The sequence below is a fragment of the Nomascus leucogenys genome, chromosome 5 (genome assembly GCF_006542625.1).
Source record: "Nomascus leucogenys isolate Asia chromosome 5, Asia_NLE_v1, whole genome shotgun sequence".
In the NCBI taxonomy this organism is placed as follows: Eukaryota; Metazoa; Chordata; class Mammalia; order Primates; family Hylobatidae; genus Nomascus; species Nomascus leucogenys.
This window is the reverse complement of record NC_044385.1, coordinates 122,033,978-122,138,154: the sequence shown is the minus strand read 5'-3', so window position 1 is coordinate 122,138,154 and position 104,177 is coordinate 122,033,978. Positions and strand designations below refer to the sequence as shown.

At 38.4% G+C, this 104,177-nt stretch overlaps 1 protein-coding gene and 1 pseudogene across 1 annotated transcript; both read left to right on the top strand.

Moving 5' to 3' along the window:
- The first annotated feature begins 29,758 nt into the window (after window positions 1-29,758).
- RAP2A (RAP2A, member of RAS oncogene family) lies at window positions 29,759-64,698 on the top strand. The gene is made up of 2 exons (XM_003279200.3): window positions 29,759-30,364; window positions 60,150-64,698. Exons 1-2 carry the CDS (start codon window positions 30,051-30,053, stop codon window positions 60,385-60,387), a joined length of 552 nt encoding a protein of 183 aa, XP_003279248.1. The 5' UTR covers window positions 29,759-30,050; the 3' UTR covers window positions 60,388-64,698.
- A 6,253-nt stretch (window positions 64,699-70,951) lies between these two features.
- On the top strand, window positions 70,952-72,338 carry LOC100585217 (annotated as a pseudogene).
- The last annotated feature ends 31,839 nt before the right edge of the window (window positions 72,339-104,177 follow it).

Sequence of the window (104,177 nt, the reverse complement as noted above, 5' to 3'; positions counted from 1 at the left end):
CTATCACATAGGATGGTTGTGAGAATTTAATGAGTTACCACATAAAAACTCTGGGAACTGTGCCTGGATTATAAAGGCATTAGCTGTCCTTGAAAAATAAATCCATTTTTTAAAAGTTTGCCGTTTGAAATGAGTTTCTGTGTTTGTGTCATTTCCCAAGCAGGATGACCTCTCAGCATTACTCCTGGTAAAGTTAACTGGGACAGTCTGGTTGCCTCACAGTGGAATCAAGTAACCCAGGGGCCAGCCATCAGGCACTGGCTTGGCTCAGCAGACAACTCAGGTTTTTATATCTTACAGTAATAAACATTCCAGAGTATCATTTCTGGAGGCACAATGGATAAATACATTGAATGAGCCTCTGGAGGAGAGTAACAAAGACAGCTGGATAAAATATTAAAACTGTCTCTTTAAAGGCACTTTGGAGCTATCAAGAAAGGAAGAAATGCTCAGAGGCTTAATAAAAAACGAGAATACTTTAACAGGAGCTAGGACAAAATCTATCCTCTGCCTGGTGGCATCTGCCCAGCTCCAGTACATCAGAGCCTCCACAGGCACAGAAGACCAAGAGAAAGACTTGGCCTGGACCAAGCTGTCTCCAGGGCTGGATCAACACTTACTCACCAGTCTCAGGCATAGCAATTAAGGGAGCACCAACAAACCCAGAACTTGAGATAAAGAATATTTTAATGTAATATTTTTAAAAATAAAAACTAATACAAAAAAATTCCATGATGAACAAAATAGCAAAACTGTAAACAAAGATAAACTGTTGCTGTTTATTTGATTTGCAACCCAGCCAAGGACAGTAAAGTTATGATTCAATGTAATTCATGAAACAAATATATCCACACATTATCAATTTCATGGAGAAAAAACATCTTTCCAAAGATGCAAACACATCATTAAATAACATCCATTTATGATAAAATCTCTTTACAAACTAGTAATAAGAGAACTTTCATATTATTATAAAGAACATATACAAAATACCTACACCAAGAACAGCAGCTAATGGTGAAATGTTAAAGAACTCCCTTCAATATCAAGACCAAGGCAAATGGTACACCATAGTTGGTTTTATTCAACATTGTACAGGAGACATCAGCTAGTACTGTAGTACAAGAAAAAGAAATAAAATGTGTAAAATATAGAAAAGAAAATAAGCAAAGCTCATTATTACCAGATAGTATCATTTGTATGCAGAAAATAAAGAATCAACAGGTAAATATTAAGATGAATAAATGTGTTTATCAGATATCCAAGATTAAAATTAATATGCATTAATTAAGATAATCTTATTTGTTGTAATAGATACATCTCAGGGGCTTAACAAAAGAAGAATTTGTTTCTTAGCAGGTAAAGCTAATTTAATGGGAAATAGGTGAGAGATGGGGCTCTACTCCACCAAGTCACTTGTGGGCCCACTGATGGAGATGCCATCCTGTTCAACTTGTGACTTCCAAAGTTGTTGTGAGCATCCAACAACATACAGGGAAAGAGACACTGGGGAGCTGTAAATGAGGTTTTTATAAGCCAGATGACACACCTAGGAATTAATATGACAAAATATGTGCAAGTGCTTTCTGAGAAAATTTTCAGCTTTTTTGTAAGATCTTAATAAGCAGAGAGATATTCCATGTGCACAAATGGGAAATTAAACGATATAATTAAGATGTCATGTCTTCCCATATTAATCTATAGCTTTAATGCAATTGAATCAAAATAGTAACAGCATTGTTTATGGTACCTGGAAAACTGATTGTAAAATGTATACAGAAAACCAAAGAACTAGGAACAGCCAAAACACTCTTGAAGGAGAATAAGGTAAAGCACTCTCCCAATCCCTACCAGGGCTAACTCGAAAACTGTAGTAACTAAGGCAGTGTGGAACTGATATAGTGTTAGACAAGGCAGACCAATGGAACAAAACAGAAAAGCCAGAAACAGTCCACGTTAAAAAAACAAACAAACAAACAAAAAAAACCTTGGCTCATGACAGAGTGACAGGCATTGAAGATCAATAGGGACAGGAGAATTATGCAATAAATGCTAGTGGGGAATTTGGTTATGCAATGGATTAAAAAATATTTAGGTTGAACCCTTACCTCCCACCATTCATAAAAATCATCTATTCAAATTAGATAGAAGGTTTCATTGTGAAGGGAAAAATGATACATTTTTGAGAAGATAGTGCATAAGAATATATTTCCCATCTTGGGGGGAGGGGAAGATACATGAAATGTTTTTATAAAGTTTAGAATCTTAGGAGAAAAAAATAATCAATTCAACTCCTTTGAAATTCAGAAATTCTACTTGTCTAAGGGTTCTAAAGGAAGACAAGGAAATGAACTAAGAGAAGATACTTGATACACATACAGGAGATAAAAATTAGTATTTGAATATGTTAAGGACTCCTACAAAACAATATAACAAGGGACAAACAACCCAATATAAAAATGAGCAAAAGACATGAACAGGCATTTCATAGAAGAGGAAACATAAGTGGCCCCAAAACATGAAAAATTCTCCATTAAAAATCAGGGAAATGCAATTTAAAACCATAATGAGGTACCATTTTATACATATCAGGTCAGCAAAAAATTTAAACATTGAACAAAAGGTACTCTCATGTAGTGTTTGGAGTTTAAATTGGTATCATCAATTTAGAAAACTATTATGTGTTACCTCGTAAAACTGAGTATGTGCATCGGTGAAAGGCTGAGGTAGAGATCTAAGCCCCAACTTACCAGTGATAACAGCAGCCAGGGGTGTGACAGAATCTGTCTATATCAGTCACTCACGCCAATGTCCCAGTTTAATGTCTTCAAATATGGGAAGAGAAGTGGCTTTGAGGTCAGATTGCCTAGGCACCAATCTTGTCTCCCACTACTTACTAACTGTGAGCCTTTGGCCAGACCCTTAACCTCTCTGTGTCTCAGTTTTACCATCTATAAATGAGGACAATAAGATTGAACACTTAGCGAGTGCTATCATAATGATGAATCCTGTGAAAATTTCACTGGAGATGAGGATGAAAGTATAAGGAGCTGGGGGCCCCGCTTGAACATCACCAACTCAGGACGCTTAGTTGATATCCCTTAATATCTGGGCTTACCATCGCCTCAGGACTATTCTGTAGGCAGTGGGTGATGTCTCAGGTAAAAGCCAAGTTTGGTACATCTTTATTTCTTAGCTAGAATATGGCATGTCCCCAACAATTTCACAAAAGTCAGAAAAATTCCCCACAAATTCCATGTCCAGCTTCCAAGCATAAATGAAGAACATGAAGTCACTTGCTATTTTAAAAGCTAATTACTAGTAAAATACTTTCAGATTCACATTTCCTGTGAAATAAAATTCTGCCTTTGAAATGCAAGTCTCTGGCAGAACTACTCAGCAACACCTTTGTTCCAAGCAGGGGTTTTCCTTTAGTACAGAACACACTGTTCCCTAGTCAGAAAAAGATTTATTTAATTTTAAAGGGGAGACAATGAAAGCATATAACTGCTAACACACATTTAAAAATATATGTGCCACATCACCAAAGAGACATAGACGTTGGTGAGCTCTTTTGTTTTTGTAAGTTTTATGGTGAAGACATGAAATAAAATATGTAAAGATATCCAGCTTAGTGTCTGAAATTGAAAATAATGAAGAAGTATTCGACTTCTTTATCATTTTCCAAACAATCTACCTTTGGACTACAAATTGTAGGAGACCTTCATATCATCAAGTTTCAGCTTCTTTGGAAAAATACTCCTTATAAATAGGTTCAATGACTCAATATTTTTAACATTGATACTTTTTCTATATGTATACTATTGATTCTTCTCAAAAAGCTAGATTAGTTAGAGAATAATAAGGAAGATGAAGAAAAAAAATCATCTCCAGCTTGTACAGACCAAATAATAAACATTATTTCACTAAGTTGAATATATTGAGTTTAAGCACATAATTCCACAGCTTCGAATGTTGGTTTCCCTACAAAATTGTACAAACTGTTAAATTCTTCCAAATCATTTGGTGTCAAGAAATATTTTAAAAACCATTCTCTTCTTTTCTTCCCTTCCACTGAAAAAAAAGGTGGAAAGAATAGTCCTCTCCTGTCCTCTCCATTTCCTCATCTCTAGTTTACTCTTTTCATTTTGGAAAAGCATTATGCAATGTTTAAGATCTAAAAAAGTATAGAGGCCAGGTGTGGCAGCTCACGCCTGTAATCCCAGCAGTTTAGGAGGCTGAGGCAGGCGGATCACTTGAGGTCAGGAGTTCGAGACCAGCCTGGCCAACATGGTGAAACCCTGTCTCTACTAAAACTTCAAAAAATTAGCCAGGACTGGTAGTGGTGTCTGTAATCTCAGCTACTTGGGAGGCTGAGGCAGGAGAATCACTTGAACCCAGGAGGTGGAGGTTGCAGTGAGCCGAGATCATGCCACTGCAACCTGGGTGAGAGAACGAGACTCCATCTCAAAAAAAAAAAAAAACTAAAAATATAAAATAAAAATAAAAAGATATAGAGAATACAGCAATAAATGCCCATCTACCTACCTCCAAGCTTAATAAGCAACCTATTTACAACACAGTTGAAAATTTCTGTGAATGCTTCCAGATCAGATAACTCTCCCTCTTGAATTTGGTCTATACCATTCCCAAGCCTCTCTTCATAATCTTATTACTTATGTATCCTTAAACCACATGAAATATTGCTTGAATTTTAAATTTGATATGAATGATGTCATAGATTATGTATTCTTCTGCAACTTACTTGACTCACTCAGCATTATGTGTGTGAGAATCATCCAGGCACATCCCACAAGTTAATGTTCATTCATTTTCACCGCTGTATAGCATTCCACTACATGAAGATGCCATAACATGGTCTAGATTAGTGACTGCTGTAAATATTAACTCACTTCTGTGAATGGACACTAGTTATCTCCAGATTATGAAACCCTAAGTGGGTTTCGTAATCCCGCTTACTGTCTCCAGATTTTTATGCCACATTCTCTCCAATGTTTCATATAGTCTACTTACCTTTTTGCCAGGTCATTTAATTTACATATCTCTGATTACTGGTAAAATTAAGCCTCTTTTTTTGTAATAAGTTTTTGGTTATTTAAGTTTTCTCTCCTGAAAATTGTTCTACATGTCAATCTTTTTGGGGGAGACGTTTTTTGTTTTGTTTTGTTTTTTACTTTTAACATTGTCAAATTTATCAAGCCTTTTATTTATGGTTTAATAAATTCTTCTTTACCTTAAGGTCTTCTTCTTCTATCTTCTTACATTTTTCTTCTGTAGCAATTTTGCCTTTCAAATTATTCCACTAAGGATTGATTTTTGTATATAAAGTGCAGCAGGGATCCAACTTCATTTTGTTTTTCCCTGGAGGACAGTGAAATGCCCTAGCACCATTTATTGAATAACGTATCTTTTGTCCACTGGTCTGCAATACCCTTTCAGACATAAATCAGTTTTCCATATATGTGTGGGCTTCCTACTCCTTCCTTCTGGAAGGAAATTTCTAATTTTTTTTAAATTGAAGTCAATCCCTTAGCAGTTGTTGCTAGAAGGGTCAGTGGGTAGTAATCTTTCTTAGAAATGTATGAAAATGTTTGCCTTCTCTTAAATGACATATAAGTGGGTATACAATCTAGTTTCCCCCAGCATCTTGAATATATTACATTGTCTTCTGATATCTATGATCACAGAGATGGTGTATGAGAAGTCAACCCTTGATTTGGCTTGTTCCTTTATACATGATCTCTCCTCTAGCTTTGTTCTTTTTCCTCTTTATCTTAGGTGTTCTGCAATTTTAATATAAGGTTTCTAGAAGCAGATTTTTTTTATTTCTTTTTCTTGGGGTTCTGCATGACTTTTCCAACTTAGGATTCTTTTTTAACTCTTAAAGAGTTGTAATCATTCTTTTTATTATTGCTTCCCACCAAGCTCTTTATTTTCTCCTTCCAGACATTCTATTAGCTATATATTGACTCTTCTCAAGCAGTTCCCATGTCTCTTCTTTCTGCTTTTCATATTTTCCCCCTCTTTGTCTCTCTATGATGCATTCTGTGTAGTTTCATCAGCTATACTTTACATTTCACTAATTTCCTCTTCATCTGCATCCACTCTTGTTTAATCTATCTTGATCTTTATTTTAATTACTATGTCTTTCATTGTTTAAAATGTCTGTATGCTTCATTTTTATAAATCTGTGTGCTCCTTTTCCCCAAAAATAAGTCCCACTATTGAATTAGGAATCTTACTCCTTATTTTCTCCTTTCGAACAATTTAAATGTTTAAAGTCTCTGAGATACTGCACTATTCTGTTTGAAAGTGTCTTTCCCATACAAGTAAGTCTCCTCAGTCCTTTGAGATTTTTCCTCTGAGCTTGTCTCAGCATCACTGTCTACTGTGGCATCTCTGGGTTCTGCATTTAGGAGATTCAATTCCTACCCAGCGTACAGGGCAGATGGGGCAAATCTCGCTTCTTTTTCAGGCCCGTCAGTGAAGTTTTTCTGGGCCACTGACTAGATAGCCCATTTGTTGGTCCTGGCTCCCCACTAAACAGGGAAATTATAGACTTGACTCTGGCCCTAAGTGGGTTTCATAATCCCACTTACTAAGATATGTTTCCTGTCCTGGAAGCTGAGTATACATTCTTGACTCCCTTATATTCACATCTGATAAGCTCACCCTTGGGAAATCCATTCACTTCTTTGGGATAAATAGTAATATGCAACTGTGTCAACTTCTGTTCACTACTTTAGCTGAATTCCTTCCTCAATTCTGGAAACCAGAGAGAATACCTTAGAATTCTGCTAAGTATTTGGTAAAATTTGTAGTTTAGCCACTATTTCCTTATGTCCACATGGAGAGTGAACATTTGTCAATCCAGCTCATTCAACCATTCCTAAACGGGAACTCTCCCTCCTTCCTTCCTTCTTTCCCGCCGCCTCCTCCCTCCCTCCCTTCCTCCCTTCACCAGTCACCAGTCACCATCTTCTATCTCTGTCTCATTCTCATGGACTATCCTTCTCATTTTTTGGAGCTGTCTTTTTTCTCTGTTCACAACACAACGCATGGTCCCTAAGCTTCTGACCTTGGCCCTCTTATCTTCATTTTCTATGGGTACACTCTTGAGAAATTTGTTCAGTTCCTTGGCATAAATTCATTCAATTATTTGGCACAGTAACATCCTAATGACCAACAAATCCAGGCCAGATAGACCCACTGAGCTCCAGTGCCATGCATTTACTTCCTACTGCACATATAGGCACCTGCAAACCTCCCAGGCACTCCCACCTCAACATACCCAAAACAAAGTCATGATTAGCCTTGTGAAAATATTTATATTTACTCTTACATTTCCCTTCCCTTTGAGTGACACTTTCATCTATCTGCTCAGTCACCAAAGCTAGAAACCTGGGTAATACATCAAATGTACCCTTCCTCTCAATAGCTATATCCAATTGACAATAAACTCCTACATATTCCACCCATTTGGCAACTCTCATGTCTATCCTCTCTTCTCCATTTCCACTGTGATGGCCTGAATCCTGGTCCTGAGTCCCTCTCTCTTGGGCTGCTGTTACAGTGGCCCAGATGATCTTCCAACTTCCCTTCAGTCTCACCTGACTTTTGTAAATAATTACAGGCAAGAAATATATCATGAGATTTTCTTATTTCCATTGTAACAGGAAATTACCAAAAGGAACTTCAAAATATCATGTGCTCATTTGTGGTTCAAGATGACATCTGGTTAACAGTTCAAGATTAAGCCTTTCTTAACTTTACACTGAAACATATATGACACACACAAAAAAGAATGAAATGACAAAAAAAGAATGAAAACAAAGACTGTCAGAACTGTCAGGCATTCTACTACTGCCAGGCTATGGGAGGAAATTTCACTAACGAAATTTACAAAGCCGAAATGAACATCAAAATCCATGATGACACTGAGTCACACTTTGAGTCTTGAAGAATAGCACATGCAGGCCTGCAAGGTAGCAGAGAAAAGCATTGTTTGTCCTCCATCACCTTCCTTGGGGCTCAAGGGCCCAGTGTCATTATGAACCAGGCCACCAGGTAACCAGCCTCTTCTGCAGATAGTAAGTTTTGATACAACCTGAGCAGGATTTGCCCCGCTTCCAGCCGACAAAACCCTTGTCCCCACCTCAAATAGATCCAAGCCAAAAACCTCTAGAGAATAAGAGGACCAGACGTAAGAAGAACACTAAGAACTGAGCTGGCCTCCCTGTTAATCTCTCACCACCTCATCAGAGTAAAATTCTAGCTGTCTTACTAAACCACACTAAACAAAAACTTACTAAAACTCAGATCAAGGCAACCTTCCCTAATATATCCTATTACAGAATAAAGCCCAAATTGCCTTATATTGCATTCGAGGCTTACTCTATACATAGGCTCCATCTACCTTTATCATCTACTTCTCATTATCTCCAAACATTGCAAAGTCCAGCCACACAGTATTATTCAATCTTTTTTAAAGCATCCTTCATGCTTTCCTACCTTGGTCTAGGTTTCCCTTGTTCTTTCTGCCTAGAAGACCCTCTTCTTCCTCTTTAAGCTCCCTGAAATCTTCTCTATTATTATTATTTGAGATGCAGTCTCGCTCTGTTGCCTAGGCTGAAGTGCTGTGGTCCAATCTCAGATCACCGTAACCTCCGCCTCCTGGGTTCAAGTAATTCTCTTGCCTCAGCCTCCTGAGTAGCTGGGATTACAGGTGCATGACACAACACCTAGCTAATTTTTGTATTTTTAGTAGAGACGGGGTTTCCCCATGTTAGCCAGGCTAGTCTTGAACTCCTGACCTCAGGTGATCTGTCCACCTCAGCCTCCCAAAGTGCAACTTCTCCATTATTAAAGATCCACATTTCAAGGTCCAAATCCTTCCTCAAATCTTCCAAAATCCCTAAATTCTTCCCCTGTGCTTCTATAACATTTTATTTGTACTTCTATTTTAATACTTATCACTGTCTGTCTTAGATTGATAACTGCAACTTTGCTCCTCCCACTAGACAGTGAATGTTTTCATTTTATTAGCTAACACATACCATAGTGCCTTCTGTATCAAAGATATGCAATGGACATGTGTTGCATCAATTGGAGATGAGATGAAAATGAACTACAGAAAATTTGCTCAGTCTCAATTTTTACTATTTCATTTTATATTTATATTTAAAACAACTGCTGGTTTTTGTCACTAGGCCTAGCAGCAGGCTGAAAAGGAATGAAACCTTGAATTTCCTTTGCAATTTTGAAGAGGAAATCCATAGGTGACACCTTCCCTGACAAAGGAAAGAGGAACTAAAGGCCACAAGGGGTGGAGAGGAGGGGGCACGGAGGTCATAGAACAAAAGGAAATCCCATTTTCTAATCTCTACAAGATGGTCGCGTTGCTGATCTCTCCTGCTGCAATAGAGCAATAAAACATGTCCTGGAAGGTCAGCAGATGTTACAGCAGTGGGAAAAGCAGGATATAATTATCAATGATCAAGGCACTCAGTGGGTCCATCTCAATTTTCTCCTCTTTCATTCCTCCAACCAAATGATAGAAAATTGATGTCAATTCCAAGGCCACTTACGTATTTGTGGCACAACAGCGAATCATCCATTCAAACATCTTTCATAGTTATTTCCTAATGAGCTGACACTCTCTGTGAAGGTTGCTGTTCATTTGTATAGTCATCCCTGTGCTTAAAATACTAAGGAAAACTTGTCCCTTCTTATTGGCCTCAAGGATATTGATTCCATAATGGTTATAAAAAGGCACAGAAGTTGTGTTTTGCATGCCTTTTTCCACAAAATTCAAATGCCTAATTGCGCTTGCTTTTCAGTCACTGATTCAACAAATGGTAATGGAGTTCTTACTCCACTGCAATCACGGCGCAAAGAACTAGACGTAAAATGATGAGACACCTGACTTCACGGAACTTACTTTCCCTTCGGAGAGACAGACACCAATAAAATAATTCCATGGATAAGTGAAAATTTTATGGAAATCAAAAGAAGTTTTGTGGAAAGGATATGAGAATCTATAACAAAGGGATCTTTGTTCATCTGGAACGTTAGAAGGCTTCCCTAGAAAATCTTGTACACTGAGATTTGAAGGTTGAGTATGAGTTAAATAGGGAATGAGGAAAGAGAATGTTCCAGGCAGGAGGGAAACAGCACACATAAAGACTTTGCTGCCTGAGAAAAGATGTTTATAAACACTGAGGAAAAACCAATCATTATGACCTCAGCATACTGAGCTCTCTATCTGCAATGCTATTTAGTGGCCAAGTCCCTGGGATTCTACAAGAGTATTCTATTTAATAAAAGTTCATTATTTAGCTGTTTGGAGAGCTTAAAAATGAAGATAGTTTTATGAAATTGGGTGACAAACATAAGTCTTAATATGAGGCAAGGCAAAAAAATGATGTGAATAGCTGAGTGTGGCCTGAAATTTTTGAGCTCAGGTTCTTAATTTGTAACCCATCTTTCTCCCTCCTCTGTCTTCCCCAAGTCCAGATGCATAGTCACAGGGCCTAAATCTTCCTTTACTATGCCCTTTCAAGTGAACGCAGCAGACAAAACACCACTCAGAAAGGATTTCATTAGCAGTTTTCTGAGCATTTTGTCACTGGACTATTGATTAAGCTTATTGAACATTTTGCTTGAGGATCCCAGGATAGAAACCAATGTTATTTTTTTAAATGATCAGCTAAGGCCAGGCGTGGTGGCTCACACCTGTAATCCAAGCACTTTTGGAGGCTGAGGCAGGTGGATCACCTGAGGTCAGGAGTTCGAGACCAGCCTCACTAATATGGTAAAACCCCATCTCTACTAAAAATACAAAAAATTAGCTGAGTGTGGTGGCACATGCCTGTAATCCCAGCTACTTGGGAGGCTGAGGCAGGAGAATCACTTGGACTTGAGAGGTGGAGGTTGCAGTGAGCCGAGATCATGCCACTGCATTCCAGCCTGGGCGACAAGAGCAAAACTCTGTCTCAAAGGAAAAAAAAAAAAATCAGCGAAGCAGAGGCTGGTGGGTCTTTATACCTGAGGGTTCCTTTCTTAAAATTTCCAAAGTTTGTTTCACTGATTCAGAATGACTTTTGAAACCATTATTTAATTTTTTTTTTTTTTTTTACCTGCTGTCCAGCATGTTCTGATTTCTGCCTTGGCAGGAACAAAACATTAATCTCCTCCCATAATCCTGACATGCAGGATTGGCACCTTTCACTTAAATTGGTTTTCTTTTTAGCTGCACTGCATCCAACATCTTGGACTAACCATATCTATTTTTTTTTAGCATAATATAAGATGGGGTCAAACTTCTACTTCTTGAGCTGGGTTTAATAAATAAAACTAATAGCTGAGATTGATTACCCATGTAGACAGCAAACTATAACACCCAAGATGAATTGTGTAACTTGCAGCTCTATGACATGTATTAAATTTTGAGACATAAGATAAATAATTCATGTAAATAAGCAAGTGAGGACATCCAAGAATGAAGTCTGTGGTTATTCTTTTACAGCAGGTGAAATAAACAACAAATTTCATTAACTTTTGACTTAGGCCTTTTAAATACATTTTTACTAACCACTGCCTAATTGAGACTGCTGTATAGATTAAAGAAATTCTGTTATCTGCCCTTAACTAGAGACATTTTAAATTAAATATCTAGACCCCTCAAAAAGTGATCACTACATTTACATCTTACTTACACTAAAGTCAGCCTACCACCTTGAGATTTAGAGAATTAAAGTCCCTCAGATAACCAGGGGAGGTTAAAAAACAAAAACAAAAAACAGCAGGTGTAAATGATAAGGTGCTAAATATTTCTTCTTTGGTACCTGCCAAGTAGAACCCAGTGGATAAAATATAGAGTAAGTATTGAATGGTGCTTGTACTTCTTATATGCCTAAATTAGTATGCCCGACATAATAATTTAACTAAACAAGTTTTTTCAACTTGCAAGACAGGGATTAAAAAGTCCACTCATTCATAGGGTGGCTTCATGGTTTAATTAGATTTGAAGAAACCAAGATAATCCTGAGACCCTCCAAGGAGGATGTATAAGAATTGATATGGTTGTTTTTCAGAGCATTTAATGAAGAACTGTGCCCACTTCTGCCAACGGGATATTCCTGCCTGGGATCAGAGAGTGGTCAGATTTCTAAGCCATCAAGAACGGGACCTGTGACCAGGTGGTGTAGTTTTCTGGCCCCAGGGATACAAAGAGGAGAACTTCCAAGTCTTCCCTAGCTCAGAGTACTGGTACTAATTGCTCAGCTGTGGACACGATGCTTTGGTCAGTTAAGTACTTCCTCCCTGAGTGTCTACAAGGCAGCAGACTAGGCTTTTCTGGAATGTTCTAAAGGCAAAGGGAGTCCCTGCTTTCCAAGATTTACAGTCTGTGATGAGAACTGTGAGTAGCTAACCTAATGCTTTTTAATCTTTAGAAGAATTTTTATTATTATGCCCATTTTACAGATGAGAAAACAAAGGAACAGAAACAAGAGTTTGGTGATTTGTCAGGTGCAGCCTTCACCTCATTCTCCACCCTGCTGTTTATGGAGCTGTAAAGAGACTTGCAACTGAGGATTTCTTTGGGGCTAAATGTTGTTCTTCTCATAGGATTAAAGGTTAGATAAACTTTACCAGGTTTGAATTTTAGAAATTCTCAGGTATTTGTTTAAAAGTGCTGGAATAATGTCAGTTCTGGGTATAATTTCTCCTGAGTAACCATACTTACTTGGGATAGAATCACCTGAGCTGGCTCAGTTTCTGCAGACACTGTATTGAGCTGCAATAACCAAGGAGTCCCTCGATACATACTGTATCAAACCAGTCTTTGAAATTTTTTGTGAAGATTGGAAATGAGGCAATGTTTTGTGTACAAATGTACTATTTAACCTAAATAAAGCAAAAGTTTTATATAATCTGAATAAAGGAAAAATTTAGGGGAGTGAATGGGTGTCTTTGAGATCCTTCCAGCAAGTTTGCATCCACAGCGATCTGGGGGCTACTCCCTAGGCCTAGAGATCGAGTCACTCTATTGTAGCTCCACCCCCTCCCCTTCCCCATCAAATATGAAACCAGCACCTTCAATGTCAAGCCCTTTACTCAGGGCTTTTTTTTTTTTTTTTTTTTTTTTTTTTGCCTGCAATTATTGGTGTGTTTCCAAGCGGGCGACTTCTGCAGCACCCAGTCTGGGTTATATGAAGCAAAAAGAAAACCGAGGAAACTCACATTTGTGTCATTTATTGGGTCTCGAGGTCCCTGGAGGCTTTGCTTTCTTCTCTCCACCTTTTAGACTCTTCTGTTTATTCTACATATCATGCATGTCCAGGGGTTTTAGCTGTGCTCAGTGAGAAATAGAGAAAAGTGAATCCACTCCATCTTTCCAGAAGTGGTAATCCCCTCAACTTGCCTTTTTAAGAACTGTGGTTTTATACACAGAAGCCACTTTAAGTGGCTTTAAGTTCAAAAGCATTAAATACATTCACAATGCTGTGCAACCATCACCATCATCCCTCTCCTGATCTTTTTCACCAACTCAAGCAGAATCCTTATATCCATTCAACAATTCCCCATTCCCTTCTCCCCCTAGCCCCTGGTGACTTCTACTTTCTATATTTATGAATTTGTCTGTTCTAGATATTTTATGTAAGTGGAATCATACAGTATGTGTTTGTCTGTGATGAGTTTATTTCACCATAGCATAATGTCCTCAAGGTACGTCCATGTTGTAGCATGTGTCAGAATTGCCTTCCTCTCTAGGGCTGATACTCGGCTGTGTGGATATAGTACATTCTGTTCGTCCATTTAGTCTGTTGATGGACACTTGTGTTGTTTCCTAACTTGCCTCTTTAGCGCTGAGAGCTGACATGAGGGGGAGAGTGGATGTTCGTGAAACTCTTTACCTTGGTTTGCCCTACTCCTTTCCCTCAGTAGTAAAGGCAGAAGAACAGAAAAAGCCTGACTTTTAGGATGCAAGTCCTGGCATCCTGGATCAATCTTCAGTCCGCTTTCCTTTAAGCAGCCTGATAGAGGCTACTGTACAGCTTATGTGGTTGGCAGACTGGTGCTTAGTGACTTAAATAACCTTCCAATATGGATTTATTCACAATGAAATCTGATGCTTTTTAAATGCCAAAAAGGAAAAAAAAAAAAAAAGGATATTGTGAGTCTGTGCACATCCCTGCTCCTCCAGGCCTCATCAGTCCCTGCCAGAGCACAGCCTTACTCTGACTGCCTGGTGTCGTCACTGGGCCCCAGAGAACCAGCCATCCAAAACTGCAAGGGAAAACAAATTCAGGAAAACCCTACACACGTCAGTGAATGCCTCTACACCAATCACATCTTGACTGAAGCTACCATGAAGGTACCCAGTCCTATAGTTCAGGCTACCACATAAAAAACGTACTAAAAGACTGTGGACCCTGAGGATCTGAGAACAGTGTGGCTCACTGATAGGAACTTGGACACTGTAAAGGCAAGCATACATCTGCATCCTGATGCACGTTCCATGTTCCTCAAGGGTTGAGTTGATGTGGACAGAACTTCTTGTGGTGGCCCTCGTACTCCTACTCAAAAGTGAACCCTCCACAAATACTACCTGACCCGTTGTGATTATTCCCAGTAAAACAAATAACCCCAGCTCTTTCGCAAAGTTTAAAATTTGCAGTTTCACTCCCAGCAGGCTTTAAGGTTGGTGGTTTTAATTCAAGATACTAAGTATTTTAGAGTAGGAGACTGTTTTGTTTTCCCAAAATATTGTGATGGACTACATCACAATATATGATGGACTCTGAGATTTTTAGATCCTGGTGCTGCTATATAGTGATTGACTCTGAGATTTTAGATCCTGCAGGGCTCTGCTACATAGTGATGGACTCTGAGATTTTAGATACTGGCTCTGGTTTCCTCTGTTAATTCTGTTCAGGAAAAAAATTACACATGGCATTCTGAAAGATGTGAAGATTAGGAGAAGTCTAATCTTCACTTATACCAAAATCTGGAGACTAAAATGCTGAGAAAGGGCCCTTGGCCCCATTCCAAACACTTGTAATTATTGAACAAAATATAGCAAATATAATTACATTAAAGCCAGGATTGGAAGATAGAATGGGAAATCACTAGATACAGAAACAGAGAAGAAATTCAAACCTGGAGTGGAAATTAGGTAGTGAGGTTAAGGCTATCCACAGGGCCAGAGGACCTCAATTTAAGTCCAGGGCTTTGAGGAATGGAGGCAAGTTGGGATTTTAACACCCACATGCTTCTGATAGGTCCCATCTCAGTCAGGGAGCTGGAGGGCTGGGCTATAGCCAGAAACTTTAAGGAGCTGTCAAATACATGAAGGACAGACTAGAAGTTGGCAAAATAATAATAATAATAATAATAATAATAATAATAATAACAATAATCTACTAAATCTAGATCCCTCTCCTCTGGAAGAATTGGGTGGCAAACTTAGGATTCAATTGGAGAAGGCCTCAGAAAAGGATCTCTTGGCACGAGAAAATTCCGAATCTTTACTAAGCAAAGACCCTTGTCTGGGTCATGCATTTGTCTGTTTTCTAAAAATTAGGATTAATTGAAACAAAGCAGGTAAAAAAATCAAGTTGTGATTTTTTTTCTGATGCACATGAATTGGATCATCATCATCCACATTGTCAGTCCTCATTAATATCACAGTTATAATTCTCTAAATGTGATCACCAATACTCCATGCTAGACTTCTTATAAACAAATTGTAGGAGTGGCTTTCTCCAAAATAACATTTACAAAACAGGTAAGTGAGGCTCAGGTAAAACTGTTGTATTACTGATCACCCTGTTGTACTTCATCAATAATATGATTAAGAGCAACTTAACATTGTGATATGATGTGGCTGTGTCCCCATCCAAATCTCATCTCGAATTACAGTTCCCATAATTCCCTCACGTTGTGGGAGGGACCCAGTGGGAGATAATTGAATCATGGGGGTGGATTCCCCCATACTGTTCTCATGGTAGTGAGTAAGTCTCATGAGACCTGCTGGTTTTATAAGGGGAAACCTCTTTTACTTGGCTTTCACTTTTCTCATCTGCTGCCTGTGAGATGTGCCTTTCACTTTCCACCATGATTGTGAGGCCTCCCCAGCCAAGTTGAACAGTGAGGTCATTAAACTTCTTTCCTTTGTAAATTGCCCAGTTTTGGGTATGTCTTTATCAGCAGTGTGAAAATGGACTAATACACATTGTTTGCAGAGTTTATCAATCCAAGCCTTTGATTTCACTGTCAGGAGCCCTGGATGGGTAAAACACATCTGCAGCCCTACTGTGTATCTGAAGCTGTTAGAATTCTCAGGAGTCATAGTATCATGACCAGTCCATAATGGTTCCAAAATGTCCACGAAAGACATTATTCTCAGTGGGAATAGCACAATGCTGCCGTTTAGCACAATGCTAAACCCACGGCATGCTCATGGGTTTGTTTTCTCAACTATTATTCCTCACTTATAGTCACTTCTGAAGTCTACATGCACTATAAGCTCTTCTTCTGGAAACATCTCTCACCTCCTGTTAAACGGAGACTTTTAATTTCTCTTCTCCCATATTAACAATAATAAGAGTAACAATAATGCATATTATTGAATATACACTAGGACTTGTGCCATGTGATCTATACACATTATCTCATTCATCGTTGCAGATGAGGGAAGAGAGACTCTGTGAGCCTAAGTAACCTCCCAATGTCATATATCTAAAAGAAGAAAGAGGGCTTTTGGGTCCAGGTGTGTTTGACTTTGATGATGACTGTAATCATGGATGTGCTTCCATCCGACGTAATTGCTCTGTGTCAATAAAAGACAATATTGGGAATAGAGAAACTCATTGGCAATATTCTTAGTTATAAGAAGGTGCAGTGCCCATTTATGACCTAAATATTCAATAATGACACTAACCTTCTAATAGGAAGAGGAACTAGTATTCATCGATCATATACATCTATTTATGTGGTATATATTTGATACCTTCACAGACTACATATCACTTAATTATAACATTACTAAAAAGTAATTATTCTTATGCCCATTTTACAGTTGAAAGTACTCCAGTTTAGGCATCCAGGATGGTTTGGAAACCTTGGCAAATTCACAGAGGAAATAAGTGGCTAGATTGCAGTCCAGGTGTTTGTTGCTACGCCATGCTGCCCAGTATGATTTTATAATGTGTACAAAACTTATTCACAATATTCTTTCATGGATATTCATATTCTCTATCTTGTATTGAATATGAATCAAAATAATACAAATTTCTCCAAAAAGTAAAACTCTTGGATAGATGTGTCATTGATTATAGACTATTCAGTGCTGAAAGGGATTTGGAGTTACCCATTCAATTGTGAAAGTGAAGAAGCTGAAGCCTTAGAGAAGCTCATTTATACAGCTAGTGGCTCGTGGTGGGATCATGGGCAATACTCCAAAATGGCGGCTAAAATTTGATTTGGTCAAAAACCATGCCCAAAATTGTTGGGCTTCCCAATATGTGAGTTACTCAGAAACCAAGAATGCAAAATCTAAGAATTGGGTAATACTATCATCCAGTTTGCCTGGGTCAGTTCCAAGGCCTGCTTTCATTTTATTATTAATAGCATCCTGTTTTACTCTCAAAAGTGTCCAAATTTAGTAGGTAAATTATATGGTCTAGCAGTTTCATTTTCAAGTTAATTTAAAATATAAATACAGCTATTTTAGACATTATGTCAAGTTTTAAAATGTGACCGAGGCTATGATCCAGAAGCCCTGAATGCCTCTCCCTGCAGGTAGGACAATAAGGAAATCCTTGCATTCACAGAATCCCAAGTACTGCCTTAAAGAGGAACTAGATGATTTCATATTAATTTTCAGTTTCTCCAGATGACAACTGGAGAATTGTTGTTGCATAAGGACAACAATAAATAGTTAAGTTGAAGCAAACCACCTCTCTGTATTTGTTGAATAGCTGCAGGAAATACTCAAATCCTCCTAGATTGTCCACTTGTTGTGGGGCTGGCATGGGGTTCTATGTCTGGGTCTGTGAGATAAGCTGATCCCAGGCCTCATGTCACATGACCTGGCTAGTGCCTGGAGCTTTTGCACTGCATCTTGTTATTAAACCTGCATGAGAGACATTATTTCCAACATTACAGAAAGGACAAACTATCTCCTCCAGGGAATCTGGCAGGACCCTCTAACACACACTACCATAAAGCAGCTCCAGAAGCCACTGTCATCAGCTATATGCAATTAGGTTCTGAAAAATTATTGGGCCATAATTTATAATTAATGCTGACAAACTGACAATAGAATGCTGTTCATTTCCAATGTACTCCTAACAGAGATATAAGAGAACATGTTCTAACGGGATAATTTTGTCTTTTTCAGGAAACTTCTGGTTGTAATAGAAAACCAGAAAACCACTGAGACTAACTTAAAGGAAAATTTAGTGTAATGTTGGGGTGGAGGCGGGGATCTCAATGCCAATGGTAGAAAATGCAATTGGATCTCCTCATTAGTAGGAAAGCTCTCAGGAACTAAGTGAGCCATCACTACTTCTCTAAGAATCGACTTTTTTCTTTGACATTTCTCTGTAGATCGGCATTTCTGCTGAGTTGTACACAGAGCCCATCAAAGGCTTTCCCAGTGTGGCTTTCCTTACTTCCTAGTTCAAATGCCCAGCCCCACCCTCTGGACTCAAGTTCTAAATTCCTAGGAGGAAACAAATCTTACTGGCTCATGAGCTAGGCACCGTGTGCCAATGACCACATCAACGATCTATGACCAGAGAACTCATGTGCTACAAACATGGGTCCCCCGGAGCCTGACAAAACTCCCAAGAAACCTACAAATGGATAGAGTCACGCGCATTTTTATTGTATGTCTCTAGTACTAAGAATGCCTATTTTCTATTTTTCTCAAATACATCTGAAAATAAGTTGGGCATATGGGCACACAGAAGCATCATGTTCTGAGTAGGTAGTAATGCCATTTTAGCACACTCAACTGCGCCTCTGAAATCTTCTGTACAGAAGTAGATTAGATTGTGTAATTCATGAGAACCATGCCAAAAGCTCCCGACCAAGGCAGCCACTGTGAACTCACAATGAGGAGGCTGGCATCTTTTATTCTCTCTCCTGTCTTCTGTCATCTGGATATTCTTGCCTCAGCCCCTATGAAGGTTCTGTGCCTCCCACCATCTGTAAGCTTTCCTATCCTGCCTATACCAGCCCTCAGCTGGAATGTAAAAGGGGGTCTTTAATATGGGGACTGAAAACATCATAGTTTCCTTAGGCAGCTTGTCAAAGTCCTGCCAATCAGACATCCTTGATTTCTAAGCAACAAGAAAAGCTACTGAAATTTTAAGGGGACACAAGACAAAACTATATCAAGGACATGTGTAAGTTTTTATATATTTTTCTAATTTTTTTTAACCTTGATGATTCATATCTTTTAAAACTCGTTTGCCTTGGTGATTTGTTTTATTCTTGTTGGTTTTTTTTTAAAACCAGTTAGAATTGCCTTATTGGCTATTTTTGATTCAAATAGAAGTGGAAGTGATTCTTTTTAAGAATGATTTCACACACAATGAGATAGAGAAAATGGGAGTTTTTCTATATTTTCCATTACTTTATCACATTCAGCAGTTGTTTGTGTTTTAGTATAAGGATTTGGTTAGAACATTAAAAATGATTGCTTAAAGGATGAGACCCCGTTGCAGTTGTTGTGAATTAAGCCTGTTACTGTTTTCTGAAGAATAATACTGTTTAAAATTTCACATTATGATTTCATGTAGTTTAGAGTTTCAGTTCAAAGTTGAAAAACACATGATTTCCCTTCAATAGAGAGAATAAAATAATTTGATAATTTGAAAATTATGCATACTTTTCATAACATTTAATGTTTTATATTTAATCCAATTCATTCAACATTTATTGAATATATACTATTGACTAAAGCATAATAAAGATTAGAAAGATGAAAAAACTTATAGATTCCCCACCCTGCTCCCCACCAGACATCCATGAGTCCATATACTAGCTGAAATGACAAAGATAAACATAATGCAAGACAAATTGCAGCACATATGAGAAGAAAGGTATAACGTTTTTGGAAAATATGGTGAGAGAAAAGTTTAAGGAAAACAAGGGGAGGTGGAATTTAAGTTAAATTCTGGATTTGGGGTAGGCCATCTCATTAGTCAGTATCCTCGGTAAAAATTTCCAAGATCATCAGTTACTTTAAGTGTGACCTTTACTTCAGAAAACACGTAGTATTGTTAAATTGATTTTCAACCCAGAGGCAAGTCAGAATCATTTAGAAGATTTTGTTCAATACACACATTCCCAACCCTCCTTCCCCCAGACTATTCATTGATGAGACTTGGGAAGGATTTGGGCATTAACAATGCTCCCCCTACCCCAACCCTAACACACACAGACCAAGACCAAGTGTGAATGCCATGGCGAAATCTATTTAAACAGATGTACACCAATGTACAACACAGTTTCTGAAAAAACTTATTTTGAATAATAGATAATGTTAAAGTTTCTTGAAACAATCTATTTGACCCCTCAAACTGGAAATGTATTAATACAGATCATTTTAAGGTTTTCTTATTTTTATTTAAATTTATCTTGTATGTATTTATGAAATGTACTTTAGTCCTTCTGGAATCAAGTGGAGGAAAAAACCAAAATAGATATGTTAAAATAGAGATCATAAGACTAATGGAACAGACTCCTTGTGGCAATAAAGTAACAAATAATAAATGAGACCTAAGGCCATGCCAGAAAAAGTTAAAGTCACGTACCCCTACCCTTATAGAATAAACTATGCTATAATTGCCACAGGTTTTTCTTATTCTCTAGCAGCTAAACAAGCACTGGCCTCAAGATAAGCAGTATTAAAACAATGGTAGCTCACTAAGCACCAGATACTGACTAACTGACCCCTCTGTTCCACAAGCCACAGCTACAGCTCTGATTGGACAAAAGACTGATTTCAGTAACTTTCTCCTGATAAGAGACCACTGGCCATCTTCTGGTTCTGTCTGGTTTACAGAGGCTGAGCACTGAGTGCCTTCATGTCCCTGCTTCACCTTTTGACATATAGGGCTTAATTGGAATGCATTTGAATGTGAAGTCTTTACCCCAAAGTGAACAAGAGATGCATGTAACATCCATGTTTGCTTACTATTCATGCACATGCCCCCTCTTCATGGATATTTATAGCTCCTCCTACAATCTGTTAAATAAATATACTTGGCCAATCCATTCGGCATAAATTCCTATCTCATCCTCCCTTGAATAACTTGCTTTTGGTCTCTGCCTGAGGTTACACTTCCCAGCCAGTTAGGATGGCCACCCTGCTGGCTGCAACTCTTGGTAAGAAATAAAACTCTCCTCTCCAAATTTAAAGATTTCATGATTTAAGTTGACAGGTAGATGGTAGATATCAAAACAGAGAGCTAGTTAATGTTCATTATTTCTATGTTTGTGAGAGCCAACATTTAAGGAGTATTATACAAGGCATGGTTAAATGTCTTACTAAGCCTCAGCCCAGCCTCCATCCTATCAATCACATATCCAGATAGAACCCTCGCTTAAGAGAGTCTACAGCCCTAATGTAAAGAGCAGCACTGAGCACTTTGAAACTTTGCAACTTTAATATAAAAATATTAAGAATCATAAGCTTACAGCACCACAATTTGTCCATTTTAGCTCCTTTCACTTTGTCAGTGTGCAGTATAGAACTGACTTAATCCATTCCAGCTTTGAAACTAATTGTTGCTTATATAAGTTAATTACATTGACAGATTAATATTTCTTATGTAATTTACATGCATTGTTGTATCTTTTCATTGGAAACATTAGTTTGCATGGAAAATGGCCAAAATCTTTATTAAAAACCTAATAAACACCAGAGATCAGTCCCCAAAAGAATGTAATCAAGACAAAGTATAAGAAGATACTTTAACTTTCCTTGACTATTTGGTACACCAAGGAAATAAAAAGGCTTACTATTTCTGAAATGTCTCCCTCAGCTTCTCTCATTCAAATGTAGACTCTGATCAATTTCACCATCAATGCCATTGCACAGAGATAGTGCTTTGACTAAGTAAACAAGACATCTTTTTCAACTAGTGCAGCCTAATGAATGTGGTTAATAATTCCTTAAGTGACTAATATTTTGTAAGGCTGTGTGAGAAGCATTAATTAGGATAAGAGTAAAAGATGGTGTACTGTTGTGTGAAAAGCAGGAAACTGATTTTTGAGGAGATAATTCTAGAGAGCAGGATGAGTAACTTCCCTTGACAAGATAACTGGATGGCTGCTGAGAAGAGTCGGATGGTCCTTACACCATAACTCTGCTCTGTCTTCCCCAAGATGCCTCCAAACCATTGCTGAACACAATAATGTGAGAAGCAGAAGAGAAATGGAGGGAATCAGACAAGGGATGCAGCTTCAAAGTTTAAAAAATTCTTGTAATCTCATAAAAATTGAAAAGTATTTGAAATAAGTTTAAGAATCTAGTAATTGTAAAGGCTGTTATTTTTCATGTTACACCATGTGGAGTGATTAACCTTATTGAAAAAAATTAATAAGTATATGACAAAAATACAGTGGATTTCCATGGCCTCCTTATACTTGCTCTGGGAACATACTCATGCCATGACTTATCCCCCAATTTAAACTATTTTCTTCTATTTTACTTTCTTCATTTTCTTTTTCATCCAGGTAAGCATAGTTGCATGCCCCAAAGTGGACAGACTGATGGTGCAATTTAACTGTATATCTCCTACTTACATTTTAATTGGAAAAAAATAACTTTTACATCAAAAGACTAAACCCTAAGTGCAAAATTTCAGACAACAGTCAGTTGATAGAAGACATGCTTTTTCAAATCTTTCCTGGCACTCCTAAATTCCAGGTCTACAAACTGCCATTGACCTTGCCTGTTGCAGACTTACTGTTTTTGAGATACAAGCTTCTTTGGAGATTAGACCAACTTTGGAGGACACTTACATCAACCTCACCTTGATTTGGGGAAAATCCTTATTCCTTTCCTTTTATTCTCATCTTCTCTGTGTTCAAAACCCAGGGTTTTTAGAAGAAACTTTATAGTCCACTCAATTGCTCATTTATTTACAAACATTTTATGAATTCCCATAATTGTTTTTAGGCGATGTGCTGAATGCTGGTAAAACAAAAATGAACAAAGCACTGTCCCTTTCCCCAGTCACTGGAGAAGACAGTGCAATCGCGCTATTGGTATTAAGACAGAAGTCTGTTCAGGGTTACACTTGGGGTCACAAAAAGTGAGTGGTAGGGCCGGGCGCGGTGGCTCACGCTTGTAATCCCAGCACTTTGGGAGGCCGAGGCGGGCGGATCACGAGGTCAGGAGATCGAGACCACGGTGAAACTCCGTCTCTACTAAAAATACAAAAAATTAGCCGGGTGTGGTGGCGGGCGCCTGTAGTCCTAGCTACTCGGAGAGGCTGAGGCAGGAGAATGGCGTGAACCCGGGAGGCGGAGCTTGCAGTGAGCTGAGATTGCGCCACTGCACTCCAGCCTGGGCGACAGAGCGAGACTCCGTCTCAAAAAAAAAAAAAAAAAAAAACAAAAAAAAAAAAAACAAAAAGTGAGTGGTAAATCCTACCTCCAGTAATATCAAGATGTGTTCATATACCTACCATAGCTTAATTTAAAAAATTCTTATATTTGTATAGAAAATAGCATTAGAAAAATTAGTACTATGACCATATTTGACCAGAAACCACATAATGCCTAACAAGTTCTGATTTTTATTACAAATATTTATTATTGTTGCTCTACTATTACATTTGGCACATCTATGGTTTTTTTTAATTTCCAAAATGCTTTGCTAATCTGTAACTTACTATTACTTACAGTTTTTTTTGTGGAAAAGATTTTCCTACAGCAAGGTACAAAAAGGCATTCTAGTGAAAACATTTTAAATTACATTATTTACCCAAAAGACTATCTTTATGTATTACTGTTCTATTGAAATTTTTCTTTTCAATCAAATTCCATTCATTTCTACATAATGCATGTCAATAACAGCTACCATGGAAAAATAACCACAAGCAAAAACTGTTTTTCTACCTGTCTTCATTTTTTTGCCATTCCTCATGTTTCCTTCTATTTCTATTTGTGAAAGTTTGAATCCCTCCTTCTTGATGCCCTTAAATCCATAATTACTTCTTATGACAACTCTTTTGACACCCACATTATAAATTATTCATTATTTTGAATGACACCTTAATTTCAAATGCACTCTTGTACTCCTACTTTGTCTTCTGTATTTTTCTCCTATATTATTTTTATACCTTTAAATAATCTCGCTTTGAGACTTCTGGCATCTTTCTTTTTCTCTGAGAGATGCCCCTAGAACGCTGTTGCTACAGGGATTTTAAAAATCAAGTGATTCTGGTATTTCTCTTATTCATTCTTACTTCATTCCTGCTTTCTTCCTTTGTTCTTCCGGTTCCTTACATCTAGAGTGCTCTCTTCTGCCCCATCTAGCCTGTCCTTTGGCCACTTCCTTCAAAACCTGATACAATATTAATTTCCTTCAGACAACTCTCCTGGACTAACCTACTCCAATTTACTGTTTCTTTCGACCTCTGGGAATGTCAGTAAAAGCTATACATTTCATTCTCATTTACTTGGAAAGTGTCTGTTTTTGTAATTTCATCCAGTTATTTAGTTACATATTTTGTAATATTTTATTATTTATATAGTTACTATACACCCTTTCTAATTCCTGATTTTTCCTTCTTATTAGTTTTAAGTATAACCATTATTTCATAATATAAACATGTAATTGGTTGCTTAATATCTGTCTCTCCCGCTAGAATACAAGCTCTTTTGGCTAATTGCTTATTGTTGTAACCCCAGAGCCTAAAAATATACACAGTAATTACTGAATTAATATTATAGTATCTTTGAAATATCGTTCGGATATTAGTGAAATAAAAGTGCTCACAAACGCTTGCTGATTTTTTTAAGCCCCATTTTGGCTGGAATCCCTCACACTTTTTGTAACAGGTGGGATGTATTTTGCTGGAAGATGCAGAAAACCTTACCAACACAGACTTAAATTGAAAGACACCAGCTGTTTACTTAGCCATAAGTCCAAAGGTGGGCAGTTCTAATGTTGGTTTGACTGTCCAATGTTGTCATGCAGGACCTAGGTTCTTCCCATACTCCTCCTTGGCCATCCAAAGTTGCTGGCTTTCTACAGTATTGCACCATAATGTCATAATGCATCATAGCCCCCAAATGGTGGCCACATTCTCATATTTCAATGTGTAAAGCAGGAAGCAAAGAGAGTGACATCAGAAAATGGGGATATTTCCTCACTCTTGTCAATATCCTAGAAATCCCTCCAGCCCCAGCAGCCTTCTCCCCATTCCAATGACAAGAACTAAGTCACGTGCCTACTTTTGGACTAACTGTGGGCAGAGGGAAAGCAATGCTATTAAAGTCCAATCCTGATTCATCCCAGCTTCTTTGGCAAAAATAAAGGGAAACTGCTGGGTACGCAAGCAACACTGTGCCTGCTCTTCTTCTTTGTTAAATGAACCACACTGAAGCTCTGTTTTCCACAGAATCCTCTAGCTCTTAAGATTCTTCAGGCTTTTTCTTTTCTCTGCCTACATTTTAATCATTACGTCTTTTCTTTCAGATTTTTTTTCTGATTAAAATGGCCTTTTGAAACATCTACTCTCTCCACCCATACGTTTCTTTTATTGAGTTGTTTCCATACTCTTAATTTCTGCATTCTAATTCCTTTTCTTTTCAAAAGCACTGAGAAATATCACATTTTTAAAAGGAAGAACAAAGTTTATTTTGCCCCTTCCTTTCCATTCCACATATATACTGCAGATTCTCAACTGTATTAGGAGCCTCACAGGTCAAGAAACCATCGTCTGCTCTCCTTATAATTGCCAGCAGCGTTTCACAGGTGCTAAATGTACTTGACGTGCCCTTCCCCTTTACAGTTAATCAGAGGCATGCAGGCTTTAATAAGAAGTATTAGGAATCAGGGTTTTACAGTCAAAAAGTACCCCTCGCATTACAAACATCCTCTACTAATTTGTTTCTATTAAATTCTCTGCATATTTGCTTCTTGCTGGTGTCAGGAAGTCCCAGAATACAGTGTATTTCCCACTTCATACCACCTTTTCCAACATCTTTCACAGAAAGAAAGGATGGACCTGGGTTTCCATGGTAACACAAGTGCGATAATTGAAGGTATCTGGCTATAGGTGAGATAACTCCCTTTCAGATTTAGTGGAGAGAGGAGAAATGAAGATTTTCTTTTTTTTTTTTATTCTCCTGGCAATGCACTTCGGAAACTGAAGGGATCCTGCAGTGTCAGTTACTGCGTTAAGTTTTCACTATCTTACAGATTACAGCTCTTGGGAATAATTCAAATTTCTTTTATATCATTTTTATTTTTTATTTCCCACAAACGAATGAAGATATAAGTTATTTCTATAATCATCTCAGAACAGTTTATGCTGGCATCGGAATGAACATGACTAAAGGGTTAGAAAACAGACATCCATCTCCCACTCAAGTCCTCTAAATTCTCTACACGTCCTGACATCCTTTTTATAGCAGCTAATCTTTCACCCAACATTTCACATACAGCCACAAATCAGGTAAGTACCATCACTTAAGCTAGAATAGGTGAGAAAATATGCTCCGACCTGTCATGTTTCTTTTGCCTCTTGGTGGTTAAAAATCAACCTTTATGGTACTGAGCATGAAATCTGAGGCCTGTCAATATCAAGCCTGTAAATAAATGAGCTGTAACCACCCCATGGGCTGCAGTCTCTATACCCCTTCTTATCAAAAACGTCAGCATTGATGAGAAGTCAGGGGAAATAGCCTGAGAAATGTCACAAAGCTGTCCTACTCTGTATTATGCTAAGTGGAGTGACTACGGAGCCCACTCACTATTTTTGTGACAGCTTCAATCCAGAGCTTCTCAACATCTAGGGACCTAGGAGTCATGAAAACAATTACTTAAGGTGACCTTCTGGACCCACAATCCCAATGCAAATTTCTCAAAAACATAAATCACTGGAACTTCATTCCTTGCAAAGTAAATGGACTTAGAGCTCCTCTGTAATGAAAGGTACTAGATGAGTTGTCATGATCTAGAGAGAAAGCTTCATGCTTCCTGGCTCTGTTTAACAAACCTAAGAACTTCTTATCACCAAGATGCACAGTTAGAATCTTAAAAGAGACAGTGTGTCTTTCCTTGGAAACGAAGTAGAGCTTCTACTAACCTAAAGTAACCATGAATAAGCATACCAGTTTTACACAAAATATGAGACTTCTGGAAAGCTAGGTGAACACCATACTTACCTACATCCTCTTGAAACATCCCTGCCAAAGTAGCTCAGATATGAAGCATCCATGTAAGGTCTTTCAATTTTAATTCACTATTTCATATTACTAGCCTAGGATGAAATAGTAGATCCTCTTCGGTTCCAATTCCCTTAAAACAGTCCTGATTCTTAGTCCTTTTTATTAATATAATACCTTCACTGCTGATTCTGGTGGCTGATAGTACCATTCATATTTTAATGATGTGTAATCAAGAAATGCTGAGTAATATTTCACCACATACACATTTTTAAATTCAGAGGACATTTGTCCTTGATAATTTTAAATGAAAACTTGGTGTGTGTTCATTACAGCAATGTAATGTCAACATAAGTTATCCATTCTAATATAACAAAGCTATAGGGAAATAAGAAACTATTAAATTTGAGTAGTCTTTGTAGTAGTTGGACTATCGACAGAAAAGATGGTGAAAGAATACCTGGCTTTTAACTCAGACCAAAATCCCCTCTGCATGATGACCTTGTGGGAAAGAGGAACGAGGGAGAGGTATGCCAGGCTCTAACAACAGAACTACAGAAATGTGTTATTCGCAGGAAATGTGCGACAGTAACGAACAGGTGAGACTAGTTTGAGAAGGACATAGTTTAAAGAAAGTAAACCGAATAACCAGTTACTGCAAAAAATAATGCAAGAATGCTTGGGGATGTATCGTCTCCTAAATTTGATGTTATGGGTGGGAGAGGGTGTGTAACTAAGATGCAATGCTAGCTACAGAACGCTAAGTTTTAAAACTTAATAGTGAAAGAAAAAAATAATGTTTTGGGAGGAACGCCTGGAAGACCCATGCAACTGCTGCACGATGGCTCCTTAAGGACCGGAACATTTCTCACCCTGAAGACAAAAGTCCCTGTGTTCTCGATTCAGCCCACATCCCTCAGCACCATTTCCAAGCCCATCATTTAGGCAGAATGCCACGGAGACGACGTTAAAAGTGGAATTCATCATTCTGGCTTGCAACGCATCTTGTTCTTTTGCCAGAACAGGGCACAGCAACTGGCTCCTCAATCTCTGCCCCTCCCAAACACCAGCAGCCCGGCCCTGTCTCCATCCCGCCGGCCTCGGTGGCAAGGGGCTCGCGAGCTCTGGTTGGCTTGGCCGAAGCTTCCGTCACTCGCCAGCTCACCTACGACTGGTTGGCAGAAAGTGCGCGAACCGCCCCGCCTGGCGAGGCACTGGGAGGTGGGCTTGCGGATCCTGCGACTAGCGTTTTTCTCGATTGGTTGAAGGAGGAAAGTCACGTGGTATGGGGACGCTCTCTTATTGGTCGTGAATGGTACCTTGTGGTGCAGAGACGTGATGTGGTTGGCTAGAATGAATTCCAGCTTCCCACTAGATGCCCCTAGCTGGCTGTTGCTATGAGGTGTCCCTGGGCCTTCCGGCTGCCGTTCGGGATTCTGCTCTCCAGGTTTTCAATTCACCCGTGGCTGACAGGGCGTGGGAAGAGCTCGACTTCTGTTCGGCACTGAAAGGGGCGGGCCTAGAAGAAATGTGGGCGGGTCCAGAGGGTTGGTGGGTGGGACCCCGGCGACGTCAGAGGGCTCGGACCCGACTTCCGTGGTGTGCGGCCGCCTCTGACTCGCCCCTCTGGCGCGCTGCTGGGGGGGGGCTGTCACCCTCCCATCAATGTCCTAACGCTCCAAAGCTTCATTTTGTTGCGTTTACACAACTTCAGGCAGAAGCCTGTAGGTGCCCGTCCCATTAAAGCTTTACATGCTAATACAAGATAAAACCAAAGCTCTAGGAGTGCTGACAGACTGGGTGGCATCGGGCAAAGGCCCTCGCGGCCCCTCTTGGGCCTTGGGCATCTCTCTCCTTCACTCCCCGCCTCAGGGTAAAGCTTGGAGGTAGCTCTGGCCCCTCTACCACCTCATCCCTGCCGAATTCTGAACGTCTCAGGAGCCTCAGGTTGACGCTGGCTCCTGGCTCGGGCGGGAACTGCGCATGCTCGGTACACAGGCCCTGGGGTCTGACTGGGCGCGCAGGGTTCGGCGCTGCTGGGCGGTCGCGGTGCTTGTTTATCTCCGCGCGGGCAGAAGCTTCCGAGCCGCGCAGAGCCTCTCGGGAGCGCTCGCGACCGGTCGCCTAGGAGACAGGGTGGGGGCGGGGCTGCGCCGCAGGCTCCGCCCTGGCCGCCGGGCCCCGCCCCTGGCCGCGCTGCGGCTGGGGCTCGGGCGCGCGCGCTAACGCTGGGGGTAGCGGCGGCGGCGGCGGCGGCGGCGGGCGGGGATCTGGGCGTGGAGGCGCGAGGGGCGGGGCGGGCGGCACTGCGGGCCCGCGGCTCGGGCGGCTCCGGCGGCTCCCGCTCTCTCTTTGCTCGCCCTCAGTCCCACCCGGTACCCACGGGGCCGCATCGCCGCCCAGCTCGGCCCATGCCCAGGGCCACTGCTCCCTCAGTTGCCGCCGCCGCCGCCGGCGGCCCGGGGGCCGCCGCGGCTGTGAGGTGGGGGCGGCAGCGGGAGGCGGCGGGGCGAGCCGCCGGGGCCGGGGCTGGGGGCGCAGCGCGGCCGGCGTAGGTCTATGTCGCGGGCGGCGGCGGCGGCGGCAGCCGCGGAGGGACGATGCGCGAGTACAAAGTGGTGGTGCTGGGCTCGGGCGGGGTAGGCAAATCCGCCCTGACCGTGCAGTTCGTGACCGGCACCTTCATCGAGAAATACGACCCCACCATCGAGGACTTCTACCGCAAGGAGATCGAAGTGGATTCGTCGCCGTCGGTGCTGGAGATCCTGGACACGGCGGGCACCGAGCAGTTCGCGTCCATGCGGGACCTGTACATCAAGAACGGCCAGGGCTTCATCCTCGTCTACAGCCTCGTCAACCAGCAGAGCTTCCAGGACATCAAGCCCATGCGGGACCAGATCATCCGCGTGAAGCGGTGAGCGAGGGCGCACGGGGGCTTGGCGGCTGCACCCCGGAGTCACCGTCCCGGGGCCGGAACTCCCCGCGCGGGGCTCCGGGGAAGGGGCTGTTTGGGGGGTGGCTCCAAGCTGGAGGCTTTACTATTGTCATTCTGCTCCTCTTTCTCAATCTCAAATTTGAGTGCTTTGTTTCACAACTAAAATTTGGCATCGTGTTAGCCCACAGAACAGCTCTTTGTCTCTTGGACGTTGTTAGCATTGCTCGTACAGAGCCCTCAAGGAAACAAAGTTTAAAACTTGCAGGGGGAAAGGGGTGGATAGGTTTGTGTTGGGAAGAGAGGAACTGTGCAGGTATAATCGAGACATTTGCAGACTGAACAACAACAACACTCTGCCTTGGCAATGTTTGACAGCAAAAATCGCTCACACACCTATACAATAAAGTCAAGTCCAGAGGAAAGAGACCTTTCTCATCTCGTTAAAGGTTTATGGTTCCAAGGCGTTTTACAAAAATGAAGTCTCTAATTTAGTGCAAAACTTTAGAGACAGATTATCAAATTATTTGAAGACATCATAAGCTAAATGGGGTTTCGAGAATATTAACATAGAGGAGTACAAATAAGCCATTCACAGGAAAAGAATACAGCTTAACTTTTTTGTTTTTGTTTTTTTTAATATAGCCGCCTTAACCCCTTCCAAAAAAAAAAAAAAAAAAAAAAAAAAAACCACCACCACCACCACCACCACCAGTTCCTGGAAACAAAACAGAAGCTTCTTCAAAAGTGTGACACAAGTATTAGCTAATTTAAAGTTAATGTTAATAAGCCTTTATATATATATATATATATAAATTCTTTTCTAAAGTATACATTTTGGAAATATGGCTGATAAATGATTTAAAATGTTTGTTTTCTCTTAAATTCACTGAATATATTTTTCCGTGTAATTTTAAGCATTAGAAATGTGATAATATCTTAGTTCAAAGTTTTGGCAAATTTTTCTAATTATCATTTAATTACACATTACTGTTTTATCTAGTTCTTGTTAATGCCTGCTGATAATTTTGGTGTCCTTTTTTTCCTGCCTTACTCTACCTAGAGCCTAAATCTGAAGACATTTACTGAAAGATGGTTGTAAGTGCACCGTAGATACAATCACATTATAAGTCAGTTTGAGTCCACTCATTTTGAAAGAGCAAGGACCAAGTTATGTGTACCCAGGGGATGCTCAAAAATTCATTACGAGTAGTGGGTTTTTAATGCAACCTATGAGATCAAAGAGAAGGCTGTCTCTATTGCTCCACCCCCCCTTAACTAATTGAGTATGCACTTTAATAGCTGAACTAAAATTGTGCATGTTATTCATCCTTGTGTTAAATTCCAAACTAGAATAAAGCAGATATTTTCGTGGTCTCTGCTGCTAAGATTTGTGAATTTGATAGCTTTTTACTTCTCCAGTATCATTGTCCTAAAGTTAAATGTTTATAGTTAAGAGTCGAACAATTCTGGTGTTAAACTTAGTATGAGGATGGCATTTAAGGGGCTACATTTAAGTTACTTAAATTCTTATTACCCCCTCCCCCAACCACTCAATTAAAAAGAAACAAACAAAACCAACTGCAGGGTAGTTTGATACATTGCCACATGTCAATGTTAGGCCAAATGCATACATCAAAAAATAATCTAAGTAAATGCCCCAACTGCCTCACCCTTCACATTTAGATATATATGCTTAAAGATATGAAGATGCAGATATACACTGATAAAGCCACATACCCATGGCTAACTTCTTGACACAAGCCTAGGGAACAAATATGGCAAAATATTATTGGATAATATGGTCTACATAATTTTGTAGTTTCTTGTAATTTAGTGCAGATTACTTTTCTCAGTTATAATAATAGGTTAGTCTAAACGCAGTATATTGGAGCAATTTGTTTATTTTCACTATGACCCAGAGGAAAAACAGAGTAAAATTCTGCATGCCCAGATATCATTTTACTCACTAGTCTCAGTTCTAGATATAAAAATATCATTGATCAGCTGAAGTAGAGTTCATAAATTCTCTTCACCAGAATTCAACTGTTGTATTCATAAGAACCTCTTGGACCTCACTTTGTGTGTCTTTGTAATATGGTAGTAGTAAGGTATTTTACACTTCATCCTAACCCCAGCGTCTGGCTTCCCATCATTGATGGAGAGGACGTGTGAATGCAGGTGGCCTCTTTACCAGTCTTTCAGTATTTGATATCTACTGTCAAATTCAGTATTCAGCTTTAGGTCTAGGTCAGCACTTTTCAGTAGAGATATAACGCGAGCCACATACGTAATTTTAACATTCCTAGTAGCTGATTTTTTTAAAATAACATAAATATGTGGAATTAATTTTAGTGTATTTTATTTAACCCACCATATTTAAAATAGAATCATTTCGACATGTCAATATTCAAAAATTATTAATAAGGTACTTTACTTTTTTATACTGTGTCTTCGAAGTTTGGTATGTGTTTGACCTACCACATCTCAATTCAAACAAGTCACATTTCAAGTGCTCAGTAGCCGTATGTGGCCATAGGCTGCCATATTGGACAACAGAGGTCTAAGGTGTATATGATTTGGGGAAATGCTTGCTTATTTCTCTAAGCTTCAGTTTCCTTATCTGTGAAATAGAGATTAGCATGCACCTTCCAGAGTCCTTGTTAGAATTAAATGAGATAATGTATTTTAAGATTCCCAAAACAATACCAGTACACAGAAATTGCTTAAAAAATTCTAGCTGTCATTCTTACTTTAATAACTTTGTCATTTATCTTCCTTAAATTTTGCCCTTGATATAAATGTGATTTTAGAATAAATAAATTTGTAATTGCATTTTGGAATTCATTACTTAGTATAGACAAGATGAGACTAAAAAGCAATGAGGTTAAAATAATCCTTGGAAGAATTGTGTTAGTATTCTCTTGAAATATTTTCCCTTATGAAGGATCTGATGGAAAAGGGCATGAGAATGAACATTTAACTTCAAGTACAGTGTAGCAATAATGCATAGCACTAATGCATAGCCAAACAATGAATGGAGCTTTTCATTTTTCATTTCAAATAATAGCAGTCATTTTCAAGGATTGCTATTACTTGAAATGTTTCATTTTTAAGAAATGTGAAACTGAACCATACTCCCTTAAGTGTCTGTAAGTGTACATACCTCCATATACATACATGACCTCTTGTCAAAGCCAAGTGGACCAACTGAAAATGGCTGTATTTGTAAATTCATATGCTTTTTCTTAACTCGATTTTGGGTGAGATGACACACACAAAGAAGAGTAACAGGGATATAGGAAATGTTTTTTAGTTGTAATGAAACTAGAATTTTTTTCTGATTTTGTAATTGCTTTTCTCATCGTTACCCATGCCAGGATCAGCCATGGTCCTAATGTGAAGTTCATGGAACGTGATATACACGACCTGTTTGCTGTTAGGAAAAAGTCCAGAAATCTTCAACATGACCTTTAACAGCCCAGCTTGCTCTTATCCCTCCCTGCCTGTGCAGCCTCACCTCTTGCACCCGTCCTTTTATTCTAGCACCCAGACCATAAGTCCTTGAAAGTGCCTTTCTCTGGGCTCTCCTTTGGCCTGTGGAAATCTACCTTTTTGCAGAGTTAATTCCTACTCCGTCTTTCACCCTCACCCCTGCTTAACCCATTTATACCGGAGGTTGCAAATTTTTCTGTGAAGTATCAGACCTTAGCAAGGACCTTGAGCAGTAGGATATAAATAACTCCCACAAGCTTAGCGTTCCAATAATGGAACACTAGGCATAGAAGAGTTAAAAGATTTTTCCCCACTGAGGGAAGATGTCCTCTCAAACCAAAGTAACCCCTTTCCTGTCTTCCCTTACTAGACTAAACTTTATGCCTCACCTCTTCCCTCAATCACACATACCCTGTCCTTTCCCTTTTATTTGAAGCACTCATCCAAATTTAATTATTTGTGAGATAATTTATGGGTAGTCAGCCTTTCTCACAAAATTCTAAGCCCATATAGGTAACACAGCTCCTACTAGCACATAGGAAACAAGAAAAAATGTTGAAAAAATGAATGTTCAGAAAGAAAAGTATTTGTATTGTTGTTTGGCCTCAGTTTCCCTAAACATTTTGATTTCATAGATGGAGGAGATGATCTTTTAAAGTTCATTTTGCAGATGGAGATGATCTTCCTTCAGCTCGAACTTTCTGTGAGAACACTTCCAGTTGGGGCAGTGTTTAATATGAACCTCAAAGAATCAGAAACATGATGTATTCCAGATGGAGGAAATGGCACAGGAAATGCATAGACTATGTTTTTTGGATGTTAAATAGAGCAGATTGGCCAAATGGGGAATTTATATAGAAATGTGAGGGGAGGTAAGGTGAAAATTTTTAAAGCTAAATTACTGAAGGTTAAAGACTTTGGAGTTGATCGTGTAGTCAAGGACCATAATCACAATTGTCATAGGTATAGTGATATGTAGCGTTATGGTAGATGTCTTAGTGGTAATAGACTACTCTCTTTCATAACAGGAAGAATAGTCATAAATGTTGTGATAATCCAGTTTCTACATGAAGTGTGAAGATCCTGAATTAGCATGGTGTCTAGTTACAGGACAGAAAGGATGCGAGGAATGTTGTAAAGAATGAATTAATCAAACTCAGTGGTAGAGGAAGAGGAAAAGGTCAAGTAACCTTGACATTTTGAAATGAACGAATAGGATTATGGAGGAATAGCTGGGGGAGATTATTTTCAGTTTTGGAGATGGTAATTATCCAGATAGCCAGCCTAATAAGTAATTAGAATATTTGAATAAAGCCTGAAAGGTCAGGTTATGTATGAATATGAAGACTCAGGATCATCTGCGTAGTTCAGGTTGGGAGAGTAGATGAAACCTGGGTAGAGTATAGAGACAGAAATGAATGGATATGGCTAAGAATAGAAATGAGGAATGAATGAATATAGCCAAGGACAGAACTCGAGAGTTGTAAGATACACAGTGGAGATTTCCTATATTGCAGTAGGCGAGAAGGCGCGGGGTGTTTTAAGATTGGGAAAAAGATAGTTGACTTGCACTGCCCAAGGTGAGTAAGTTGTTGTTTTTTTAAGATTATTATTAATTTTCTATATTACTTAAGTGGTCACTTTCAAGTGAGTTGGCTGATTGTTTACACTTTCCCCCTTACCATAAGTAGCTATTAAAGCCTACTCTAAAACAGAAGCATATTACCAATTGTTACACATAGATCTTTGGCCCATGACAGTTTGGTGCTGGAGAGCTGAAATGAGAGTATACATCAAAAGATGCTTGTCCCAAGTAAGTGAAACTTCTGGAGCTCTGCTACCGTTTTTCCCTCTACAAATACCTGCTTCCCCAATACCAAAACTTAATTCAAAGCGGGACCTCCCAGGTACAGAGCCTAATAGCTATGGGTCACTTTTTTTTTGTTTTGTTTTGGTACTGGTGAATTAGTAAGAAAAATTTTTAATAATTAATAAATACATATCATGAAGAATTGATGACTAAATCCTGAAAGTCAGACATAAATTCAAAGAAAGAATTTGGGTATGAAGATAAGGACTGATGGTGAAACCTGTACCCACTTAAATACAAAACTAAGATAAAAGAATTGTGAGAATTATGGCTGCCAAACAGAATATTAGAGTTAAAAACACTGACAATATGAAACAAACAATATAACTAGTAAGTCAGGATGAGAAGAGGGAAATAGTTATGAGTGTTCACTTCGTCTTTCATAAGAGGGATTTAAATGGTCAAAAAATTGAAATTTGTTTTGAAAATGACTTGAAGAGCTCAATGTTTTTCATGATCTTTTTTCTTTTTTTAAAAACCACTTTACTGAGGTATGATTGATGTACAAAAAGCCAGACATATTTAATGTGTACAACTCAGTGAGTTTAGAGATAAGCATAGACCTGTGAAATCACCACAATGCTGTAAAACTATCCATCACCTCCAAAAGTTTCCCCCTACTTTATCTATCCATTCACTCATTCATTCATTCATTTTTTTTTTTGTAATAAGAACAGTTAACATAAGTTCTATGTTCTTAGCAAATGTTTATACAATACGGTATTGTTAACTAGAAGTACTATTACTGTACAGATGTCTGGGACTTACTTATCTTGCATAACTGAACTTTGTACAGTGAATCACTTTACGTGGCCCAGAAGTTTTTCCTGAAAAGGAAACTTTTGTTTTGGCTGCATTGTAAAATTACAGGTTACAGTATATAGTTTTCTTTTTGCCACTCCAGGATTGTAATTTTTAAAACTCAATTTGGAGTTGGAGGAGATGATGTCTCTTCCTCTCTAACAAAGTGTGAGAGCACTTTTGTCTGGCCGGGGTGATGAGGGAAGGGGTCAAATTTAATGTGAACCTTAAAGAATCAGCAGCCTGTGACCCACAATTTTGTTTAGTTAAGATTTGATAATTGTATCAATAAAATCTACAATAAGGAATAATTATACTAATACTTATTTTTTAATAGAGAGAGGGCAAAAATAATTTAAATTATTAAACATTAAGGAAGAGGTAGAGGAACTAAGAAAAATCACTGGATTTCACAACCAACAGGAAGAGCCAACAAAGTTGGAATCTTTTTATTTGCCAAAGTTTCAGTAGCAATACACTTGAGTGATTTAATTTCTGTGTGTGAACTTCTGGAAAATTACATATGGCACAATAAGGTGCATATATTATGCATGTATATGTACATATTTTTAAGCAAGCATCTTTACATGAAACCAAGTACACTGTACTTAAGGGAATTTTTTTTCAGGGGTATTTTTTCTTTTCAGTTCTCTTTTAGTCATTGTCTTTAGAACCTTAGCGCCTAGGGAAGCATGTATGCCTTACTCTAGGGTTTTCTTGGCTTCTGTTTTGATTTTTCTGTTTTCTGTTTCTCTCCATCTATTCTTTTTTTTTTTTTTTTTTTTTTTTTTTTGAGACGGAGTCTCGCTGCTCTGTCGCCCAGGCTGGAGTGCAGTGGCACAATCTCTGCTCACTGCAAGCTCCACCTCCCGGGTTCACGCCATTCTCCTGCCTCAGCCTCTTGGAGTAGCTGGGACTACAGGCGCCCGCCACCACGCCCGGCTAATTTTTTTGTATTTTTTAGTAGAGACGGGGTTTCACCGTGGTCTCGATCTCCTGACCTCGTGATCCGCCCGCCTCGGCCTCCCAAAGTGCTGGGATTACAAGCGTGAGCCACCGCGCCCGGCCATCTATTCTTACCTACTGTTTTTTTACATACTTATATTTTTCAGGCCTATGTTGTAAAAAGAGTTTAAAAGTACTCAAGTTTTTTGGAGTAATAAGAGTTTGAATACGAGTAGACTTTGAAACAAGGTAAAACTGATGGTGACTGAATAGTTACTAAAGGAAATGTATAGATACTGTGTTTATAGGAAATTTATCTTGAAATTTTAATGGTGTGCAGAAATATGCCATATATTATATGTTGCCATTTCATTTGTTACTTTGACAGTTGTGGTTCATTTCATTAAAAATTATTCTCAGCCTGACAGAGAAAAGTTTAATTTCTTAAACATGCCTTTCTGCTTTACCAGATCAAACTCAGCCTTTTAGTAGAGTAATATCAATAATGGTAATGCTGTAATTGTGGACATCTGCATTTCAGTCAAGTATGTTAAATAAAGCATAAATATATTAGTAAAATTTGAAGTAATCAAAATAGCTAAAAATAATATTTGAAGATTCTAATACATAATCTAGCTAAGATTTTGTCATGGTATATATTAAATACTTTCTCTGGCATAATTGGATAGATGGGGATTTATTTTTGTTTTTGTTTTTTATTTCTCTAATACATTTAAGATTTTAAAACATACCAAAATTTATATTTAGGGAGAAATAAGGTGACTTATAATTTTTATTTTTAAATTGTTATTATCTGTCAAAAAGCCAAATATTGGAAAAAATTAATAACTATCTCTATTTATACAGATCCACTCAGCAGGGGATTTCACATTTTCTTAACCAGGGCCCTCAGTAAGAAATACATTTTATATTGTGACTTAGTGCACACATAGGAATAAGTACATCTAGCTGAAATCAACATTTCATGAGACAGTAAACTTGCTATGTTGCTTGTATTACTTTTTCTATTTTTTTCTATTTTATTTCATTGTTTTTAAGTGCTTTTCATGACCCACCAAATTGATTTTATCACACATAGCTTGGAAACTGCTATCCTAGGACATTTTTACTCTAAGAAAACTAAATGGAGCTATCTGTTTAATATTTCATCTTCTCTCTCCTGCTTTTCTGGTTCCCAACAATGCTGTGTAAGATTACGAAAATGAAGTACATCCCAATGTGAGTTAGTGAATACTACTTGTAATTCAGAGAAAGATAGCATTTAGTCACTGAACAAAAAGATATAGCATATCTTTTGAGAAAGCATTTATCTCTGTTGTGCATATTAGAAATATGAGGATGTATTTCTCATGTAATTTTGTTCATTCTAGTAATTCAAGATAACTCTTGCCTTGTGAAAACTTAGAACAGAGAAAGGGAGGTTGTGGTAGTATTCAGACTTGAATGCATGAGTGTGGAATTATCCATTTCAAGAACAGCTGCTGAGGAGGTTCAGAAAACTCAAAATAGAGGTCTGCTGCATCTATCCAGGATAACATTGATTCACCTCTTCCTGTAAGACAGTAAAACTGTAAATATCTTAAAATCACTTAGTAAAGTTACCCAAGAGAAACACTGAAAAACCTTTATTTAAAACATTTAGGAGTGTTCTCATGCTTTCCTGCCCCTTAGAAATTAATAATTCAAATGTGGAAATACTATATTAATAATTCAATGCATATTAGTATTTTCTTTACTATGTATCTTTACAGCTGTCTCTGTAAATGAAATCTTAGAGTATTTTAAGAGACAGGGTCTTGTTCTGTTGCCCAGGCTGGAGTACAGCGGCGCCATCAGAGCTTACTGCAGCCTGTAACTCCTGGGCTCAAGCAACCCTTCTGTGTCAGCCACCTGAATAGCTAGGACTACAGAGCAGGCACCACCGCATCCAAGTAATTCTTTAAAATAATTTTTTCTAGAGATGGGATCTTGTTATTTTACCCAGGCTGGTCTCAAACTCCTGGCCTCAAGTGTTCCAACTACCTCAACTGCCCAAAGCACTGGGATTACAGGCCTGAACCACTGCCCCTGGTCCTAAATTAATTCATCTTTAGGTTTCCAATGAACATTATGAATACTGTATGTATTATAATTCTCGAATGGAGTATTTTATTGTATATACTTATCTTCTCATCCATGAAGACAGCGAATGTTAATCTCATTAAAGCTGAGCTCCAGCACTTATTAGTTATGTAATTAGGAGCAAGTTGACATTCCTTGCATTTTAATTTCCTCATTTGTAATATGAGTATGATGTAGTAACTCATGAGATAATGAACGTAAAGTGTTTCTTTACATAGTGAACCTAAAATATCAATAATAAAGTTTCAACAAGAATCACAGAAATAGGAATGAAACCCAGCCTTTTATCTGTATACTGCCACGTGATTTCTTAGGAATTAGGCTCAATTGTCTTACTATATTGAGATGAATTATATAATACCTAGTATAGTATAACATTTCTGTTTTTCCCACTGCTTTCTCCTCTGTGTTTTAAGTGCTCTAACACTATGTTATAGAACTTAGAGCATAGACCTTGAGTGCTTTGTGTCTTTGCCTTCCCCTAGAGACCTAAATATGTTGGCTATAAATGATGGCAATAAATTTTTGTGATTCATGAGGAATTGTGATGATTTTTAGTACACATATTTTAAATATTAAAATGTGACATAAAAAGCAATCAGCATATATTAGTATTTGTTAACACTTCTCTTTTTAAAAAAGTTAATAATGATAATAAAGATAATGATAGTAGACTTGTTTATGAATACCAAATATGCATGGGGTGAAGATAATTTTAAGTCTTTATGGCTAGTTATATGCAGTAACATGTTGGCATAGGTTTTTAATAAATCGAATTGAGAAAAGTTTTGTCTTTGTATAAAAGTCATCACTGTCAACATGAAGTAATATCATTTAAGCCACCGCATTTGCACAGCATTGCCTTGGGCATTATACAGAATACGAACAAGATACTATCTTTGTCCTTCTGGTGTGCCAAAATGTCCTATAAATGGGTATATATTTTGCAGTATTGAGTTATACAGAAATATATTTTTAAAGACACTTTGATTTCTAAGTTTCAAAATATTTTTCCACCAAAAATATTGCTCTTACTAGGCCACCTTTTCTAAGGAATTTTTTTATTCAGTTTATGGAAATTCAGAATTTTGTCTACAAGACTAATGACAACAATTGTATATTTATGTATAATCGCCTTTTTGTATATGTCTTAGTCTCTTCAGGCTGCTATAACAAAATTCCTTAGACTCTGTAATTTATAAACCATAGAAATGTATTGCTGACAGTTCTAGATGCCGGGAAATCCAAAGTCAAGACACCAGCAAAATTCGTGTCACAAATGGTGCCTCTTGCTGCATCTTCCTATGGTGTAAGGCGCAAAATGGCTCCCGCAAACCTCCTTTATAAGGGCACTAATCCCATTCATGAGGGTGGAGCCATCATGACCGAATCATTTCCTAAAGTCCCCACTTCTTCATTCTGTCACATTGGGGATTAAATTTCAACATATGAATTTTAGGGAGACAAGCATTCAGACCACAGCAGTATATTTAGTACATTTTTATCCTCCCTATCTAAAATATAATTTCTCCTTCCCTCAATGATCCACTTATACCCTACTGCTTTCTTTTTCTACTTCGTGAACCAACAGTTCCAACAAACTTTGGCAATCAGTAATGTTGATTGGTAAAGTGAAGTACTGAAATCCTATTGTTAAGTAGCCACATACATACATACATACATACATACATACATACGTGAAAGCTAACCAGAAAATGAACTAGACTTAATTATTTTTAGTTTATTTTTTATGAGCAAGTGATGAGAAAATAATTTCTCAATGGTTAATTCAGTTTATGCATAATACCAATGATATAAAACTTTTTTACAATGGTCTAGCATTAAGGAACTATAACGTTTGCATAAACCCTATGTCTCTTCTTGCTCTCAGATGGTCAACTAGTTTTGGACTGCTATCACCTTTATTAAAGAGGGATGTAAACAGAGCATTATCCAATAGGTGCAGCTGCTGTGTGGAGCTCTGTGCAGGGAGAGTCCCCCAGCTGAGTGTGAGCTCAGTCATGGGAATGCTGTGACCCGCCAGCAGCATTTGTCCTGAGAGAGGCAGCCAGGATGTTGTGTGTTTACCATCCCTGCTGAACAAATCAGTACCTTAATTATGGTAGGATGCCTCCCAGAGGTATATACATTTTAAAAGGCTACTCTTGATGACAGAAAATGTTTATTCCTAAGGCCACCCTGAGCACATCATCTGGTTTTATTGAAGGAAATACTTGTACATTTATGGAGGGAAGGAAATTTATTTTATTGCTTGCATCAGCATATCCTACTAAGTAATTAGTCCTGAAGCTTTTCTTTATAGGCCACAGTGAGTAGCTTCTTAACAATCACATATCTATTTTCCTTTGAATAAGTACCATTGCTTCAATCTATTCCTTTTTCTCCAAAGGTGACTGTATGTCTCTTTTATCTGGGACAGTTCAGGTCTATGCTGCTTGTTGTTCTCTACATTTATTTACACTGCCCCTTTCCATGTTGAAAGTATCTCAGTGTGGGCAATAAATTTTATGGTCACTATAGACCGTTACCTCAAATTCTCTTTTTTTTTTTAAATCATGACAATTCAAATCCCATTTGTGCATATATTTTTTAGATACCTTGTTTAAATAAACAGTATCTTTCTTTGACCTGGCCAGCTTCGTTTTTTAAAGCTTTTGTTAATTTGGATAAACAAATCCTCATGAACTGGAAATGTTGCTCAGTTTTGAAAGATGACATCTTTTTTACTAAATGCTCTTGATTAAAGATGGCTGCAGATTCTTTGACCCAACTTCCATTGAGAAGTAGGATCTGTTTCCTCTCCCTGAGTCTGTGCTGGCCTGTTAAGACTGCATTGATCTGTAGAGTATAGTGGAAGTGATACTAAGCCAGTTTGGGGCCTAATCTCTGAGAAGACTAACACCTTCCACCTTACTTTCTTGAAGCCCTGAGCTACCACATAGGAGGTCCAGCTATGCTGCTGGGAAATTCACGGAGAGGCCCGGAGGCTAGATAGAGAGGAGGAGGGAGCTCCCTTTCAGCCATTCCTACCAATGTGCCAGGCCTCAGGTGAGGCCATCTTTGACTCTCCAGCCCAGCCCTGTTCACTATAACTAAAGACCTCTGAGTGACCCCAGTCAATATGATGTAGAACAGAAGAACTGCCCAACTGACTTCTGCCCAAATTCTTGACCCACAGCATCATGCAATATAGTAAAATGGCTATTTTTAGCCCCTAAGTTTTGGGATAGTATTATGCAGCAGTAATTATCTGGAACAATAACACATTTTTAGATAAACATGTTATTTTAGAAATTATTTTGTTAAGAGTACTATTGATCCTTTGGGTTTCTTTGTGAAGATCTTAAAAAAAAAATTATTGAAGATGATTGAATTTAACTCTTAAAGTTCGGCAAATTTATGGAGCACCTACCAGCCGCCCTTGCAATTGATCTACCCGATGTCATTTGACCACTCTCACACATGCCTGACTAACTGTACTTTGAAGATCACATTTAATTGTATTAAGAATATGGTGTATTATGGCTTAATTTCAGCAGAAAATCCAAATGTATGTATGTGCCCTTTGCAACTGTTTATATTCATAGTCTGAACTGCCGCCTCCCCGCTTCACTCAACCCACAGGGTGTATTGTTTATAAAAGTAATTGATGTAAACCATCTAATTTCTGTTGATGAAGAAAGAGTCTGTTATTTGGTGGTGCTCTGCTTCAATTTTGATACCTAGCACCTGACACATAGAAAATATCTAGTAAATATTTGTTGAATTTGTAAGTAAAGATCCCTGCATTCTGTATTTTGAGTTTCCCTCCAGATCCCAGATCTCTGGAGACCCCTTATGCATCAAATCAATTTAAGCATTTCAGTGTCTAACACAAGGCATGATAAGGAAAAGTAATAAAGCATTTTAGATAGTGTACATCCAAAAATGTGTTTTTAGCCTGGTGGCCATGGACATGTTTGCACTGATTTTGTGACATTTTTGTTACTCCAGACGCTATGGACTACTTGAGAAAACTGTCATGTTTGAAGACCATCACTTCATTATCTCATTCTACTTTGTGTGTCTGTAAGTGTCAAGAACTGATTCCAGCACTGGGGATACAGCTGCATATAAAACATTCATTGCCCTTGCCTTCCTCAGGTCCTAGATGTAACTTCAAAGGTAGCACAGCTGGCTTCAGGCAGAAACAAGACTTTAGCTCAAAACTCCTTATACTACTCAGAGTTCTTGGGTTTGTTTTTTTTTTTCTTTTTTATTAACCCACCTTGTCTTAGCTAGGCCTTCAGAGCCATGGTTCACAGCTAGTGACTTGATTTAGCAGTATTTACTGCAGGAAGATGGACAGAATAAGGAAAGCTACTTCTGTTTGGAAAAGATGGTATTAGATATTAGAGGGAAAAGTATCTATCCTGTTTTTCTCAAATCTTTTCCACAAGAATTAATGGTTTTCAGACTAGATGATTAGTTTTGGCCATCCTTGGCCAGAGGAATGGAAGCCAGAGACAGGAGATAAAACACTAAATAACAGTTTTGGTGCATTTTTATGGCTATATCACCATTAAGATTCTAGAACTGCCTTACTAACAGACGATTTGAGAGAACTTAGAAAAGGATAATTCTCATTTCTGTAGTATTTTACAGTATCCACAGTACTTATTAATTCACGTATGGCTGTAGGGCGGGAGGCTGTAAAACAGGCTGATTGCCCAAGTGTGGTGTGTAACACCACACTAAGCTGTTTGCAAAGTCATCATCATCATCTTCCTTAACATTACACCTAAGTATCAATTAATATTTCTGTTTCACAAATAAGGAACCTGAGGCTCAGAAAGCTCATGACATATCCAAGGAGGCAGAGCTGGGACTTATTTCTAGGTCCTCTAACTCTAGATCCAGCTCTCTCTCTCTCTCTCTCTCTCTCTCGGTGCACTTCATCTTAATTTTCGCCAGTGACCAAATTGTGGTTGGCCTGGACTGTTAATCTAGAAATAATTTACCCAGAAAAAAACTCAGGTTCGCTCACTTGATGAGTAACAAAGAACTCCCCATGAGAATGTGGGTTTTGATCAATAGGAGTTTTATTACTTGGTGCTAGTAAGTAGGACACTGGAAGGATTCTTCAAGGCAGTGCCTCCCTAAGGAAAAGCAACAGGAGGGCTTTATGGGACAATGGAGAGGGGAGAAGGGTGCAGCCTTGAATATGGAGGAGGGATCCCAGCTGCACAGATGCAGTGAGCCATCATGCCAGCACATAGGTCGCATGTTATGGTAATGAAACTGTTGCCTCTCCCATGGTGGAGACCTTAGCATGGTGAGTTGCAGGGGTCTGTCAGGAGCTAGTTTAAGCCAACAAGGTGACCACATTCCACACAGGCTATAGGGCGGGAGGCTGTAAAACAGGCTGATTGCCCAAGTTGATGAAGTTCCTATAAACCCTGGAAACCCTCCTTGTCTGCTTACAGATAGGCCTTTAGCTAGTCATTGTAGATCCACTACATATTTTTATGGGATAGTTGGTTGGGGGAATGACTGAAAAAGCAATGTTTTAAGATAATTATTATGGAAGTAGCATAGGATAGAGTAGAAGGGTGAGAAATTAAAGGTGAGACCAGTTAGGAGACTGTTGCAGTGTCTCAGGTGTGCGTTATTTTGGAAATGAAAGGGTTTTTGTAGTGGGAGTGAAAATGATGGGACAGATTTCCTCACATCCAGTAATTCCGGCTCTGTCCATCCCTGTAATCACTACTGGACTAGACCTGTTGTTGCAGCCTCTCATTACACCTGATCATGCTTAGAGACTGTTGGACACTCTTGCTTACCATCCCCTCTCCCTTGCCCCACAGTGAATTCTTTAAACTATCTTTCTGACTTCTTTCATTTCAGTGTTGGCTTGAACCCTGTCAAAATGTAACTCTTCATTCTCCACTGGCTGCTGTTGAGGGCCATAACCTCTGCCAACAATGATAGTTTTCAGCTCCTTTCTTCATTGTGCATTTGTTTTATTTGTTTTTTTCCATGTCATCTGTTACTTCTCCTGGTTCAAGTGAAAAGACCTTTTTAATAGGCATCGCCAATAAATCTCATGCCAGTTGAACCAACCAGTTACAACATGCCATGAATAATGAAGGTACTCCTCTTCTCTTCTGAGTTGTTTATTGCTGGGCAGAAGAAATGCTAATTCTGTTGGCCTCATAACCTGAGTTTTCTAGAAAGCTGTATTACAGAGATTCAGTGTTTGGGTTTTTTTTTTTTTTTTAAGTTTTATTTAGTGTTATGTGTACTGAGTGATTTAGAAATCAGAAATATTCTAAGCTCTTACTACAACAATAGAAGAATCTTGCAGGATAAATACTCTTCTGTTCGTAATGTAAAAGTTCCTAAAAATCTTAGCTCTTCATAGCTTTGAAGCATCTTTATTTAAATCGTCTTCATTCAGTCGTAGCTTTCAAAAAGTAGTTGTAATTGAACTTTGTGTACTGAATTTTCATTCAAAACATTTTGCCAAAGATTCTGAAAATGAAGAGGTGCTGAAAAGATATATACTATAATTTAATCCAGATGTAAGTTTAGGTAGCAATTCAAATAACTTGCCTATTCCTAACTGACTCAATTTAATCTTTTCAAGTACAATAGTCAGGCCTGTTTTTTAATGCACAGGTTTCAGATTTCAGTTCTCACAAAGATGAAATGGATGTTGTATGTCGGAATGTCTTTTCCCCTTCGAAAGATGAAAGCTGTGTGTTCTCCATATGTGCCCGAGCTTCAGTTTTCCTTACTATTTAAATTATGTAAAAAGCATGCTTTGTCGACAGATTTTTAAATGATATATTTTTGATTAAAATGTACATTCTAGCTACACATTCAAGTATCAAATACAGATCAATGACCACTTTCCTCCACCTTATTTTGGATGACGTGGAGATATTATGCTTAAAAAAAAAAAAAGAATCAATTGGTTTATTCAGATAGGTTTTTTACATCTACAAAATGTATCTACAAAATGTAGTTTTATTATATTCCTTTTTCTTAACATGGATTTTTGAGGTACTGTGACATCTTGATATGCCTGAAGAGCATTGTGGTCAGCTGGATGCAGTATATAGATGTAATAGTGAAGGAAATGTTTAGAATTACTGTTTTTATTTCCAATAACATGTTGTACTTCAGTGTTAATATTCATTATGCTTTCAGTCTTTAGCCAGTTTTGGATATAAATTAAACAGTATTGCATTGTACAGAAGTTTAAAATTGGTTAGTGATATTCTGCTAAGAAACTGTGATCAGCTTAATCATGTGCCTTCCATGACGTAAACACATAGCCAACATGCATGTGCATGCAATTTGTCTTGAAGGTTGTATTACTTTTCCTGTCTTAATGAAGAAATTGTTTATTATCTTACTGATTTGTTTTTTTAATTGAGGTAGAAATTTTATGCAGTAAAGTGCACAAATTGTAGGTATACAGCTGGGATGTTTACACCATGTAACCAAATCCCAAATGAAGATGGACGGACATTTCAGGCAACAAAGCAGGCTGCCTTATGTTCCATTTCAGCCACTTCCATACTCAGAGATCACCATAAATGAGTCATGCCTAGTAATGAACTTCTGGCTTCCATCATTCAGCATCAGCATCCTCTATGGGATTCATCCGTGTTGTTGCATGGACCAGTAGTTAATTCTTTTTAATTGAGGTGCAGGATGCCCCTTGCATGAATATACCAGGATTTCATTAATTGTTCTGTCGATGGGGCATCTGGATAGTTTCTAGGTGGGGGTTATTATGAATGATGCTACTAAGAACATTCTAGTACATATCTTTTGGTGAATATGTGTATACTTTCTTTTGGTGTAGCATTATTGGATCATAAGTACATGTGTTCAGTACTAATGTATACTGCCTAGTGATTTTTCAAAGTAGTTGTAACCAGCAAGGGTAACAATTATTCCACATCCTAACCAACATTTGATCATGTTAAAAATTCAGTCTTTTTAATTTTAGCCAATCCGATAGAATTCTAGGAATCTCAATGTGATTTTCGTCTTTGTTTTCTTGGTGTATAATGATGTGGAGTACCTTTTCATATGCTTTATGGCCATTTGGGTATTTTCTTTGGAGAAATACCCATTCAGGTCTTTTGTCCATTTTAAAAATTGGATTATCTTTTTGTATAATTTGTAAAAATTCTTTATACATTCTGGATACAAGTTCTTTATTAGATGTATGTATGGCACATACCTTTCCCCAATCTTTGGCTTACCTTTTCACTCACTTAATAGTTTCTTTGAGTGAGCATAAATTCTTAATTTTAATGAAGTCAAATTTTAAGATCTTTTTATGGTTAGTTCCTTTTTATGTCCTGTTTAATATATCTTTTTCTACCTCAAGGTTCTGAGCATCCATTCTACATATTTACTTCTAGAAGTATTATAACCTAACTTCAGTTTCTATGATCCATCTCTAATTTGTACGGGTGGAGTGAGATAAGGGGTCAGGGGATTTGTTTGTTTTGTTTTGCATATGGCTATTCAGTTGACCCAACATTATTTATATAAAGGACCATCTCCCCAGTAAATTGTAACCGTACCTTTGTCATAAATCAGGCAGATCTATCTGTGTGAGTCTGTTTCTAGGCTCTGTATTTTCTCTTTTGCATTTCTCCCTTCTTATGCCTAAACCACAGCCTTAATTTTTGTAACTTTATAGTAAGTATTGATATCTGGTGTCTAATCCTCCAGCTTTGTTCTTCAGATTTGCTTTGGCTCTTCTAGGTCTTTTGCATTTCTGTGGAATCCTTTGCATTTTCAAGAATCAGTCACACACACACACACACCCAACCAAACCTTCTGGCATTTTGATTGGGATTGCATAGAATCCATAAGTCAGTCAGTAGAGAAATTATATGTTAATAATATTGCATCTTCCAGTCAGTAAATGTCATATATCTTTCATTTTATTTAGATATTTTTAGATTTCTGTAAGCATTGGTTTGTAATTCTTGTTGTAAAGGTCTTTTACATCTTTAACTAGATTATTTTCAGTATTTGCTGTTCTTTGGTGCTACTGTAAATGGTTTGTTTTAAATGGATTTTCTAACTGTTTTCTAATTCTAATATGTTTGAATTCTAAGTGTAGATTAACCTGGTATCCACAACCCTTACTTTTTAAAACACTTTATAAGTTATATTTATAGTTTTTGTTTGTGTCTTTTTCTTTGCCTTTTTGCACTGTCCGGGAACTTAATTGTACTTAACATTTCCTTTTTTGTACTTAAATATTCTTTTAATCATTTTGATTATAAAGCATAAATTACATATGTCACTACCTTTTTAAATTAAGCGTTTATAATTACAGATTCACATGCAGTTTTATGAAATAATCAATTCCATGTAGTCTTCACCTGGTTTTCCCCAGTGAGGTAGCATCTTGCAAAACTGTAGTACAATATCACAAACAGAATATTGGCCTTGATACAGAGCATTTCCATCACCACAGGATCTCTCAGGTTGCCCTTATAGTCACACTTACTCCCCTCCTTCCCTCTATTCCCCTTCTCCATCCTTAGTCCCTGCCAACCATTGGTCTGTTCTCCTTTTCTATAATTTTGCCATTTCAAGAAAGTTATGTAAGTGAAGTCATACAGAATGTAACCTGTTCGGATTGGTCCTTTTTACTCAGCTAAATTCCCTGGAGATTCATCCGAGGTGTTGTGTGTATCCATAGGTCATTCCTTATTATTGCTGAGTAGTATATCTGATATAGATTTATTGCCATTTGTTTACCCATTCACTTGAAGAAGGACATCTTGGTTGTTTCTGATTTTTACCTATAAACATTTGTGTACAGGTTTTCATGTGATCATAAGTCTTTATTTTTCTGGGTTAAATGCCCAAGGGTGCAATTTTTCACTCATGATAATTATCATGGTTAATTTTATGCTGCCATACTCTTCTCTAAAGTAGTTGTCTAATTTTACATTCCATCAGCAATGTATCTAGTTTCTTTGCATCCTTGCCAGCATTTTAGTGTTGTCACTATTTTTTATTTTAGCCATTATGATAAATGGCAAATGATGTACATCTTTTCAAGTGTTTATTTGCCATCTACATCCTCTGCAGTGAAATGTCTATTCATGGCTTTTGCCCATTTTCTAATTGGATAGTTTGTTTTTACTATTGAGTTTTGAGAGATCTTTCTATTTTCTAGACATTAGTCTTGTCAGATTGATGTTTTGAAAAGCTTCTCCAAGTCTGTAGTTTGTCTTTTTATCCTCTCAGGTCTTTCACAGAGCAAAAATTTTAATTTTGATGAAATCTAATTTGGTTAGTTTACATGATATATCTTTTTCTATCCTTTTACCTTTATCTATTATATTTAAAAGTGGATTTCTACTTGATAGCATGGATGTAGGTCTTTTTAAAAAAATTCAGTCTGAAAATCTTTTTATTCATGTGTTTACACCTACATTTAATGTAATTGCTAATATGCTTCAATTAGGCCCACCATTTTACTGCTTGTTTTCTATTTTTTCACCTGCTTATTTTTTTCTTCTCCCTCTTCTGCCTTCTTTCTGATTATGTATACATTTTTGTATTTTATCTGTTGTCTTTTATATATTTTTAAATGGTGGTTGTAGGTATTACAATATAAATACCTAACCTTTCACAGTCTACTTAGAGTTTGTATTGTACCACTTAGAGTAAAATGTAAAGAGCTTACAACCATGTAGGTCTCTGCTTTCCAGAGTTTCCATGTGTGTTACATCCACCTATATCAAAATCCCCAAAAAGGACTATAATTTTTTGTACGTTTATACATATTGTAAAGAACTTGAGGAAAAAATAATCTTATATTTACATAGTATTTACTATTTTTCTTTCCTCATTTTTAAAATTGCAGGATACTATTTTCCTTCAGCCCGAGGAATTTTCTTTAGTATTTCTTTTACAACAGATTTGCTAGTGACAAATTTTCTTAGATTTCCTTCACTTGAGAATATTATTTTCCTTTAGTTCTGAAGGATATTTTTGCTGATACAGTATTCTGTGTTGATAGGGTTTTTTGTTTTTTCATTTAGTATTGTAAAGATTATTCTACAGTCTTCTGGCATCTGGTTTCTGATGAGAAATTTTCAGTCATTTTGTTTGTTCTCCTATATGTAATGCATTTGTTTTCTTTGGCTGCTTTCAAGATTTTATCTTTGTCTCTAGTTTTAAATGATTTGATTATACTGTGCCTTGACATAGTTCTGCTCATTTATTTTTTCAATCTTTTTTCTCTCTTTTCTTCAAATTAGATCATTTTTGTTGATCTGTTAATTTTACCAAATCTTTCTCATGTACAATCTTCTCATCTGTGAATGTTTTATCTCAGATATTACAATTTTCAGTTCCCAAATTTTCATGTGGTTTTTTATTATACTTTATGAGAGCATTTTATTTTTCTGTTTATTTCTAGAGTGCTTACCTCATAAAGCATGGTTGTAATTGCTTCTTTAAAGTCTGATAATTTCAGCATCTAGGTCATATGACATCTATTGATAGTTTTTACCCTTGAGAATTAGTTTTTCTGGTTCTTTGCATGTTTGGTTATTTTAGATTGTGTTGGACATTTTTAGTATTATGTTGCTTAGTCTCTGGGCCCTATTACAGTCCTCCGTAGAATGTAGATTTCTTTTTTCCTTTTAGCTGATAACCAACCCACTGAGGTTCAAACTGCTAACTTTCTCCTTGTTTGGAAGATGATTCCGATGTCAGTTCAATTTTCAAAGCCCTTACTATGCTGTCTTGTGTACACACCACTCAGTGGCTAGTCTGAGACGTAGGTAGTGGTTTAAATTATAGTTCAGTTCTTTAACCTTTGTTATACTGCTTTGAGTTTTCCCACTCATACACAGCTCATATTAGCTTGTGTTGATTCATACACAGAATTAGGGAATCTTTTTCTCTACCTTTTCCTCTCTGGAGGGATTTCTGGGATTCCTCCTGATCTGTTTAGACCACAAGAGCCCATTTTTGGTCTGGCCAGAAACATGGTGTTTCAAAGTTTTAGCTTTCTGCACTGCCACACAATTCTTGCAATTGGGGTCATCTTTGTGGTAAAATGGGAAGACAAAAAGAGAAAGAAGTATACTGGGGATTTCTCCCACCCTCTTCAGGACTGAGGGCCCATTTCCCAGTTCTCTAGCCAGAAAGACAGATTTCTAATGAAGTTTTAGCCACTGGCACTGCCTACTGCCCCAGCTCTGCTGTCACTCACTCTAGGTGAGCTGTGAAATAAGAGGAAAAAAAGTGAGGGTTTTCAGCCCACACACATACTCACGCTCAAAGGGCCCCCTTTACCCTGATCTTCTGGTTAAAGACAATCTCCCAGAGTTCTAGTTGTCTGTGTGCACCATGAAATGCCCATCCTCAGCTCAAGGCCACAAGGAAAAAAAACGGGAAAACCAGGAAACTCACTTACATGGAAGTCTCTTTCTTCTTCAGGCATTGGTTCTCTTCCCCAAACTGCTTTTTTCTCTTTACTTTTCAGAGTTCTTTGGTAATTGTTTTTTGTATTTTTTCCTGAGTTTTTATTTGTAATCAGCAGGAGATAGGCACTTTAATGGGCTTATGCTATCCTGGCCACAATAGAAGTTCTCAAGTGGTTTTTAAATAAAACATTTAAAATGGCTGTGAGTTGCATTTCCATCATCAGTTGGTCCATCACAATCAAAGCATTAGAAATCTGTTCTGATATAATGTCAACACTCAGTTTCTATGAAAGCAGATTATTTTATTGGTTGAAATATTCCTAATAGCTTTGAATATCTTCTTGGTATCATTACTCTCCTTACTTTTTACATTACATTTACACATTTCTCTCTGTTCATCTTCAGTATGTATTCTGAAACCAACAGGACATCAGAGCTGGACTGTGGTTTTCTTTAATTATTCAAGCTAAATTACCAGAAATGCCCTTTTAAGATGAAATATTTAGTCACTTCAAAACGAGTCAGGTTGGAGGAAGAGGGCAGGTTTACTTAGCTCATGTTTTTCATCCTTACAAGCAGTATTGATGTTTCAGGCTAGCAAGCTGTGGTAGAAGCCTTCGAGTCCTAACCAAAAACAATTCTCTTTCTTCAAAACTCCCATAACACTTTATTAAAACTCCCATAACACTTTATTAAAAGATTAAAAATGTAAATCCCGAGGATAGGGAAACAGGCACTCTTAAGCACTATTGGTTTTAGTATAAATTTCTAGATGTTCACTGAAACTTTGTGTGTATCTGTGTTTACATGGCAATTTGATGAACTAACCTAGGAATATGATTTTTCTGGCTCAAAAAGTATGCAAAAGATTATAGTTATAAACACATATGTGAGATATATATATACATATCATGCAAACCCTTTGAGGCAGAAATCACACTTCTAGGTGTAGTTCATCAGATTGCTGTTTATTTTAGCCAAAAAATGGGGGTGGGGGCCTTCATATGCACTAATGGAGTACAGATAATTAAATTATGGTACAGTTATAGATTCTATAAAATGGAATACTACCCAGCCATTAATATGATACGTATTATTTATTAAAATGGAAAGCTCTATAATATTAAGTGGGAATTGAGGCTACTAAGTATAATACATCTTCATATACACTAATGGAGGACCGATAATTAAATTATGGTACAGTTATAGATTCTATAAAATGGAATACTACCTAGCCATTAATACGATACATATTATTTATTGAAATGGAAAGCTCTGCAATAGTGGAAATTGAAACTACCAAATATAATTGGTATAATCTCTTTTTATAAAAGCTATAGATATACTTATATTGATATATATAGGAAAATAATTTGGAAGGATAGACATCAAATAGTTATAGTGATCATTCTCACAGAGCCAAGATTAAGAATTAAAAAAATGTTTTGTTTCCTATTAAGTATTGCCAAGTATTTTTTTTAAATCATGACTTACTTAATTTGAGCAAGAGTAGGAGGGACCTATATTCATGTTGGAGAAAAGATTTCTACATTCTAAAGGGTAAAAGAACTAGAATCTATGAGAAGAAGGGGCAGGGTGTTACAGATCACAGTTCCTTATATACAAGTAAACTTTTAAACTCTTTTTAACACTAACATTTAACAGACCTGACAGTACAAAATGGGTTGCCTGTAGGTATGAGTTCCACATCACTAAAAATGTTCAGACGTAAGGTCCAAAGCCATTTGGTAAGTTTATCATGGAAGTAATTGAAGCATCAGTTTTTTTGACGTTTTGCCTTGGGACTCTCTTGGTAGATGATTTTAACATTGTGTGAAAAGTTGAATGAGGGGACTTAGAAAAGCCTTTCTGATTCTCATTTCCAAATTCAAAGAGAATTATATTTCAACCTGCTTATCACTAAGAAGATAACAGCATGTTAAAAGTCACATGAAGTATGACCTTTTAATACGCTACGGTGCAGCACCCTCAAAGTAAAGTACAGAAACTTACAGTGGTATCTGTCTACAGTTTATCATTGGTGAATAAATGAAGGGAAGAAGGAATTGAGTCTGGACTTGCCACATATGGAACCATGAACTATACACATAGAATACTGTTTGGGGTCACAAAGTAGTAGATTAAGCCAGTGATTCCTAAACCCTGCTGAACTTCAGAATCCATCTTCAGAGCTTATAGATATAGACATATTACATATTTTAATAGACTCTTGGGTCGTGATCCCACAGATTTAGATTAACTAGCTCTGGAATAGGGCCCAGAAAGCACTATCTTTAAAACAATTCTCAAGTTGTGTTGATGATCAGCCAAGTTCAGACACGACCAGAATAAATATATATATATATATACACATATGTATATGTATATATATATGTGTGTATATATATATATATGTATATGTATATGTGTGTATATATATGTATATGTATATATGTATATGTGTATATATATATATGTGTATATATATATGTATATATATATACCTACATATCAGGACAGTTACAAGAAAGGAGAAAGCAAAATAAAGTCTTTTGATAAACACATCAAGTGCTTTTGAGTTACTGATATTTTAAAAAGCTGTCTCGGTGAGAAGCCCATTAACATTCTACAGCGAAGTGATGCTACAGCCAGTATTTCTGATGTTTCATTCAGTCCATTAAGCAGAGCTGCTTAAAATAACTGGTTTTATTTATTTATACATTTATAATGTTCATGAATACAGTCAACAATATGGAAATTCTTGTCAATAAAAAAGTGTCTGTCCACAGACTATACACAGAAATAAAATTATTAGACCTGCATCAGTCACTGTCTGAGCTGGTCATGCCCTTAAAGGAAATTTCAAGAAAGATGGGCTGAAGTTGGTGAGGTATCTGCTGATGTTTAAGATGTAAGCAAGGTGGTATCTTACTCATGATCAGGTTAACAATAACACATATATTGAACAGTTTGAGAATTTTGCATCTTTAGATTTATGTCCAAATGATGAAAAGGGGGAAATGAAGAAATGATGAAAAGGGGGAAATGATGAAAAGGAGGAAAATGAAGGCAACCCGCAAAACTGATAATGAAAATAGAACATGAAAGTAACTGTCATCACCCACTAACAAAGCGCCTCATCTTCCTAAATAACAGAGTCAGCCCTCTAAGTCAGTCTGTCATAAGTGCCAGATTTGTCTTCTGAGGCCACTTTTGGCACCCGAATTCCTGAGGTCTAGCTTCAAATGAGCATTTCCTCCACTGCCAGAGTCCTACAGGAGGCTGTAGAGATGGATCCCACAGCTGGTCCCTGCACTGACAGGCATGCTCTCGCCGGCTCAGGCATTGTCTAGGGCATGTCCTGCTTAGAATGCTCTTCCCCTAGAACCTGCACGTAGGGAGCAGATTCCCAGAAACGCTTCCCATCTTTGTTCACAGCCACTTTCCCAACAAGGCCTGTGATCATCTTATTTAAAATTGTGGCACCTGTGCTCCCCACCCACCACCTGATCCACATCTTCTTCTTTTCCATTGCACTTAACAATTTTATTGTAAACCCAGAATTGACTTGTTATGTTTATTGTTGATGTCTGCGCCCTCTGCTAATTACAGAGCTTTATTTGCTTTGTCCATTGATGTAAGTGTCTAGAATAGTGGCTAGCACTTAGTATATAAATATGTGTTAAGTGGATGGATAAGTACATGATGTATTGATTGTTCATTACTAGCTATTTATGCCACATCAGGCAGTTTTCAGTATAGCCTTCAGTATTCACGTAGTTAAAACCATCCCAAATATTTGTGTTTGAACAACCTTGTCTGTGAAATGGAACTGCCTAGGTCATGAGTGCATTTTGGAGTTCTGCTGTTTAGTCAGAGCATGCTGGCAGTAGCGGCTGCACTTGGAGAAGTGAAACCTCCTGCTTATGTTTTGGCCCCATGAGATCTCATAAGATTTCCCCCAACATTTTTGGCTTTACTCCTGATACGCACTTTTCATATCTCTTAAAGATCAGCCTGTTGGACGTTATTCTTACAACAGTGCTAAGCACTCAGCAATTAACCTAGTCAATGATATGTGTTGATTGTGGGTGTGACCCACCATCGTGGTCAATAAAAAAGTGTCTGTCCACAGACTATACACAGAAATAAAATTATTAGACCTGCATCAGTCACTGTCTGAGCTGGTCATGCCCTTAAAGGAAATTTCAAGAAAGATGGGCTGAAGTTGGTGAGGTATCTGCTGATGTTTAAGATGTAAGCAAGGTGGTATCTTACTCATGATCAGGTTAACAATAACACATATATTGAACAGTTTGAGAATTTTGCATCTTTAGATTTATGTCCAAATGATGAAAAGGGGGAAATGAAGAAATGTCTGTCAAGAGACAAACCATGTCTGTTGTGATTTTTAACTTCAGAGCATCTTAGGAATTATCCAGTCCAGCTCATTTTATACTTCAAGAAACTCAGGAAACCAAGATTAGGTTAATCTTCTAAATTCACAGTACTAGCTAGAGGCAGCCCCTTCTGGGACAGGAGTCCTAGTCTGTTTGGTTTCTTTTTTTTTTAAACCCACCATATTGCTAAAACAGCAACACCAGCTTCCTCATGCAGTGCAGTCATCTACTGTCAACACGGGTCTTGGCTTCTTTCCCTTCAGCGTCTCACCCGTCTTTCTTAAGGAGGATCCAGATTTCTCCAAATGTTACCTTCATATGGGACCTTATTCTGTCACCCCAACCCAGAGCCTTCTTAGAATGCCTTCCGCACAGAGGCCAGTATATTCTCTCGAGTGCCCGCTGTTTGGGAATGCTTGCTTTTCTGCTTTCCTAGGCCCCCCATCACCATGATGTTCAGCACAGGGACTCCGGAGAAGCACCTGGTTAGTGTCTGGTGGCTGCTTTGTTGTTTTTGACTCCCATCTGTTTTTGCCTGTCTCTTCCCCCAGCTCCACCCTCAACTCGGTTTGCCCTCAGGAATTCTTCACCTCCTTTGATCAGTTTCTCTGGCTCTTTCTTCACCCTTTGTGGCTTCTCAAGGCCACATCAGTAGAGTTAGGAGGGGAAAGAAGCAAGCACCCTGCTTTTATCTAGTATTTCATTTTTTTCAGCATTATCTCATTTGACCTTTACAGCAACCCTGTGTTAAGTGGGAACAGATATTCTTACTCCCTTTTTACTAACAAAGAAATGAAATACAGCTATGTAAAGGAAATGATCTCATTGGCAGAACTGGAAGCAGAGCCTCCAAATCTGAGTGTAGAATCTTTGCTACTGTCCCAAATTTTAACAGAAAGAGAGACAAAATTTATCACCGTCTGGTATTCTGAAATGTACATAATTTTTTTCTTCTCAACATCGTACTCAGTTTAAAAATCTTCTGAGGATATTAATGTGGATTTCTCTAGTGTCTTTAGAAACTTGATTTTAGAAAAGACCACTGACAAGTTAGTGATATAATAAACAGGTTCTCTGATACTGACTGCATTTTCATCTACATTTACCAGTTATTAAATGCTGTTATATGTGGAACTGTGTTTGCAATATTTTATTTACTGTTTTGAGAATTAGGTTGATGGTAAGATTTATTCAAATTCTTGATTTTAATAGTGTATCAATACAACTTAATAATTTGATTTCTTTGCAAGTTTTGAAAATCCACATATTCTAGTAGATCTTAAACTTAAAGTGTAAGAAATATTTCACATATAAAATATGATATAGGCCGGGTGCGGTGGCTCATGCCTGTAATCCCAGCACTTTGGGAGGCTGAGGTGGGCAGATCACGAGGTCAGGAGACCGAGACCATCCTAGCTAACACGGTGAAACCCTGTCTCTACTAAATATACAAAAAATTAGTCGGGCGTGGTGGCGGGTGCCTGTAGTCCCAGCTACTCGGGAGACTGAGGCAGGAGAATGGTGTGAACCCGGAAGGCGGAGCTTGCAGTGGGCAAAGATCACGCCATTGCACTCCAGCCTGGGCTACAGAGCGAGACTCCGTCTCAAAAAAAAAAAAAAAAAATATATATATATATATATATATATATATATATATAAAATATATAATACTGTATTTAAACATACTCTTTAATATTTATCATTTATCTCAACTAATAGAAAGTGATGTCTTATCACTTTTTATTATTCATAGACAGACTGAAATTTGTTTTAACTTAAATTCAACCGATAAGTTTTACTTAATTTTATTAATGTTTTTAAGTTACTCCACTGCCAAGCAGAGCATTTTAAAGCACACTGTGATGTATATACTTTCATAAGAAAAATTAAATGTAATTACATTTTGCAAGTAACACAAATTGGAAGCTGACATATTGTCCTGACATGGCTGGCAGTGTCTGCTCCCTGCCAAGCTTCTCTGTATAGCCGAACAAGAGAGTTTATATGCAAAGTAGCAAATATATGGTGTTTTGTAATGCAGCTTTATTCTGACTGTCACTTGCCCTCCTAGAGGCCATGGGATGCACAAATTGTATGTAAGAGTCCTAGAAGATGTTAAAAACCCTTGTGCCTTATGTTCAGAGTTGTCAGCGTGATCTAAGGCCTGAAATCATAAGGTACAGTAGTGTACAGTAAATTTATATAAAGTCCTTTGATATAAATTGATGTCCAAATTCTAGGTTTGCCTTTGATGTTATTACTTCCACTCATTTTTAAGTTGTTTTCATGTTTCACGTTGCCAAATGGCACACTACCTGGAGTATGCCCTCTTGTTGAGACCATTCTTAGTTTGATATAGTGTCAAAGAAAAAAAGTGAGAATGTTGGGAATTTGGTTTGCTTTACAAGTTAGGTGAGTGGAGAGAACCCTCTTGACAGGATGATGATAGATTAGCTGTGTCCAGTCACATTTGTTATCACTTTTGTGTGATCTTGCTGTTTACCTCTTTTAAATCAGAAATACATTCTGCTTATGGGAAGACACACACACACACACACTGATTTATACTAAAATCACAAAAACCTTTTAAAATGTCTTGTGAAAATATATTAGCTACCTTTCTCAGAACAAACATAAAGAATAGTAAATAAATGTGCAGGCCAGCACCAGTGTTGACATCTGTTGTGACCTGTGCTACATGGAGTAACCATTGTAGAGACAATCATCTTAGGCACCAGAATGACTTAGGAGCTTTTTTCTTTGTTCTTTCTTATCACTTACTATTTTTATTAGTTTAGCTTTTTCCAAACATGTTTACTCAGAGATACCTATTTTAGTTAGGAAGAAAAAGAGAAATAACACCAATTAAAGCTAATTGAGGCTGAATTCTTGTCAGTCTTAAAAGAATCCTAATTGTTTCTCTTTGAACTGACTAATCCATAAAAGTTTTCTGAAGGAATGGGGTGTGGTTGCATTTGATGGCTTCCATTTGGATGATTTCTACTAGCTTTTTTCTTATTTGAAAACTATTAGAACGAACATGATCATTTTTTCAGGCTGGAGTGCAGTGGCACGATCTCAGCTCACTGCAACCTCTGCCTCCCGGGTTCAAGCGATTCTCCTGTCTCAGCCTCCCGAGTAGCTGAACTACAGGCACCTGCCACCACACCCAGCTAATTTTTGTATGAACATGATCAATTTTATACACATAGGACATAGTAAAATGCTGATAAGTTGTTTGTTTACTCATTGGAGCTATTTACTATGTGATCAATTGTGAAATTTTGTGCAACCCTCTCTCAGAATGGAAAAAAAACATAAGAGGATTTAGCGTGAGTTTCTGAGAATAATTTTCCAAGTATATTTGGAAAGGTAAATTGATTTTAAAGGATGTATAATTGATTAATTAAAACATCATTTCATAAAACTCATTTTATGATCCACTGTGAGAGCAGCTTCAAATGCCCTCAGATAAGTATCAAGCCAAGCAGTACAAATCATTTTCATGCAACTGAAGATACCATTTATGTTGGATAGCCCCCAGAAACGAAAATACACATAACCTGTTTAACTTTGTGCTATTACAATGTATGTGTGTTTTGTTTATTCTCTCATAGGTATGAGAAAGTGCCAGTCATCTTGGTTGGGAACAAAGTGGACCTGGAAAGTGAGAGAGAAGTATCGTCCAACGAAGGCAGAGCCCTTGCTGAAGAGTGGGGCTGCCCCTTTATGGAAACTTCCGCTAAGAGTAAAACAATGGTGGACGAACTCTTTGCAGAAATTGTGAGGCAGATGAACTATGCTGCTCAGCCTGACAAAGATGATCCATGCTGTTCTGCATGTAACATACAATAGCATCCAAATATGGCTGTCCTGGATGGGATTTGCCCAATGTTGTAGGTGATAGAAAACTCGCCTACTCCACTGCAGAACTTGCAGGATGCGTGGTGTTAATCTACAGAGAACTGCAGCCCTTATTCAGAATTGAGCAGTGATTGTCGGTTGATATCTCTGAGTAACATTTGGGTTCAGTAACTACAGTTTTCACCATTTGTCCTCAGTCTCCTTTATGCATCTGCAACTTTTAAGGCATAGTCCATCGATCTACAGGGTGATCTCATTTGAAAGCTATGATGGCATTGTCACTGAGTTGACAGAAGCAACTATTGTATAAACTAAAAATAACCATAAGGGAGAAACCAGAAGAATTCCTCTGACCACTTACAATTAAAATATTTTGTCTTCTTTAAAAAAATAAGTACAGGAGAAATATTTTCCTACAAGAGTACTGAATTTCAGGAATTGGGATAGAGCTTCTAACCAATGTATTCCGTCAAGTAAGATAATAACAGCTGACCTGCCAACAGCATTACAGGGAGATTCTTTGCTCAGCTAACACATTTCTGTTTTTCAAATTGATGCTTAATTGTAGCTGTTATTCTAATTTGTGACATGGAACTAAGTCATGCTTCAATCCTTGATAGAGCAAAACTCAGAACAGGTTATGTAAAAATATAGTCTGGCTTTAGAATTTATTAAATCACCTGCTTTGCCACAGAAAATGGAGGCTTTCACAAGGGTTTGATAGAATTAAAACCCCAAACCCGCCCTCTGTTATGAGTGGTCTTTATAACTTTACTGAACAAGAGGGAAGCAACTGTGATGGGAAGAGATTACCTAGCCTTACTAACAAGAAGCATTCTAATAGATAAACTAGTACCATCATGTAAGGAAAATGAAGCCATGTTGCATCCACATGTTCCCGTTTGCAGAAACCTCACAGGACAGTACGAATATCTGGCATTTTTAAGTTCATTAAAGCAGCAAATTCCTTCTCGCCTTTAAGGGCTATGGTTGTAGTGTGACCCGTGGCTAACCTGCTTTCAAAATCAAGTTTGCTGTAGCAGAGCTTTATTGCAGGCATTTTAAAAATTGAATAACCATGTGAAATAATTTGGGCTTAAAAGTGAACATAAATTATAGAGTGGAAGGTAAGGGACAAAAGCCTTTTACCTTTAATTTTCCTGGAGAATTATATAAAGGTTTTCTTAGAACAATTTTGCCCTGATTACCGAAGCGTCAAATAAAGCTGGAGTGAAAATTTTGTTTTGAAAAGGTGCTCAAGCTCTTACAGTTTTGGTTTTCATAGTCATGAAGTATTTATCATTTGCATGACTAATGGCACAGGAAAAACCTATTCATAAGTTTTACAATCAAGTATAGAGGGGTCTTCAGCTAACTTAGTTATAAATGCTGAAAACATTATCTTGAGCTGGGCCTTGGGAGAAGAATTTGGCCTTCTGAACTGCAATACCACTGAGCCTGCGATCTGTACACCACCCCACATTTTGTTGGTTTCACAGTCTTGTGCAAGTAACCTCTGGTCTTACGTGTGTAACTGAGAGAAGAGTGTGTGTTTGTGTGTGCATGTATGTTTATTGTTCCTAAGAATTTGGCACAAGTCAGAGATAATTGCCTATACTAAGAATCTATACTGCAGAATATAGTGTATCAAAAACTTTTTTCTTTTAAATTATTAAAGTGTCTTTTATACTTTTATGAAATCATTGGTAGCCCCCCAAGTGTTTAATAACTGGCATTAAGCTTAGAGGATGAAAAAAAAAAGATAGTATTTTTCATAATGAAAAAACTGAAGAGATATGTGAATGAAACCAGGCCATAGCTGTCAAAAATCTTTGACTTTTGAATATTTACATTCTTTAGTATAATTTTTTATAATCCTCAGTTATGAAGCACCTTGTTTATAGGACAAAAAAATTTAACCAATTTTATTGAAACAAATTTCACTGTGTAAAAGTTGGTTTGATTCAAACATGTAGAGAAGTTGGAGATTGAAGATATATGATTTCTCTACTGAAATAAAAATATTTGTTAGTGAATTGGTTGAGTTTTGATTCCTCTAACTTCTCAGAATGATTCTTTAGAATTCTATAATAGCAATTTTTGACAAGCAAGATTGCAAAATAGAAATATCTATAAAGATTCCACAGTTTGACATTATGGCTTGCCATGCAGATGTGAAAATAGGTTAAATAATATGAAAGATATGGCAGAATGTGAAGTGGAAAAGATGACCTAAAATTTTGAGTTGTATTAATAGTTAAAAACACTTGTTTCAGATGACAAGGTGGGCTTTTACTGTCAAGACATGAATAATAACTGATCTGGCTGCCTGATCAGTGTTTCCACGCAGCCCTGCATATTTAGTGACCAAGGCATCAAGGACATCCCAAAACTGGAAATTCATATCCATCTGGTGTGAATATAACTCAGCTGGCAAATGAATGTGTTTGTTGAGATATTACAGTAATAAAACAAGAACAGGAAGATTACATTTGTTGGCATATGAAACCTTAGTGGCTACAGAAGAAAGTTGACCTTGTGTCACTATTTATTTTATGCCCTGATCAGACTAGCAACTTAGATAAGTGAAAGTTTTTCTAACATGCCTTAAAAATATTATGGTTTGATCCAAAGACCCACTTTTTCTTTAGCTGTTAGGATAAGATTTTCTTTTTTTTACTTTTATACAAAGGCAGCATCTTTGAATTTTTCTTTCTTTTGATGTTGCAACTTTTGGGTTCTTTTAAACTGTGATAGTGATGGTAACTGATGCCTTTCATTTTGTTCAACTTATACAAAACAAGCCAGCATCTGATCAAAAGTATTACATAAAATCTTTTCTTAAACTATTGAAAGGTGCTTTGATGATTTTCTCCTTTGGTTTGTAGAATTAGGACTGAACTTTTGACTCAAATTGCTACAGTTGCCATCACCTTTCTGTGGTAATACTACTGATATTTGCTTTTCTATATAAAGAAATGTTGCCTAAGGCTGTCTGGTATTTGTTTTCAAGGGTTTTCCAGTATGAGTGTTAATGTTGTCAGTGTATGTATGAATATGAAAGTGCTTTGTTTTATTTGTTGCTGTTTTTTGTTTGTGTGTGTGTGTGTGTGTAATTTTTTGTTCTTATCAGTAGTCTTGTGTTAGCACTGGGTAAGCTTTAATTGTCCCTTAGCCAATCAAACGTTAAGGACTATGGGGGTCTTTTTTTTTTTTTTTTTTTTAACATGTCATTGTGCATCTATTAAATCTTGATCAGGGTTTCAAGAATGACTGCAGTGGGTTTTGGAAACAGACTTATCATTATTGATTTGAGGTTTCCCAGAGATATAGTTCACAGTTAATTGTTGCGCTCTAATACAACTGACCATTTAAAATTGAACAACAGTTTATTGTTTTGTAACAATGTCAGTTGTTAAACCTTGACATTTCAATTAAAACGTGAATTGTAGTTATAACTCAATGCAAATTGAACAGTTGTATTTGGAGTTAAATTATTTTAACAAATAAATTTATTTAATGAAACTCTGGATTTGCTTTGTTTTGTACATGCTCATGAGAGAAATGTATTATATACCAAAACAATTAAAAATTGCCATATAATGAATTTAGTACTCTTCATACAAAAATATTTTAGCTGATTTGAGAGTTCATCATATAAAAAGGCAGGTAGGTAATTTTCATAGTCTTTAAAAATAAAAATAACATGAAAGATTGTAAAATCAGTTATTATAAACTTATCTCTATAAATGATTTTATATTTTGAATGATAGCTGGTTAATTTAAAGCCTGATGCTAAGGTTAAAAGAATTGTTCAAATAATTAACATTAATTAGAAATATCACTAAAATGATTCAAAGGCCTTCTAGTGATGGCTTGAAGCCGTCTTTCTGTTTTCAGGTCATGTGGATCCGAAGGTGCCAGAAGCTGAAGGTTGCCGCCAGGCTGTAGGGCCTGCTTGTTCTATATGGTGCCCTGTGAATGTTGACAGATACTGTTAATTGTATACAGCCTTCAGCTGCTCTGATAAGGAGCCCATTCATTTCCTAAGCCAATTTAAACTATGCCTTTTGGTTATGTTGCCTTCAAACTCTGTTGAAATCCTCTGGCAGCATTCCACCAGTTGAGAAGCTTCATTGTTTTAGATTATAAGAATAATTTGAATGAATATAACAGAGGCACTGTAGATAGAATCCCAGATATTTAAAGGAAAGCATGCCTATATTTTAGTAATATCTTCTGAAGAACTTCATAATTTTATCTGAAGTGTTTGCAAATTTTTTAATAAATTATGTAAATGTATCAATAGTTGATAGTTGGAAGAATGTCTTTGAGGCTAAAAAGTAGTACTCTGAAATTCTCTCAAGTTATTTGTTTGTTAGAGGTCCATGAATGAAAATATATGTAGCTAAAGGAATAAGGTGCTGCCCAATTTGGAACCCAACTGACCTCTAGGATCTATGAAGCAAAGAATATTATCACAAACTTCTGAAAGAAGCTGTTGACCTCTTGTTTCTTAATTTAAAATATGTTGCCACAGAAATACTAATAAAACATAGTGGCTCTTCATCTGTTAAATGGATCATTTCAACTGGTTTTACATCGTTGAATATTATCTAGTATTTTTAATATTTTTATAAATAGTTTTTGTGTTTTTTTTGTTTTTGAGACAGAGTCTCGCTCTGTCGCCTAGGCTAGAGTGCAGTGGTGCGATCTTTGCTCACTGCAAGCTCCCTCCCGGGTTCACACCATTCTCCTGCCTAAGCCTCCTGAGTAGCTGGGACCACAGGTGCCCGTCACCACACCCGGCTAATTTTTTGTATTTTTTAGTAGAGATGGCGTTTCACCGTGTTAGCCAGGATGGTCTCGATCTCCTGACCTCGTGATCCTCCTGCCTTGGCCTCCTAAAGTGCTGGGATCACAGGCGTGAGCCACCATGCCCGGCCTATAAATAGTTTTTAGATAATATTCAACATCCCCAACGTCGAAGTATTGAGTTTTAAAAGATTTGCTGCTGTTCTAGGTAGGACTCTTGTGTTACTTCTTTCTATATTTTCTTAGTAGTCTTCATGTTAGCCTCTAAGGATTCCTCCAAGATTTCTCAGCAGAGAAAAAGGTAGCTGCTTGAAAGAGTAAATACGAAGACCTATTTAGTATGTATGAGTTGGGAGTAAAGAAACTGAAGGAAAGATTCTTGGTTTAGCTTATGGGGATTTTTTAGTATAAGATCCATTTTTAAAATTTCAGTATCAATGATTCATATTTACAATTTTACACTATTTTGAGTGTGATGTGCTTTTATACCTTTAAAAACATCAGGATTAGTGAAGCGAAGAAAAGGTCACCCCAAGACGATCACGAGGTCAGGAGATGGAGACCATCCTGGCCAACATGGTGAAACCCCGTCTCTACTAAAAATATGAAAAATTAGCCAGGCGTGGTGGCATGCACCTGTAATCCCAGCTACTCGGGAGGCTGAGGCAGGAGAATCACTTGAACCTGGGAGGCAGGTTGCCATGAGCTGAGATCACACCACTGCACTCCAGCGTGGGTGACAGAGGGAGACTCCTTCTTAAAAAAAAAAAAAAGTCACCCCAACTTTCAGTTCCCCAAAACAGCCATGTTAACAATGGATGTAAATCATTCCCAGCATCTTCCTTTGCACATATACATATGCAAGTACATGAACATAGGTAGAAGATAAATAACTCAATGTTATTTTTGAGAAACTGGCTCTAAGTACTAAAAATGAATCACTGAAAGTCACACAGCTAATAAAGTGGCAGAGTTGAGTTTCTAACTCTGCCACTTAATTTCTAATACTTCCAACAAGCTTCTAACTCTAAATGACCTTTTCCCCACTGTTAATCCTTTTGCTTAAATTGAATCCACTCATTCCATGCTCATTCAGCTATTATTTATTGAGAGGTTACACCTGCATCTGGCACTGCCACAATACAGAGATGGTCATCTACACATAAACCCTGATGTCAAAGACATCCTAGTCCTGTCTCCTTGCCATTCCCTTTTCTTTTAAAGCAGATACAGTTTAGTTTACTGGCAAGAAATAATTTGTACCTTCCCTACTTTCACATGTCAGCGTCCCAGTAAGCCAGGCTGAGCCGAAGTTCCAGACATAGCCCCAGAGACTGCTGCTGGCTCTGTTCGCTTTTCAAGATCTGTGCACCAGCCTGAGCTAATCCCTCCTGGGAACTTGGTAGACAGACTAGAGGGGGATGGCAATACAGCAGGGCTTCAAGGCTCTGCTATTACAGGCTGGGTCTACTTCTAAGGAAGAATTCAGGGCAAAAATAGGATTAGCGAGGGGCAGTGGGGATACAGAGGCAGGTTGGGGACAGTAGGGCAAAGGGTTCTATGTATCAGATACTATACTGAAGAATAAATGCTGGGTCCATGCCTATAGTTAAATACCAGGTGTTTTTAGGTTTTAGTGAGATTTTTAGTTTAAAATGTTGGTTTGTTCCCAGCACAGCTCTGTAGTGTGTTCTGAAGAGGTCTTATACCATGAGAGTGTTTGCTGAAAACGATGATAGAGTAAGCAAATTTGAGAAACCCCACATAACACATCTCACATCTTGGAAAAAACTCAAATTCCACTCATGTCCCAAAAACAACTAGACCCCAGGACACTTTCTTTGGATTACACATAGTAGCACTCTCTGGAGCACAATTTGGAAAATGCTGCTATTAGATATTTGGCCTCCAAACGCTGATGTGGGAACTCTGTCCAGGTGAGGGGACCTTGATCGGTTGTGAGCGTAAGAATTCCTCTGACCCCTGTAGTCTCTAGAGGGATGGCAAGAGAAAGGGAGACGGTTGGGTGCAATAGCTCATGCCTGTAATCCCAGCACTGTGGGAGGCCAAGGTGAGTGGATCATTTGAGGTCAGGAGTTCAAGACCAGCCTGGCCAACATGGTGAAACCCCGTCTCTACTTAAAGTACAAAAATTAGCCAAGCGTAGTGGTACATGCCTGTAGTCCAAGCTACTCTAGAGGCTGAGGCAGAAGAATTGCTTGAACCTGGGAGGCAGAGGTTGTAGTGAGCTGAGATCAGGCCACCGCACTCCATCCTGGGCAGCAGAGGGAGACCCCATCAAAAAAAAAAAAAAAAAAAGAGGGAGAAGAGGAGAGGAGGCAAGCTATAGTTGATGGACATTGGAGTCATTCCCAGTTTGAGTCTATTATTGAATAAAGCTGCTATGAACATTTGTGTACATGACTTTTGGTGGATAGACACAATACTCACTCCTAGGTCACTGTCTAGGAGGGGAATTGCTGAACTACAAGATTTGATTGTCAACTTTGGTAAACATTGATAGTTTTATCAAGTGGTTGTACCAGTTTACACAAACAAGCAATGTGTGAGTACTCCAGTTGCACCATGTCACAGGATGGATTGCCTGGGAAGAGGGCTGTGATACAGAGCTTAGTGTATAGGATGCTTATTACCAAATGTCCTTGGGATTAACTCCTGTGGAAGGGAGTACAGGAAGTAAGATTGGCCAGAGAAGTTGTGCGATGCAGGGCCAACAACCCCCAGACAGGGGGAGTTTGAATGGGGCCCTTAGAACTGTCCTGAGTTGGGCCCAGATGGTTTAGTCCTCTGTACCCTCTGCCTGTCAGTCACTGTGACCTTGAACAAGATGCAGAGGCAATCCATGAAGGATCAGAGTGAAGGTTGTCAGCATTCTCAGCAGCAGGGCAGCAGTTACTTGACTGAAAGGAGGTCCAGGTGGTGCCTCACGGCATCTACCAACTCCACCTTCCACACACACACCCGGCACTGTCAGGCTTTGTCATTTTTCATTTCATTATTCTGGTGGCAGCGTGGTGGTATGTCACTGTGGATTTCACTTCATGTTTCTCTAAGGCCAGTATATTTATATGCTTATTGGTCATTGGTTACCCTCTTTTGTGAAGTGGCTATTTATGTTTTTTGCCCATTGAGTAAATGTTTGAGTCATTAAGTGACTCAAAAAAGATTTATTTAATCTTTCACTTACATATTTGTAGGAGTTCTTTACATTTTCTGGACACATGTTTTTATGTACAGTGTACTACCCCAGTCTGAAGCTTGCCTTTTCACACTCTTGTTGATATCTCCTGATAAACAGAAGTCTTTACTTTTAATGAAGTCAATGCACCAATCTTTTATTTGATGGTTAACTGTTTCTGTGCTCTTTTAAAGAAATTTTTGCCTACTTTAGGGTTGTTCTTGACCTCCAGCCCCTCAGGGGTATGCCGAGTTGACCTTATGAATATGATAATAGGAAAATAACAATTGTAATCATACGGAGTTTATTGAACAGTGATACACCAACCATCATCATCAGTCTTTGTTTCATATTATTGATGAAATATTTAAACATTAATAGAGCTGGCTCTTGGCCAGTGTTTCTGCAAATGTGTTCCATCAAGTACTAATGTTGAATAGGAAAAAGATTTCCATGGTCAAATATGTTTGAGAAACACCTGCTTAAACAAAGTTAAATAGGCTCTTGTGGTTTTTAATATCCTAATGTGGATTATGTAACACTGTGAGATATAAACACATTATGTTCTGCAAATTATTTAACCGTAGGATGTTAGTTTTTCTTAGAACATTTCACAGGACTAGTATTTCATAGTTTGGTGAATACTTCACAAGGCAAAGGGTATGATGTCCAACAAAAAACAGCTCAATAAAAAACTGAATCTGAGATTTCATAGTGAAATTAAAAAATAATAATAAGGATGAGCCATTTACAGGATACTAGCTAACAGATATGGAAGACAGAACCAAGAAGTCATCCCTTTCCAATCCTCCACATCAAAGTAGATTCAGGGAAGGATCAGCAATCAGCAGTGCTGAGGCCATTGGGTGGAAGGGTTAGAGGGAAACAGATATTCACAAATTACTTCTTACTTGCCAAGGGAAAGAGGTAGCTTTTCAGTGATGAGACCTGGCTGACACATGAACCAGATGATCAAACCAAGCACTACCAACAAAGGGACAAAAGTCTATCACGGGCCCCTCTGTGACACAAAAAAGGAAGCACCCAATGACACCTATGTGGTATCTTCACCTGGATCGAATCATTGAGAAACAATCAGACAAATCCACATCATGGGACACACCACAAAAATAGGTTTGGATGCTTCCAAACTGCCAATGTCTTGAAAGACAAAAATAATGGGATGGGGGTTAAGGGGCTGTGCTAGATATAAGGAGACTAAAGAGATTTTTTTTAAAAGAAAACAATGCATCCTAACATTTTTCCAACCTCCATCTTTCAAATGTGCAACATAGTTCCATCAAATTTTACTGTGTATAGAGACTCTCAAAAGAAAGAAAATGTGGCCCTCTCCTTAACGGGATGCATCAGAATCCATGTGCCGGCCAGGCGCAGTGGCTCACGCCTGTAATCCCAGCACTTTGGGAGGCTGAGGTGGATGGATCATGAGGTCAGGAGATCGAGGCCATCCTGGCTAACAACATGGTGAAATCCTGTCTCTACTAAAAATACAAAAAATTAGCCAAGTGTGGTGGTGGGCGCCTGTAGTCGCAGCTACTCGGGAGGCTGAGGCAGGAGAATGGCGTGAACCCAGAAGGCAGAGCCTGCAGTGAGCCAAGATCACGCCACTGCACTCCAGTATGGGTGACAGAGTGAGACTCTGTCTCAAAAAAAAAAAAAAAAAAAAATGTGGCTCACTGTAGAAAAAGCCAGTCTTTCCCCTGTCCTGGAAATCTGGGAACCTCCTTCCACTGCAGATTGAGCTCTACTCCTTTCCCACTGAGAATCCCTGGATTAAGCTAGGTGTTCCTTGTAACATAAGTGAGACTCTCAATGCTCACTGCCCAGAGAGCCCGACTTCTGATCTTTTGCTGCCTTTATGGTTGACAAGGGCACTGCTGTCCTGGGGCAACAGCAAGAGCAAACCAGTAATTGCAGAGTTTATGCCATGAAAGCTGAATGGAAGAGGTGGGCTAGACATGTATGGGCCCCTTAAACCAGTTCAGCTGTGTTTACTCTTCCTTCCCTGCTCCTTCCCTCTTTTCATTCCTTCTTTTGCCTCACGTGCCACGAGGACCTTTCCGTAGCCCCATGTCACTGGATTTTCTCCACATCCTAAACATAGACAATTGCTAATTAAGTCATTCACATTATTTCCTTTTGAGAATGATTTTGCCCTGTTGATTGTTTTTCTAGCAATAAACATCTTTCTGGAAGAGGAATTAACTCACTTGAGCAGCTGGTTTCAACAACTCCCTGCGTTTTCCTTCAGCACCCAGGGACATGTGATTTTAACTAAAACAAAATAAAAATACACAAACTCTTCTCATTCACTCATACCAATAGTATTCGCTGTGTAATTTTTTCAAATGACTGACTTCTTTCCAAATATACACAACAAAACTTGTCAGCATTAAAACTGCGAGGACAGTGGTTGTCACTGTTTGCCATTGGATCTGTCAAATCCTTTGTGGAGCCTCTCAAAACTGCCCATGGCCATAGCCTTGGGCCTGGGGTTGGAGTGGAGAAGAGCTGGTAGAAATGGCTGTGGACTGGAACCCGGCTGGAGAACCAGGGCAGGTACTTCTTGGGAAGGACCAAGGGAGAGTCCTTAAAGGGTAACCTGACAGCATCCTCAGGGAGGAAATGTGATCCTAAGTGGAAAACCATGAATAATGACTCCTCTGCTCACGACTCAAAGGAATTCCAAATAGTAGCAACAGAATACTTCTTTCCTTTTCATTTTATCTGAAGAGTTGCTAATGTTTCTTTAAGATGACTGTGTCCTCTTTTTCTTCTTACAGTGACTGGTCACGTCAGTCCTGAACAAATTGTCTGATATATTAGCGTATCAGTGGCTTAGAAAACTATAAAGGTAAAATGTACTAGAGCTGAACAATATAGATCCCCTAGCCACTCACTTTTAATTACATTTGGATGGATTATTCATTGCCATGGAAACTCTCTATCCTTACCAAAATTTTTAGGCAGGGATCTCCTCCAAGTTTCACAGTTCTGTGTCTTAAAGACATTTCTTGTTCTATTTATGAGTTTAGACGCTATGCGGCAATTTCCCATTGGGATAGCATGCAACTGTAGCTGCTGTCAGTTGCTCAAGACGGTTAATATAAAAGATATTGCACCAGAGATTGTGAGTGAAGTAGTGGGTGTTCCAACACGTTCCATGATTCCAGCACTGGTTTTGACCACCACCTTATAATTTTTTCCCCCGAGGGCCAGCTCTACCAAGTACAATATGCTTTTAAGGCTATTAACCAGGGTGGCCTTACATCAGTAGCTGCCAGAAAGAAAGACTGTGTAGTAACTGTCACGCAGAAGATAGTACCTGACAAATTATTGGATTCCAGGACTCACTTATTCAAGGTGACCAAAAGCACTGGCCATGTGATCACAGGAGTGACAGCTGACAGCAGATCCCGGGAACAGAGGGCGCAATATAAGGCAGCTAATTGCAAATACAAATATGGCTATTAGATTCCTGTGGACATGCTGTGTAAAAGGAATTGCTGATATTACTCAGGTCTATACACAGAATGCTGAAATGAGGCCTCTTGGTTGTCGTATGATTTTAATTAGTATATTTGAAGAACCAGGCCCTCAGGTGTACAAGTGTGATGCTGTGGGTTACTACTGTGGGTGTAAAGCCACTGCAGCAGGAGTTAAACAAGCTGAGTCAACCAGCTTCCTTGAAGTGAAGAAGAAATTTACCTGGACATTTGAACACAGTAGCAACCGCAATTACATGCCTTTCTACTGTGCTATCAATGATCTAAAACCTTCAGAGATAGAAATTCGAGTAATTACAGTTGAAATTCCTGAATTCAGGATTCATACGTGAGCAGAGATTCACTGCACCTTGTTGTTCCAGCAGAGACTAAACATTGTCCTTAGTTTACCAAATCCGTGATGTCACTTCCTCTGTGTTCGGTAACAACAAACCAATTTTATGGAGGTCTCTGGATTGAAAAAGGAGGCTCTCCCGCTCCTCCTACCACTGAAGTGGTTAGGACTCTGTATTAGTAAAAACAATGCTTTTGGGGAAAAATGTAAAAAATAAAGAAAGATCATTTGCTTTCTATTGTTACAGATTCTTTTTATATGAAACTACTGCCTTTATTGTCTTTGGTTCGGTTGATTCATTAAATGGCTCTGTCCAATATGGTAGCCATTGGCCACATCCACGTATGGCTATTTAAATGTATATTATTAAACTTAAATAAAATTAAAATACAGTTATTCAGTAGCACTAGCCACATTTCAAGTCACATTGGCCACATTCTAAGAGTTCAATAGCCATAGGTAGGTAGTGGCTACACATTAGATAGTGCGATATACAGCATTTCCATCATTGCAGAACATTCTATTAAACAGTATTACAAATAAAAGTTTGCTTATATCAGACCTACTCAATTTTATTTGTTCAAAAACAATAAGGGACTAGAAACATATATGCAGAGCTAGCTTTATGTGTAAATGACCCTACACTCAGAAGAAATCAAAGCTCGGTTCAGTGCTCTGTTGTAGTCCTGAAATTCTTAATAATTTTGAACAAGGCTCTGAGTTCATGCACAAGGCTCTTCAAATTAAGCAGCCAGTCCTGCACTATATAAGATGAAGCTTGGCTGTTAAATTCTTTGTTTTTACTTTCCCTGCAATTGGTTCTCTTCCAGCTGCCTTTTTTTTTAGAGCAAGGAAGAACAGTTGACACATGAGATAAAATGCAGGTGCCTGGAATCCTTTAGACCGTCGCAACAGTCTTATCAGGGATCCAACTTTAAATAACAACTCTTAGGAATGATAAAAGCCTAAAACAATGTTTTGGCAATTCCTATACTAAGAAAAAGTTTAGCTTCTCTTAGTAACAGGTGTTTTCTACCATGAATTCTGAGTTGCCCACAGCGGAATCCCTTTCTCTTACACAGCCTTGCCAGAGCTTTTTTTTTTTTTTCCAGGTGGAGTCTCGCTCTGTTGCCAGACTGGAGTGCACTGGCACAATCTCGACTCACTGCAATCTCCGCCTCCCGGGTTCAAGCAATTCCCCTGCCTCAGCCTCCAAAGTAGCTGGGACTACAGGCGCGCACCACCATGCCTGGCTAATTTTTTGTATTTTAGTAGAGATGGGGTTTCACCATGTTGGCCAAGATGGTCTCGATCTCCTGACCTTGTGATCAGCCCGCCTCAGCCTCCCAAAGTGCTGGGATTACAGGCATGAGCCACCATGCCTGGCCTGCCAGAGTTCATTTTTAAGATTTAGCCTGACTTGTTTTATTCTTCATCCACTCATTCCTTTATTCTTAGAATCCATCATTCAACAAATATGAAGCATCTACTATGTATGAGACACTGTTACAGGTCTGAATAAAAAATTATATGGCACAGACCTACTGTTGCTATCTAGTAAATTATGTGCTGCAGTTAACCCAACATTAACAACAGAAACAAGAGGACAGTAAAATCAAAGGCAGCCTGAGTATCATCAAGGATTTATTAGTTACTCTCCATGTTTCCGTGGTTACATTAAAACAACAAAACAGAAAGAATGAACAATTCCTACTGATTCATGTACTATGTTATAAAGAGGAAAATTTCCCAACCAAATTTTGGTTAGTTTTTTTTTTTTAAATATACCAACCAGATGAAGAAAAAATAGCACAGATAATAATAGTATTAGTGATAATTTTGCAGTTAATACTAAAGTCACTTTCACTTGTATTAGGAACTCATTGCACGATGTACCTTTCTGAAAAATTTGATTCCCAATTATGTTTGAATTAAACTAACATTTGCATTGGTGCTGCCTTCCTGGGCTCATATGGTTCAGGTATTTATCGAATGTCAAAGGAAAGACAGCATGTGACTACACAGGCCAATGAAAATTTGCAAAGCCAGAGACACTCATGCTGAGAATTGCAATGTCATATGAAAACGCTTCTTCTCAGTTTTCAGTATCTTGGGAGGCTTGTAGAAATGCATACCACATAAACCGAATAGGAAATAAGGGCAAAGAGAATATAGTAGAAAAATAAGGTAAAAACAAAAACAAACCTCACAGGTAAAGTTATTATTCACAATGCATGACAAATGGTCCTGTACTTTTTAAAAAATAGAAATGGAATCTTGCCTGTTGCCCAGGCTGGCCTGTATTTTTGAAAGCTGAGTTCTTCATACTTAATTCTGAGTTCCCTGGTAGCCCAAACCAAGAGGAAAACAAAATTACACTATTTATAGTGTTTTTTTTTTTTTTTTTTTTTTTTACAGTGTTCTATTTTTCCTTTTTTTTTTTTTTTTTTTTTTTTTGAGACAGAGTCTTGCTCTGTCACCCAGGCTGGAGTGCAGTGGTGCAATCTTGGCTCACTGCAACCTCTGCCTTCCTGGTTCAAGTGATTCTCCTTACTCAGCCTCCCGAGTAACTGGGATTACAGGTGCCCACCACAACGCCTGGCTAATTTTTGTATTTTTAGTAGAGACGGAGTTCATGATGTTGGCCAGGCTGGTCTTGAATTCCTAACCTCAAGTCATCCACCCACCTCGGCCTCCCAAAGTGCTGGGATTACAGGCATGAGCCACTGCGCCTGGCCTAAGTGTTCTTGAGATAAAAATAACCCAACTCTAGAGATCGACACCAATGTTTCTGTGGATCCCCAAAAGAGCACATTGTATGATTGTAGTAAATGACGCCATCAGCCACAAAGTGGGGACTATTTGTTATAAGTCTTGTGACCTCTGTCATTTGTTTATTTGTTAACATTTATTCTTGTCAATGCTTAATGTTTATAGAATAATTTTGTGGCTTTTCCATAAAGAGAAAGATTTTAAAATATTTATTTATAGTATTCCAGGAAGAACATAGGAATAAAAGAAGAAACAAAAGGAGAGGTGGGCAGGAAGACTGATTAGGGAGCAGAAAGCAGTCCTGAGAAATTAGCCCTGTTGGATTTAGATTCCTAAGCAATGACCTAAGAATGTCCCGTGGGAAGATGCGAGGCATTTAACAGAGGCAGAGATGGAGTCCAGAGAGTCTCTGGGCGTGACATCCGGATTGTATTTGAGGGCTATTTAAACATATATATTTTTAAATACACTTTACTTTTTAGAGCAGTTTTAGCTTCACAGAAAAACTGAGCAGAAGTACAGAGAGTTCTCATACACTCCCTTCCCCCACACCCACAGCCTAACCCACTATCAACATCCTGCACCAGAGTGGTGCATGTGTTACAATCACTAAACCTGCATTGGCACATCATGTTCGCCCGAATTCCATAGTTTAGATTAGTGTTCACTCTTGGTGCTGTACATTCTATGGGTTTTGACAATGCATAATGACATGTCTTCACCGTTATAGGCCCATATATGTTTATCCTCAAGAAATTCCAGTTCCTTGTAGTCCTGAGGCTAGACATAAGCATGAGGTTAAGAAAAAGTTTAGGTTCTGTTAGTAACACGTGTTTTTTACCATGAATTCTGAGTTGCGGGAACCAGAGTGCAGGATATGAGAACAGCAGAACCATGTGGTGGAAATGTCCCTGTTCCGGGGTACAAATGAACAGGTCTAGGCCAAGAGAGTGGAGTGAGCGGTAGACTTTCAGCTCAGAGTTTGTTTTTTTATGAACTCCAGGCTTTACTTTCTCTAGTCCTGGTCTGGAAAACTATAAATTCTGGAGGGCGGTGGAAATAGCATGTATAATGGGGAATAATGGAGTGTGGCATAAATCTAATTAGGAAAAGCCAATTATAATCTTACCTCAGAAGACTGAGATGCTTAGGGAAATGGATTACATTTTAAAGTTAATTAGGCAATAATATATTACACCATTTGTTGAAAATCTTCCTAAAATTTGTACGTTCATTTCAGAGTTACAATAGCACCAAGTTTTGGGGTCATATACCAGTTCCTAATTCCCCATTAAATTGCATGACAATACTGAAAACTAAAGACTGAAAAAGCACCAAAGTCAAGGTGGAATTTCCACTGACTGCATTATCCCTGGGTCCACAGTAAATGAACACACACACACACACACACACACACACACACACACACACGAACGTAAAATTCTAGAGATAATCCTAGTATGGTAAAGGGCAAAAAAGAATTTCCCATATGATTGCCATGATCAGTATTTAACATATTCTATATCAGAGACTTGAGTGCCCTCAAATTTTGTTATCTGAGAGGGGTACTGGAACCAATTCCCCATAGATACCAAGGACTGATTTCAAATCAGGGCTAACCATAGTCAGCTAAAAGATAATTTTTTAAAATCCCACTCATTAATGTTAGAAAAAAAGAAACAGAAAACACCTCACCAAGAAAGGTGAACAAGCTATGTTGAAGAAACCACAAAATTAAATAAGGTTTCTAAGAGCATCTTGACATCATGTTGCTGGAAGACCTGATGCTATTAAGATGTAACTTTTCAAGAATTTAATGTATGCCCTTAATGCAACATCAATTAAAATGCCAATTTTGAAGAAATTGATAAAATGATTATTGTAGATAATTCATTCAGAAAATAAGCTGAAAGAAAGAGATTGGAACATTTCAATAATGTGTAAAAGTGTGAGGGAATCTGGGGTGTCTGATCCTAATGTGTTTGATAAAACTACATTAGTTAAAATGAAAAATAAATACAATTTTACATATGTTTTGGAGTCAGACCTGGTTGGTTCTGTGCCAACTCCTAGCTAGGTTATCTTGGGCAAGTGGTTGAACCTTTCTAAGAAAATGAGTATACTACATGTATTATAAGATTGTGATTTGAACCAAAAGAGATAATCACTTAGCACAATTCCCACTACAATTCTACTGTTGTTTTATTTGATAACAGAATATTTAGGAAAATGTGTCCTATGAACCAAAAGGTCACTTTTTAAACCTGATAAAGCAAATAATTTACAATGACATAATATTATCAATCTATTCATGCTGCAATAATACCTATTGCTGGGAGTGGTATAGTAAGGTAGACCCAAGAGTGTTGCAACAGTCCTGGAGAGTAGCTTAATAATACTTACCAAGAGCTTCAAACATGTTTCTACCCTTCAATGAAGTAATTTAATTTTAAAAATCTAACCTAAGAAAAAGTGATATAAGGACCTATATATTAGTTGTTGTATTATATATAAATATTTAAATATTCACCAGTGAAACTATTAAAACATGATATAGCCACAGGAGAATATTTTAGGCTATGTGTATTTATGCAAATGAAGAATTATAAATGACATCGTAAAATGTTAGAGCAGAATAAAGAATGGATATACTGTATAATGCCAAATTTGCAAGTTAAAGCCATATAGATATCTATGTATGGCAAAAATAATATATAACATATGTTATCTCTGAATTATTAAATTTCTTTATGCTTTTCTTCTATATTTTCCAAATTCCACAGTAAGCAATTACTTATAGTAGAAAACGTTACTTAAAATAATATGTCAGAACAGACAAGCCACTGTAGACCAAGAAAAAACGAAAAAAAGTATAAGATCTAAGTATTCTTTAAATGAAATAAAATATGTCTACTTCCTGCCTTACTATTCTGCTTGGTTCAATTAGCTTAATGGATATTTTTGGCATTGTTTGGGTTATTTTAAAAGGCTTGGGATTATCTCTGAAAATACTAATCTTTCTACAACATTTACAATATTAGATTATTAGGCCTAATGTGTGTTTAGGGGAATGACAGAATAGTCACTGGAATCATATATTTAAATACTTATATCTTAATTGCTATTAACAGCATTACTGTTATAATTTTTCTTTTTCTCTTAAGAAAGTTAATGAAAAGAAATTGAGGGTCACAGGTATTTGGATTCTTTTTAATGGAGATTCTCCTCTTTAATGAAAATTACAGAGTACCTATATGTAATAATTCCCTTTCTCATTAAAGAAATGAGCATAGCCCTTGGGATGTGTGAAATCTTGGTGGGAATTCCAATTTGCTCACTAACTGCATGACTTTGACCAAAAACTTCACCTCTACCAACCTTGGTTACCTCAGCTAAAACATGGGGACAATCCTGGGTTGTTCTGAAGGTATTCCTGATGCACCTGTGGCTAGAATTGGAAAACCCAGGCTTTTCCCCAGGGAACTAAATTTAGGGGACATTTTAAATAGAAAACAATGTGTAATTTTAAAACATGTTGTATTTAAAAGATGAGAGCAAATCAACATATTCTTTCAGCAGTACAGAAAAACACTGATTTTAGAACAGGGTTAGCAAAAAGAAAATTGTTAAAATTGGAATAACAGACCAGAGAGTGTGTTTGGAGCTGTATTTACTATTTGGCCTCTTTGCTTTTGTAGTAGAAATGCTTAATACATTCCCCAGCCCTCACCCCCATCTTGGTCCACCCCTTTCTTTCTTCCAGGATCTTAGAAATTGAGTTATCTGGTTTATTAAATACTCTGATTCAAGAGGCCAATATTGATGTATAATCTGGTAAAGAGAAGACAAGGACATTCTACATGGTTGGTGGGAAGCAGACAGCAGGAGGGAAGGTGGGTAAAAAAACGTGCTGCAGTATCCAGTGACCACCTGAAGAGCAGAAGTTTTCTTTCTCCCAATAACTAGCTAATTCTTGGTGGGAATGGTCCACCCTTCAACTTCCCTAATTTTAGAAACATTTTTCTTCTTTGTGTTTACTGGATATGTGTTATAAAATGATTTATGTCCTCCCACCTCAAGTCATAGGTTGAAGCTCTAACCCACAATGTGATTACATTTGGAAATAGGGCCAGTAGAAAGGTAAATAGGCACAAATGAGGTCATGAGGATGGAGCTCTAATCCAATAGGACTGGTGTCCTTATAAGAAGAGGTGGAGATTCCAGACCTCTTTCTCTCTCCACTCACACACAGCGAAAAAGGCTATATGAAGACACAGTGAGAAGGCAGCTGTCTGCAAGCCAGGAAAAGAGGCCTCAGCAGAAACCAACTCTGCCAGCACCCTGATCTTGAACTTCCAGGCTTCAGAACTGTGAGAAAATACATTGATGTTGTTTAAGCTATCCAGCCTGTAGTATTTTGTTATAGAAGCCCAAGCTGACTAATAGAATGTGTTGCTCCATTACAAAAAAAAAAAAAAATTCTGATTCACCGATATTACCATAAATGCTGAAACAGCCTACACACTTCCAAATAACTAAAACCTAATAAAATGAACTTCATCTGAAACGACTCTGAATACATTCACAGACTGTGAACCACAGATTATATCTGAATCTCTGTAGATTAAAACATTTACTCAAGATTTTACAGGATTGTCAATTTAAGCATTATTTGTATAACGTGATACATAAAATCCTCGTGTTTTAATTTTAACTTTATGGCTTTCTTTCTACTTTTAAAATAGGAGTTTGTGACAACAATGTGATAATCATAGCTATTGAAAAAAAAAAAGTGAATTACAATACACTGGGAATCTCCTGTATTGGATCAGAAACAAACGGAGTCAGATGCTGCAGAGCCCAGTGATTGTGTGGATATATACAGATGACTTAAAGATTTAAAACTACTTGGCTTTAAACAGGTGCCTTGAAAAGTGAATACAAATCAGGGGCTGTGGCATTTTTATTTGTGGGTATTTGTGTTTGTAAATGTACACATCAACTGTTTGAAAATCAGAAATCTCTAGGGCCTGGGCAAATAAGTAGAACACACTTTATATCCACACCCATTTTCTTTACAGTATTTAAAAAGATGAAAAGTAGCTTGAGTGAGGACTTGAGAAAGGGGAAAAAAAAAGAAATACTATAAAATATTCAGAAGTCTGCAAAAAAATGATTACTGTAAGAAGGAGAATCAATATGAAAAGCACAGTACTGTTTGGCTCCCGTCTTTCTGACTTTTTTAGCCCTGGGCAGAGGGACAGTCTTGATAGAAGAGGAGCTAAAACATTGACTGCTGGCATGCATATGTACATTTTGGTCCAAGGCTGTGTGAGTTAATCACCAAAGGGGAAAATGATAGCATTGGTTTTGGCAGTAAGAGTTGTAGAGTTAGCTAAATGATAGGCCTGGACAATAAAAATATTGGCTCCATGGAAGAAGGTGGAGACCAACACTAAGGAATCTAAGGATTAAAGGAGGTTTAAGAGACTGTCTCGTGTATCCTTGTTAGTAAGTGGATGCCAATTAATCAACTCTGTGGCCTGTGGTCTCTGCGACCTGTCCTGGTCTCAGGACCTCTCAGAAGCCATTCCCAATCCCTCTTAGAATCCAGCTACAAGGATTAAAAGAATAACTTCCAGCCTGGATTTTGCAACATGTTGGACAAGTATCTCGAGTTATCTACCAAAGATAAACCCATTTGAATTCACTTTCATTTAAATATAAATTGTATGTATCAATTTGAAGAGTGGAAGAAGGCATCAGAAAAGCAAATATTTTAAAAAGCAAACACCCAATTTTGCCTTTTTGCTCACCGCAGAGCATTTCCACATTTAAAAACTAATGTGAAATCTTCATAAATTCTACTCTTATTTATCCTTAAGTACTATACTTAGCATCATAGAACTTGAAGGTAACCTGGGGATCAGCTTATTCAAGCCCTCAGTTTTATCCCCAAAGCCCAGAAGTTTACAACTGCCCAGGACTCACAGGTGTTCCACAGAGCCACAAATGCTTCACGTCCCAAACTGAGCTCATTGTGGTGCACCAAATTTGTTCCTTTTCTTACAACGTTTATGTCAGATAATAGTGGAAGTATATTCCAATTACATAAAAATTTAGGAAAATTTTAAACTCTTTTCTTAATCCCAAATTATATCATTTCTATTTTTTCATTTATTCATCGATTTATCCATCCATTTATCCATCAAGCATTGACTTGTCATTGACTCCATAAAGGCACTCTGCTAGACTCTTCGTACTTAGTAATTAAGTAGAATACAGTCTGTCCAGAGTTTCAGTGTCTGGATGGAGAAAGTATATGCAAACAAACAGTGAGTGAAGTGCTCTAAAGGAATGCTGTGGTATAACAGAGAATAAAGGTCTGAATTCAGCTTGGGGTAGAGTCAAGAATACTTGAAAAAAGTGTCTTTTCCATTAAGCTTTGAAAGTTCCATAGGATGTCCCCAGGTAGATGAGAGGAGCAGGAAAGGCAGATATCATTCCACCTGAGTGATGTCAACAACCTCCTATCACACCTTCAGTCTTGTTCCCCTTAAACCTATTCTCCCTACTACAGCCAGATTGCCTGGGCAGACTTTCTAACTCTCCTTCCCTTTTCCCTTCCCTTCCTTAATTCTTTCTGCTCTTGTCACTTTGTTTTTTGTTAATCAAAACATAACCATAGTTAATACTTTTGTTAGAGTCAAAATACAAGAATGAAATGTTTGACTCTAAACTAAAAAATGCATATAGACAGAATAAGAAAGCAGGCTGTTCATTCAAAAATGCAAATTAAGTAATGCTTACAACTCTTCCATGGCTCTCTTATCTTATATAGAATAAATTCTATTTTTTTTTTTGAGATAGGGTCTTACTCTGTTGCCAGGCTGGAGTGCAGTGGCACATTCACAGCTTACTGCAGCCTTGACCTCCTGGGCTGAAGTGATCCCCTCATTCCCACCTCAGCCTCCTTAGTAGATGGGACTGCAAGTGTGTGCCACCACACCCGGCTAAAATTTTAAGACATTTTTTGTAGAGATGGGGTCTCACTATGTTGCCCAGGCTGATTTTGAACTTCTGAGCTCGAGCGATCTTCCTGCCTTGGCTTGCCAAAGGGCTGGTATTACAGATGTGAGCCACTGCACCTGGCCTAAAAGCCAAATTCTTAACACAGATGGTAAGTATGTATTGACTGCTCAAATTCCTTTGGGGAAACTGCATGCCCTCAACTAATGAGCAGTCGGCCAGGCATAGGTAACACATACAGGGCCACCACTACTCAATGCAACTCCTGTTTTTAAACCAGAATAAGACGCCATCCCTATACAGATAAATTATAAAAGTCACGAGTTGGCCAGGCATAGGAAACACATACAGGGCCACCACTCCCAATGCAACTCCTGTTTTTAAACCAGAATAAGACGCCATCCCTACACAGATAAATTATAAAAGTCACTCCGTCCATGGAGAAACAGCCCTATGCATACCCCGGCAGGCAAGCAGACACCATCTTGTGCAAATGAAAAGCTGCCTTTCCCTCCAAGAAAATGCAGCTGCATGCCAGGATACATAGCCTGGTGAGCAAATGGGCCTGGCTTTTGGCCCCCATTCCCTCCCCGTAACCAGACGCCTTTGTGCGGTGCATAAACCATGGACAAATGATCTGGACTGCAAGCAGAGACTGATTCCTTCTAGGTACAGTGTTCGACTCAGGAGTATGTAGGCGACCAAGCAGCGTCAGAGTTTTTCAAGATTGATAAATAGATGTGAGGACAAAGAAGACTTTTCCCCGTGGGGTTACTAACCTGGGAAACTGTATATTTTAGCCTGTTGTAGCCATTTTTTCACCATGTGGGAAGAGGCTATAATGTAAAGGAAATGCATAGAAAGACATACGCACACAGAGAGAGAGAGAGTCCTGATACTACTGCCTGAGCTTTTATCTATATCCAGCTAAGTCTGAGGCCTTGTCTGGCTGTAGGCTGTCTAGTTATGTAAGACAATGGATTCCATCTTTTTTTTTTTTTTTTAGACGGAGTCTCGTTCTGTCGCCCAGGATGGAATTGCAATGGCGTGATCTCGGCTCACTGCAACCTCCGCCTCCCAAGTTCAAGCAATTCTCCTGTCTCCGCCTCCAGAGTAGCTGGGATTACAGGTGAACGCTGCGACGCCCAGGGTTTCACCATGTTGCCCAGGCTGGTCTCAAACTCCTGAGCTCAGGGAATCCACCAACCTCAGCCTCCCAAAGTGCTAGGATTACAAGTGTGAGTCACTGTGCCCAGCCAATTCCATCTTTTAAAGTTGGCTTGTTTCACTAAAATATTGTCACTAAAATAGCCCGTATACATATAGCTTATCATAGGGTTTGCAAATTCACATGTCTATAAAAATCCTATGCAAAAGAAAACAATATGATCGAGACAATATGGAGTGTTGGGGACTGTGACAAAATTGGGAACCATTGCCCTATCTTGAAGAACCTTCTCCTGCTTATCTCCAATTGACCTGAAAAATGTATGTCCAGCAGAGCTGAGTCTTGTACTTTTATTTTAAAGGGTACCCTGGAAACACAGATATTTATGCCAAAATCTTCTAATTTTTTAAATATTATCAACTAACTCTAAGTAATGTTAAAACACCATGCAGGTCAAATGTAATATATTTGCAGGCCAGATCAAGTCAGCAGTTTGGAACTGCTGACATATGTTACTGCAGAATGTGTTCTGTTCTTCCTCTCTGCTACATGTCATTCTACTCCCAATCACCTTCCACCTCACTCTCTCTGCTCCAAACTTTTTTTTTTTTTTTGAGATGGAGTCTCAGTCTGTCACCCAGGCTGCAGTGTAGTGGTGTGATCTCGGCTCACTGTAACCTCTGCCTCCTGGGTTCAAGCGATCCTTGTGCCTCAGTCTCCCGAGTAGCTGGGATTACAGGTACCTGCCACAATGCACAGCTAATTTTTGTATTTTTAGTAAAGATGGGGTTTTGCCATATTGGCCAGGCTGGTCTCAAACTCCTGACCTCAAGTGATCCACCCACCTCGGCCTCCCAAAGTACTGGGATTACAGGTGTAAGCCACCATGCCCGGCCCAAAACTTCTTTTAGCTCCTTGAATACCCCACTGTCTTTGGAACCTCCAAACTCTTGAGAATGCTGTTTGTTACCTCTGACTGAAACTCTTTTGTCCTCTCTTCTATCTTTTGATCTCTCAATTGTCACCTCTTCCAAAAAACTTTCTCTGGAATCGTAAGTCTGGGTTAGATATGATGCCTCTGTGTATTTTTTGAAAAGAAAAAAAAAAAAATAGAAGAAACAAAGAAACAAACAAAAAGAGCTAGTTCATTTGAATTCATACAGAACTTCGTATGCCAAGGTAAAGACTGAAATTATTTCTCTACTAGCGGTTTTCAATCAGGAGGAGGACCTTTGATGCTTAAGAAAAATGCAAGGCCAGGCGCGGTGGTTCACACCTGTAATCCCAGCACTTTGGGAGGCCAAGGTGGGTGGATCACGAGGTCAGGGAATAGAGACCATCCTGGCTAACATGGTGAAACCCTGTCTCTACTAAAAGTACAAAAAAAAAAAAAAAATTAGCCAGGTGTGGTGACATGCACCTGTAGTCCCAGCTACTTGGGAGGCTGAGGCAGGAGAATGGCTTGAACCCGGGAGGCGGAGGTTGCAGTAAGCTGAGATTGCACCGCTGCACTCCAGCCTGGGTGACAGAGTGAGACTCTGTCTCAAAAAAAAAAAAAAAAAAAAAGAAAGGAAAAATGTAAATATCTGGGTCCCATCCCCAGATACAGGACTAGGCCTGAGGCAAAAAACTTAAGGATACTCCCCAAAACTCAGCAATCAAGATAAATGTTTGGAAGCAACATTTAAAAAAATCAAAATTAATGCAAAAAATTCCATAATAAACAAAATACCAAATTTTTAATAAAGACAGAATGGTAGTTACTGATATTTCCCGTTAAGTTCCAACATGACTTGGTATAACATTTCTTTAAATTTCGATATTTTGTTAATTATGGATTTTGCATTAAATTTTATATTTTAAAATATTACATTAAATTACTATTTATCTTGAGCAATGAAGTTTTGAAGTACCCTTAAATTTTGTGCCTGAAGCAAGTGCCTCCCTTGCCTTACCCTAGCCCTGGTCCTATTCAAGTGTAGCATAAGAATTTACAGTAGTACATTTCCACTTCTCCACTCCCAGCCTTTGTGGTAATGTTGTCATTCATTTTATTTATTTAGTTACTTTTTACATAATTATAAATTCATACTATGCTATCATTATTTTTATTTATACTGGCAATTGTCTTTTAAGGAGATTTTATATATTTACCTCTATAGTTACCACTGGGCTACAGATTCCTTTGTATAGAAACACATTTCTCTCTCATATCATTTTTCTTTTGCCTAAAGTATGCCCTTTAACATTCTTGTAGTGCAGAACTGCAAAGTGTAAATTTTTGCAGCTTTTGTGTGTTAAAAATAAATCTTTATAATATTTTTTGTGCATATAGAATTATGGATTGACAGGATTTTTCCCCCACTCAGTGCTTTAAAGATGTCCCACTGTCTTCTCACATTATTTCTGATGAGAAATGTGCTATAAATCTTGTATTTGTTCTACTATACCTAATATCCTTTTTTACTATGCCTTTATTAAGATTTTTATCCTTATTACTGATTTAAAGCAATGTTTTTATTATGGACCTTGTTATAGTCACCTTCACGATTTTTGCCCATTTTGGGATTATTTAAGATGGGAGAATAAATCTGGTTCCTGTTATTCCATCTTTGCTAGAAACAAAACTTTTTGGGTCATTTAGCCTTGATGTAACTCCTAATACATTTAGACAAGCCTACCATCTTATCATTTGCTTTCTGCTTTTTTTTTTTTTTTTTTTTAGTTTCTTTTTTGTCTCTCAAAGCAAGGAGAGAACATCTTGCTTTCATTTTGATTATTTTTGACTACTCTATTTTTTCCTTCTACTAGTTTGGAAGTTCTGCTTTCCTTTACTATTATTTTAGTGGTTACCTCAGCAACTATCACAAGCAGCCATGGTTTTAAATACTATTTTTATTTGAAATGGTTATGCTTTTCCTTAGCAATGCAATAAATCAAGCATACTTTATCATTATTTAAGCTCTTCTCAACTTACATACCCTTATTTTCCTTTATTTTAATTCTATATATTTATTGACTCCCAAGATATTACTTTTGGTATTCCTCATTTAAGTACATCCACATGCTTGACATTTTTATTGCTTAATTTCTTCATGAATATTTGACTTTCTACTGGTATCATTTTCCTTCTCCTTGAAGAGTAATTTAGGTCTGCAGGTGGAAAATTCTCATGATGTTTTATTTCTGCATTAAAATGTTTCTTATTTTATCTTTATTCTGTGTATTTTCACTGGGCATGAATTATACAATAGCATTTATTTTCTTTCAGCACACAGGAGATAGTATTTTATGCCTTCTAATACTCATTATTGTTTTTAAGAAGTCATCTGAAATCTAGTTATTGCTCCTTTAAAAGCAATCTCTTTTTTTCTGGCAGATTTCAAATTTTTTCTCTGTTCTTTGGTTTTCTGCAATTCCACTATGATGGATTTGGGTTGTGCATTTCATTTATCCAGTTTGAATTTTTGAATATGTAGATGTATGTCTTTAATTAATTTAAGAAAATTTCACCCTTTATCGCTTCAAATATTGCTTTGGTTTCATTCTTATTTTCTTCTCTTTCTTATTTTGGATTTGCAAAAACATGTTTGGTTATTCTCATCATTACCCCTAGGTTTTTATTTTTAATTTTGCATTTTTTTAATCTTGTCCCTCTTGCTTCCTTCTGAATATTTTGCTTTCATCTATCTTCCAGTTCACAAATTCTTTCAGGTGTGTCTAATCTGTTACTAACCATGTCAACTGAGTTGTTAATTTCAGTTATTGTATGCCTTAATTCTAAACTTCTGTTTGGTTCTTTTCTAATCTGCTGCCTATTGCTTTAATGGTTTTAAGTTATCTGTCAACATTTTCACTCTTTAATTTCCTTGAACATCAAAAGCATAGTTTAACATCTGTGCCTGGTAATTCCAGTATCAGGAGCTCTTGAGGGTCTGTTTCTGTTGTTGCTTGTTTCTATTTGTCTTTCTTCAAGTTTTATTGTCCCTTCATGTGACTGGTTATCTTTTATTGTGTGCCAGATACTGTATTTGAAAAATAATTAGGCAACTGATATACTAGCAATCCATAATTTTATTATTCAATTTCAGAATTGAGTTCTTTTTTTTTTTTAATCAGCCAGACCACTTGAAAATGGATTACTGACCTTGTGGGAGATTATTTACTTCTGGTTTATTTTTTCCTTAAGGTCACAATGCAAAGTAAAGCACTTACTAAGACCTCTACCCTTGACAGGCTCTGAACTGCTGTGTTTACTTCCCAACAGTTCAAGGCTGTCTTGTACCAGCCAGAATGTCAGCAGTCTCACTGACATTAGCAAACACCCTCAGGGGAAAAAGAAGTATTAAATGACACTTTCCCTCTCTGAATTTTTATCTTCCCTTGGATTGTGTCCCAATAAATCTGCTCTAACTTATACATCGACCAGTGCCTTCAAGAATACAGCCCACTTCACCCCTTGCTGATTTTCTAATTGTCTTCAGTAAAATGATTGGTCTGAATTTAGGTAATTTTTAAAAATTTAATTTCCTTTTTTTCTCACGAATGAGGTTAAGCATTTTTTCTCTAAGAATCATACACATTTTTCATTTGATTTGTAAGAATATTATCAACAAACATTTCAAACTCATGATTTTTCCTAATCTACTGTCTGGTTTAAAAATTGCCAAAGAAATATTTTGGGGAAACAAAAACTATAAAAAATTATAATATGCTGTGATAACATAAATTGTTTCTATTCAACCAAAAGTATAAAAACGCTTTCTATTCATTGAAAATTAGACTTTCTTTATTGCTACTTCTTTACTAAATAAACATTTTAAAATATTAATTTGAAGGGCAAACTATTGGCTTCTCTGGAGTGATCTGCCCTTGACCTCAGGGGTGAAGCCTGTGCATATGCAGTTTTAAGAAGTTCTACAGATAATTGAGATCCTGGTTAATATGCTGAAGCAGATGTCATTGAATGACTCAGTCGGCTTCCTCAAATATCCTTATGGTCTACCTTATTGCATGCAAAAAGGTAGAAAACTAAAGGTTATGTTTCCCCAACTCCCTTTACATCTTGGGGTCAGTATTTAACCAAATAACTACACCCATACAATATTTGGAAAGGGAAGCGAGGCATAACCTGTGCTTTTCTTTCTGAAGGCTTATTTCCTGTAGTAGCATCATTGGGAGTTCCATTGTCTAATCCTGGCTTTGTGGCTATTGAGTGGTTTTGTGTGGACTATCCATTTGTTGGCATTACATGGGGGCATGGAGCTCAAGTCATGGTGGTGGCTTCCTGAACTTTAGTTCCTAGTTGCTGTTGTGGCTGTGATGTCCTGATTCCCCAGTTTCCTGACTATTGCAAAAATAGCAGCACCTTTGGTGAGCCAGTTTTGCTGTTTTGTGTGTCATTCTTAGAAGCTCAGCCTCAAGTACATACTTTATTATTTTGTAAGCTTTTAGTTACCTGAGGAACTAGATTGGTTACTACTCACTACACCTGAAAACAGGCTTCCTGGATGAGTAAAGTCTCAGAGACTTAAAATGAGATGGGGCATGATCAGAATTATGTTACAGAAACAGAACTCTGGCTTAAAGAGGGCCACCAGAGAGGCAGGGAAGTCAGCTAGAGACAATCAAGCCTAGTCAATTTTACTTACCTGATATTTCTCAAATCTACATTTCCTGTATTGCCAAGGATTAAGACTGCCCCATCTCACCCTGAAACTCTTCCACCAACTCAATAAATCTCTCCTTTCTCCTCTGCCCTATTCCTTGCTTCCTCTGTGCCCTTCATACCATTGCTAGAGGCTCTATGAAATTCAGACAAAATGGTGTTGCTTTATTGCTCAGTGGTCTTCAGTGCTGCTCTATCATCAACAAATGTTCTAGCATTGGGAAGAAATTTCTTAGCTCCTTTTTTTTTTTTTTGTTTTGGCCTTATATCCTACCATTTTTCCTGTGTACCTGGTCTCTAGTCATACCTGAATACAAGGCTTCAGGAAATGTAGAATCTTTTTTTCTGTCTACCTACCTCTGCATGTGCTTGTCCATCTCCCTCTCCTGTCTCTCTTGCAGCTTTTTCACATCTTTAAAGATTCAGCTCAAAGATTATTTCTTCTGTGGAGCCTTCACAAGCAAAGGAGCTCACGCTTTCCTCTGTGTCCTCACAGTATCCTCACTTTCCTCCACGGCAACTGCCATCTCTTCTACAGGAAATAGGTCTTGCTAAATTTTTTGTGCCAGTACAAAATACAGCTGCTGGCACATAATGAATGAACAACATTGCTTGTTGAATGAATAAACAAACTGTTTGCCACACTTGGATTTAAGCCCAGTTCTAGGAGTCTTCCTACCACACCATATTATTTCTCTCCTTACCTCACAAATTCTACTGAAACTAAATTAATTGCTCAATTGTGGAACTATCTATAATTTATACTGCATTATCCATAATTTCTTGGATTGTCTAGTTACTGTTCAAAAAGAGTAATTGCCAATAACTTTATCCATTGCATATTAAATACACACACACACACACACACACACACACACACCCCACACATACATACAATCACAGCTAGTAGCACTGAAGAAGCTACAAACAGCTCAAATGTTCTATGATAAGTATGGGCAAATTATAAAATAGACATTTATATATATTGTTTACTCTACGTTCTAATATTCATTAATTCTTCTAAGGTGCCTAGTACCATCCTCAGATCTGGGGTTGCATTCACACTAATCAGGCAATGCCCTCACTCTCAGACCTCCTATCACAGAGGGGATAGACAGGAACTAACACAGTTGCACAATTACACACCCCAAAAATTGTTAGAAGTGCAAAAAAAGAAAAGCACAGGATGTTATAAAATCAGGGTGACTCTATCTGGTCTAGAAGGTGAGGAAATCTTCCCCAAGAAGTCTGAAGTGAGATAAGTAGGAACAAATAGATACGATGAGGGCAGAGAATTCCACAGAGAGGGAATAGCATGTGCAAAGGCCTTGAGATGGGAACAATAATGAGATATCTTAGGAATGACAGGAGGCCAATGTGGCTGGATATCAGGAAGCTAGGAGTAGAAAGGTATACATGTGGAGAGGCAGATGGGAGGTGGATCGTGTAGAATCATAGAGGCAAAGTTAAGGATTTTGTTCTCTATCCAAAGATCAATGGGAAGCCACTGAAAGACGACTATTCCTTAAATCCATTTTATCCATAGCATTGAAAATCTAAAATTGTGCCTTTCGATGACAGAGTAAACAGAACATCAACGGTCCTAATCACCTCTTCTCCAAGTATTCTGGCAGCACAAATGGATTTTCAATTTAAAGTACTTGAAGTAGGGAGGAAAAGGCTTCTGACTACTATTTCTAGAATGAGCAAGTCCTGCTTTAGAATCTGCCCACAAGAAAATCCTATGGGAGTTCCTTGACAAACATTATTGCCAAGCCGACCCAAATATCATCAACTTTCTTTTTCCCAGCCTCCCCTGTGGCTAGGGGTGAACATGTTAGATAATTATGGCCAACCAGATATAAGTGAAAGTCTTATGAGTGGGAATTACGCTTCCCTGATGAAAAGAGAGATTTGGTGGAAAACTCCTTCCCCTCCATCTTTCTTTGCCTATGGTTCAGATTTAAGCTGTGGAGATACAGCAACCATATTGCAACCCTGAGACCACAGCATGAAGATGAAAGGTCTTCTACTAAGGAAAGAAAAGAAAGAAGAAACCAAAAGATATGAAGAGGCTGGGTCCTTGATGACTTTGTTGGGCAGCGACAGCAACTTTAGGCCTTTCTGGGTTTCTTACAACAAAATTAAACCTCTAATTCTTAAAATGACTTCAGGTTTTCTGGTTTTCATTTTGTTTTGTTTTTACAACTAAACCCATTCCTAACTGATGCAGCAGGGTCTTTAGGAACTTCGGACAAGAGGGAAAAGGATGAGCCTGCTTCTACCAAACTTCCTCTTCTGCAAGAAAACCAGAGTGGAAAGGGAATGGACTGTCAAGTCCATGACTGTGCCAAATGTCATGCCCGGGGTCAGGTTCGAGCCCTAGCTGAGGTCCAAGGGGAGTGGGTGGATGGGCAGATAGCTGAAAGAACACTTGGGGGTGGCGGGGTGCGTAGGCAGGTGAATATGGTTTTATTCAGCAGCTCTGTCAGCAGCAGCTCTCTTACACTGTCTGCACTGTTCCAGCTGCTTGCTTCAGACGTTCCCAGGCACAGCTGCGTGGCCGGCTCTCCCTTCAGGGTCAGCAGCTTAACTCTTTCTCTCCCTGAGCACAAGCCAGTTTCTGGCTCCCCCCGACCATCCATCTGCAAGACAGACAGCTTTGATTTTCTCTCTTTCTCTGAGCGTGAACAAGCCACACAGGAGCGCCTATATAGCATCCGCAGGGCAGTTATACCTTCTTCAAACAATAGTGGCTCTGAGCCTAGTATAAGCTTACAAAAACAGGTTATGTAGCAAGTGGAGTGTGTATCTGCACGCTAAACTCGCTCACCCATGCAGGCTTGGATGTCTGCCTCAGCCTAATTCTTGACCAAAGCACATCCATGTACCTTACATGGACCAAAGGTAGTTAGATTACAAGTGTCAACTCCAGCTTTCTATAAGCGAGAAGGAATAGTGTCATGCGATGTTAACTGCATTTTCTGCAATGTTTACTGTTTAAGAACAAAAGCATGCTGGAACCTTTGGCTTTCTTGGAAATATTATTACTCTGGGTTGCTTCACGTGCCTTTGCCAGGCCTTTGATGGTCCCGTCCTTCATCCTGGGACTCCAATTCTCAAAGTCAAAAAAAGAAACATGAATGCTTGAGAATTTTCAAATGGTTTTTAGACACGTTCTTGAACATGGTTAGTGTTAACTTATGATGTGTCTTATTTATGTGCCTGACGAGACTTTAATAAAGATACTTTAACTGTAAACTTTTCTTAATCGAAAAATCTTTTCATTCTCACCACAAAAGCAGTGCCGAGACTTTAATAAAGATACTTTCTTTAACTATAAACTTTTCTTAATCAAAAAATCTTTTCATTCTCACCACAAAAGCAGTGCATGTTCATTGTAGAAAAAGTAGTCAGAAGACTTTTTCTCTTTATTTCAAGTCCTTTAAATTCAAAATCCATTTGTGCTGCTACAAGATTCTTTCAGAGCAGAGGTGCTAATGACCTTTGATATTCTATTTACTCTCACACCAAGGGAATCTACAGAAAGAACATAAGGGTCTTGATGGGAAAAGTCTGAGTGAGTCACAGCTTGATTGCAGCTAGCTGCCCTGTGCTCAGGGAGATGCAAGGAGGCCAAGCTCACAGCTGATTTTTCTCAAATGGCTTGACTTTAAATTAAACGGGGTTGTGAAGACATCTGACTCCCAGTTTGAGCAGTATCTTTCTGTAGCACTTCCATGGAGGCGAGGATTGGGCTTTCTCATTTACTGCTGCATCCTCTGCACCTAGCATGATGGAAGATGCAGTGAAGATGGGTGCATTCTACACTTACTAAGAGTTGAATTAAACTCTCCTTGGAAATTATAGCCCAATATAAAAATCTCTGCAGATCACACCAAGTCACTGCACTTTGTAATGGGTTCTTTTATTTGGGGGTAAGAAAGGTATGTCTGGAGCTGGGCTTAGTGACTCATGCCTGTAATCCCAGCGCTATGGGAAGCCGAGATGGATGAATCACTTGAGGCCACGAGTTCAAGGCCAGCCTGGCCAACATGGCGAAACCTTGTCTCCACCAAAAAAAAAAAAAAAGTTAGGTTTGGTGGCACACATCTGCAATCCCAGCTACCTGGAAGGCTGAGGCATGAGAATCGCTTGAACCCGGGAGGCGGAGGTTGCAGTGAGCCAAGATCATGCCACTGCACTCCAGCCTGGGCAACAGAGCCAAACTTGGTGAAAGAGAGAGAGACAGAGGGAGAAAGAGAGAGAGAAAGAAAGGAAGGTAGGTGTATCTTGGGATGGGGCAGCCATCTAAGCATCAGCAAGCAGATTTCAACACAAAAGATGGTCAAAAGAGTGTCTCCATCAATAATAGCAGTAATAGCTAATGCTTACAGTACTTATGGTATACAAAGCACTGTTCTAAATATTTTACAAATATTTACCAATTTAGTTCTCATAGCTGCCCCTATTATCTCATCCCTATTCAAGAAATGAGGAGGCCGGGCGTGTGGCTCACGCCTGTAATCCCAGCACTTTGGGAGGCCGAGGCGGGCGGATCACAAGGTCAGGAGATCAAGACCATCCTGGCTAATACAGTGAAACCCCGTCTCTACTAAAAATACAAAAAAAAATTAGCCGGGCGTGGTGGCAGGCACCTGTAGTCCCAGCTACTCAGGAGGCTCAGGCAGGAGAATGGTGTGAACCTGGGAGGCGGAGCTTGCAGTGAGCAAAGATCATGCCACTGCACTCCAGCCTGGGCAAGAGCAAGACTCTGTCTCAAAAAAAAAAAAAAAAAAAAAAAGAAATGAGGAAACCAAGACCCACAATAACTAAGTCACTTTACTCCAGGTCACATCACACACAGCTGGGATGGAATGCACAGCTGGCTCCAGAATCTGTCCATCACTGTGCAAACCTCCTCTTAAAAGGGTACTTAATACTAAAATCTTCCAGCTAAACTACATTCTGCAAGTTGTTTCCAGGAACTGTCCTAGGGTTTATTTCTCCTTTGACTGGGGTCCACAAAGAGCTAAGAATTGCACTTGGCTCTAAGATTCAGCAGCATTGAGTTGCTGAAGCTCAGGAATTCCACCTCATGAGTAAGAGCACTGGGCCTGTTTCGTTCGGTCACACATACCCTGTAGACTGCTACTGTGAGCCAAACCCTCCAGACCTACCTGACATCCAGTTTTGAGGCTCAGCTTGACTTCTCTTGCTGGTAGAGCACTGCATTCAGAGGGATTCAACGCTTGGGTGGCTTAACAACTACAGATGCTGTATTGGAGGGAGTTTTTGGAAGAAGCTTCTAGAAGTCTCTCCACAGCCTGTCCTCTGCCAGAGGGCACAGTAATGGTGTAGCCAAGGGCCCAAATCTGTCAGAGTCCTCATAGGAATAGATGGCACAATCCAAGTAGAATAATCCAGGAAGGGATTATTTATACGGTGACTACGTTACAATAATACCGGTGAGGTGTAGGGGAAGCACGGGGACAGTACAGAAACCCTTCTGCTGTCTCCATTCCCAGAGCTGAGGGAACAAAGAGAACAAGTGGCGGTGGCATCTAGAAGGCAGCTCAGGCTTGTTGGTTGCTTTGAGAGGAGCACTGGCCTTCAATCAGGGATGCAGCCAGCCCCAGGTGAGCTTACAGGAGGAGAATCAGGGGAGGAAGTATCCATCCTCATTCTCCTTTCTCTTTCAGATCTCTTGACAAGAGTCCTCCTTGGCTGGACCCAGAAGGAAGCAAGGGAGATTGAGATTTCTTTGTTATAGTTCATACAATTCAGCTTCAGGGGCAGAGAGCAATGAGGAAAAGGGAAAATGTGGATCTGGAAAAAGAAATGAACAATATCTGGAAGCAGGATCAGCCAGACTGTTAACAGACTGAGGCCTATGCCAACAAGAGAAGGTAATAAAGAGGTCCAAAGCATCAAAACAAACATCATGACAAAATGGCAGCCTTGTCTCCACTCTGTAAGAACTGCAAGCTGAGAGTACTAAGCTAGCCTATGGCTGGGGTCAGTGGGCCATTTTGTTCTCTGGGTATTGCACTAAAGGATGTGTAGAAAATATCTGGAGGTAGAAAAAAAAATCTTTGTTGGGAGAAAGGAACAACCACGCAGATTTGGCAGTTATGATCCCAGAGGCAATGTCAGTATAACCTGTATCCTTCAACCTGGCAGAAGTGCTTGCTGAAGACTGGTAGATGAACAACGTGCACTTTCATCCATCATTATATACAAACTATAGGAAAATTTGAGACCTAAAGAAAAATTGTATCTGAGCCACATCTCTAGCATCTGAATATTAAACAACAAAGCAGTTAAAATAACAGTCAGCAAATAGCATCTAAGTGCCAATTCATCTTGTGTCTGTTTTTGTAAGTAAAGCTTTATTGGAACAGCACCATGGTCATTCACTAATATGGTCTATGGCAGCTTTCCTGCTACAGTGGCAGAGTTCAGTAGTCAGAGACTGAGTGGTCCACAGAACCCAGATTTGTTTACTATCTGGCACTTTACGAATAGAGTTTACCAGCTTATGAATTCGGGTCAGTTTTTATAGATGCAATATGATGTACAGTAACATCATGAGTGGGTTTCAGATGACTGTGAGTCAGTATTTACCGCTAGGCTCAAACTTGGAAAAGGCAACAACTATGTCTGTCTTATTCACAGCTCAATCCCTGGTGCATAGCACAGGCTTGGCACAGAACGGGGGCAGAGCAAATGTATGTTCTGTAAAGGCTTGAATGTTCCTGAGTGCGGAGGATATAGGCATTTAGAGAGGAACTTCCCTTTAAAGAGATGTGAAATAAACCACAGAACTTTATAGCATTTTTCCATAACTGGCTTTGTTTGGGCTTTTATCTTTATCTTCCTCCTTTAGTTTACTTGAAAGTTTAATGTGAAGTGTTTGAGGAAGAGAAGGAAAGTGGCAATTGTCAATTGTACATGGAGTAAATGAGATTTTTCATCTGTCTCTGTTCTCTGATTATGTTTCCCATGTTGCGTCTGGACCGCTGATTTGGTAAACAAGGACTGAGCCTAGCATTGCCCAGAAGGTTTCTCAGTAGTGTTAACAAAAGACCATGTGATCTGTAGAGGAAGAAAAGGACAGCTTTATTTCCTATAAAGGATTACAGTTTGCAGGTTGGGAAATGAAGCCTCCAGCCTAAACCAAAAGCACTCACTTCAGAGAAAAATAAGGGGAAGCTAGGATTTATGCCTGACAGGTTAGCTATAGCTACATATTCAGTGGGTTATAGGAGAATCCATAAATATTTATGAGAGAAACCAAACATATGTGAATAAACATATGTTACATACATCCCATGTTCACTTTGGAGTGGAAATTTCACATTAAAATGAAGTGAAATTTGTCTCTTTATGTCAAAAGGTGAAATGCAGGGCACAAACCCATCTTGCGTGCAGTCTGAGTGGACTGGCCAGCACCAGTCTGTGGTGGGCAGTCATTCATTAAGCAGCAATGTTTTGCAAGACTGGTTAGCTGTCCCACCAAAACCATAATGGGGGCAAGGGAGTTTTTGGCCACAACATAAGGTGGTCTGTTGAGATTGGTGGAGAAATCTTCCAGACATTGTTTTTCAGGAACTGGTTTCTCTTTAATCATAGGAAAGCAAGTCTTCTAGCAGTTAGCAAGGTAGGAGAATATTGACTTCTGACTGACCTCCTGCCTTGCCAAAGCCAGAGAATCTGGTTTAAAGTTTTCTGGGATTTCTTTGTGCCATAAGGACTCTGTTTCATTCTGCCCTGGGGGTTTTAAGACTCTATTTCTACTTCACAGTGGTTCTAAACCCTCAGAAATGACCATACTATTTGTCAGGTCTTTCTCAGCCTTTGCTATAAAAGGAGTGAGACCTCAAAGCCATTCAAGAGATGTAGCTTCTAGGTGAGTGGATTGGGAGAGAAAGTCAAATATTCACCTGAGAAAACACCATCTTCTGAGGCATTCATTCATTCAAAAAATATTTATTAGGTGCTTATTCTGTGCTAAGGAATCTTTTAGGTGTAGGAGATACAATAGTAAACAAAAAGACAAAAATAAAATTCCTGTCCTCATGAACTTATATTCTCACATGTGTGTGTAATAGAGAGGAATCGAGGCAAAATTTTTCCTTAAAATAAGTAAAATGTAGTACATTATAGGGTGTAAGTTCTATGGAGAAAAATAAAGCAAGGAAGGACCCTAGAGGATGCTAGATTGGGAATATGGGACATTTCCGTTAACTCTTCATGGTGGTGGGTAAATGAGCTCATTCCTACTTTAGCATTTGGCATTACAAGAAGAAACATCATCATTGCACTAGAAAAGTATTTGGCTATTTGATCTTCACTTTAGGGAGGAAACTATTGAAATCTCAGCTTTCTGGGAGTTTGAAATTTTTAGCGCGGTTACAGTAACAATTCATTCCCCTACCCTGAACCTCTTGTGTGCATCTTTGACATAACACACTTGTCCAAGTGGAAAGTCACACTTCGGTCCACCAAGAAAAGAAGGACACAGAATACAGAAGTTGGCTGAAGCCAGCCATTTGAATATGGGCTGGCCAAACTCATATAGTAGTTTTCTTATCAGGGTCAGAAATCTCTGCAAGCCAGGGAACTATCCTTCAGGCTCCCTTTACTTCATTAGGCATTTTCCAAACAGAAGGAAGGACCCATGTTTCAGAAATTCTGATCAGAGTATTCGGGTGGTCACATATGAAAGTACTCCTTCATGCCTGCCAACACCCACTCAGCAGTGCTAAACCCTGCAAGAAAGCAGGGGCTTGGGGAGAGGGCTTGAGTTTGAAACATACTGCAAATGCATTGAAAACCATGAAAAAAATATTCTTGACTTAATTGGCTTGGCCAATGAGATTGAATCATTTGCAAAACCACTTTATGAAGCATTGTCCAGAGACTGAGGATACAGCATAAAGATCTAAACACCCCCCAGTCTTCTCCTAAGTAATGACAAGAGTCTTCAGTGTCTGATGAAACAAAACCAAATTCTGTCTCTCAGAAGGTGGGAAGGGAGCCACATGACCTACACTGCACTCCAGAACCCCAGGTGATACGCTGAATGGGAGTGGAGGGGAAATTGTGGAAGAGCTAGAGAAACTTCCATGGATGCTCCTGGGGACACTTTCAGTGAAATTGAGGATATCTGGCTTCCACAGCTCTCTAGGGAGCTGGCTGCAGATTTGATTCCTACAGCCTCTTCCCTGGAGTGGATTGGCCTCTTCTCCACTTCCCTCATTTTTGCTTGGGAGCCAATGAGTTTCCATAGTGTGGAATGGAGCTAGAGTTTCCCAGGCCTGGGACACGGTCCAGAACTCAACAAGAGTAAGTTCAGAATTTCCCGAGCCGCTGTACTCGGGGTTCTTCCAGCTCAGCTGGTCCCACAGAGCAGCCTTCAGAGCCATTCAAGTATGCATCATGTCCCTTCTGTTTTCCTATGGATTTGTTGCCTTTTCCCACACTAGAGGCAGAGAAAAAAAAATCTGTATCCTTAGCTTCTCTCCTTCCTCATTTCTCTTCATTCTCCCTCCAAATTTGAATACAAGTTACCTAAAATTGTTTTTAAGATTTTTAAAGGTATGTAGCAAGAGAATTACTCTGTCAGTCTCTCAGTTTGGATGTGACCTTCTGCCTGAGTTTATCATTTGGGCAATATTTGCCCTGTTTGAGAGCATTAATAATTCCAGCCCTCTTCTTGTACTTATGCCAAGACATGCTGCATTTAAGCAGCACTGAAATTCCTCGTGGCATTTTCTTTCCAATGTTTTAAATATTTGCTTATTTTTTCCCACAGGAAACTTTACAGTTAAATGTGCATTCCTAAATCAATCTTGTTGGTTTCCTCCCCTTCTCTGCCCACTCCCCCCAGTACTTCCCTCTTCAGCAAATCCTTGGGCAGCTCACTGTGGATGATTCTCTTAGTTTGACTGCTCATAGCAATGGGAGACATTCTCTCCTTTGCATTGCATGATTTGATCAATGGCAGTTAGTTTTCTCATTTGCTCAGTAAATCTTAGCTATTGCCTTGTTTAGGACTCTTCTTCACACATAGGAAGCATCTCCAAAAGCCAATCGGACTCCATTATTTTTTAATCTCTCCTAAGTTCAGGCTCATCTTTTTCTCTTGATGACAGCTCAACAGGCCCTCTGTGGGGCTAGCCATGTGATGCAAGCCCCACCACGCTCTCAAATCCAACAACTGCTTGACAGATTTTGTCTCCCAGTTTTACATGAAATATCACAATAAAAGGAAACAGGGACTCAATGAAGATAAAATAGAAGCAGTAGCTAATACCTACAGAAAAAAAAATCCAAATAGCACACTCCAAGGGATCATTTTACAGCCTTTATTCTTTATTTGGGAGAAAATAAGCAGACTAGTCAAAAAATATAACCAACTAATTTATATCTGCCCTACCAGCCATTAGAATAAGCCAGTGAAACATGTCTCTGGTGAAATTCTTAGCTTTACATTTTCATCACAGGCAGTTTTGCAAGCCATAAAATGGTATCAAATATCTGCAGAACAGATCAATGGTACTGCAACAGGGAAGCCCTTTGTCATAAAAGGCCAAAGACTGGGCACCATCCTTGAATCTCGGAAAGATCTGTTACCAATCTTTTTTGGTAGTCACAGGCACTTATGGAACTAGATGGAGATGTTGTAATCAGTAACTCCTCCCTGTAATTGGCTGTGTTTCCATTTAAGATCAGAGTGGAACCCTGAATGAGAAGGTGGGAGATTTAAGTGTTTCAGAAGCACTTTTCATGGCTGGATCTAAATTGAGATTCAACTGAATTCTATGAGTACTTATGGGAAATCTGCTCTGCATACCCCACTGTGCTTAACATGGCCATGTTATTATATGACTCTGGGCGGAGGCATTCATGACCTAGTCCCTAGGAATGGCCTCCTTAGAATTCCTGCACAGTCACATATGATGCCCATCATGTTAGATACCATGGGCCTTTCAAAGTCTGAGGAGGGCTCTCTCTGCCTTCAAACAGCTTTTAGGCTGGCAGGAAGGAAAAGATTGCTACAGAAGCAACTATTATACCCAGCAGAACAAGTTTAGTAGCAAAGTGGAAGTGAGCAACCAAGATCGAACTCTGAGTTAACTCAAAATGTAAGGAATGGGGAAAGGAAGGAGGATAGTGGGGAGAAGAAAAGCTGGGATTATTTTGTGGGAGGCTCCAATGTTTGGTGTTCAATTGGTAAGGCATCAAGAATTATGCTTTTGGAAGATAAAAATGACAAGAAAAAAATGGCACATTTTTCAAGAGTCTGGAAGACAGGTAGAAAGACACTGCAAATAGTCTAGATAAAAGATAAGGGGGCCTGGCTAGTGTGATAACAGTCAAAATGGAAGAAAGGTGATGGACTTGGAAGATGTTTTGACATTTATAAAAATTCATTTCTATTAACCATAAAGTTATAGGTGAGAAAACTTGTAAGAAATAAGGGCAGATTAATCCCAATTTTGAGAATAAGAAACAATAGAGTTAAATATATTAGGTTGAATAATATTAAATTGTCCTTTTTGTAGATAACAAAATAGTTGACTATTGATAATTTCATAAAATTTATACTCACTTTATAATAAGTGCCCTTAAATATACAACCGTAGGAAAAGCATAGCCCCAAACTTAATAACTTTAGAAGAAATAACAATTAACTGTGAACAGAAGAGAGCCAGAAATCATTTATTTAGCAGTGAAACAGGTGAGAGCATGTTTTAAAGAACAGATACAGTTCTTAAGGGATATTGCCCACTAGAGAATCTCTGGTGGCTTTCAGCCTAAGGGAGAAGTTTCAGACAAAAGTGGTTAGGTCTCTGAAAGCCCTGTACTGTTCTGGAATAAAAGAAAGGCATTGTAATTTACTTCCATTTATAACCTCTTATACACCTCCCTTTGGGGCTTTCTTAAGAAGATTTGAGCCAGAGTCATTGGCAAGCAAAGTACCTCTAGTGAACTTTTCCCTGAGTCCATTTCTATCCACACTTCCTTCACCATAATACACACTGAAGGCAGAATCTAGGAATAGAGAAAGCTTAACTGTGTTGTGCTAAACTTAGGCAAACTTTCCATTACAGGAGGATGTTATTAAGTCACCCCGTAAATGTTAATGATTACCTGAGGGTGAACGCTGTGAACCCCAGTCAGAAAGATGCAGGCTATAGAACCTCCATAATTTTTACCTCCAAATTCTGGGCCACATCAATCTGCCTCCAGGCCTTTGTTCCTATTGATCCCCTTTCCTAGAAAGTTCTTTCCCCTCCCTACTTCTTTGCCTCCCATGGAATAACAACTCATCCTTCAAGTCCTGACTCCAAGTTCACTCCAGAAGAACCAAGTCTTCTTCTATGAACACTCAGTTCATCACTTTGTTTTCATTTTTGAGTTTGATGTCTACCAGTCTAATTTTGGTTTTCAATCAGATTTGATCAAGAAAGGTAAGCACAAAAATGTGTTGAGCAGTTAAAAAAAAAAGGAAAATAAATTTCAGATTGTGTGCTGGTAATATGCTGCATTTGTGTCAGTAAAATGTCAAAAAATGCATTGTAAAAGAATGCAAATATTTTCATTTGTGCATAAAAGTATACATGAATTATGTATAATATAAATATGTTTGCATAGGCATAGAAAAAATTTGAAGGGGTAGCCATCCATTTCCCCTAGGATGTTGGGAAGATTAGCTACTTTTACAATATTATTTAATCATTTCTTCACTGCTTAATTTTATTTTTAAAAGAATACTTTTATTAAAATAAATATACATACCCCTCCCACACTGGGTCTTGGAGAACTGTGTTTCATTCAAGATCAGTGTCAAAGGGGATATGTACCAAAGCCCACAACACCCACTCCCAAATGAGAGCTGTCTTCAACATGTTCCTCAGTGATTTCCATTAGAAAGTGTTTGTCATACTACAGGGTGACCTTTCCAAAGCCAAACACAGCCAGGTTAACTAACTCTGAAGGCTACACTCCACAGCCTCCTGCACTGATAATTTGGGGTGAATGAGGCAACCTTTTACTTACTTTTCAGAGTAACAAAAGGGATTGTTGCCCAAGAAAGAAAGGACTGGTAAAAATTGTACAGTAGTACCCCCATCCTCAGGGGGTATGTTCCTAGATCCCCAGTGGATGCCTGAAAGCATAGGTAGTACAGAACCCTGTGTACACTATGTTTTTCCTACACATACATACCTATGGTAAAGTTTAATTTACAAATGAGGCACAGAAAGAGATTAATAGTAATAACTAATAATAACATAGAACAATTACAACAAACCTCAGCCACACTACTCTTGTGCTTTGGGACGATTATGAAGACAAATAAAGGTGACTTGAACACAAGCACTGTGACACTAGGACAATCAATCTGATCATTGAAATGGGCTCCTAACAGGATGGTAGTATAGACAGTGTGGAGATGCTGGACAAAGGGAGGATTCACGTCCTGGGCGGCATGGAGTGAAACTGTGTGAGATTTCATTGTGATACTCAGAATGGCACACTGTTTAAAACAGGGTTCCCCAACCCTGTTAGGAACCAGGCTGCACAACAGGAGATGAGCAGAGGGCGAGTGAGTGAAGCTTCATCTGTATTTACAGCTGCTTCCCATCATGCACATGACCTCCTGAGCTCCGCCTCCTGTGAGATCAGCAGCGGCATTAGATTTTTGGAGGGGCGCGAACCCTATTGTGAACTATGCATGCCAGGGATCTGGGTTTTGTGCTCCTTATGAGAATCTAATGTCTGGTGATCTGTCATTGCCTCCCATCAGCCCCAGATGGGACCACCTAGTTGCAGGAAAACAAGCTCAGGGCTCCCACTGATTCTACGTTATGGTGAGTTGTATAATTATTTCAGTATATATTAGAATGTAATAATAATAGAAATAAAGTACACAATAAATATAATATGCTTGAATCATCCTGAAACCATCCCCAAACCTGGTCCGTGGAAAAATTGTCTTCCACAAAACCTGTCCCTGGTGCCAAAAAGGTTGAGGGTCACTGATTTAAAACATATAAATTGTTTATTTCTGGAATTTTTCATCTAATGTTTTCAGACCACAAACATTTGAGCCTTACATTGGAGTCATTAATCTATCTTCAGTTAATTTTTGTAAATGGTGAAAGGTAGGAGTCCAGTTTAATTCTGTATATGACTAGTCAGTTACCTTGACTGAAGGTACCCGAAGTCCTGGAGAGTGAAACCCAGATAAGAGGGGGACTACTGTAAATGTAATATTTGATGTCATTGTATGAAGCACTAAGCAGCCACTTCCCAGCATAGGATATTCTCATGGCCAAGTAAATGCTTAGGCCTGAGCTTCCCACCATCTCCTCACCACTCTTGCTTCTCCAACATCTTCTCTTCCATTTTCTAGCTACCAATCTTCAACCCTCAACTTCCTATTCCTCTATAATGCTAAACTTTTTATCCTCTCAAAGTAGGTTTTAGATTTACCTTTAATATCCAAAAATGTCAAAACTCATATTAAGGGGAGCCTGCTTAACAAAGGACCCTCTATCCAAGTCTCTTTCTGTAGCAACCAACAAATAATTTGGTGAACCAGCATCACATTTCTTAGGCAGGGCTTCTAATCAGACCAAGCAGAGCCCACTGGAGATTCTATCACTAGAATCAAAGTTAGAAAATTAGAGCTTGGCTATATACGCCTGACATTCCAACTGATAGGACTTCCACATTGGGAGTGAAGTGAAGTAGAAGGAAGGTCTTCCTAGAAAAACAATGAACATTCATCAAGCACTTTCTATGGACTAGCCCCTGGACTAAGGCATCTTTCATGTAGCTTCTCACTTCGTTTTAACAACTCTGTGAGATTATAGTGGAAAAATTTATCCCTGGCTAGGCTTGGTGGCTCACACCTGTGATCTGAGCACTATGGGAGGCCAAGGCGGGAAGATCACTTGAGGCCAGAAGCTCGAGACTGACCTGGGCAACATAATGAGAACCCCATCTCTACAAAAAAATAAAAAGATTAGCCAGGTGGTGCTGGTGCTGACCTGTAGCCCTAGCTACATGGGAGGCTGAGGCAGGAGGATCATTTCTGCCTAGGAGTTCGAGGCTGCAGTGAGTTATAATTCCACCATTGCACTCTAGCCTAGGTGACAGAGTGAGACACTGTCTCTAACAAAAAAAAATTGTCCAGAATATGGTCTGTGTGATGTAATTATAGCCTTCTTAGGAAAAGAAATTAGACTTTT

Excerpts from the sequence above, each read along its gene's own strand:
- RAP2A (XM_003279200.3), top strand. The coding sequence starts at position 30,051 with ATGCGCGAGTACAAAGTGGTGGTGCTGGGCTCGGGCGGGGTAGGCAAA. Across the intron at positions 30,365-60,149 it reads CAGATCATCCGCGTGAAGCG|GTATGAGAAAGTGCCAGTCA; the intron begins GTGAGCGAGGGC and ends ATTCTCTCATAG.